The sequence below is a fragment of the Pseudopipra pipra genome, chromosome 2, assembly GCF_036250125.1.
Source record: "Pseudopipra pipra isolate bDixPip1 chromosome 2, bDixPip1.hap1, whole genome shotgun sequence".
Lineage (NCBI taxonomy): Eukaryota > Metazoa > Chordata > Aves > Passeriformes > Pipridae > Pseudopipra > Pseudopipra pipra.
This window is the reverse complement of record NC_087550.1, coordinates 63,687,150-63,829,841: the sequence shown is the minus strand read 5'-3', so window position 1 is coordinate 63,829,841 and position 142,692 is coordinate 63,687,150. Positions and strand designations below refer to the sequence as shown.

At 41.9% G+C, this 142,692-nt stretch overlaps 3 protein-coding genes, 1 long non-coding RNA gene and 1 pseudogene across 13 annotated transcripts; 3 read left to right on the top strand and 2 right to left on the bottom strand.

The window, feature by feature from the left end:
• Nucleotides 1–4,193: 4,193 nt before the first annotated feature.
• ATP7B (ATPase copper transporting beta) lies at nt 4,194–36,258 on the top strand. Of its 2 annotated transcripts, XM_064645733.1 has the most exons (21): nt 4,203–5,192; nt 11,787–13,014; nt 14,368–14,604; nt 15,726–15,889; nt 16,762–16,923; nt 18,668–18,744; nt 19,056–19,230; nt 19,808–20,041; nt 20,231–20,322; nt 20,442–20,569; nt 21,652–21,806; nt 21,984–22,118; nt 22,876–23,070; nt 24,466–24,648; nt 27,019–27,217; nt 28,383–28,529; nt 29,580–29,722; nt 30,860–31,063; nt 31,174–31,291; nt 32,052–32,154; nt 34,071–36,258. In XM_064645733.1, exons 1-21 carry the CDS (start codon nt 4,944–4,946, stop codon nt 34,333–34,335), a joined length of 4,593 nt encoding a protein of 1,530 aa, XP_064501803.1. In that variant the 5' UTR covers nt 4,203–4,943; the 3' UTR covers nt 34,336–36,258. The 2 variants fall into 2 exon arrangements, with proteins under 2 accessions (XP_064501804.1, XP_064501803.1); XM_064645734.1 differs by lacking the exons at nt 30,860–31,063; nt 31,174–31,291; nt 32,052–32,154 and having other exon boundaries at nt 4,194–5,192; nt 34,071–34,246.
• Nucleotides 36,259–61,386: 25,128 nt separating this feature from the next.
• Nucleotides 61,387–100,649, bottom strand: LOC135409797 (uncharacterized). 3 transcript variants are annotated; one of them, XR_010428362.1, is made up of 6 exons: nt 100,449–100,649; nt 73,671–73,781; nt 72,347–73,546; nt 64,978–65,048; nt 63,383–63,521; nt 61,387–62,366 (listed from the first exon to the last, which is right to left on the bottom strand). It is a non-coding gene; the product is annotated as an uncharacterized LOC135409797 (long non-coding RNA). The 3 variants fall into 3 exon arrangements; XR_010428361.1 differs by having other exon boundaries at nt 72,372–72,519; nt 100,449–100,631; XR_010428363.1 differs by lacking the exon at nt 64,978–65,048 and having other exon boundaries at nt 72,372–72,519; nt 100,449–100,626.
• Nucleotides 71,921–98,309, top strand: TMEM272 (transmembrane protein 272). 2 transcript variants are annotated; one of them, XM_064645802.1, is made up of 5 exons: nt 71,921–72,211; nt 75,845–75,924; nt 83,323–83,382; nt 89,489–89,571; nt 93,360–98,309. In XM_064645802.1, the coding sequence occupies exons 2-5, from the start codon at nt 75,867–75,869 to the stop codon at nt 93,720–93,722; spliced, it is 564 nt and encodes a 187-aa protein (XP_064501872.1). In that variant the 5' UTR covers nt 71,921–72,211; nt 75,845–75,866; the 3' UTR covers nt 93,723–98,309. The 2 variants fall into 2 exon arrangements, with proteins under 2 accessions (XP_064501872.1, XP_064501873.1); XM_064645803.1 differs by lacking the exons at nt 71,921–72,211; nt 89,489–89,571 and having other exon boundaries at nt 75,906–75,924.
• Nucleotides 100,650–105,168: 4,519 nt separating the features above from the next.
• Nucleotides 105,169–136,592, top strand: DHRS12 (dehydrogenase/reductase 12). 6 transcript variants are annotated; one of them, XM_064645787.1, is made up of 10 exons: nt 105,169–105,263; nt 105,925–106,058; nt 109,279–109,361; nt 116,601–116,693; nt 118,014–118,095; nt 128,036–128,097; nt 128,823–128,927; nt 129,470–129,560; nt 130,889–131,026; nt 133,574–136,592. In XM_064645787.1, the coding sequence occupies exons 1-10, from the start codon at nt 105,208–105,210 to the stop codon at nt 133,699–133,701; spliced, it is 972 nt and encodes a 323-aa protein (XP_064501857.1). In that variant the 5' UTR covers nt 105,169–105,207; the 3' UTR covers nt 133,702–136,592. The 6 variants fall into 6 exon arrangements, with proteins under 6 accessions (XP_064501857.1, XP_064501859.1, XP_064501860.1 ...); XM_064645788.1 differs by lacking the exon at nt 105,169–105,263 and adding an exon at nt 105,503–105,660; XM_064645789.1 differs by lacking the exon at nt 116,601–116,693.
• On the bottom strand, nt 114,223–114,337 carry LOC135410539 (5S ribosomal RNA; annotated as a pseudogene).
• Nucleotides 136,593–142,692: the final 6,100 nt, after the last annotated feature.

Here is a 142,692-nt window from a genome sequence, read left to right as displayed (position 1 = left end):
TTTAAATATTTAGAGAAGATTGAGTCTGCTTCCTGAAAAACTGAAGCCAAAGTCTGAGCTGATTTGATCTGAAATGAGGTCATCAACTCTTAAGCAATTTTATTCATAGCGAGTAGGAATTTGATCACTTGTATTTCAGATTTCTGTATGTTTTCCCTTTTTCTTACAGTGTAAGAAATAATAATACTTATGGACACACTTCTTCATCTCTTTCAAGAAATATGTATCCCATTCATACTATAGAAGCACTTGTGTATCTAGTTGCTGCCTGTTTTCTTAGAACTGCGGCCAAAGAGTTCTTTCTGATTTCACGGCTCAAAACTAAGAACAAATGTATTTAAAGAGAGAGTTTTGTTGCCTCTCCATACAGAAAGGTATGGCATTTCTTTTATGTTCAGTAATAAGTATGTCAGTTAGTTTGGAGAAGTCAGGGACACAGTTATGTACCATGAATATGACCAAGCTTCCACTGAACTTTCAGCTGCAACTGTTTGATTCATGTGGGAAATGTGAGGTTTGTGTTGCCTGTTGTAGGACTGCAAAATGACTACTGAGCAAGTGCAGTGATTTATTTTAAGAAAAAGTGGATGCCTTTAGTAACTACTTCTCTTTTGGCTTAAAGAGGGCACTGACAGAGGAGAAATAATTGTTTCACACAAGGGCTGGATGTTTCACAGGTTCGCTCTCAAACAATGTTGTTAACAACTTCTTGATAACTGTGAGTTACCAACACTGTTGTCTGTGATATTACTACAAGCTTTGCAATACTTTGCTACCCCTCCCCACTTTTTTTTTTACCTTAATGCTCCATTTCCTGCAGTTGCATATGTAAAAACCAAAACCAAATCTAACTCTGTTAAGATGGAGGGAAAAAATTCAAACATTTTAGCTGATTGCATTCTGAAGACAAAATTAAGAATAACTCAAAATATGTCAAATAGGAAATTACTTGTGGTTAACCCTTATATCGTTGTTTGTATGCCTCAGGATGGATTGTATTTTGGTAGTTTAGAATGATGTCTGAGGAGGAGAGTAGAAAAATGATCAACATTCAAAGGCAGACTGGATTTCGAGAGTGATGTATTAATACTAATACATCCCTCTTTGCATTGACACAAAGTGCACGTATCTGAACCAATTCCTCTTGTCTGTCAAATTGTCAAATTAAGAGTAAGGCTAACCTTTCTGTTGTGTTAAGAGAAGGAGATTTGGCAGAAACTAACCCCCTTGTGTTCCAGGTGGATCTTGGATGTCAGGGGCTTGGAGCAGCTGGGCTTAGATTCTGAGTGACAGCCAACTCAGCTCTAAGCAACAGAAATGCAGAGCCAGTGCAGCACTGTGAGTCCGGCTGAGTTCAGTAAGAACTGCCACGGTTACGGTTGCACAAATAGTGCCATACACTGTAAGTCTGGTTGCGCCCAACCAGCTCTCATGGCTAGATTGGAAGTCTGGTCCTGTTCAGCAACTCTCATGGCCAAGTGCAAGATGGTGTTGTTTCTTGAGCAACAGAAATGCAGATTGTTATTGGATTGCTGGTGATAAATACATCATCTGCAGGAGCACGCGTGAACACATAAGTAATGTATAAATAAATAAATAAAACACATAATAATAACCTGTGGCAAATACGTTTAATTGCCAGATGACTATATAGTGCTAAAAGTCTTATCACAAGCAGAACCTTGCTTTCTAAATTTTCCAAAGAAGCCCTAGATATAGCTGCGTGTTTGAGTCTTACCACATAGGCATCCCTGTGGGGAATGAGATAGGTACATCCCATCAAACATCCCAGGATACAAAAGTGGAGTCTCCTCTAGCCTCCTTCCCCACTTAAGCTACATTTATATTGTTTTCTCTGAGAGATGGGAAAAAGAAAAGTTAAAGTTGATATCATTTCATGTTTATGTGTAGTCTGAATGACTTTAGTCATACATATAAAGCATGTACAGGTTTTAATTTTTTAGCACACACAGAGGCATGAAAAGTAGTATGTTTTTTTGAGTTAATGAAACAAAGGTCAGCTTTTGGTCACCATTTGGGTCATTCCTGTGGCTTAGTTCCTGTTAGCTGCATCGTTTTAAACAGAGCATGACCACAACACCTCTGTGCAGCTGCACCCTTTGTTTCATGCATCTCTTAAGAATGGTACACCAAGCTCCTTCAGTGTTTCTAGTCCTAAGGTGTGCAGACAGTTTGTTCCTGGTGAACTGTAGCCAACACATGCTCTCCTTCTTGCTGAACTTTGTTTTTCAGGTTTTTTTCCCCACACAGATTAAAGCAATATGACCCTCTTATCTCCAGCTCCCCAGTTTTTTTCCTTGAACCAAGCATCTCATCTTTCAAGACATTGTTAGCACTATTTTAAGATGCTTTCTTTGGGCAAGAAACCAGAGGGATTAGACACAGGCCAGAACATACTATAAAGCCAAGGATGAATGCTTGATGAACCCAGGAAACTTAATTTAACTGAAAACACATAGTTCTTGTGTGTTTGTCATATAGTCTGATTGTAGCAGGTAATATGAAGAGGAAAACTGGAGTTTTACCAGCTCTTGAGGCCTTAAGTCAAAGGGATTTAATTTTATTGGAATGTTCTGCATTTTCTGACATGAAAATGCAAACATCTTTGCCCAACACTAGCAGAGAGCTGTGAAGGCAGAAGGCATGTTTTCTGTTTGCCATCTGAATCTCATGCTGCCAAGCCTGAGTGATTCTTCCTGGTGATACTCCTAGGCTGTGCAAAATCTAGCTTTAAACTGAGGAATGGTACTGCCATCAGATGAGATGACTAACATTGCCTTTCCTACTTCAGCCTTAACTAAAACACTTACCCTCAATTTGCAGCTGGCACAATTAGCCTAAACTCCAAAGGGGCAGTTAATTGAGAGTATATACTTTAGGGATGGCCAGAAACTGAAATTTCTGTTGACTAAGAAAATCTAGAATTTGAAATTGCTGTTATTTGGAATTAGAACACAGAGCTCAATTTCTAAATATTTTTTTTGGGAAGAGAATTGTTTTGTTTTAGAAAGACAAAGATTAGTTTTTAACTTTATATACGTGTATTTAGTATGTAGATGTAGCTTTAGTATTTAAAGACATTGTACTGAATTTTTTCACGTAAGTCAAATTGTATGATTTTCAATTGCTTGTTTCAAAATGAGTTAAAATCAGTAATTCCTGAAAGTATTTCACCTTTAACACAATTTGCATTTTCAGCACAGTGTTCAAGCTGAAGTCAGATGTAGCTCTAATTCGTTTCACTGATAAACACAGAACAAACAGAGATACTTTAGCCTTTGTAGTGACTCTCTAGAGGAGCCATTTCTCAAAATGTTTTCAAAATAACCCTTTTCAAAAATTTAATATTATCACCGATCTTGTATATTAAGACAATGATACAAAATAGTGCTACAGCAGTATTTTGAGTTTCGCTTCATTGTCAGAAGACCTTCTTTTTCCAAAGTCCTTAACTCTGAAGTGGAGTCAAGAACTAGATGGAGTGAGCAGAGCTGAGGATCCATCTTTGTGGAGAAGTTAGAACAGAAAGACAAGTTAGCGTGCTAATGTCCTGCATGGTGACTTTCTGGACTACTGTCAATGTGGCAGGAGTGTGAAGGATGTACCTCTGCTTTTGGAAGTAAAAAGAATCTGAATTTGTCCTGCCGGACAGGTGGAGTGTCTGTCATCTATCCCATAAGTTTTCATGAGGTGACAGAGACATGCTGACATTTTCACCCTCTGTGCTAACCTCTGCGTAGGAGTAAATCTGTGCCTTTTTGCAGCAAGTCCAAGAAATTCTGATTAAATTTAAACCAATTATTTTAAGGCTTGCATGTGCACTGATGTCACTGCACAGCCAAGGAGTGTGTAACTTGCTAACACCTCAGTTATATTTTATAAATTCCCTGTATGGCCATTCTTTAAGTGTCCCTGTTCAGGGGTGCCTTCAGAAGTGGATTGCACTACTGTGGGCTTAGGGAACTGGAGATCCCACTTGATGTGTTAGCACAGTGCTGTGCATTTGCTGTGGGCAATCCCAGAGAAATATATTCAAGCTTGGCTCAAGGCACTTCTAGTAGGCACTACCTATGTACCATAGGTACATAAGATGGTACCTATCATATGTATGGCTGTTCCTGTTGTTGCCCAGAGGATCTAAGGGGAACTGAATTTGCCAGAGAGCATATATTTTTTTTTCCCTTTACTTTCTGGCACTAATTGCTCGTTTAATTTTGTTTGGTTCGTTGTTTCTTAGTAAAGCTTGCTGATGGTAAAGAGGCGTGTTTTAGAAAGTACAAATATTGTACTCACTCTTTTGTTTTCCCTCTTGAAACAAAAAATGAACATTCTCATGCCCTGAATGAGTGAAAGAGTTTTAGACTAGGAGCCTTATCTAATTATGTACGTTATCTAATTTGGCACATTTTCAGTGTTAGAAGGGACCGCATTTTATCCAAGAAATCCCTGGCAATTTCATAGAAGGAAATGGAGTAGCGTTGCCCTCTGTAGGAGCTGTGATTGTGCTCACGGCCACAAGGCGCTAATGCCTGTCTGGCCGGGCTGATTATGCACTTGCTTGCTGCACACAGGTCATGTTTGACTAGCTTGTGAAAGCAGCCCTGGCTGAGCCTGCTGCGACGCCGTGTGCAGAGATTAGCAGTGCTGAACGCAATTCAGAAAGCACAAGGGATGCCAATTGGTGGGAAACATTTAAACTGGCAGGGAAAGCAGGTAGCTGAGTGCAGCGAGCAGTGTACACAAGGATCACAGGTTACATCTGGGATTTTGTGATGAATGCCTAATGAGCATGTTGATTAGACGGGCAGAACTCTCCAGGCTGTTGTAAACGTAGCTGAAGGAAGCGTGGCTGATAAGACACTGAATAACCGCTCTCGTAAAGCTTTTGTTTGGCGCTGCAATATTTAAAATCCAGAAAGATAATGGAGAGAAAACAGGACAGTAAAATGAAAAGGGAACTGTCCTACTTAGCTACTTTAAACGACAGAAACATAACCCTGATGTCTATTCGTAAGCGGCAGGCAGCTCATGATGTGCCTGAACTACTGATTATTGGTGAAAAGTCCAAGACTGGATCTCCAGTAAAAGCAAGCAGTAACTTGCAGAAAGAAGAGAAACTTTTGCAGAGTTACTCCATGGGAATGCCAGAAGTCAATACAGTTGAAAGACAGGTCAGTGAGCTGGTGTGTGCGCATGTTGGGAGGGAAGTAGTGTTTCTGATCTGGAGAATTTAAAACAAAGCATGTTGGACATGGGTTGTATATTAAAGGACGTTAAACTTTCTTTATCTAAATTGTCTCAATCCCCAGCACGGATGCCAGCCCCATAGCAAGCAGTACACAAATGCAAAGTCCGCTGGAGATCCTCTGAAAGTAATCTTTGAAAGCAGATGTTAATGATGAGTTATGCGGTAGAAACTAATGAGCATTGTTTCAGCTCCACCTCTAATAATACAGAGTGGTGATTCTTAGGAAGGAAACATAGTATTTCTCCTTTTGAACTGCAATTGCTTGAGTAGTTTGACAGAAGCTCATACCAGTTTATTCTCTGGAATAACAGAAATTGAAGAAACATTAAAAAGTCCTTGTAGGTAAGTAGTTTATTTATATCTACTAAGTGGGTGCTAGTGAAAGTTTGTGATAAATGTATCTGTGGCAACTTTTTTTAAAATTCAGTGTTATATATAACTATGGTATTTTTGTAGATTAACTGCTATGAAAAAGAGGCTTAGAAAGATCAGCGCTGATAAAAACATGATAAGGTTTATTATTTTTAAAAGAGTTTTTGCTGTTTAAACGGTATATAAACTGCAGTAATGTAGTTTGGGTCAGTGAATATTGGGAATATTCAAGGAAAAGAAACTCTCAGAAAAAATATGTTCTTTGAAACTGTGTATGCTCAGAATGGCTTAAATAATTAGTGTCAGACTGGAATGAAATAACAGCCAGGACCGACCAAATATACCTCAAGGCTTTTTCTGCCTTGAGTTATTTCTTGTATTATAAATGTTTGCTAGAAAACAATCATGACAAAAATGACTTTGTTCTGCCAAAGGATCTCTTCTCTGTATTCAGTTCACTGGAATATTTGTGTTGCTTGTACTGGAGCTGTGAAGAACATCAAAGAGAGTTTTGCATTGTTTTAATTCTAAATTAGAAACATTGCATATACAGCAAGGCTTTCCCCTTTCCCATAAAGCAAATGTGGTTTATACAGCTCCCTTTAATTTAAAAGTAGCTGTTAAGGTCTCTAAGGTTTGTTAACTACAGTAGGTGTGATTTCAGTAAGACTAGTTCTAACTGCCTAAATCTTTCCCCATCACCTGTACTGACAGAGAAACCTGATCATAAATAGGGAACAGCAGTCACTTTGAAGAAGCATTAAGGTAATTAATTTAGTATTTTGGAAACAAAAGTCCCATAAAGGCTGCTTTGTAATAATATTCTCACTGAATCTTGATATCCAGGTTTAGCGGATGTTATTTCCATCTTTTAAGACTCAGGAACTGTTTGAAAAATAACAAACTGTGTTACAAGTAGTTATTGAAAATAGTAGCTACTGACATTTGTTAATCTTCATTTGGGGGAAGAGAGAAGGAAGAACAACCAGTTAAAATCTAATATATTTAAAGAATATTCACTAATGAGCTGGATGGACAAGTTGCACTGAAAATTATTAAGGAGGATGAGGATTGAATGTCTGCCCTCTCAGAAGCGCTGTTGTTGTAGGCATGAAATTGAAGACTTGTGACCTTTGATATTCTTGTGTCTGCTCTGCCCTCATTTTTTTGTTCATTGCCTGCCTATAATAAACTGGGAAACATCTGAAGCATTTAATTAATAGAATGTGGCTTTTCAGTTGTGTGTTGCTGCCTGCCTGAATCCAAAGCCATGAATCAGAGGGTTATGAAAGAAGGAAGCAGGAAAGGTAAAGCACAGATAAGATAATTCCTTGGTGGTTGTGTGCTCAAAGGTAAGAGAGCGATAACTGGTTTCAGCCCACAGAGATACAGGGAGAAGAGCAGCCCAAAACCTCTGGAGATAGTGTGTGAGAAGTTCAGTGAGCTGTGGTATTTATAAATGAGTGGGTGGGGAGAGGCAGAGGAGGAGGTGCTCGATGGGCTGGGCCCCATCTTCTCACTGGCTGATTGCCTGGAATCGTGGTGAGGAGTCTGGTGTTTGAATTTCAGGATGTGAAAGTTGGCATCCCTGCAGGCCAAACGCAGGAGGGCAGGAAAGCAGTGCCAGCCACGGGGGGAGAACCTTGCTGGGTGAGCAGAGAGGAGCAGCATTGTACCAGATCTTGGTGTGGGTGATGCTCAGAGGGTTGTGGGGTGCGCCTACCACGACCTCAGCCTTGTGCTGCAGAAGACAGGAGTGTTACATTGGCATTTTGGAGGTGGCTGCACCTCTTGGGAAGGGGAAATGGGTAGAGGGATGGCTTTCTTGATGACAAGCCACTCCACACGGTGACCCATGGAACACAGTGGTGGAGGCAGCATGGAGACCCAGCCAAGGGTGGCTGGTGGCTGGGCCGTGAAGCCAATGAGGGCACAAACTGTGTTTAGTTCACAGCCATGGAGTTGCATCCATTCTCAGCATATTGGTCACCATATGTGCATATGTGAAAGTCTCACCTGGTGCTGTGGTTTCCTTGTCTTGGGGTTTTCCTCTGAGTTCAGTTGTTTTTCTCACATTTATTATGTATCCCTTCACTGCTCCGTTAAACTCCTAGACTTTGCACATCTGAATGGGAATATCCAAAAGAATAGCCCATTTTGGGGGACAGCAAAGCAGCCTGCTGCTAGGCCTCTGAGGGCAGCCCTCGATGGGGGGGTTTGCCCCAGGAGCCACACAGACCATATGCAGTGACTGCCTTTCCCATCGGACCTGTCACAAGCTCTGGATGCTCTGATATGAGGATGTGAGACTTGGTGCTTCCCATCCAGCATCATCTCCCTGTCCCACCTCCATGCTTTCACAAGAAGTTAGTCCAGCCCCAGAGCATATTCCCTTTGGATGTTCTCCTTCTTGCTGGCTGGAGGCAGTCAGAATGGGGAGCATGAGCCTCTGCCTCTACCAGCAGTCTATAAGCCCTGCTTTGCTCCTGGACAGGCATGAGTACTACAGCTCCTGTCAAGGACATCAAGGGTTGTTCTTCATGCCTTGAAATCCTCATGCTGGAAGTTAGGCTTCAGATGCCATATTCCTGGACATCAACAGTTTCAATTGCTACTCATCTCAGCTCTAGTTCAGAGCTGTCTCCTGTAGATGCAACTGTTTCCCAACCAGCTCTGGCACTTCCTTTAAAGCTCTCTCCATCTACTGCTGCTTCTGTGTCAATGAGTTTCTTGATTTTTTTCTGGTTTTTTTCCATATTATTCATATGAGCTTCTTTATGTTGAGATTCTTAGCTTTCAGACTAGAGCCTCACTCTGCTGTGCATTGTCTGTTGCAACTTTTATGTGCAGAACAACGGAGGGAAAGAATTGTCATCATTTTATGTTTCATTATTTACATACTCTTTACATAGCTACTGTAAAATTATGCATGAGACTGGTAGAGCACCAACATACTTGGTGTACACCTGTCCTTAAAAGTAAGCAGGCCTCCTTTGGTGTGAGAGACAAAGTAGTAACAGTGGCGAGTTCTTTCACACATTCCCCTCTGGATGCAGAGTCAGAAGCATTTCTACTATTATGTTGGTATTTCTCTCTAGACAGAAACAAGCAGAAGGGGCAGCGCCTGGGAATCCCAGGCACCTTTTTTGGCATTTTTGGTGGTGATTGCTTCTCTGATCCTCTTGCAGATGGTGTCTGAATTACTATGCAGCCTCATAGATGCCATTTTATATGTATGGCATCAGGAAACCCTATTCTGAGACCCAGCTGTGCCTAAGGAAATCTATGGGCACGTTTCCATATCACTCGACTTAGTGTCCTTACATGAATCTGCTGTTTTCCTCTGGTCTAGGAACACCCATCTTGCAAATACACACATAGATGTATTTATGCCCCTTCAGTTTGTGGGGTTTTTTGAAGCTGTTAGACAATACTAAAGGCTTTGTAAATACTTTATTTGTTCCTGTGCACATTTCTTGGATTTGGGGGAAAATTCTTCAATGATTTTGCATTTGTGTGTTTGGGGGGGGGGTGGTTTAAGGGAAATAAGCTTTGTATTTTTCTTATATCCACGTCCCCTCTCTATTTTTTCCTTGTCATTTAAAAATCTGCGTGCAAGAATTTTTCTTCTACAGACTATAAACACCTGGTTTTGCAAAGTAGCAAACAAAATATTTTTGACAATTCATTGAATGTTGATAATAGCCTTTTATGCAAAATATAAAGCAGCAGCCAAGTTTTGATGTTTCTGTGGCTTACAATGCATTGAAATAGTAGAACCAGTCCTTGCTTTTATGCTTTTCACATGGCTGGAGGACAAGAAATACCCTTTAATCTTTTTTTTCTATTTAATTTGAAATGCTTTTATATCACTGGGTACTTGGGAAAGGTGAGACAGTTGGTGAGAATGGGGGTGGAGGGAACAGTGGAGTACATAAGTCTACTGATAGTTCTGGGTTTCATCTGCAAGTGGCTGCCAGAAACACAGTGAAGGGAAGCAGGAGAGCAGAGCATGTTTGTCTCGCCCATTTCTCACGCTCTGTTTCGCCAAAGGATGCAGAAGGCAAATGCCTTTGTCATATGAGCCAAAATAAATGCACTGGGTGAGCTTCTGTAACTCTCATGCGGATTTGTGCTTCAGTGGGTGTTTGTGATAAGAAGAGGGGGCCACAGCAAGCAAAGTGTCCTTGAGGGACTGAGGATAAGGGAGAGGAGATGAGGTACAATATTCAAAAAACATTTCTTGAGGCAGATTTTACAATAAACGAAAGTTTGAGCTGTCTAAGCATTTGAAATGTGGTGGATGAGAGACTGTTTTTAGATGGGTTTATTTTCCTTATAAAAGGCCAGGTTATTATTTCAAATTGTGGGAAGTCACAGATAGGAGGAAATAAGAATATGAGCATCTTGGTCGTCTTCGTGCTTAAACAGGAAACCATCTTTGCAGGGAAGTCTGATTTACTGTTAATGTTTTGTTTTGAAAGGAGGGTGTGGTTGCACATTTTCACATATTTTGGGGATTTCAGTAACTTCTGGGAAGGGAAGTGCAAGGAGAGGGGTATGGGTCCTGGGTGCTGCCAGGCCTGTGGGAGGAGGAAGCAAAAGGGGATGTCAGGACTAAAATATTCCTGTGAGTCTTCTTCCCCAGCTTGCTGTTGGGATAGTGAGGGGCTGCACCATAATTGCTGAAGAGTTGAAGTTGCTCATTCCTCCTCCTGTTATAACAAATACAGTACAGGAAAAGCTGAAAGAAAATGTCTTGTGTTAAATTTTTGCTGTTTTGGTTGTGACCTCAGACCTCATTATTCCCAAGCTGTCTAAGCATGAAACAAAATCAAGTTAATGAATTTTGAATTCTGCATCAAATGAACTGGGTGCATTCTAGTGTTAATAAGCAGCCTAAATGCTTCTCATCCATGCTGTGGTATTGAGGAGGGAGTTTTCTTATGGGTCATAGGAACAAGACTTGCAGTACTGAGCCTGATCTGTTGGCCCCTTCTCCAGGCCCTCTCTGCAGTAATGCCCAGCATCAGGTGTTTTATTGAATGCTGGAGATCCCACAGCTTTCCTGGCAAGAGAATAGATTTATCATAGTTGCTTTCATCTAGATCTTTAGTATTTAAAGCTGGTTTAAGTCATGGACATGAATTTTTATGTTCTTTCCGTGAAATCTGACAATCTGGAACTTGTCCCTCCCCTTCTCAATCTTCCTCATCACATGGTGCCACTAACTGGAGACAGAGTCTGTGCTCTGAATACCTGTTCTGTGAGAAGCATTGCTGTTATTTTTATTTTTTTAATACTTCATTTTCAATTTAATTGAGTGCATTCAACTGTAGAGTTTCAGTACCGCAGAGCCCATGATCTGACTGATCTGTTTCAGTACTTGCCATCCTGAAAATCAGTGTTGGATCAAACCAGTGAGTAGCTCAACTTATAGTCTTTCTTAGGTGCCTCACAAGTCGGTAAATGAAACTAAACTATAGTGGAAATATCTGCATATTGTTCTGTGTCTTTTAAGATCTTTATCAGATATAGATTTTAACTTAAAAGATCTATATATTATATGCAGAGACCCCAGGCCTTTCTGTGCATGCGTATGCTCTTCAAATATCATGCAGCTGGTCCTCCCTGCACCAGCTTGTTTCAAGCTTCTGGGAGATTCATGATTCTATTTTCTAGGGCTTTTTGGTTTGATGTGGTTTGGTTTGGTTGGAACTCCCGATGAGCAGGAGCAGATTGGCCAAACTCAGGCAGTTTAGGACATTGTTGGAGGGGCAGTCAGCATACACTCTACTGTGACCCACTGTGCCAGTGACAGTGTGCTCTGAAGAGCAGGGCTCAGGCTTTGTAATGGAAGTGCCCTGTTGCTGCAGAGAGCTCAAGTTTTAAATTATTTGGTTGGGGTTGGAATACTGAATCAATTCTGGTTTTACATCCCTAGTGAATCGTTTTTAAATTGCTACCCAAGAAATGTGTCAGAGGCCTGATTCATCATCATGGGTTAATGTTGTGAAGTGTTTCAGCACCATAGACTGACTTGAGAACACTTCTAGCATGTGCTTCAGAGCATATGCAGACCATTGCAGCGTATACAGGGCTGAAGATACAGGCATTTATTTTTACTCCTCCTCTTTCTCCTTAGGCTTTGTCAAACATTGATTCTCCTCCTGGCTGTGAGCTGGAGCCTACAATGAAACATAATTTTGCTTTTGACAACATGGGCTACGAGGAGAGCTTTGAAACCACTCCCTCTTCATCTTCCCAAGAACGTACTGTGACAATCAACATTGTGGGAATGACTTGCCAATCATGTGTGCAGGCAATAGAAGGCCGGATTTCCAAGGTGAAGGGCATTGTGAGTATTAAAGTCTCCCGTGAACAGAACAATGCTGTTATCAAGTATCTGCAGTTGGAAATAAGTCCGGATCAGATTTGCCTGGAAATTCAGGATATGGGCTTTGATGCCAACATAGCAGAAGAGAAGTTGACAACAGCAACCATAAATCTGTCAAGCTTGAAAGAAGCAGTAGTTAAGTTTCGCATAGAAGGCATGACATGCCAGTCCTGTGTCACCAACATTGAAGGAAAGATTAGGAAACTGCATGGTGTGGCAAAAATCAAGGTGTCACTTGGTAACCAGGAAGCAATTATTGCTTACTATCCTTACATCATTCAGCCTGATGACCTCAAGAGACACATCAATAACCTGGGGTATGACTGCACCATTAAAAGTAAATCAGCCCCTTTGAAGCTGGGTGTCCTTGATCTCCAGCGCTTGCAGAATGCAAGCCCCAAGAAGACACCAGCAAGTTTTGAGGGTGATGGGTTGGATCCACTGGTTGCTGAGATGAGTAGCACAGCTACGGTGACTGTAGAGATAGAAGGCATGCACTGCAAGTCCTGTGTCAGAAACATTGAAGGAAATATATCAGCTATTCCTGGAATTAAAAGTATTAAAGTGTCTTTGGAGCAAAAATGTGCTGTGGTAGAGTATAGCCCAAATTTAATTACCCTGTCAGATCTGCAGCAAGCTATTGAATCCCTTCCACCTGGAAACTTTAAAGTATGCCTCCTTAATGGTTCAGAAGCAAATAAAGGAGCATCTCCATCACCTGCTTTCACAGGTGATCTCATCAAACAGCCGCTGCAAGACCCGACGTGCATAGTTGTTATTAAGATTGATGGCATGACCTGCAATTCTTGTGCACAGTCCATAGAAGGGACCATATCAGAGAGACAAGGAGTGCAACAGGTAGCAGTTTCTCTGGCTGGCAGTACTGGAACCATACATTATGATCCAGCTGTCACTAACGGCGAAGAGTTAAGAGCTGCCATAGAAGACATGGGATTTGATGCTTCAGTGCTGACAGGTAACAGTGTTTTTTTTCTGTGGGTAGCATGCCAGGCTGGGCTGTGTGACACCTGCTTTGAAATTCTCTTCTAGAGAGAAACTCTTAAAGCATCACATTGGCATTGTCTTTTCTGAATGACTGGCCTGATCTGACATCACTTAGCAAGGGGGAGCGGTTTCAGCTGTAAAGCAGCTTGTTTCAGGCATTCATAACTGCACTAATGGCTGTAAGAGTTGAGTTGTGTTATGAAACCAAAATATTTGAGAGTTGGTACAAGGTCTTTCAAACAGCTCATGCCCTTACCCACTGAAGTAAGTTTTCTACTATGGCCACAGGCTGCTGTAAGTAGGTCTATCAAACCAAATGTTTTCATTTATGTTCCAGAATACTAAAACCTACAAACTTAATGAAATCTCTTTCATTTAAAACCACTTTTCACCTAGCTAAAACCTCTTAAGAAGTTGCTTTGATGCACAATCTCCTCTCTAGTGAATTTCAAATGTAGCAGTTTTTACCGGCTTCAAACTAAACAGATTTGCTTTGAAATAGTGATGTAGTTTACCTGAAATTAATTAGTTTGATCACAACAGACCACATCCTATTCACTTCTTTCATGCATCCAAACCTTCTGAATCTGTGGTACTACTGCAAATGAGGCAGGGCCAGTATGTGGCGTTTAATTATTATTTGTTTGGTTTGTAATTTGTTAGTACGAGACCTCCCAATCCATCTGTGGGAAAAGAGGGAATCTCCTGTGTTTAACACATTCAAAAGCAACTCCTGCTCCTTTACACAAAGGAGGCAGTTTGTGAACATAGCTGGAGCTGTTGTGTGTCTGTTCAATGTCTGGTAAAGAACAAAAATGATTACAACAGGCCTGTTTGTGTTGAGGTCTCCTGGGTGCTTCCACTACTCGTTTTGCACTACTTGCAGTGTAAATACTGCACCATAAAGAGAAACCTGTTAAGAAACTTGTCCTTTTCCTTGTTTGAGATGAAATGCTATGAGTACTGCATAGATGACAACAACAGAATGGACTGGACTGAATTCTGTGACCCTCTAGGTATCTTTATCAAGTGGAGGCAGATGTCAGGTCCAGGCATTGAAATTAAGGGGAATCATTTGTCATCTGAAAGTGGAGAACTAGTTCTGTAGAGTTAAATGATCATGCAAGTGGTACTGGTGAGTGTATAGTTTTATAAGCCTAGGAGTAATATACACTATTTCCATGTAGAGACCAAGGTTACTGGGTCACCTTTCAAACTACTGTGAGGATTTGTGTGATTGATATGTGTGACTTGTTTGAACTTTTGCATCATCCATTCACACTGTAAATAGTGTTTGTTCGGCGTATTTGTTCATTTATTCAAGATACCTCCACTGCAGAACACAGGCACCAGCCTAATGCCAGCAAAGCTGCAGTGCAGCCTCGACCTCCAGAGCCTCCTCACCAAGGCTGTGTCTTGGATGCTCTTCCAGACAGTCCTCACCTTGATGGGTCAAACCAGCTCAGTGGAGCAACAGCTGAAAAGTGTTTTTTGCAAATCACAGGCATGACCTGTGCATCATGTGTGTCTACCATCGAAAGAAATCTGCAGAAAGAAGACGGTATTAAATTTAAAATTCCTATAATGGGTCTATAAGGGACTGTGGGGTGAAAAAGGTATTCTGTGTGATTCTATGGAATAGGTTGTGGTACAGCATCTGAAGGTAAATAGACTTAATGCTCTTTTTAGTGCTAATACAACTATGTCACTCTTTTACTATCCTACTGCACTGGTGGACAAACCTCATGGACATACTTGTAACAGTAAGTTGTTGCAATGAGATAAAAATTTCAAGTAATTTCAAGTAAGACAAGAACAGAGAAAGGGTTCTCATTTAGTTTTCAGGGCCTTGTTGCTTTACAGAGCAATCCATCTGCTCCAGAGCTGTTGAGAGCTCTGGCATGTTTTTGATGTGAAACTTACCCTTCAGGGCGCATTTGCACAAGCAGGTATGAACAAATGCATTGCTCCAGTGCCAGGGTAAGCTTAGGCAGAGCAGTGTTTGCTAGTCTAGAAGTCTGCAGGCTGGAGCTGCCTTTCCTCTGACCATATGGAAGATGAACAGATGAGCCTTGGCAGCCTCTGATTTCATTTGTGTCAGCATGCCTTTGGAGGGTTTTGCTTACTGATTACTGCATCCCCAGTCTCACAGTGATGGTCTCACTGTCTTGATTTAAAAATCCAAGAAACCATTAGCACTTCAAAACTATTTTTTTTACCTATGAATTTTATGTTTTGCTTTTCAATTCTAAATGTAGATTTCTGTGGGGTTTTTATTTATTAAAAAAAAGGAGGAGATGGGAAACAAGAAAATAAAAAAGTCTACCATAGTATCGTGGGGTTTGTTTGGCTCTTTCCAAACTAAGAGAGTCCAGCATAGAGCTCATAGCAGTAAGTGCAAAGATTGTTTCTGAACGTCCCTTTGTCTCATTAGATCATAAAAAACTCACCTCCTTCCATGTTCCTCTCATTGCTAAAGGGAACCACAATGTGGCTGGATCTCAGTAAAAACTTTGCTGTTGTGGCCAGGGAACAACACTAGAAGGAGGCAGAGGAAAATCATTAGGCTTATAATGTCTCAGAGTTGTTACAGTCCTCATTGACAGTCACTTGTAATATTTTATTTTTCTTTCCCTCAAAGGGGCTATATTATCTAACATTTTTTTTATTATGCCACTGCAGGAATTGTTTCAGTGTTGGTAGCACTGATGGCAGGTAAAGCAGAGATAAAATACAAGCCAGAATTCATACAGCCTTTTGAAATAGCACAACTGATCCAGAATTTGGGTTTTGAAGCTACCATCATAGAAGATCATGCAGAAACAGAAGGGCATGTGGATCTTCTTGTAAGTCATGTGTATTTGGTTTAGGAATAGTCGGGTCTGGAAGACTCGTTTTCTTGAAAATACCTTTATTTAAGCACTTGTACCTTCAGCAGCTCAGTTCTAGATGGTGATGTTATTGTTTCTTAATTACTGAAAAGACAAGATCGTTTGTCTTAGAAGAACCTATCCAAATGCACTGAAATAAAAGGTGATAATTCTATGTACAGACTAGACTTTTCTTAGCAAGCAGGAATAAAACAGAAGTTTTCTGTCAATAGTACAGATTCTGAGTGATAGAGAATGTGTCACCAAATATGTACTGCCAATGCTGGGGGCTTTTTATAGAGGTCTAAGAACTTTGGATAAAATTAGTTAATTGTTTTATGAAGGACAGATTCTTCAAATGTCAGTTTTTATTCTCTGACAGATACCTACTTCAAAACAGATAACAGTCTGCAGTTGTGTTAATAAAACAGAAGTAATCAGAATAATGCCTTGTTGAAGCCACAGGGAAATTTAAGTAAGCAACGTGAAGTTACATGTGCAGAATTTGGCTTTGCTGGTGTTAATATAGCGGTTGATAGAACTATATTAGTTATACTATTACAGTTAATACAACATCTGAGTTCTGCTATACAAATACATAGCTGTGACTATAACAGCTGGTTGCAGAATTTTATACTAAAAGTGGATAGTTGTATTCTCAGCTTTGTATCATTTAAGACAGCTCTATAAAATCTTTATGCTGAGACCTTGGGTCAATACCAGAAGAGCTTGAGTAGTCATATAGAATTAGTACCTCTGTGAGATCAGGAGGCCTTGTTTCAAGTTCATCTACAAATATTGGGTGAATATATGGGATTGATAACTACCTAAATTTGTCTTTTCTTTAGATTACAGGGATGACTTGTGCTTCTTGTGTTCACAATATTGAATCCAAACTCATGAGAACAAATGGCATATTTTATGCCTCAGTTGCACTTGCAACTTGCAAAGCTCACATCCAGTTTGATCCTGAAATTATTGGACCTCGAGATATTATAAAAATAATCAAGGTAGGATTTAAGAATTTTTTATGTATGGACAATTATAAGGTGAAATTTAAAAGGATATAGAGCAGCTGATAATTGAGAGGTTTCACTGACTTTTGCAGATGACACAGTTATTGCCATATGTTTTTATGCTCTTGTGCTGAAGCTGCTGTGCTGCACAGTCATGTGTAGTCTCACAGGTTGTTACTCTAAAAACACATACTAAAAACTACAAAAAGAAACCTTTTTTTATCTATATGTGATAAAAATCCAATATATTTATTCTTTGCAATTCTGTGTGTACAATCATGTGTCTCTCATTTCCAGTCATTTTAGTGGTCTTAATATTTCATAAAAAAAATTCTACTTTTTTTTGACAGTGAAAGGCTGTAAAAGAAGTTTTGCCACAGCTCATACCACAAGTATTACACATCTCTGTATACACTTGCATTTATTCTCACATCAATAGAGTGGAATTTTTTAAACTGGAAAAGCTTGTGATACAGCCACTAAATGAAAAAAAAATCCTGGCTTACCAATAATCACATAGATCATAAAATCCACCATTACCATGGCCCAGATGTGGACAAAACTTCCTTTTTTGCCCACCAGAAGGGAAGAAAATGTGCTGTATGAGGTGCATGCAGTGAGTAGTCAAGAGGACAATAGAGACTTTTTGCCCTCTGTGCTCTGGAGGATTTATTCAGAAAAAAATTCCTAGACTACAGGATTGATGGAGCAGCAGTTATTAACATATTAACTAGTAGACTGTTCAGGATGGCAGAGGAGTTCTGTAAAGCATATATTGCCAGAGAAGCATTTCATGATGCAGGTAGGAAGTTTAGATGTATTGTTCTTGCAAGCGTGCTTTGGGTTTTTGGGTGTTTGAGGGAGGGGCATAGTTCTAGCCCTAACAATACGATTGCAGTCACAGCCTAATGTCCTGAGTCAAAACATGGAGAGGTTTAGGTTGGACATCAGGAAGAATTTCTTCACAGAAGGGGTGATTAGGTATTGGAATGGGCTACCCAGGGAGGTGGTGGAGTCACCGTCCCTGGAGGTGTTTAAGAAAAGACTGGATGTTACATTCAGTGCCGTGGTCTAGTTGACAAGGTGGTGTTTGGTCATAGGTTGGACTGGATGATGTCAGAGGTCTTTTCTAACCTAATTTATTCTGTGATTATGCTGCAGTAACTCACTGAAGTGTCAGTCAAAGCTGGCTTTTTGCTTATATTTGTTTCTGGAATGCTTTGCCCTGTAGTCTACATGTTTAAACGGATTTTAGACACTTTCATTTTTAACTTCAGGTTTATATGCTAAACTGTAATGTTTAGGATTTGCTTACAAGGTTGTCTAGCCCAGTGGCTTCTGCATTTTTACTTCCTTTGTGATATGTCTCACCTCTCATAATTATTCCAGTGGAGGTGAAAGGGCAGGCATACCTTGTCCTTGAGGGGATGAGCAACAGAATTCCAGCTGTCAGTGGGAGCTTACTGTGCCTAAGACAACTGGGATGCATACTGCATCTATACACCATGTTCATGTATAGGTACCAGAAATCCTTATCAGTCCAGATTTTGAGTACTGACTGAAATATCCTCTCATTTTGGAAGGATCTAAAAATAAATAAGGAGTCGGCATTTATTAAATATGGAACAGTGTCCTTTTCTGACATTTCTTCTAAAAGTAGTGTCATTTAAGTATGTTATAAGTAATAGGGTTAGTTTAATCAAAACTAACTGATCTTTCCTCCTCTGTCAATAAAAAGGAAATTGGCTTTCATGCTTCTGTGGCTAGAAGAGATCCAAATGCACATAACCTGGATCACAAAAAGGAAATACAGCAGTAAGCATTTCTTTTTCTCTCTCACTAATTAACATGTCTAGATCATATCTTGTAACTCATCTCTCCCCAGGACTCTTCCCAGTTAATTAGCTTATTCTTGTGTAAAGCATATTTAATTTTACTATTCACCATTTGGTTCAAGTACTTTTATTACTTTCATTAGTTTTATACAGTTAAACATGTAGGAGACACTGAAACTGTCCCTAAATGTTGGATCTTTGCAAATATCCCAAAGCTCTGCACTGTGAGCACACTGGCCTGAGTACTGCAGAGTGTACAACAACCAAGGATTTACAGTTTCTCCTTTTCAGGTGGAAGAAATCTTTCTTGTGCAGCCTACTGTTTGGTATCCCTGTCTTAATCATAATGATTTATATGCAAATACCCAGTGGTGAGCACCATGGGTCTATGGTGCTGGAACGGAACCTCATTCCTGGATTATCTATTTTGAATCTTCTCTTCTTTATCCTGTGCACTTTTGTTCAGGTATGTCCACAGTACGTCCTAGGGGTTTCGTTTCTATTCATTTCCTATTTCATTTATGTAATCTGATGTGGTAAAGACAGGAGACTGGAAAGCTTTAGTGGATTAGGCCTTCTCCCTTGTCTGTACCACCTACAGAAAAAAGTGGCACTTTTCTGCAAATTATCCATTCTGTATTCACTCACAGTACTTACTGCTGCCAAAGTTGCATCAGATAGTTTTCCGAGTGGGGAAGGTACTGTCACAATGAAAAAAAGGCGTGATCATCTGCAAACTAATTGGGTAGCTATAGGTAAATCCTTTCATCTTCTGTACCTTGTTTACTTTGCATAGCTGAGGAAAAGGATGATATTTAGCTGGTTTTAAAAATAAGGAAGGGCAAATGAGAGATGTCAATGGAGTCAGTCTTCCAGGAGACCTGAAATTATATCAGTACAAAATTTGCATAGGACAGCAATGCTTTCTCTTATCTACTATGTTTTTTAAATTCTGCTATGGGTAGTATTATGTACACTCTCCATTCACTGCTGTGGTTACTGCTGTGATCTTAATACAAGTCTGTCCATGCTTACACCAACAGTTTCTTGGCGGATGGTATTTTTATGTACAAGCTTACAAGTCGCTGAGGCACAGGATGGCCAATATGGATGTGCTCATCGTACTGGCCACGACGATTGCTTACGTGTATTCCTGTGTGATCCTGATAGTGGCGATAATTGAAAAGGCAGAGGAAAGCCCTGTTACTTTCTTTGACACTCCTCCAATGTTGTTTGTGTTCATTGCACTTGGCAGATGGCTGGAACACATAGCAAAGGTAACTCATCTTCATGCTAGTTATTGTTTAATTATGATAGGAGTAGAATAAAACTATTCAGAGGAATTTTGAGTCAGATGTTTCTGATGCAGCCTATACTGTACAAGGTCATTTAGAGTTCATTGTGTTGAGTAGACATCAGCATTTATATATCTCAATATATCTTAAACATTAATCTCTCTTTCTTAGAGTAAGACCTCAGAAGCTCTTGCTAAACTTATGTCTCTTCAAGCCACAGAAGCCACTGTGGTGACTCTTGGACCTGACCACTCTATTGTCAGGTACATATTTATGAACCAAAATCGCTTCAGCCTGCCTGGGTCACAGACTATGCTTGATCCAGTTAACATGAAAGCTGAGAGCATAAATAATCTGTCTGTTTTACTTGTGTCTTTTGTAGGGAGGAACAGGTAGCTGTTGAACTGGTTCAAAGGGGTGATATCATAAAAGTTGTTCCCGGTGGAAAGTTCCCAGTGGATGGAAAGGTCATTGAAGGCAGTTCTATGGCAGATGAGTCTCTCATTACTGGTAACTCCCCTTACCTTGTGCAAAAAAATGAAAGCTTCTAGAACTCTTTATTACAAGAAAAGAGAGCAGACCTAATGCAAACACGGCTGTCTGAATAACCTCCCACCTTAATGGATACTGTGGCTTGCCTTTGTGAGCTTGAATTCAAATCCTGTGTCTGCAACACCCTAAAAAGCTGAAGAATTTCCACTCAGTTTTGTCACTTACTAATGTACTGATGGGATGGGTAGAGTCTAAACACTATTGTCATTATTCCAGTGATCTGTTTGGAGTTTCCTCTAGAATGTAATTGTAGAGATGGTACCTTTTCAGAAATAACTTCTAAGGGTTAATGGGGAAATATTGATGAGATGCTGGGGTATGTATGACAGGGCTCTTCCAGTGAGCAAGTAGAGGGAAAGGAAGCTTCATAACTTGACACCTATTCAGGGTCATGGGACTTTTTCACACCTTCTGAAATTTTCATTTCATCTGATAAATAAAGTAAGGATTTAATGAATTTTGCAATTCTTATAAATAAGGTAAAGGATAGAAGAAGTTTACATTGACATTGGCTTACTTGTTTTAGTTACGTATTTACTTTACTTGGGAACCCCGACACCCTTAACTTAAGAGAACCAGTTGTTATCACTAACCCTGAAAATACAGATTTTGTAGAGCTACTGTTCTTGGAGTGGAAGCATGAGAACAGGAGCTTTTCCACAGAGAAAACTTTTCTAGTCTTTGAAAGCTGAGGATTGTAGAAATAAAGGCAGATTGCTCTAACTCCCATGACAAGGCAAAGTGTTAATGGAGAAATTCCTAGAAGTTCCTTTTCCAACTAATTTGCTCCTGGCCCTGTTGAGGGATGTGATACTGAAAAGTTAAGACCAAGGAAACAGCATTTCCTTTGAAATTAAACCTACTAAAAGGTTTATGGAAGTATGACGCTACTTTTACATGTCTTCAGCAGACAGAGATACACAGTATGTGATTTCTGGTCATTATTGCTTGGTATACTGAGTTTGCTAACAATGAGCTGAACACTAATGGACTGTGTTATTAGGGGTATTGGCTCATTTATTCCTACCTTTTCTTTCTAGGGGAACCTATGCCAGTCACTAAAAAGCCTGGGAGCACAGTGATTGCTGGTTCTATAAATGCACATGGCTCAGTTCTTGTTAATGCTACTCATGTTGGTAGTGATACCACTCTGGCACAGATTGTGAAATTGGTGGAAGAAGCTCAAATGTCAAAGGTAAAAATAATAGACAAGAAAACCTTAAATAATCAAAAGATTCTATATTTTCAGCAAACTGTGTTTTTCCAGACTCCAAAAAAGAAATAGATAAAGACTATTGCATATTTTCATGAACTCTGCATATTTATTTGTTTTGACCATAAACATGCAAATAACTGGTTTTCTTTTTTATAGGCACCCATTCAGCAACTGGCAGATAAGTTTAGTGGATACTTTGTTCCATTTATCATCATCATTTCAACAGTGACATTGATAGTATGGATCACAATTGGTTTTATAAATGTTGATGTTATTAAAAAATATTTTCCTGTAAGTAATTTTATTAAGAGATGGATTTTTTTTCTTAGAATGCCTTACAGTGTACTTAACATACTTTCTGTGCATAGGTTTTATGTCACAACCTGGCAAATATTTTTGTGCAATGTAGTGTTTCCTAGACAGAGCAGATAATTACACTTGTTAAAATCTCTCTGCAGGTATAAATATACCTTTGCATTTCCCCCTTAGTTATGCATGGGGTTCTTACAAATGGAAATTATTGGCAGTCTTTCTGGACTAAACATGATCTATAGCTGCATTGCAAGGAGCCATTCCTGTCATGTCTGAAATATTTGTGGACATTCCGGTTCCTGATGGCAGATAGTGGTTTTGGCTTTAGAAAGAAGATGAGCTTCTGCAATCTTTAGGATGTGTATTTGCTATGCTCAGGAGCTGTGGGGATCTGTGTACCTGGAAATAGGGTTCTCCTTTGCTAAGCTATAAAGGAAATTCCAACAAGTTATATTGTCGCCTGAGAGCAGAGTTAAACATATGTGTGCTTGAGCAGCAAAAAATACAGAAAATACTGTCATAAACTATTCATAACATTGATCTTTATTTAGCATTATGGTAGAATAATAGATTGCTTTCCTACACTGGAGGCTTCCAGACAAATGTGTTTTTTTATATTACTGTGATTGATTGTACATCTGTATCGTACATCTTATTGCACATCTGATTGTACATCTTCTGTCAGCGCTCTTACATATCTTTAATTTTTTCCCCTTTCTCTTCCTTCTTCTTGCAGAATCAGAGCAAACACATTTCAAAAGCTGAACTAATACTGAGGTTTGCATTTCAAACCTCAATCACTGTGCTGAGCATTGCATGCCCTTGCTCTTTAGGCCTGGCTACCCCCACAGCTGTAATGGTGGGCACAGGAGTGGCTGCACAGAATGGTATTCTCATCAAAGGTGGAAAACCCCTGGAAATGGCACACAAGGTTAATAGTTTATTCTGTACTTTTGTATCTTACACAGCTATTGCTACATGAAATATAATTTCCCAGGAAATCCTGCAGGTCCAGAGAAAGACTGCAGAAAGTTGTTCTTTTTTTTTTTTTTTAATTCACTGCTGCTCATTAAAGTAAAGAAGACAAATCTGACCTTCTTTCTTCAAAGCAGTCACAGCAAAGTGTTGAGAGCCAACAGATCCTGCAATCTCATGACTATGAGGCTGCTAATCTTCTGCATGGCCTCAGGGGTTTCTGACTTTTGCACTTTCTTTACCTCTTCTGCAAAAGAGCCCAGTAATCCAGTAGGGTTTTTCTTTCCTCAGAGAGCTATTGTGAAATGCATATTGTTCATGATCAGCAGTTTAAAATGTGGGATGTAAGAGAAAAACCAAATTATTTGAAACTGTTTTGTTGTATAGAAAAAAAGATAGAAGGGAGGAAGAAAAAACCCTTCAAAGACACAAAAATGATGAAAAGAGGAGGAAGAAGTTGAAGGAGGAAGAGGCTTGACATGTCCACAAAGAATATGAATTGAAACCATGCTATGATAGACTGTATTAGACATACACAGAACAATTTAAGGGAAAAGGATGGTTAAGAGCAAGTTAGTCAGAGTGATAATTCTCGTTCCTATTGGACCAGAAGTTCCAAGTCTTTGAAACAAAAAAAAAAAAGACTGCTAAATAATGCTGGAACTTTTTACCTTTTGGATCTAAGCAAAACTAGGGTCAGGGCTTTGAAAACTGGGATTCTGCATGCTGATGTGTTGAAATAACTGAGAATGGAAAAAATGCCTACTTTGGTAAGTTTTTTTGTTCTTGTGTTTCTCTCTGCTGTGTCTATTTTCAGCATTAGAATTAACTTTATCTTTGGATTTCATTATATGTTTGGCTGTATTTTTTGGTTCATTCCTGATTCCTCAAGACCTATCACCAAACCACTTCCTGAGCCCTCTTTCCTCAGTGCTATTGTCAACTGTTTAGAACAGCATCCATAAAAGCCCTCTTTGCATCACATAGGTTGTGGTAAAAGTGATTAAGGTGCCATTGCATGAGTCTTGCATGAAAATACATGTACTGTCCTTTGTGTGTGCATCTAGTCCTACAATGACAGCTGTTGTCTGAGATCCTGATGTAGGTACAGGATGATGGTGTAGCTTGAGTGAAATCACTGTATGGGGAATGAATAAGAAAGTATAAGGAGATGTACTGTACAAATAGTTTAAGGTACATACAGAAATCCGTAATTTTGTAGGGTTATTCTGTCTTCTTGTGGATATAGTCAACTATTTCTTAAGGTCTTGACTGCATTTATGTTCCAAAAACATATGAGCATCCCTTTACTCACAGGGCTTAGGGAGTAACTGTGGTTTATTTCTTGCAGATCAAGACTGTAATGTTTGATAAAACTGGGACCATCACCTATGGAGTTCCGAAAGTCATGAGGGTGCTTTTGTTGGGAGACACAGCTGTGATCTCCCTGAAGAAGGTACTGGCGGTTATTGGCACTGCAGAAGCCAGCAGTGAGCATCCTTTAGGAGTGGCAGTCACTAAATATTGCAAAGAGGTACTTAGTCTTCCTATTTCATCTAAGGCCTGAAGGCGTCTGTGCAAATGCAGAAATGTTATATAAAAGGATCAAGTTCCAGAGGGACAGGCCTGCCTGAAAAGTAACAGGCTGAAAAGCTGGGAGGCTGAAGGCAGGGAGGTACTGCAGAGAGATCTTAACAAGTTAGAAGACTGGGCAATCACCAACCACATTGAAGTTCAGCAAGGGAAAGTGCCAGATTCTGTACCTGGGGTGGGGCAACCCTGGATGTACGGACAGACAGGAATGAGATGCTGGAAAGCAGTGCCATGGAAAGGAACCTGGGGGTCCTGGTCGATGGCAAGTTGAATCTGACTCAGCAGTGCCCTGGCAGCCAGGAGGGCCAACCGTGTCCTGGGGGGTATCAGGCACAGAATTGCCAGCCAGTCGAGGGAGGGGATTGTCCCGCTCTGCTCTGCACTGGTGCAGCCTCACCTTGAATATTGTGTGCAGTTTTGGGCACCACAATATAGGAAAGATATTGAGCTGTTAGAGAGTGTCCAAAGGAGGGCAATGAAGATTGAGAGGAAGCCATATGAGGAGTGGCTAAGGGCACTTGGTCTGTTCAGCCTGGAGAGGAGGAGACTGAGGGGAGACCTCATTGCAGTTACAACTTCCTTGTGAGGGGAAGCAGAGGGGCAGGCACTGATCTCTTCTCTATGGCGACCAGTAACAGGACCTGAGGGAATGGCTGGAAGTTGTGTCAGAGGAGGTTTAGGTTGGATATTAGAAAGAGGTTCTTCACCCAGAGGATGGTTGGGCACTGGAACAGGCTCCCCGGGGCAGTGTTCACAGCACCAAACCTGACAGAGTTCAAGAAGTGTTTGGACAATACTCTCAGGCATATGATGTGACTCTTGGGAATGGTCCTGTGCAAGGCTAAGGGTTGGACTTGATGATCCTTGTGGGTCCCTTCCAACTCAGCATATTCTGTTATTCTGTGATTTTATGGTTGTGCATCTTAGTCTGGACATTACCAGAAGGTATATTTTAAGCTGTGCTTTTCTGGTAACACTGTGGAGTTCTCAAGCAAGACCTTACAAAGTTTTTCTTGAATTAATAGAAAAATAAGGATTGTGGAATATGTGCAGGAGCAATAATTATACTTAAAATAGCATTGTGAAGCAAATGTAGTGACATTTCTTGTGTTACCTGACTGTAGTCACTTCTCTTAGTCACTTGCTCATTTCAATAAATTAGGAAAAGAGATTTAAAACTTGAATATTAAACTGTAATATTTTGTGAGTTTCACAAATTAATTAATGGATTACTCAAATCTTTGCAAATTTAACAAATCCTCAGAGGTCCTGTATATATTGTGTTCCTTAAATGTTTCAGAAAGATTGAAAGCACAAATCATAATGAAAATAAACTGTTTCTTTCTGCTAAGAAAAGTCCTTAATTGATTTAGGGAAAAAATAATTGGAAAGAATATATCAAACTTATTAGTGATAGATCTTTCACTGATAAAATTTAGAACTGAACACTGAATTTAGAAGTATGAGTAATTAACTGGTTGCCTTTCTTGTAGTTTACATTTTCTATTTACAAGTTCTCTTAGTACCCTGATACTTCTGTAGTTATCCCATGCACCAGTTACTACTGGATCATAGCTTATATGAATTGTAATGCTATACTGTTTGATAATATTCTTACCATCCATCTTATCATCCCTGTGTTTTAAGAAGGTCACTAAAAGATACATATAGTTCCAACTTCCAGAAACAACCCAGAATAACTTGTTTATCGATAAATATTTTCTCCATTCTTTTTGAAACTGATAAGATCCTGGTAATTCTTTTCTTATCTTGAAGGTACTCACTGGCTTCTCACTCTAACTCAACAGGAAAACCCAGTTCCTTATCATCCAGCTAGATCACTCTAGGAATTAGAAACAGGTTTTCACTATACTTTTACATATATGTATACATATATATATATGTGTATATAAAAGGTCTGATCTACCAGAGCCAGTTGTCTGTGAGGTTAATTAGAAGTTGCATCTTTTCAGAAGGTGTGTGGCTTCAATTCCTAATCTTGGCTGAAGTCGTGAACCACCAATCTAACTTTTTCATGCTTAAGCTACCAGGAAAAGCTGTTCTTTATAGTTTGCTGGTGCCAGGACTGAGACCTGAATGTGATCTGTATGGCTGTCCCTTTCTAGAAGTCTAAGCCACAGCACATCCAAAACATGCTTATTTTTAGTTCTGTGCTACTAATACTCTGTGCTAGTTTTTGGTTGGTCAGTCATTGTCAAGAGGAGTGAGGCCTCTTTTTTGCAGGAGTTAACTAATGTTTGTACCCCATTTGGCAGCACAGACTGGTGATGACCTCTGGTTATGTCTACAGGAGCTTGGCACTCAGAGTCTGGGATACTGCACCGACTTCCAGGCAGTCCCAGGCTGTGGTATCAGCTGCAAAGTCGGAGGAGTTGAGGCCATCCTCAGCACAGCCAATCAGGGTCTCGATAATCTGGATGCTAACAGGAGCGGGGACAGCAGGGCTCCTCTGGGAGATAACGCGGTGATCACGCTCTTGGAATCACGTGGTAAGTCTGCCCCTGAGGTGACCACCTGTGGCAATGTGAGAGATGATGAATCAACAGTGCCAACCATTGTAAACCAATCCTACTGGACTAGGAACAACAGAAAAGTGGATTTGTGGCAGAAGGAGGCAAAGAACAAAGAGGACCAAAATGTGGCTTAGCAAAAATTGAAGCTCTTTTCTGCAACTCTTGATCTCGCTGCAATTCAGAAATCTAAATGAGAATTTAGATGCTACAGTGATGGATACTTGAAAATTACATACAATACTTATGCAATATTCCTTTTGGATAGGAGAATGGTCCTGCCGACTGCAAAGTTTGCCAGTTAGTGATATCTTCCCATTTAGAACAATTACCTTTAACATATATTTCTTAGTGCAACTTTTTATATCCTACCCTTCAGTTCCTTATTAACTTTGGCCTTTTATTTTGTGTTCATATACTTCTCAGAGCATTTAAGTAAAAAAAAAAAATTCATCAGATGCACAATAAAGCACTTTATATCTGAAAACAGAGTTTCAGTGTGCGACATTTTTGATTAGGCCAATACACTTGGGTTTTTTTCAGACTCTCTGGAAGCCACTTTGGTCTTTTGTACTGTAGGAGAGAAAGTAAAGGTATTTAAAACCTTCCTTAAGAAGCTCATCAGTTCTCTTCAAAAGGCTGTGGTGCTCCTGACCTTTTTGAGAAAGCTATTAGAAGAATTAAATAGAATAAGAACTTTAATCATCAGAACTGTGCCATTTGTAAATGGTGTTAATGTAATATTTTCTCACCTTCTCATACGGCTCTTGTGAAGTTGGATTGAATTCATAATGAGGTTTATTGTTTATTAGAACAAAACTACTTTTTTCTTGTCAGAAATAGCCTTTATATTTGAAAGAAGTCATTAGCTGTGAGAACAAAGGAGGATGGCATTTACTAAACATGCATACTGCACTTATTCAGAAAAACTGTGCCAACTGACAAAGGCAAATACGGGCAAATACCTCTACTAAATTCATGACACATTTCTGTATGTAAACAGGCACAGATTGCATCTTGAAGGAGAAAAGTTTCATGAGGCTGTCTTCAGGCACTGCCTATGCCCAACTTGTCATCCTCGAACATCTCTGCTTGCGTACACTATTTCCGAGTTGCTAATTTTTCTTTTTGTCTGTGCACAAAGGTCCATCACCATCTCATACATACTCAGTGTTGATCGGAAATCGTGAGTGGATGCGACGCAATGGCTTGAATATTGCAAATGATGTGAATGATGCAATGACGGACCATGAAACGAAAGGACAGACTGCCGTACTAGTGGCTATAGATGGTAACTGTTGTTCCTTGGAGTGACAATAAATATCAGTTGATCCTACTGAGGAAGGGATAAAAGCAAACTCTGGAGCAGCTGATCACTGGCTTAGTGGCAAGAAGCTACTAAGCTTTTGGTGCAGAACTGCTTGTGAAGGTGTTCTTAAAAGAACCTTTCACCATAGAGCAGTGTTTATAAGATTTTGTTGTGTAGTTTTTAATGTAAGTAATAATTCTGAAACCCCTGTTGTCTAAGACTGTTGTTCAAAAAAGCAGTACCAGTGCAGTACCATGTCCAATCCTGACTTTACATCACCTAGGGGTCACAAGCCAACGTATTGCATCACTGGTTTCAAAACATGTAATAAATAAACATGATGATTCCTTAGATCCGTCAAGTATAAATTAGACTCAATGAGTTTTGCTAGTGAGGTTCTGCTCTGTGCTATACAGAAAGAGATCTCAGATAATACCTTGATATAACAAATGGTTGTAATGGTCATAGATTGCCAGTGCATCTGTGATCTTGAAATGAGGCCTGTGATTCATTTACTGTACAAATATTCTTGGTGCTCCTAGAGGGCAATTCTGAGAGGCATTTGCACATGGATACACCTTTAAATCAATGGGTTGGAAGGCAGATGCAACACCTCTTTGTGAAAGTAATTAATTCTAATAGAGATCCAACCCTGAAAGAGTAGGGGACATAAAACCAGACACTCTATGTGCTTCCTCTTGGAGGATTGGCTTCAACATTTCTCCTGGGCACAAATTCCAAAACTTTCTCTGGCCCACTATCATGTTTATTTATACCATAAAATATAGGAGTCAGGCATGTTTAAAAGCTACCCTCCTCCCCTTACTCCTGGTCCTTAAATATCAAAGATGTTTACTGTTTGATCTGAAACAGATAAATGAGGAAAGAAAGAGACCTTAAATGAGAAAGCTGCAGACAGTTATGCAGGCAATAATGCCCAGAATGTGTTGGAGTGATAGAGGGGAAGCCCTTTCTCTTGCTGCCACTTTGCCTCCTACAGCTCTCTCTAACAGAGGACGTTTCTTTGTGCAGGTATGTTGTGTGGAATGATTGCAATAGCAGACACTGTCAAGCAGGAGGCAGCCCTTGCTGTGCATACACTGAAAAGCATGGGAATAGATGTGGTGCTGATAACGGGGGACAACAGAAAAACTGCAAAAGCCATTGCTACTCAGGTATCTGCTTCTTTGTGTTTCAAAAGAATATACGATGAGGTTTTAAAACTCTGGTTTGCCCCAGTGAATTTGAAGCAGGACTTCAGTTTCCCTGGAATCCCAGTTTCCCTGGATATGTTAAATGAAGGCTAACATTTCTTGAACTGGACTGCAAATCATAGGTCAGGTCCTATGGCATAGTAAAGGCCAGCAGCTGCTGAAGACATGCAGTCTTCTCCAGAGGTATAGAGTTCCTTGCAGTAATCAGTTGCTGAACTGAAGCCTTCTGCTTCCCTTCACTGAAGGGCAGTCCTGTTTGGTTAGTGATGAAGGAAGATTCCTTGAAGGTCCAGTCCTGTTCACAACAAGGGAAGTGGAGATTTGTCTGTATCTTCAAGGATAACATAGTAGTAACAATATGAATTATTGTTAAGAAGCACAGCAGTTTAAAGGATGTTGGGTTTATAGGAGATTCCCCTGATCTCAAACTCTAAATGCAAAATGAGGAACGGCTGAGGAACTGGAGTCGTTTAGTCTGGAGAAACGGAGGCTCAGTGGGGACCTTATCACTCTCTACAACTACCTGAAAGAAGGTTGTAAACCAGGTGGGGTTGGTCTCTTCTGCCAAGTAACAAACAACAGGACAAGAGAAAATACCTGCGTGGGGCAGTGGTGGAGTCACCATCCATGGAGGTATTTAAAAGAGATGTGGATGTGGTGCTTATGGACTTGGCAGTGCTGGGTTAACAGTTGGACTCCATGATATTAGAGGTCTTTTCCAACCTAATCTATGATTCTGTGATTTTACTGAAACTTTTATTGGTGCATCATGTAGCATGGTTAGCTGAAAACTGCCTCTTTTAACCATTGAACCCTTATTGCTAGGGTAGTGGAGCTTCAGAAGCCCTGCAGGGCATGATGCTTAGGGCAGAGCATCATTTGCCAGCATCTCTGCAGTAAAGATGGCGGGGGCTCTCATCAGGCCTTTTCTTATGCCAAAGGCATGGTGCTCTTCAGCTTTTTGTGTAGCTTGCAAGTGTTGCCTTCACTGGAATCAGTTGGGTTGATATTTCTGTGTTTCCCCTTCACCAGAACAGCAAATGGCTCTCCTTTCAGCATGAAGCATATCACCATCTGAGTGTCTTTCTTTGTACATAGGTTGGGATCAAAAAAGTGTTTGCCGAGGTTCTTCCTTCTCACAAGGTTGCCAAGGTCCAGGAACTCCAAAATGGGAGGAGGAAGGTTGCAATGGTTGGTGATGGAGTCAATGATTCCCCTGCACTAGCCAGGGCTGATGTTGGAATTGCAATTGGAACAGGCACCGATGTTGCCATTGAAGCAGCAGATGTTGTTCTTATCCGAGTGAGCACTACAGTTTTAACCTGTCCTCTTTTATCCCTGATGCTCCTCTTTTTGGTTTGGTATTCTGAAGTCTGCATGTGGAAAACACTCAATGCTCTTCTGTCTTGCAGAATGACTTGCTGGATGTAGTTGCCAGTATTCATTTATCGAAGAGAACGGTTCGAAGAATACGAATAAATCTAATTCTTGCCTTAATTTATAATCTGCTTGGAATACCCATAGCAGCAGGTATGTGGCTGCTTGTTGAAGGCAGCAGTATAGTTGAACTCTGTAGTGCATCTTGTAGGATTCCCTGCTCAAGGAACCAAAGAGAGGTTCCTAGATTATTTAAAACTTGGTAGAAGGATGACAAAATAAATACTTTTTATGTTATATATATATATATATATGAACAAAAATATTTGTTTGCCAAATTTTAAACTCTTAGGAATATGTAGTTCTATGAAATTAAAACCATGCTCTTACTTCCCATAGCAGTACTTGGGGATTAGTTTCTATGTAATCAAACTCAGCTCTAATCAGATACACCACCCCATTTCTGGGTACTTCCTCTTTTACTCACCCTGAATCACACATTTTCTCTCCTACTACTTGCATCCTCTATACCACATGCTCCAGATTCCTACTTAAAATTTACTTCAAGCATTCGTCATTTCGTTTATGAGTAACTTCTTCCTTTGCCTGTACGATTGTCTAGTCTTTCTGTTGCCTTTGCTGTGTTTCATCTGTGCAGAATAGCTGCAAGGGACAAATATTACTACCTTGTGGCCACAGTCTTGTAGCTGTATTTGTGCAAAGGTCATCCCTTGCAACGGAAGGGTCACGTTTAGAAATAAGTGAGTAAATATATATACTGATCTAGTTGTGTTTATGGGAGGTCTCAGCAAGTCATGCTGTAGAACTGTTGATCTGTTCCATAGTATGAAGGAATGGAAATGCTTGTGTTGGGACAGGTGGCTCTGGCTCATGTCCATATTTTTTTTTCTAGGTGTGTTCATGCCTGTTGGCCTTGTGCTTGAGCCTTGGATGGGATCAGCTGCAATGGCAGCTTCTTCTATGTCTGTCCTGCTGTCTTCCCTGCAGCTGAAATGGCAAGTTGTCTTACACTTATCAGTTGGGGAACCATGACAACACTGATGATGGGATGCAAGTGAGACACACTTTGGGCTTTCTATACCTAGATGGACTTGGTCATGTTGATGTTGTAGCAGGTGGTGTGGCAGCTGCTGTCAGCACTTCAGCCTGACGGTCCTTTAGCTTGGGGTTGTTCTGTCTTATCCTTGGCTCCAAAAGAGACAGATGTTGCTATTATGAACTCACTTGGACTAAGACAGTGCTGAGCATTCTTTAACTAGCAGCTGATACCACCTGAGCCCATGTGTTGCAAATCTAGTTCAATACCAAGTAAGGTAATGATCAGCAGGTTTTGCTGTGGATATCAGGTGAATAAGTCATTCAAAAGATAATTCTCCATGATGTAGCAGTCGATTTTTTAAAAAATATTTGTACCTGTTTTGTTTTTATTTTTGTCTATTTAAATTAGCCAGAGAGAAACAGAGAAGCAGTGTATTTATTCTTTTGCACCTTGCTACAGATATCTTTCTCTGTTTTTTCTGAACTATAACAAGATTTTTCAAATTCTATTAATTTTATTAATGCTGCATTTTTGGGTGCCCTTTCTGGTAGTTACATTGGACCTGTTCTTAACAGCATAGAGAGCAAACATCTTTCAAAAATAAGACTTTTTATGGTGTTTGAAATTAATCCAAACCTTCACATATTTTTACTGTGGCTGGGGTCTTTTGTATATTACAATATAGTACAGTACAGTATAGTATAAAATAACGTAGGAAATCAGTTACTGAACTATGTTTCTGATTCTGCAAATGCTTGATGAGACCACAATCTAGAATAAAACCTAAATACATACTTGCGTCTGTTTGCAGAACCAGCCCTACCACTATAGGATTTTCATTCTAGAATCGTTCTGTGCATAGTTATCCAAAGGATGAGAAATTTCCATAAAGGGATTCCTTTATTCTCAGTTTCTTTTGATCTTGTGCAGATTGCATTAAGTATCACATACCATTGTGGGTAGATATTGAGAACCCCCTCAAAAAAGATATTTGGCTTCAGACTTATGGAAGGTGTATTACAGTATATTCTCTAGGACAACAATCTTTCTTGAAGCTTCAGATCAGCTGACAGAACTTCAGATTCCAAAGAACACAATAGTACATATATACGTGAAGAAAACCATGCATATGTGCAATTGCTTTGACTTAGCATACCTTGAATCAGAAAGTGATTTTTGGGTCAGTCAAGTCCATTCATCTGTAATTGTCTACTATGAACCTTCTCATAGTTCAGCAAACTCATAATTTTTCTTGAGGAACCTCACTTTGAGTGGCCTTCTCTTTTACTACTGAAATATTTTATGCTGTGTGACAAGTACTCTTAGCCATTAACATTGTGTCTGAAGTGCATAGAACCATAGAATCATTTGGGTTTGGAAAGACCTTTAAGATCATTGAGTCCAACCATTAACCTGACAGCACCAAGGCCACCACTACCCATGTCCCTAAATGCAGCAAAAGAGTGCTCAACCAATGGCATGTGGCCTTGAATGATTGAAAACTTGAGATCAAAGGCATCTCAAGAGGTGTTCTGCCATTTCTCCATCATCCCCCCTATCCTTCTGTGCCTGTCTTGGCTTGAGAGAATTGGCAGGCTCAATAATTAAGTATTAAAATAAATTATTATTCTGTAGCTGATTTTTGAGACTGTTACATTCTTGACACCACACATCTTAAATTAATTATTTGTGAGCTATTAGATAGGAAGCTGTTAATTTAAACATATGTAATTAATCTATAAATTTATTTTTTCTATAGAGATACTTTCAATACAGTTAGGTTATCAGAAGTTTCAGATTTGTTCCAATGCAGAAGATGCTTCTACATGTTGACCTCTTGGTATTAAACATCTTTTCTCTTTCTCTTCTTAGTTACAAGAAACCAGACACAGAAAGTTATGAAGCTCGAGCTCAAGGCCACATGAAGCCACTCACTCCTTCTCAAATCAGTGTTCATATTGGAATGGATGATAGAAGAAGGGATTCTTCCAGACCAGCTCCTTGGGATCAGATTAGCCAAGTGTCTTTCTCTTCCTTGGCTTCAGACAAGCTGCCGAGACGTAATGGTTTTGTTGAGGAGGAAGGGGGAAAGTGGTCATTGCTCATGAATGGAGGAGATGAGGAACAGTACATCTGAAGCAATGCATTCTTAGTACAGAGAAATGTTTCTCTTCACCAGTGTTGGGAGGGATTGACTTGTTTCATCAAGAGCTTCAAGGTTGTAAATGAAGTTACTCCTTCAGCTCATAAGACACTTGCAACCCAGCTCAATGTTGGGTTGTACAGATGGTGGATTTTTTTCAGGTCACCAGTTATTTCTAGTTATGGAAATAATCTGTGGCTCTATGAACTGGCTTCTTTGCATACAGCAGTTAGTAAAATAATGTAAAATTGTAATTTTCAGAGTCTAAAAGAGTTTCTTTCTCTGTGACTCTTTGCTAGGCACCAAATTCATACTTTTCACTCTTTCTAACTTTATTCTTTCAAGAGCACGTGAAGCAAAAGTATTTTCAGAGCTGCCAAATATTAATGTGTTTCTAAGTGAAATTAGCAATGACATAAGAATCTCTGTGGTCTGAAGTTGAATTTTTACACAGAATCCTAACTAGTCATGTCACTGTGAGAACACTTTGTATTTAGGATTCATGTATGTCTCCTTGGACCAAAAATGCTTTGTTATTTCACTGGCTATAACTCTCTGAAGGGTCTATTTCAAAGATTTTAACTTGTTTTCGGGTTTTGCATCCTTTTGATGCACATTTCCATTGCTAAACTTGTTCTGTGATTCGCACTGCTCTCCTAGATTTTCTCTTTTGCTCAATATGAGCCCTTTTTTCTCCTTTCCTTGCACAAGATATCTTCTATAATTACTGTTATGTATACAGATATTCCTGTCTGGGACAAATTCCTTTAAGTCACCAAGAACTTTTCCATTCCTATTGAAGTCCACAAAGGCAGAAAAATTCCTAGTCCAAGTTATCCAAGATACTTGCAGGACCCTAGGAAGCTCCTGACAGTTGGGCAGTTATCTGTCTCTTTCCTCTGACAGATTGAAGAATTTATGCCACTGTGAGCAAAATTGGTATTTACCATGTTATGACTGAGAGCAGAACTATCACTGGTGGGACTCCAGCATAGCAGAACAGAGCGAGTTTATTGCATAAGTTAACCCCAGCTTGCTGGTTGCTTAAAATGGAGTCCAAAGTTTAAATGACAAATGTGGAAAAATGGCCTTAAAATGTGGGGCTTCTGTTTGCTGTCACATCTAAATAAATGACAGGAGGACTTGAACTAAGAAGATTTGTAATAGCAAATGTAAATTTGTATTCATGTTTTGAATTGGTTTTAGTTTCCTTCTTTGCTCTATTTTATTGAGAAATCGAGGTGCTGAACAACACTTTTTTTTTGCCTTAACATCTTTTCCAAAGCTTGCAGTAACTTTATCCCCATAAATGTCAAATTTATCCCTTAACACTTTTTAGAGTCAAGACAGTAGGAATCAATGGCTTTGGTGCACTGGATCCAGTCCTGGAGTGCTGTGTTGTCCAACTGTGGGACTCCAATGTAAGCAGACCACAGTTTTATAATCTAAAATAAAAACTGAAAGAAGAGGAAATGCTATGCCAAACTATTGCTAAAATAACCACTTACTTTCATTGACTTAAATATAAAGCTGTTTCCAACGCAGGTTCAAATCCTGCTTCTTCTAGTGTAAAAATGAAAAACAAGTAAGAGAGGAAAAGAATTGTGCTTGAAACATTGGCCAGGTCTTCCTCTTCTCTCTTCCTCTCAGTATTGTATTTGAGCTGTCCTTAGCAAACATTGACAGAACTGTCTTATATATATATATAAATCAGTTTTAAAACTCTCTATAAATAGAGATTACTTTCACAGCACACACAGTTTTCAAATATGCCGTAGGTGCCTATACATTTCCCTGTGGGAAAGAGGATCCGCTGTTTCACTGTTCTGTGCTTTCTTACCAGTCCTTATGGTAAAAATATGGTGGTTTTTTTTAACAAACAAACAAATAAATAACTTTGTGTCTTTGCTTTTCTTTTTTCTTTGTTGTCTTTTTTCCTTTTTCTTTTCCTTTTTCTTTTTTTTCAGGGGTACAGAATAAAAAAAGAGCATAAGCAGTGATCGTTGGATTGCAGAATACATATGCACAAGGTTTTGCAACTGTTTTGTGATCTGTTTCGGGCAGGACATATAGGAGGGAAAAAAGCATATTGAAGGGTAGAAATAGGATTCAAAATCATCTTGGGAAAGTGGACAGAACTGGCAAACTTTGCAAACAAGAAAGAAAGGAATTAAAGGTTAGCCCAGCAGAAAAAGGTCAGGTGGTTGTCTGGCATGCACTTTGTGATCTATTCTAACAACATAGTGATTCTGCAAAATTAACAGAAGTATTGAGATGTTTATAAAGACTGTATCATCCATATGACATGAAGTACCTCATTCTGTTGTGTTTTCGAGAGGCATCAGCTGAAATATCAGGTCTAGTTTTATATGTCAGGCTTGTTAGGAAAAATGGATACAGGTCAGAGAAAAGCAGTGATATTTAAGAAAAATCTAGAAACCGTGAGAACATAAGTATATGAGAATGAGAATTATAAGAAGACTGAAAGAGTTTGAGTAGGGTTGCCTACAGAATACTCAAAGGAAATACAAGTCTCAAAAATGAAGAGAATGATTTATTTCTTTCACCTTTTTGGTGTCTTTTATGTTGGTGGTGGCTAGAACAAGAAATAATAGGCTTATTGAATCAAAAAAGATTTAGGGAGGAATTGTGTAACAGGAAAGATTGTGGAGGACAGGAAGAGGTTGCAGAGGGGGATTCTTTGGATGTGCATGGCAGTCAGACACATATCTGATGACATTGCGTTAGCCACAGGTGAATCCTGCCTTGGGTCAGGCAGCTGCCCTGGACAAGCTCCTAACCTTGTCCCCAGCTGGGCTTTCTCTTATTTCTGTGAATGTTTTATGAACTGGAAAATTATTAGAGTAGAGGATTGATCACACTATCCTGCTCTCAAGAAGTGCCAAAGAACTGGAAAAAAGGTTACCTTTGACTTATTTAATAACTTTAAATGAATTGGAAAATATGTTAAGGTTTCCTAATTATATTTGTATAATGTCTTAGATTGTAAACTGCTGTGAAACTTGCATAAATCTTAGAATCAGAGTGGTTTGGATTGAAAGGATCCTTATAGTTAATCTAGTGCAACCCTCCTGCCATGTACAGGGAGACCTTCCACTAGAGTGGGTTGCTCAGAACCCCACCAACCTGGCCTTGAACACTTCCGGGGATGGGGCATCTATAGCTTCTCTGGGCGACCTCTGCCAGTGTCTCACCACCTTCACAAATAATTTTTTCATAATATCTAACCCAAATCTACCCTCTTTCAGTTTAAAGCCATTGCTCCTTGTCCTATCTCTACATACCCTTGTCCAAATTCCCTCTCCAGCTCCCTTTAGGTACTGGAAGGTGCTATAAGATCTCCCTGGAGCCTTCTCTTTTCCAGGCTCTCAGCCTGTCTACATAAGAGAGGTGTTTCAGCCCTCTGATCATTTTTGTGGTCCTCCTCTGCACTTGTTCCAACAGGTCTACCTACATCCTTCCTGTATTGGGAGCCCCAGATGTGGATGCAGTACTCCAGGTAAGGTCTCATAAGGATGGAGTAGAGGGGCAGAATCACTTCCCTCGATCTGTTGGCCACGCTGTTTTTGATGCAGCCCAGGATATGGTTGGTTTTCTGGGCTGCAAGTGCACATTGTTGGGTCATGTTGAACTTCTTGTCAACCAACACTGCCAAGGCATAAATATCTATGAGGAAGTTAGAATAGTTATACATAGTCAAAAAAAAAATATAGGTGGTGGTCCTGACACTTGTGATCATGTGCATTTGTTAAATTTGAGCTGACTCACTGGAGGGGTGTATGAGATGGAGCTCAGCACCTGCATTTTTGTATAACATAATTATGAGCTTTCCTTGTCTCCACGGGGATTGTCTGCCTGCAGCCCTCTGGCAGAGCAAGGCGCTGGTCTGTGACTGCTGTTCCTCTGCCCTGTGAGCCAGATCCAGTAAAAGAGCTGGAGGAAGGTGCCTGAGAAGGCAGGCTCTTGAGGCAATTCATAAGCTCGGTGCGCCAGCTGCTTTCCAGTGTGCCACACTTCTCCTCTTTCCCAGGACTGAGTATTTACATGGATTAGACAGGGCGGAGGAACTTTTCAAATCCCAGTTTTGATCTTAGGTGTCTACATTCTGCATGTTCTCCCAGCATGACTCAGTTGCTGCCTATCTGACCTCTAAATGTTGATATATCTAATGATTTACGTGGGACATCTAGTTGTTTTGCTCTCGGAAAAGTTTGTGGGTCTTTTTCTGTAGCTTTTTTTTTTTCCAATGAACACAGAAGACATCTAATGAATCAGATCTTCGACCTTCATGTTATTTTTAGTGCAATAGCTCAGGAGCACTGTTGCCTGCAAAGTTTTTCAACTATTTTTCTTCTCATGTTATAGTGTTCTGATGCAATTTTTTGGTGCCCTAAGTTCACAGGAAAGAAAGGATTCCATTTAATTTCCGCCTCCTTTCCTTGTTTTTCAAGCAAATAAACTGTCTGATTTCTATCTCAGCTGATTACAACCTTTCTCTGACTAAGTATTAGTTCAAGGATTGTATTTTCTCTAAATGCATTTGTGCGTGAAGAAAAAAATGAGTAGGTGGTGAAATTATACAATGGTGTACAGGGATTTGAAATCAAATAACACTGAAATGTCAGATTTAATTTCCTCTACTAAGACACCAACAACAAGCGTGTTGGTTTTCAGTGGGAAATCGTTTGAGCGTCACAACAAAAGAAGTGGTGAAGCGCAAAACATCCTGCTCACATGTGGGTCTCAAACACACATAAGCACAGGACAAGACATTAATTCCTCTCCTTGTCTCGAGTTAAAAGCACTCAGGCTTTGCAGGCAAGGACAGCCCATCCACAGGCTCTCCATGCAATGATCTGATTTTCATGATTGGTTTATCTTCAAGCTTAAAAGGATGGTTTCTGAAGTTTCCCCTGTTGCTGCAGGGGAAGGGATATGTGGTAGGAGGAGGTGTGTGTTTCCCCACTTGGGCAATCAGCCTCCTGAGATGGAGGTATGTCCCCTAGGAGGTTTGTGCTGGTCAGCGCTGAGCAGTGCTGCAGTTCAGGGACATCCTGGCATCAGGGTTAGTTTTGGGTCAGGGTGATGTGCTGACCCAAAACTGCAGGTCCAGCCCAAGCCAGAGAAACCCCTTAATCTGTAAAGCATCTGAAGATCAAATATATTCACTGCTGCTTAGCAGCAACGGGAAAAAATGTAAAGGGGGCAGTTTAAGTCATGTTTAAAATTTTGGGCTGACTTAACTTTATAGAGCCCAGGAAACAGATTTTAGGCTAGCATGTGTTTGCCTTGAACTCTGAATTGGTACTTTGTATTATTTGATGCTTAAGTAAATCAGAGCTGCACAGATGGTATCTGCTGAAATTACTTTCTTTTTCCTTTGACAAGCTGAGATTCAAGAAGAAAAGCTGCACTGAAGAAAGCTGCATGTATCTCATGATAGATATCAGAAAATAAATTAGGCATAAATCTGAATATTTGAGGCTTCTAAATAATTAGGGAGCTACCCCAAATCCATATAACTATATTTAAAATGAATAAATAGACTGGATTTGAAAGAAGTTTGCCAAACTGTTTTTCTTCTGCTGCCACCTCTTATTAAGATTGACACAATGCACTGTTTTTGTAAAAAGCATCACTGCTTGAGCCTGTGGATTTCATCAGGCCTCTTGGAGGTCCCAGCAGGGTGTGAACAGGAGCTGGTGCCAAGCCTGCTGCTGGGAAAGGCTGGGGGGCAGATTCATTGCACATTCACTGAGCACCACTGGCTGTGGTCATTTTGGGTGCACCCATTTTCAGTTTTCAGAATTGTCAAATTCCCTGTGTGTCAGTGGGCCGGTTTATGGGGATGAAGCAAGGGACACAGGTAAGGGTCTCATCCAGGTTTGCAGTGAAGGTGTTTTAGTGTACAGGTTCATGTGAGCTTTCCTGCCAGGCATGTGCACGCAGTGAGAGACATGATTAACTGTCTTTCTGCCTGGAGTGAAAATGTAAAAGGCTTCTCTGCAGACAAGTGCTGGATTTTAGATGGCCCACATGCAGCATATCCCCAGAGCAACCTGTGTTACCTCCCTATTGACTGGGATGCATGGGATTGGCCAAGCAGCCTGAGGCAGCTGCATGCTCTTGTGTAAAGAGAGCACTGGCACCACCTCACATGTCCTGCTGTGCCTCCAGCAGTGCCTCTGCATGGACACAGCCGACGGACTACATCTGATTGCTGTGAAAAGACAAGAAAATCCCTTGGCTTTCCTACAGGACACAGCATCAGACTGTGAAACATAAACCATTTTGGGCTCAGCTGCTTGTAACCTGCATGCAGGTTATATGCATTCTGACAATGCTCACATCCAGCTCACACAGGCAGAACCGGCAAAATTTTATTCAAGGCAAATCAGATCTGCACAGGGGGCTTACTCCAAAGCCTGCTTATGTGTTCCAGTGGTGCAGGAAAGGTTGTGTAGTGTCAGGCCCTGCTCCAAGAGACTTGCCTGCATTCCTGCAGAAAGGGACCTCACTTCCAAGGCTTAATGTTATTTTAAGATAACTCTGCATTGCAGTTGCAAATCTGAGTGGCTGGGAGCAACCTGCTGAACAGGAAAGAGCTCATTAAATATATACTGTCACTGATTTATAAGGGAGTGCAGAGACAATATAATTACTATAATTATGTTAGAATCTTGCTGCAGAGTTGCCATTTGTGTTGGGAATTTTATCTTCTCACAGTGGCAGGAGGATTTAAAAACTGCATACACCTGCCAATATATTTGTGCCACAACTAACTTAATCAGAGAAGCTTTTGTTTGATTGCTCTCTTTACAGACCATGGAGCTTGTTAAGTACATCATCATCTTAGGGATGAACAAGAGGTAAGGCTTTTGGGTAGCATGCTGCTTGCTTCATGTCCATGGGGGAGGCAAATTTTGACTGTAAAGGTGACCCGGCCAACGCTATTCTGGCCAAGGCCATGTTGCAGTGATAAGGTTTATACCAGTAGCTCACAAGCTTCTGGAAGGGTGGTTTTGGTGGAAGATGCCTGCAGTTGCCTGCCTCTGCTAGTGCAGGTACCCACAGCTGGAACAAGTGGGCTGAGAAAGTCAGCGGTGAGTGTGAGGTTTAAGTTCTTCTCTGGACACACTCCAGTGCCTCAATGTCTTTCTTTTAGTGAGGGCCCAGAACTGAACACAGGATTTGAGGTGTGGCCTCGCCAGTGCTGAGTACAGAGGGGCTATCACTTCCCTGGTCCTGCTGGCCACACTATTGCTGATACAGGCCAGGATGTCATTGACCTTCTTGGCCACCTGGACACACTGCTGGCTCATGTTCATCCAACTATTGACCAGCATCCCCAGGTCCTTTCACGCTTGGGCCACTTTCCAGCCACTCTTCCCTCAGCCTGTAGCGTTGCATGGGGCTGTTGTGACCCAAGTGCAGGGTGGAGAGAAACTAGAACATGAGGGTTGGTTTTGTAAGAAGGGAACACCAGGATTTTGAGGCCACTAGGGCACTTTGCTGGAGGATACCAGAGGGTAAAAACCCTCAGCCATTCAGAGCAGTGTCAAGGTCTGACCAGCACCCACCACAGCCTACAGCTGGAGCCAGGAGCACCCCAAAACCTGCAAGTCCAAGGTAGGTTTCACACAGCACCTCTGCATTGAAAGAGGTGTCATATCAAGACTCCTTTCCCCAAGAAAGCCATTAACCAGTCATTAATGGTTACAGCAATAACTCCTCATGCTTAAATAAAATGGAGGAAATTGGAATTTGACAGAGTTCTTCTTCCTTCTGAACACACTAAGCTATAGGAAAAAGTCTTCTTGCTTAAATAATAAGCATGTTGGACAAATTCAAGTTAGCAGAAAAATAGGCTTGCTCTCAAGATGTTTTTAAAGTAATAAGAAAAGCAGCTTTGCTCAGAGATTTTGGTCCTAGGATCTTGGGCCAGAGAGGACAGGGGACGAGGGGGAAACAAGGCTGAGCCCAAAGCAGCCTTGCTATTTTCCTCTTTCAAAAAGTGTTGAATTCTATGGAAAAGCACACCTCTGTCATTGCTGTTAATAATGTTGTTAAATAACTCCCTGTGTGTTTATTAAATGTAAGCCCTGAGATAAAGTTTTACAGTAATAAAATGTCAAGCCACTGCCATAGGGAAAGTGTTGATTGCATCGTACACAAAGCTGAGCTAAGGCACAGGTGAAGTGACTTGAGCAGTGTCTGAACTCAGCAGGGACAAGGATGTTCTGCATTTCAGCTCTCTTCATCACCATCTTGCTTTGTTCTCCCAGTCACTTGGCTTGTTTTTAAAAATCCCACAAAAAACCAAAAAAAAAAAAAAAAATTGAATTTAAAAGAACTAACTTCTAGCTTTGCAATAACAAATAAGCAAAAACATAACTTGCCAGCAGACAGGTTATTGGTCTCTGATTCAGACACATATGACTGTTTTCCCAACATCTTTTTCACCCTCCCTATTCTCATCAGTTCTTTCATCATTTTCAACATCCTGTATGAGTAAGTCAGAAAATAAATATGTTGGAAACTCCTGTAATAAGAGATCTGAAGAGTAATGAAATGAGCAGATTTAAAGTTCTGCCAAGGGCGTGTGTATTTGTGCATCACATTTACCCATCTATGCTGATGACAGCACTTCCTCTGCATGCTCTCCTTCCACTTACTTCTTCATCAATTAAAATACATGCTTAGAAATGGCAGTGGGTGTAATGAGGATGACTGCACCTATACCAGTATTAACACACTTCCATTTATTTTACTGTGCTGTACATATACACATTTGGTGCTGTGAGTGGCCACAGCACTTTTGCAACACATGCACTGGCTTCAGCAAAAAAGTGCTTTTAACACACAAGAACCAAACAAGCCAGAGAAAGAAATGGCAAACCACAGCAGATGATACATTTTCATTGATCTGCTGAGTTATTCAGAGAGATGCCGGGGCACAGAGCAAGCCACCATACTCTAAACAATTCCAGCTCATGACACCATCACTTGTACCCAGGGCAGTATCAGAGTACCTAGGAGGTGCTAGCACATTTCCCCAGAGGGCCGCCTCACCTGCACCATCTGCTATTTTATCCTCCGATATTCTAGGAAAACATTAGTCCTTCTTTTTCTTTTCCGATTAACATGCCAGGTTAAATCACGACAATCATTCGGGCTAATAGCAGCCCACTGTCAAGTGGCATGAAGGCAAGTAGTTATTTCTCAATAACTTTGTACAGATTGTAAGCATGATTTTTTTTTTTCCCCTTTTCTGGTCTTAAAACTTTAGATCTGTTTGATTCCAGCAAGCTTGTCTGTCTTACCCTCTCCTGGACTCTTAACACCCTGCAATTCCACACAACTGATTTAAAAATAAAAGATGTTTCTAATAGAGACTGGATGATTCGGAAAAGAGGAGAATGGCTGAGCTTTCTTGAAATATAAAGGAGACACCGGCAAGTCCTCTGTGTTGTTTGTCAGTGTACGAATGGAAAGATTTAAGGGACAGTGTTATTAATGCCTAACAGAAGGTGCATATAGTCATTTGGATTATAAAGATGAGGCGAGTGTATTTCTATACATCAAAAGCTCAAGAACCTGGCCTGCCAGATAGTAGATACTCATGTGCTAGATGAGCCACGCATTTTGGTTGTTAATCCAAAATAGGATTAAAAATCTTGGGGGAAAAAAGAGCCAACAGTCCACATGGTCTCATGTTAAATATACAGACTGCCAATCATCCTGGTCACTAGCAGTGTGGCAGCATGGGGATTCTGTCTACTACTCACCCTGCCTTCCATTACCCAGTAGCTCCATGTGATCAAGCAGTTCTCACAGCCTTGGCTCATTGCTGCTCTTGCAGGTGGGTGTAGTGTCAAACCCATTAGACTCTCTCATTTGTTTATCCTAAGATCAGTCATGACAGCACAACCTACAGCCCTGCATGCCCCTGTGTACCTGCATCTTCTTTTCTACCTGGGCTTAGAAAATATTAGTCAGTCCCTCTTCCAGGGCTTTCTTTATGTTACCTTTCTCCCCATCCTATTTTCCACACTAAGCAAGTTATTTCAGACTAAAAAACTATTTGTCATTCACTTTATTAATATTCTCAAGTTCTGGTTCAGGCTTTCCCTCTGTATGGCACTCTTGCATCTTATATTAGTTTTGCTTTTAAAATACTAATGTAGGATTTAAGTGATACTGTTCACAGAAAGAATGGAAAACAAGTATGAAAAGTGACTGCAAAGGGCTACAGAAAGACATATCTGTCTGGTTTTGTGAGGAAAATGATTCAGCTTTTAAACTGCTGGTAAAGCGTTTTTATTGCTTCAGGGATGGTCCAGCTCCTGTTTCCCTCTGACTTCATTAGTGTTTGGCTGAATCCCAGCTCCTTTTGAAAATAATTAATTGCAGAAAACCTATCCTTTCTAGTGTTATTCAGCCCCACTGTATTTACCACAAAAGCAATTACCAGGGAGCTGAGAGATGGCTTTCCTACTCAAAAAGACGGGTTTGACTACAAGAACATTCAGGAATTAGCATTTCCCATGGCCTCAGAAAGCTAGGGAATGCATTTCAGCCACAAAAGCCCATGTGGACATCCTGTTTTCCTCTCCATAGCAGATGTGCTGTTCCCACCATTGCTGATGCTGTGCCAAGGATCACGTGGCACTGTGTTGGGAACACGAATTTCCCAGAGCCACTTGTGTCACCATACAGGAATGTGCTGCTTGTCCTTGCCTCCAGAAGCTGAGGATTGAAAAGAGGTCACCTTTTCTCCATCTCCATTTTTAAGAATGTTTTGATGTGAAAGAGTAATGTGTTAAGAGCACACACTGGTGGGAGCAGTTAGGTTCACAGAATCACAGAATGGCTGAAGTTAAGAGGGATCTCCAGATGTCATCTGGGCCAACCTCCCATGCTCAGGCAGGGCTACCTAGACCAAATTGCTCAGGACCATGTCCACACAGTTTTTGAATACTGTCAACCTATGCCAGTGCTTGGTGACCCCCACAGTGGCAGTTTCCTGATGTTCAGAGGCAACCTCCTGTCTTTCAGCTTGTGCCTGTTGCCTCTGGTCTTGTCACTGGGCACCAATGGAAGGAACCTGGCTCCGTCCTCTTTGCACTCCACCTTCAGGCATTTATACACTTCAATGAGATCCACCCTAAGCCTTCTCTACTTCAGGCTGAACAGTCCCAGCTTCCCAAGCATTTCCTTGTAGGAGAGATGCTCCAGTACCTTCATCTTTTTCAAGGTCCTTTGTTCAGGCCTCTCCAGTGTGTCCCTGTCTCTCTTGTACTGGTGCTCACCACAATATGGAGGAGCAAGAAGTGACACTGCCATGATGAGTGCTGCAGGTTTCCTCTAACACTCACCAGCAAACCCAAGGAATGGCTTTCACAGGTGACCACATACTTCACTGTAGAAAGGGATTGCACTGCTATTCTCTTTCTGAATGATCTGCTCCCCTGTTTTTTCCCTCTGGCACAATTCTGGGATGGCATGGCCAGACCTGGAGGATGCCTGCTGGAGGCCTTCAGGGCAGATGGTGCCTGCATTGAAAACACTAGGTATTCTTGAAATCCTTTTTAAGAACACAAATAATAATGGGGGGAAAATAGTGATTTAAGACCATCTATAAACTCTTCTAGAATCTTTCTTTACCTGTGACCATAGTTACTATTCTCAGGTATTTGAGAAAACCTATAAAACACAATCAGATCCCAATTCCACTATATTTTTAATTGTGTTATGGGACAGCTGTGTTGCAAGTGGACTAGTGGTGTGGCTTTTTTGCTGATCTATTATTTTGCCATCTGGACCTTCCCTCACAATAAGTACTTGTAAGTATTTGGCTTCTTTTCCAACTTCAGGCAAAACATCTATGAGCTCTTTAACAACCGCAGAAGCTACCAGTATTAGTTAGGGTACATAAACAGCTTCCAGCCTGGCTCCTTGTGATTGTTTTGGGGTAGGGAAGGGATCCCACCTCTGCAGCTCTTCCTTAACATAGAAAGACTTGTGGGTACAACTGGCTGGACATGCTTCTTATGTCCTGAAGAGTTTAACTGATAGGAACAGTCAGGATCCACATATTTTGTCAAACTGGCTTAAAAAAAAAAAAAAAAGAGAGAGAAAAGAAAGGATGGTGCTTGTCTAATGTAGTAAAACATGTATGAAGTCCAACATATTTCTTTAGACATGGCATCAGCAATTATTTACTGTCTAATAAGAGAGGTTCTTTCCTCCAGCTCTTTGGAGGATGTGACTGATGTTTAAAAGCAACAAGAGGGTTATTTTGTCTGTCACTGCTGTTTTCTTCTGACTGTCTCTGGAGAATGAGAGGAAAACCAGACCATGGATGATCTCTACCACTGATTGCAATTGCAGTGCTGGACATTTAGATGCCATGATGACAACCACAGCAGAGATGCTCATTGAGATAAACTGGCCAGGTACATTTTCATTATGGGCATTAATTGATGAATGAGGAGCATCTAACTGATAGCATCTAACACAAGAAATACTGACATCAAAGAAGTTGTTCAGGACATATAATAACCCAAATAATGAGAATTTACTGGTGTCATGGTCTGTTTCTTCCACATGAACTCATAAAACTTTGCTGAAAGTGGGAATGCTTTTGCTGAGGCAATAATAAAAATAATAAATGGGTTTACCTAAGCTCCTACAAGGCTCTAATAAAAACCTGTCTAGCAGTGTAGCTGTGAGAAACTGGGCTTGCTGTATACCCAAGCTGCCAGGAAGGGCCTGGGGCAGACACCATCAGGCTACTGCCAAGAGTTTCTTCTATTTTTGTGTTCATTGTCTTTGTGGAGCAATGCTTCATGCCAGCCCTGGGAGTAATGTGACAAGGCTAGAAAAAGTTCCTGAGAGCAGGACATGGCAGTGCACTGCAGCAGCATCATGTTGCGTGGATGGTCCGTTCTTCACCTGCTTTGCACTGGCTTTTGTTTTTGTGGACATACAGTGGAGCTGGTTGTGTGTTGATGTCCCTTGCCATTACAGAAATTATCCTTTGGCAAGAGAGAATTTTCACAGTACAGTGACTAAAAAATCATTCAGGACCTCTCTGATGGATTTGCAGGTGCTAAAATACTTCTAGTCCCTTGGAAATGGCTGGTTGACTGGCACTCAACACAAAACCCTGCAGCAGACCTTGGTTAAAGTTGCCTCTGGTACATGATACTTAAGGTCACATACTTCAAACCTCTGAAGACTTGGAAAGGAAATTTCTGGAAACCAGGAAATGCTGAATGCTTAAAACAGGGAATATTGTTCATGCAAACACAGCTAGCTTCTTTCAATGTCTCTTGAATTTTGTAATAGTGGAGACTAGTAGCTTCATCTGTGCCTCTCAGGACTTTACAGACCTTTTTCATTTCTGTCTCCACTCCCCTCTTTTTCAGGCTGAGCTGTACAGGACCTGTCCCACATTTTCTGCTTCCTGGCTGATTGGTCTGAGCACTCCTGCTCTGTCCACCCATGACTCCCCAGTTCCCTGGCTGAGGCTTTCCCACCCCTTCCTGGCCCCACCTTGCACCCCAGCCCCTCTCCCTGTTCCAGCTGCCCCTGGAATTCACTGCCCACTGCCTTTACTCTTATCTTCCAGTGATATACTCCAAAAAAAGGGATAGACATCTGAAAATGTGAGGAACACCTTGACATTAAGCTCACACATATTCATTGTTTCTGAAGCACAATTACATGACTCTGCCTTTTACATTCCCATTCCTTGTTGCTAAATCACAGAAAACTGATTATAAATGCATCTGAATTATCATTACAACCCTCAAATGGAAAACCAGAAATGTATCCTGGAACCTATCCAACAGGGACAATGTGCTATTTTCAAGAGAACATTTTAAGCTCTTTCCAAACCCCACAGGGCACATTTCCCTCATGTCAGTAATGTCTCCTTGGCAGAAGTGAGCAGAACCGTACTGCTGGCAGCCATCTCTCCCAGGACAGCCAAGGATGAGATGAACCAACAGGCTGGGGAGTGAAGGTTTAAGTTTAATGATCTCACCGCGCCTTTTGGACCCATCTAGTTATAATGCAGTGTGCAGTGCTTGTAATCCGGTGCACATCCATGTTTCCAACTTGGTGGTACCAGCTGCTCTGTACAGACCATCTTAGAGAGCTGAAATCTTCCTGTACTGTCTTCCAACACCACTTCCCTAAAGTCCAGGTCTCCCTATGCACTAGCCAACAGTAAATGTGGACAATTTGTCGAGGACAGTTGAGTCCTGCAATTTGCATGCACACCCAGGCATGCATGACTGTTTTAAGAATCGGTTGACTTTATTAGAAAAATGTTTGGTTTTGCTCCTCTCTTTATCTCTCTCCCTGTCAAAGAAGTCCAAATTTAGACCACGAGAAGCATCCAAACACTGCAGGAAGAGGTGTTAGAAATTTCATCCATGTTAGAGACCTTAGTAAATCTTTTAGGAAAAAGCACTTTTTAAAGTGTATGTGGCCTCAGGCAGGTCTGAATCTGATTGTGGTTGTGATTATACACTCAGAGACACCTGTTGGCACATATACATTTGTACACGTCAGTGCACAGACATACATATATTTATAGATATTAAAAGTCATCAATATGTAACAATTAGATTGATGCAGTTACTGATTTTTGGTGGAAGGTGCTGAAAGGCTTCTCTGCATTGACAAACACTTCATGTATAATGGAGTCACCCCTTGCTCTCGCTGCCTTGCTCTCCCAACAAACCTTAATTTGATCAGATCTCAACCGTAATCGGAATATCATTTTAGAGTCATATCTCCAGCCCCAAGGAAGCTGTTGGATGTGAACATCCTTGCAATGGGTGAGTTGCAAGGACCCAACTGCTGCCCTCCAGCTCTCCTGCAGCTCTTTGGACCCAGGTCCTTCCAGAGCTCAGATCAGCCTTGCCAGAGTCTTGTGGAAAAACTGTTATTTCTTAAAGGACTCAGCGCTGATCTCATAGGAATTGTGAGCCTGCTATCCCTCTAAAATACAATTTTCACAGGTTTTCTTTCACAATGAAATTAACGCAAATTGGTGCATTGGCATGGTCCCAAGGACAGCATGTCTTTAGGGAGTGCAAGGGAGAAAACGAGCCCCTGCCTGCGAGAGAAATTGTCCTGCAACCCCTGAGCAGCATGTCCCTGCTTGAGAGCATGGTGAAATGGGAAGAGTCATGAAAAATATTTCTGGCTAGCACCACAAAGTCCTTCACCTAGGAAACAGAAGGAATGTCTGTGCAGCCTCAGAATTGCTCTTGTTGCCCCAAAATTTGCCCTGAAGTGAAAACACTCAGTCATTTTTTTCGCATTGGTCATTATATCCCAGCTCAGGAAACCATCTTCATTCCTGCTGAAAAAACATGTGAAAAAAAAATCATCAAGGCACTTTGAAACGATTGTAAACGCCTACAGGAGTCTAAAAATATGCAGCACTGACAATGTGTGCAACACCAGTTATTGTCTCTGTGCTTGAGGCTGCAAACTGATAATTTCATATGCCAGCATTAAATTGAGGAGTCCAGCATCTCTGCTCCAAATACAAATAATTTTAGCAATGAAACATTACATGTATTTGTCACAGTTATTTGCTGTTCAGTGGGAAATTGGCACATCATGAGGAGGGTTGTCCTGGCCATAACTGCCACTCACTTGGATTTTCTGGCCATGCCCTCTCTTTCCAGCCAGCACTTCTGCATGCTTTATTTTGGTTTATTTTCTCTTTCCTCAAAGCATCTAGCTATGGGTTATATCATAATCTGCCGCCTGCCTCCAGGTAGGCTGTCATGCATCAGGAAATCCTGTGTGGAGGAGGAAGGGCTAGGGTTGAGCAGGGCTCGCTGCTCCAGCAAGGGATAGAGATGGTGCAGAAACAAGAGACAAAGTGAAGCAGGGGGTGTGGGAGGGTGAGGCTGGTGGCTCCCCCTGCCAAGGTGGGTCTCAGAGGGGTGAGGGCGGCATAACCTACCGCTGTGAGCACTGTTCTCTGGTGCCTGAGCTATTCATTAGGAAATCTAACCCACAGGTTTTCTGTAATATCTGTGGTGTGCTATCTGTAGTTGGGTTAAAAATAGAATTCCTCTTATTACAGTTGTCATGGGAGACATTTGTCCCATGGATGACTGTAAGACTTCGAGTATGTAACTTGTGAACAAGCTGCAGAGGTGTTAAGTGTACAATTAAATGCTTTGGAAGTGTCTGAAGTCAGGGGTTATCTTATTGCTTGTTCAAACATGAGCCTGGAAATCAGTGTGCTGCACTTATGAGTTTTATACAGCACCGTCCTTGCTGCTGTTTCTGTGACATCTACCGTGGCTGCAGCCAAGGAGCAGAGAAGGCAGCTGTGATCTGTGAAATGCCTCAAAAAGCCCCAGGATCAGCCCTCTGAGAGCTATCTTTCTGCTGTCAGACAGGCTACCTGAGCCCAGGCCCCTGGACTTTCATGCACAGTGACATTAATCATATTTGGTTTCTGAATATCAACATTTAAAGCTCTGAATCTTATTCCAGCCCTAAGGTTTATAGTGTGATTGCAGTTCTACCTCTGACATCCAGACTCATCTGTATCTCTCATGTCTGCTTCTGTTTCCTTCCCACGTAAATCAGGGCACTGGGCAAGGGCACAGACTCCCAGTATGGCATTGGGATGCACCCAGGCCATGCACACTGGTAGCACAGACCCTGTGCCTGCATTTCCAGTCAGTTACACTGACATAGTATGTGTCCTGACCACACAGAAGAGTTGTGGGGTAAAACTGGAAGATGTCAGATGTTCACTAGTAGAAAGTTCTTGTGATGGGAACTGAATCACATGTTTTTTAGAGAGGCAATACAAAGAGAGCAGCCTGTGGTAATATACATGCAGAGGTGTTGCAGGTACACCTTTGTTTGCAGTCCTACAGCCAAATCTGTTTGCCCTTCTACAAGGTAGCTTCTCTTTGGAGTAGTCTATAAGTGCTGTTCCATGTGATTCTTGAGTTAGATGATAAAAATAGCAGGTGAATCCATTTCTGGCATTAAAATCTGGGGTTAGTCCATCCCATCTGTTCATACAGAGTCATGGCCATGCCCTGACTTCTGGATAAGGCTGACTCAGCTTGTGTCTGCCCATGCAAGACCTGTGCCATTTGCAGCATGATGCTGCCCATGGATGGGGTCCTCCACCATCCCTGTTAAGTGCACCAGGGCTGTGGACCTGTGCTTGCTGGAGGTGCTGACTTCCTCTGCATGATGACATGTATTGCACCCAATGCTGGACTTCACACAGGGGTGATAAGGCTTAGTTAATCATGGGATTGGAAGGCAATGGTTGCATAGAAACTTGTGATCCTGAGTGGACAGTACTCAGTATGGGCAAAGGCAGGACATTTCCAGCCAGCACGTAGTTGGGGGCATATTCAGTGTAGGGGCTGAGATCTTGAAAAGACAATTTAGATCATACTGAAGACAACTCAAAAGGAGGGTGCTAAATTCCTTGCATGTTATGTAGGGCTAGTTAGGTGTGGGGACCTGAGACAGAGCACCACAAGCTGCTCCTTGCCAGCCCCAAGGATGCACATGAACCTTATGGTCCTCTCCAGAGCTGAGGCTGCGGGAGAAAAGTGTCTTTACTCACTGAGAGTCAAGAAAGCCATGCTCAGAAAATCAGGGATCTTGAGAGGACTCCTCAGGGAAAGCCATGGACCATAACTCCAGTGCATACTGCCATCAGCTCTCATCCTTGGACTGGCAAAAGAAAACTCCAGATGTTGAAAAATTGATTCAGTCTCATGAAAAGGCTATATTTTTAATCAGTGGTAGAAACTGGCCTGTTTAAATGCAAAATAAGGATATACCAAAACTAATGGTCTAAACAGGAGACTAAGGAGGTGGAACATGCTCACCTGCAATACACTGTAAGTTCACAATTGATAAATGTCTGGTAATAGGATGGGTTAAAAGCAAAAAGCATCACATTTTTGTCTATCACAGAGATATGTATGGCAGGAGCCTTATAAGTGCAAAGTACCATGTTTCATGCTGCTGCTGCTTTTCAGCAGGCTGATGCAGGGCTGATGGTTCCCTGTGGAGGGATCATTGCAGGCTTTGTTATTTATGCCTTCATTAAAAAGAATATCAGTTGACACAAATTCCCTCTTCCCGTCCTTGGAAAGGATGGATGCTTCAGGTGGTATCTGCCCTGTTAATCAGTTCCACCTCTTATCAGCCCTCAAATGCATCTCTGCTCTGCAGCTCATCAGTGCAAAAGATCAGGTCACAGGATTTTTTCATCTCCTGATTTCACAGTATTAATGACTTTCCATCAGGCTGCTGCTTGGGCTGGCTTTTTAAATTAAACATAGCTGTTAATTCCATAGATGCAAATCTGAGTGCCTTTGAAAAGAAGAAAATATTGTGTATCTTGATATGATGTAAAGCCAGGGTATGTTACTTTATAGGTACATTAAGTGTCCATATGACAGCTATGAAGCAATTGTGGGATGTGTAGCTTTCTCAAGTGGAACCCGATGTGTTTGGGCTGCAGCTTGAAATCACAATGGAGTATGCAGGGAGAGCTGCTTTTTTTTTTTTTTGATACATCAGCAGAGAGAGACGGAGCATGTTCACAATGTGCTTCCAGTGAGACTTTGGTTCATGCTTCTTTCCTCCCTCCTGCAGTACAGCAGTCAAGCCACAAATCTTGAAGAAGAGGAAAGAAAATCCATACATGAATTGGAAATCTACTGGCAGTGTGAGCAGCCAAATAACAGCTTTTCAATGCAATTTCCATTTAGGTGTTCTCAGGCTAGCTTAGCAGAGCTCTGGAAATGTAGCATTCATGTGAAGGAGAAGAATAACAGTAATTCTGCTTGAAAAGCTCCCATGCCAAAACACTCAGAAAGCTGTGCTGTGGGATAACAAAATCATGATGCTATAAATCACATTAAAAATGTGGAGGATGAACAGTCGTGCTTCCATTTGGACTGAAGAAATACCATCCTTAATTATTTTTTTTTTTACTGTTCTTGAGCAGTTCTTGCTCATGAAGGTGATGATGGCATGAAAGGTGTGTCATCATGGTCCTGCACTGAGGTCACCTGTTTCCACAGCCTTAACGCTGACATTTGTTGAGTCTGCAGCTGCACAGCTCCTGCTTTTAGTCATTCACACAACACTTCTGATAACAGAGGCAGTGTAGGGAGGTGACAGGGCAGGAGCACAGTGTTTTGTCTGTACTGCACACACTGACTGGTTCCTGGCCACTTTTTCCTCCTTAGTATGTGTCTGTATGTACACACACACATACCAGCACACACACGAAAATCACAAATAAGAAGGGGACAACTTGCAGCCCAGAGAAACTGGTTGTTTGTTCGGTGGTTCTGTTTCATGTATTGCAAACCTGAAGATCCAAGCTACAATCTGTGCTTATCTTTACAACTCCAGGGTTGCCACAGTGGTTTTTGAAGATCCTGGGTACAAATCTGTATTGTCTTTTATTTTGATAAAAGCCCACATCATCAAGGATGTGTGCTTGTGCTCAAATTCATCACCCCACCTGTGAACCAGCAATAGCAGAATCCCAGGCTTAATTGTGAATATGGATTTATACGGGACTTCGGAACATTTCAGATGGTCTGAGAGACCACACAGATTGAGTGAATTGCTGGATCAAGACCAAAACCTTCCCAAAAATCCCCAAATGTCAAGAATCTGGAATTCCCTCTCTCTCTGTAGGTCATGCTCTTAGTTCACTCAATAAATAAAATATTTTAAAAAGAAGAAAAGAGGGGAGAAACAGAGAGACAAAGGGAGAAACAGAGAGATTTTCAGCATTATACAGTTGTTTTAAAAATACAGTTTCTTTGTGTTTCATCTCTTTAACCCACATTAGAAGTTAATTTCTGAAGGATGCAAGTGTAGTTATTTTTTCCCATCTGGTATTTTCAGTCACAGTACTTTATCTCTTCCTTCAATTTCTGTGGAAACCCTCTGCACTGACTTTTCAACAATTCAGCCAGACTTCTTGGCAGAACAGCAGTAGAATTTATATATGTGCCTGGATGGTATACATACCTCCAATTTCCCATTATTCACAGTCTTGCCTCCCAGTTTTTCTACATTTTTCCTATGCAGTAACTGTCACACAGAGTTGAAAATTAGAGCTGTCACTCTTACAGTTCTGGTTTATGATGCATCTGGACGTGTCAGTAGAGTTAAATGACACTTTACCATTTTTCATGTTCTGCTTCTCCCACAATTTAGCTCCACAGATGTGTCAGAAATGTTTTCTGATGACACTGCTTCTTTTCAAAACTGTGCAGGTGAGCTCAGGAGCTATTTCCTTCTCTCATTCAAATATTTAAGCTGATTTAGCACTACTGACTCAATCTCTTTATTGCTTTGTGTGGGAGTTGTCATCCCTCTGTAAGACTTTGGGTTCTGTGGTTTTAGAGGCACAAAGCTGCAGTCCATAACTTCCACCTTTTTTGTGGCCTTGAACAGAAAATAATCTGCTGTGAATTGCTTGAGCATAAACTTTAAAAGAAAAGGCTCCTGAATATCACCTCGAAATATGTATATCAGATTAATCAGCATCTTCACCGGCTTGTGACTGAGGCAGGGCTGCCTTTCAGTGTGGATAAAGTGGGACCTTCCTGCCACGACATATATTTTCTGTAATATTTTCTATACTATTTCCATATTTTTTTCCAGTGAAGGAAAGCAAGAACTGCATCACATGCACCAGAAAGCAGGTGATCTCTGGGCATGCAACCCCGTTAGTCCATCAAATTTCTGTATCTCATTGTCAGATCAGTCTGTGCAGACTTGCTAAGACTTCAAACCTTTCCTGAGTGCACACAGCTCATTGACCTTAAATTAATTACATTGGCAACATATATTAGTTGTTTGGATTCACCATGTTTCCCTGTATTACCCTAATTGTTCCACTTTTGTCTTTAATAGCCCTTTATTTCAAGGACAACAGGAAGATTGGTTATGGCCTGAAGTTTCATCAGTGGCTGTTCTGCCTGACTCTGTGCTGCTGAGTAAGTCCCAGGTTTGCTTTCACAGGGGCTGAGACATGCTGGGGTGCAGGACAAGGCTCGATGCAGTGGCATCGCTCTGCAGAAGGACCCACCAGCAGCAGTGCGGCTCGGCACTGATGTTTGGTATCTGAAGGGCTCAGCTGTATCACTCCTGGCTGAATCCCTTCTGCAAAACATGCATTGTGACCTGGACTTTTGACATCTTCAGGTTTTGTGTCTGGATGCTGCAAATTACCTTGTTTTTTCAGTCTTTTGGAGAGGGGAGGTGGTGAAGAAGGGAGGACAGAAGCCTTGCAGTTACCCAAAGCACCTGGTCAGTGAAGGAGGACAGCAGATGGGGTGGGTTAATCTAGGGAGACTTGGATAGAGAAGACAATACTGGGCTTCAGACAGTGGATAGGACTACAGATAAGAAGTCAAAACTGCAATTAGGGAGATTCACCTCAGACATCATGAAAAAAATCAATGTAAGTAAAGTCCTAGAGAGAAAGTGATGGTTGTGCAACACTAGTGCTGGGAATTAAATAAGAAAAACAGCTTAGAGAAGTGGTTGCACAGAGCACTACAGGTATGGCTGCTTTTGAGGCACAGGTAGGCTTGGAAGCTTCTGTAGGTCCTTCCACTCTAGGTGAGTTCATGCTTCAAATATTTTCAGGTCTTTAGACATGTAAAATTCTTTCCTGGTCCCTATAGCCAACCTGTGCCAGATCAGCAGACTTGAACTTCTAAGGGAGGTGTATTTTTTCACTCTGAGTGTCCCATTTTGACAGCCTCCACATGCATATTGCAGAGGTGATAAATGTAACTGTGCTTTTCGTTATAAAAATTATTTTATTTGTCCCCTTCACTACTTTACAACTCCAGAGAGTTAGCAGAGATTTCCTTCATGACTGAAATTCATCCTCAGTCCAGAGCTGCAGGACACAGAGCAGGTGGCGTCTAACTTCCCACTTTGAATACCCAGCTCCAGAAAGCATATAGTCTCTCTCCATCATTGCCACCTAATCAAAGGCCACTCTGAAGCTACCAGGCAGGATGGAGTATTTTTGGGGGAGCTACCAGCAATCTAAAACCATATTGGTATATGGTTTTCTATGGCTAAGCTTCTGGTTCCTCTGTTCTGCACTGTGTAATGCCTTAAACTTCTCAACAGTTGTATTGTCACTGACAGCACTCTCACCAGAGAAACACTGCTCTGCTCTACCATGAAAGAAGAAGTGACTAGGAGCTCTACTAATAGCATTTCATGTGTTTCAAGTTCTTTGCAAGAAAGAGCATACCTAATTTTAGTTTAAATGGATGTTAATTTGATGTGTGGATTTGAATAACTGAGATAATTCTTGGCTTTTTGACATTAAAATTTATTAAGTGACAAGCGCTTTTTGAATGCTGTTATTTTCTGAAAGGTTCTTTCTCTCTATAGCATCTAATGATAAAGCTCTAATGTGTAAGAGCCCTGAATTTGCAGGAAGTTGCATTGAATGGTCTAATAGGTCATTTTCATCTCTGTTATTATTAATCTATTGTTGCCATGTAAGGGAAAGGTTGCAAAACATTCCTACCCTATCTGAAACAGCTGGCTGTTTTTTGTATGGGCTGGTTATTCATTGAACCATAAATATTCATGGCTTTGTCAGGAAAGATACAGAGCATAATTTAACCTGAACAAAATTAAACAGGACAGGCAGCCTTATCCTTCAGCTCATCACAAAGGACTGAACTTGAGTGACAGGCTTGAGCGACAGCCTAAGAATGCCTGACAGTTGCAGAAGTCATCAGATTCTTCAACAACAATTGTAAAGGCTTCTTACATTTTGTCCTTGAGTCTATTCAGTGTTAAAATCCTATATAGATGGAGAATGAGTTACTAATGCTGCCATTCCAGAGAAAAATTCAATGCCTCATACTTTTCACTGTTGCTCTTGTCCCCTATGTTCTCAGAGGTACGGATGGTCAAATGTAGATTTGTCTCTAGAACAGCCTTTACAGCTCAGCCTTTGAAAATATAAAGCATTTGAGCTGGGTTTCTCAAGAGGAAAACTGCAGTTCCTGTGCCAAGCTGTGGCAGAAGACACTGGTTCTGTACTTACAGCACATAAAATCAGGGTGGTCAGGCACTGGAACAGATTGCCCAGAGAGGTGGTAGGTGCCCCATCCCTGGAAGTGGTTAAGGTCAGGTTGGACGGGGCTCTGAGAAACCTGATCTGCATGAAGATGTCCCTGCTCATTGCAGGGGGATTGGACTAGGTGACCTTTATAGGTCCCTTCTAGCCCAAACTATTCTATGACTGTATGAAATATTGCTAAATATTGACCACACATTGCACTGCAGTTGTTGAGAATTTTCTGTTAGAGGATCCTGTACCCGCACTGGCAGTAGGAGCTCAGCAGGTGAATAATAATTCCAGTCCCTGTGTGCACCCTCTCCTGCTCTTACACACACAGATGCATATGCACACCAATAAATTTATTTCCCTCTTGCTGAGGGACTTGCTGCCAACTTTCTCTTCGGCTTGCATCTTTTCCCATGCTGACTTTTGTAATCCTTCCCACTTCTTCTCTGCCCTCTATCCATGTCAGCAAGGCTGATGCCAAAGCTGCTGTCAGACAGCAGGTGTAGGAGGGCTCACCCAAGCAGGTCAGTGTTCCCATTATGGTCCCAAGAGCAGCAGGAAGTTTAATGTTTCACCTAACCTGGTGGAACAGCACAAGTTGTCTTATTAGGACCCAAGTGTTAACTGTGACTCTTAAATATGGGGGATCTGATGGCTACCATTTATCTATTATCCATTATGTCTTATTTAGCTGATATATACTGCACTGAGTTAGGTGAGCTGCTCTGAGCTCCAGAAGATGATCTCAGGCATTAAGATCTAACCTTCTTGTGGCTTTACCCTCCAAAATGTGTCCTGGTGAAATGCTAGGAAACCAGAGGTGTACCCCATTCTTCAGGCTAGAGAACCTCAAAAGAATAAATAATGGCCTGAAAACATAAGTGCAATGGCTTTAAAGCAAATCACATTAAAAATCCTCCTCTAATTTATCCAAGGACAACAGATATCATTTCAGAGAACTGGTTGAAATGTAGCACTACTTAAATAAAGTATCCACTTCAGTATGTGTGTCTTTCCACGTTTCTGAGCCTAGGAGAAAAGTTTATTCTTTTCCTCTGTGGACAGTAGAATCCCTGGAGATATCTTCTCTCAGGACCAAAGGCCTCCACACAGATCAATATTTTATCCTCCTAAAGGCTTTTTAATTTTCCTGAAGGGCCTGCTTCTCTTCTCCAGGAAAGCTGTTTCATCTGCCCACAGAGATTCTTCTTCCCATAGAAAACGTTGCTCTCATCCAGAAAGACCCTGTCTTTCTCCCAGAGGAGCTGATCTTTCTTATCCCTCTTCCAGAAAGCATTATGGTCCTTCCAGAAGTCATGATACATCCTCCAGAAGGCTTCTGTGTCCTCCTGAATAGCCTTTTCTTCCTCCTACAAGGCAGCCTCCCCCTCCCAGATGGACTTTTCTTCTACCTAGAAAGCTTGGATTGCTACCTTGAAGACTCTAATTTTCCCCCAAAACCTTGAATCTGCTCCCAAAAGGTCTTCATTGTGTCCTGAAAAACTGAATCTCCTGAGAGGTTGTCTCAACCTGCAGCTTCTTGATGAGATCATGCTGGTGGGAGGTTGTAGTGGGTTTCTGTGACTGGGTTTTGGCAGCCAGGGGGCTACAGGGGTGGCTTCTGTTAGAAGCTGCTAGAAGTTTCCCCTGTCTGTTGGAGCCAATGCCAGCTGGCTCCAGGACAGGCTTCCTGCCCCTGGCCAAGGACGAGCCAATCAGGAGTGATAGTAACACCTCTGGGATAACATATTTAAGAACAGAAGATTGTTGCACAGGAAGAATTCCAGCCAGGGAAGAGCAGAGTGAGAACATGGGAACAACAATGCAGACACCACGGTCAGTGCAGAAGGAGGGGCAGGAGGTGCTCCAGGCGGTGGAGCTGAGGCCCTGCAGCCCGTGGTGCAGACCATGGTGGAGCAGCCGTGCCCCTGCAGCCCATGGAGGATCACTGGGGTGCAGAGACCCACCTGCAGCCCATGGAGGAGCCCACACTGGAGCAGGTGGATATCTGAAGGAGGCTGTGACCCCGTGGGAGGCCCAGGCTGGAGCAGGGCCTTGCCAGGGGCCTGCAGCCCACAGAGAAAGGAGCCCACACTGGAGCAGGCTTTTCCTGGGAAGGACTTGTGGCCCCTGTGGGGGACCCACACTGGTACAGCTCATTTGTGAAGGACTGCACCACATGGAGGAGTGACCCACGGGACAGCAGTTTGTGAAGAACTGTTGCCTGAGGGATGGACTCACACTGGAGAGGTCCATCAAGGACTGTCTCCCATGGGAGGGACCCCATGGGAGCAGGGGAAGGACTCCTCTCCCTGAGCAGCGGCAGAAACAACAACTGACCGTAACCCCCACTTCCCGTCCCCCTGCACCACTGGGGGGGAGGAGGGAGAACATGAAAAGAAAGAGGGTAGGGGGAAGGTGTTTTCAAGATTATTTTACTTCTCACTCTTTTGTTCTGATCCTGTTAGTAATAAATTTAAGTAATATCCCCACTGTGAGTCTGTTTTGCCTGTGAAGGAGATCAGTAACTCATCTCTCCCAGCTCTTATCTCTACTCATGGACCCTTAGCTGTTTTTTTTTCTCTCCTCTGTCCAGTTGCAGAGGGGAGAGAGAGAGTGGCTTTAGTGGGTACCTGTCATCTGGCCAGGGTCAACCCGCTACAGAGGTGCAGTCAGGAGTGCAGGACACCAGCTGGCAACTGCAGCTTTGGTTCACTGCTCATTACTGACAGATTGGCAGAGACCCAGCCCAGCTCCTCTACTCATATCCTGGGGCTTGACAGAGAGGAGAGTGATGGGTGTCAGTGATGATATCCCAATGCATACCAGGACACAGGGCACCCAGGTGTATGTGTGAGTCCCACCTCAAAGTCTGTCTCTAATTTACGTGGCTTAAGTTCACTTTGGCTCAGACAAAAGCAGGAAATTATTTTGCTTTTATGAGACTTCCACCTCCTGAACATGCATCAAGTGATACAAATAAAAGTTTGAGAGCCTTTTCTCATATAGTACAGTAAAAATATTGCCACTTGCTCTTTTACTGTGCTCCTGAGGCGGGCTTATAAAGATGTAGGGTAATTAGAGTACATTTTTCAATTAGAACATCATTATTATCTCACAGAAAATGACTAAATTATATCATTTTGTTCCACAAGCCTGCAAACACTCTCGGTTGTCATCAAAATAGTTTTCTGCAGACATCTCTAAGAGTGCAGAACTAATGGCTAACAAGTCAGAAGCTGGTGTAGATCCGTTTCAAATGAATTTGAAAAAAAAATATTTCTTTACTAGTTAAGACTCTTGTTATTCTTCTCTGTTACCATCTATTACCATAAAAAAAATAAAGCTCCAAAGATATCCAGCAATTGTGGTCATGCTACTAGAAAACTTGGCATTTTTAAAACTCTATAGCAGAGATACAACACTTAGAGAAGTGCAGTCCTTATGACAGCTGAGTCTCTGATGCCCAGTGGTGACTGTGATCCATTGTTCACCTACAGTGACAGAATTTCACAAAGTTTGGAACCATTAGCTGAAAGTCCGGTGATGCTGGGTGGAACTGGAAGGAGTCACTGGGCTGCTGGCAGAGTATGAGCCATAACTGGTACTTTCCTTCATTTTCATGCTGGTTGCTTCTCAAGCATAATAAAACCCATCCAAAGGTTTTACTACCCACGCTAGCTCCCCTCCTGGCTTAGGGAAACCATCTGGAAGACATGTATAGTACTTACACTAAATGTTAGACACATTCTCAGATTATGTCATTACAGTTCTATGACTAAATTTGTCAGCCAGTGTAAGTGCTACTGTACCTTGTGTTATTTGAAACAAAACAATTGATGGAGCACAGATACAGCCAAGACTAGATGGTTTTCAAAACAAAATCTGTGATCGTAAATCTACCTGAAAGCTTGCTTTAGAAGAGTATCCTGACTTTTTTAAATGGTTTGGTCTCACCAAAGGTGTTCGGAAGAAGTGATGGATAAGTGGGTTAGAAAATCAGGTCTGTCTTTAGAGTAGGTATTTTAAACTGGATTTGCATTCCTAGTCTTTGAAATTTTGGTCATTTGAACACCTTCTCTGTGTAAGTACCAAATATTTTAATTATACGCCTTGTAAATACATTTAGTGCAACTCAGTCTCTCATCCTACAGGATGTGAGAGGCACTTTACTGAGAGAAGTTGTGTCTATTTTTCTATTGAAATTGTATTAAAATTTAGAGATGGCTGTTTTGGTTTGGTTTGGTTGTAAAATCTTTCACTGAGTTACAGCAACATCTCTGTGAGACCTCGAGCCAAACTCATCTCAGTGATCCAGCTTCTTTGATGACAAAATCAATCATCATTGAGGACAGGAATGAAGAATGAGATGTTTCAAGAGGACTGTAGTAGAAATCAGGATTAAAAAGCATCATGATTTCTGGGAGATAACCCTTGGAAATCTGTTCCAGCTTCTTCTGTTTCAAGGCTTTTTCAGACCTTCAAATGTCCCAGTACTTGAGCTAGAAGCAGCTTTCACCAAAATACTTTTTCCTGTGGGATGTCTCTGATGTTTTCCTCATCTGAAGTTCAGAAAATACTTTTTTTTACATGGGAATAGTTCAGAGAGGTATAATCCTGTTCATTAAGAAAGTCTTGCTTCCTGGGCCAGCCTCTTGTTATTCTTCTTCCCAAGTGAGGTATTTACCTCTTTGCAAATGGATTGCCTTTCGTTGTGGTAAGGTTTTTCCTTCTTCTCTCAATTTGCTTCTTCCCTTCCTCCAGGAGCTGTTTCTTCTTTCCAGAATGATTTCATGTTCCCATTATAACTCCCTGTTTGACACTATAGCTGGAAAACACCAATGATGGGAAGAATACTGTTACTCAAATACTTTTTGAATTTTTAGCAAAACATTGTTTTCCTATACAAGAGGTTTTGGTGATGTAAGCGCAGCAAACAGCACAATAAACACTGTGTGTGGCAGTGACATGGTAAAACCTTTGGGTATAAATTTTTTATATTTGAGCTCCTGCCATTAATTTGTAAAGTTGCAGTAGCAGGATATATTATTTCTTTCCCTTCTGGTTTTCTTCAATAATTTCTTTCTTCCTCACAAAATAAAATCTGTTACCAAACAGGATGGAAAGGGCCTTTCAGCTTTTAACTCCTCATTCTTTCCCATTTCAACACAAATTTTGTGGTAATGTGCGATGAATTTCACTCAAAAGTGCTTTCAACATCACTGCTAACAGTAACAAACTTCCTGGGAAGGACTAGATGGATAAAACTTTGCTCTCTGGCACATCAGTAAAAAACCTCTATCATAAGGAAAGCTCTCAACAGCCTTTGTTGGGAGGAAAGTATAACAGGAACTTGGATATTTGGATGGATTCTATGTATGGATGAGCATTTCTAGGACCATTTTCACCTCTTGAATCCCACCACAGACCCACTGGCTGTATAGAGCAGATCTCCACTGGCCTCAAGGACAGCTAAGAGGACATCTCAACAGCAACATTTCCATGTCTGCAATTTGGACCTGATTCCCAGACAGAAGTCCAGTAGAAGTGGACTTGAGTGCATGCCATATCTAGATCATTAGATGCCACCCATTTGATGGCAACAGTTACCTTTGTATGTGCACACGTGTGTATGTCTTCATTTGCTGCTCTCCCAGAAAGGAGTCTGTGCAGGGAGGAAAGGCTTTGCTTTTTGGTGACTCTGCCACTTCCACTACATACCAATGGGCGGGAACTTCAGAGTGGGTGGGTTACAGCTCTACCTCAGTGATCCTTCATCTATCACTAAAACAGTAGCAATCACTTTCTGACCAATGTATGTACCTGTTCGAAAGATTTCCTCACCTGTCTAAAGGCTTTAATTTCTGCCCATGAGGAGCTAAATCATTCAAGGAGGCATCTGTGTTCCTGGTAAAGTTTCTGTGCACAGGAGGGACCATCTGTTGTTGCTGCAAGTGCTCTTGCAGCAAAGGTATCCTTGGACCTGAGAAGGAGGTATTTTTAGAGAGAAAACGAGATGGCAGGAGATACAAAATCCCAAAATATGTTCACTGACTTTAGGCAAAGCCCTGCATATGCCATATATACCATATGTTTTGTGAAAAGAACTTCAGGTACTTTCCAGTAGTGAAACAAGCCAACTTTTAGTTACAACTCCATTTAGTAAGACTCAGCTTTAGCAAAAGAAGACCTCTTGAGTTCTCAGGTTCAGTGACCTTCCCTCACAGATGCTTCATCACATCATCACCTTACAAAAGCAGTAATATGATGGAGAGAGGCCTTTCCATGGCAGCCTTCTGACCACTGCACGTAACCCTCCTCACACTGTACAGCCACACATCTCCAGAAATAATGAGAAATTGTCTAAACAAACCTATCCCAAACACATCAATACCAGAAAAAGACCCAAAAAACCCCCAAAAAACCCAACCAAACATCAAGCCCCAAAATAAGACCTTCAGTTGTTTAATTTAATGAATTTAAACTCAGAGCAACTGTAGATGATCTGAAGTTTCAGACCAGTTTGTTTCAGACCAGATGAAGAGCCTATGCAACTTGTAGTCCTCTCAGCCTAATAAAAGATATTTTCTATTGGCAGTGAGAAGCTGTTTCTGACCCTTGCTGCTCTGATGGTTAGAAATCAGCTCCTATTTAATGGCCCATTTATACTCACTTGTTCTAAATATTTTTTATTATTATTTTGTATAAGCAATCCTTTATCCTATATTTACAAAGATTAAGTCTATGCCCTTAGCCTTTGTCTTAGTAGGCTAAGCTAGCTGAACCCTGTAGATTCATCTGAAAAAACAGATTCTCCACACCTCTGTCTTTTTTAATGGCTTTTCTCTTTTTTTGAAATTTATTTATTTCCTTTTAAAATTTTTTGTTTGTTTTTTAATTTCTTCTTCTCTACTGTTGTTTTAATTTTTAACAAAAATATGTTACAATTTTTAGCAAATATGAATATTGGCATTTTCCTAAATGATTAAATTAAAGTTGACAGTGTCAATTAAAATGACTCATCATATGTTTTTATTATTATTATTCATTCATTAATCCACAGTGGTCCCACCAGTCTTGGCACTCAGGCTGCATGTTACTTGTACAAAATGGGACAGTGAAGACCCTGGAGAATATAGCCAAAACAGACTAAACAAACATTCAGTAGAGGGGGAAAAAGTGCATTATCACCTCTATTTCATGGCTCAAAACCAAATATCAGTTAAGTACCTTAACAGCTATTAAATGACCACACAAGACTGACAGCAAAACCTTTGGTGCATTAAGGAAAAAAATTAACAGATATTACATCTCCTGTGGATCTGATGTTCTTGAATAGTAGATTTACCAGGAAAAGCATGGGCAAACTTCCCTGGAAATAAAGGCTGCAAGTAACCTAAAGTTATCAGGGAACTAAGGGAAGAGATCACTAAAATTACCTCAGGTTGCAGATAGTACCTCACCAGAAGGGACTGTCCTGTCTTCCAATGCAGTTGTTTGACTCAAACACCTCAAAGGGGAACACACAGAATGGTAAGATTTAAAACAAAAAAACCTACCCTTTTCCTGTGTTTTAGGCTGAGGTACCTACCTATAGGTACTTGTTACACAGAGGCACGGTTTGAGCCAAAGAGATTCCAAAAAGAACACAGAGCACTCCATGAGACACAGTCTTGTGGAGAGCTCTGTGGCAGGCTCTGCTCTGACAGCACTCTCATGCTGCCTCTGTGAGTCTTATTGCTCATTTCGGTCAGAGGACTTAGTGAAATGCTGCCTCAAGGAGAACACAAGACACCTTGTGAATGGTGTTGCCATCTGGTGTGCTCAACAGGACATGGTGCCTCCCCCAAGGGCTGTGCTGGAGGCACTTGGAGCACACTCAATGTGCAAGGGAGCATGATAGTTTCAACATCATCCCCGCTTTTGAGAGGAGTCTCATCTGGGACATGCTAATGTTGTGCAACTCACCAGCCAGATTCTGGGAACTTGCTAGTGTATCTACATGCCATATACCTCCACGCCTCCTGCTTGGACACCTTGTCCACCCTGTTTCTGTCCAGAGTCAGTCCTTGAGCACAGTGCCATCTGGTGAAACACTCGAGCAGCCCAAAGAAATAACCTCACCTCTCACTCACAAACTGCTTTGGACAGTGAAATCTAAAACTGAGCTTAAATCCCAGTACACCTCTGAAACATAATTTCATCATGAGAAGCAAAGATAGGCCTGTAATTTCACAAAAAATGGCTCATTTGCATGAGTGAGTTTGTTCGTTCAGATATCAGCCAGAGGCTTGATTTACTCAAGCTAGGCTCCTAACCTAGCCTTCATCCACTGCAACTAGGTCTAAAATTGAGTCCTTTGGAACCTGAAGCCCAGGATACGGAGAGTCCTTGAACAGACCCAAAGGAACCCCACAACATTAGATTTGTTATGCTGTGACAATGCTGTATTAGCTGCCTGAAGAGCTTCTTCCACAAAGCTCCCCTTTGTGGAGGAAAGTCTTGGGGTCCCCAGGGAATTTCCTTTGGCTCTTGCTTAAATAGAAACTGGCCTGGAAGGAAACGTCACTGTTAAAGAAAGTAATTTCTTTACAAAGCTCTTAGGGCCTGCTCTAGGTGCTACCTCCTGCAGTCATGAGAAGATGCTCTGTGCCTGGAAACACATGGCTGTGAGAAGTCATGGCTGTGAGCTGGCAGCCACTGAAAGACCTTTCTCACAAGCATCCCATGAGCACAAACACCCACCTTGGACCTCTCAGCTGCAGCCTGAGACCAAGCCTTGTGGGCAGACAATGATGATCAGGAGTCAGGGGGGTGATTCCTAGTCTATGGGACTTGGAAGGGTCCCATTTTATCGCCCAGTAATCTCAGAGATTTTAATGCATTACCCAAATATACACATGTCCAGATGCAGAGTGGGGAGGGTTGTGCAGGGAGCTCCAGTATACCACCCCCTCTCCTGCTCCCAACACAACCCTACAGAAGAAGAAAACAAACTTAACCAACTCCTGTCTTTCCCATCTGCACAGACCACAGGAGTGACTTTGGGATAACTAAACGAGGCTGTCAGAGATACAGGCATCTACACATGACACTGGTGTCCAGCCCCACATGACAGTGCAGATGAAGCCATAGATAAATATAGGCTTCTAGAACTGTTTGAGGTGCCCTCAATTATCCATCTATCCAGGGCTGGCAGATATGAGACACTGTGGGCCAGGCGGGATATGTAGAGCAGTCCAAGTGGGATGCTTTTGGTCAACTACACCAAGCCATCACTCTCCACAGACCCTAATGGAAGTTCTCAGTTAGACACCTCTATTTGACTGTCAGTTGATCCATTAGTGAGAGTGAACAAAGTCCTGTTTTTCAGTTCAGCTGCATAGCAGTCTTCTTTCTTTCTCTTTTTTTTTCTTTTTTTTTCCTTTTTTTTTTTTTCCCCACAAATCACAGAATCAGGCAACTCCAATGAAGACTCTTCACTCCACACATGTCGATATTGCATCGAACTCCATCCTAACTCATTTGTGTGTTCTGTGGTATTCTTGCTTTTTCTCATTATCATTGACCATAATTACTCTACAGTAAACATATGGTTCTGTTTTCTATGAGTAGAAGGCTCCAAGTAGGAATTGTGGTCCCCCCTTTTTGAAGGTTAAAATTTTCAATTCTGTTGACCAGATACTGTGTCAAGTATCGTTTACTATCCTCCCGCTGAGGAGGACAAATACACTGACAGGTGGCAAAAGGCATATTTTAGGAGTGAGAAAATGAAATAAAAAAATAAAACCACACAATGTTATCTTCTGTGGTCAATGAAACAGCACTTTTTATTATGGCTGTATGCAATGGGAATATTAAGTCTGATATGCAGAAATGCAAATTAAAATGTTGATTTAGATTATTATATTTCATGCATAGTAACTCTACAGGCTTTTTTTTTTCTATTGTATGTAAAACCTTTATTAGTTATTAGCCTTTTTTTGTCAACTGTATTTTATAAGTGAGAGGTTTATTCCTGCTGTTATATTAAAGGAGGCATTTTGCTGCCAGGAGAGTTTAGCATTTTATTCAGCTGAGGTAACTCTCTATACTCTAGTATGAAGCACAATTAAGACAGAAATGTTCAGTAGCTTTATTATGCCCTTGTGTGAGGAGCTAATCTTTTTTTCTCCCCACTTCATTTTTCAGGGATTCCCAAAGGATTTTGCAAACCCTACACATTTGTCTAGCACACTCTGTAGTAGCATAAACAGAGAATACACGGACCTCAACGGGGGCTTTGGCTTTTATACTTTTAGTAATTCCACTTTCTCTTATTGTAAGTTTCAAGAGCACTGGAATTTCTCAGTTAATATTCTGGGCTTGTGGGTAAATTATGCTCACAATAATTTGGACACTTTGTAACTTTGGTGGGTAAGCAGGGGAAAAGAGGACTGGATTTTTTTAAAGAAATGTATTTATTATTTCAAGGAAAATTTTCTTTACACAGAACAACACACAGGTTGACCTCCTGAATTAGCAGTGGAAGACAATCTCTGAAGAATACCATTCAACAAAAATTAAATAAAGCTTGTTTTCCCCCTATAGGAAATCAGCAAACATTCCTAAAGAAGTAATTTCATTTTCAAACACTAGTGTTTTGCTTTAACCTGGCTTCCTATGGAAACATATCACGTGTATTCATTGCTTTTGGTTCTGCTGTCTGGTTGTTGCCTCTAATAACTTGTGTATCTATTTGTTCATTTTGACTGAATTTGACAGAGTAATTGGAGGCTCAGAGGTACAAGTAAACGAGGTGAGGACATCTGGCCCATTACTCTGCCTTGGATGGACAATGGCTATGGACCCAGGGAACAACTCCTATTACTTTCCCAGGATTATCCTCCAGCATCTGGGGCTGGAGGCTCACAGGTGTCCCAAGCCACAGCTGATGCCTTTGTATCTTGTAATCTTTCCTACAGAAGCAAGGAAAATCTCATCCTATTCTGCTTGTGTGATGAATATTTGAAGTACAAAATGAGACCTTCTAAATAACCTGACTAAATGAAAGCTGCACCATGAGCACTTATCCTGTACTAGACTTTAATAAAGTTATTCTCCCCATAGGTTATCCAGTACAGTTTGCCTTTTGTCTCTCTATTCCTTAGGCCTTGATTACATTATGATAAATTATCCTGAGTAAGGAGAAGCATGAAGCAGACAGTCTAATATTTTCTCATTTTCTATCTTAGCTCTTGGGCATTGCCAAGTAAACTGCCATGGAGTCTGGCACATAAACATCCCTTCCCCAAGACAGTCTTGTGGGAAGAAGCCATGGAACTGAAACATCCACAACAGCAGGCTTCACCTGGCTCTGTAATTTATTGTGATAGCCACACAAAGCATTGTCTCAGTGATGCATGTGAGAGGAAAGGACCTGGTCTCAACTTGTGTGTGTTGGTAGGCTAAAGTGTTTCACAGCATCTGCCCTGCACTGAGCTCTGCAGCTTCGAGACCATTCCAGGGGATGGAGATGGTCGTCTCCTTGCTCTCAGAGCCCAGGGGACTTTGGACTGGGCACACAGTGACTTGCTGCACTGATAGCACTTCTAGTCCCATTATCTTCCTAAGGATGCCTAAAATTTTCCTTCAGAAACACCAGAATCAAGAAGTTTAATGGTAGTTTAAAGTGTCACTGTCAACACCGTCTGCACTTGCCACAGAAACTCTTTGTCCCTGTTATTTTTTGCCATGATCTTCTTGTAATGATTGAATGTTATAATTTCTGGGATCCCTACAGGCAGTCATTAAAATGCTGGTAAGTTGGTATTTATGATTGGTTTCTGCTGCACAAGCAGAGTATTTCTCAGCAGATAAGTACATATTTTTTGCCTTGAACAGTGGAAGAAATGAAATATACACTGAATTCCTTTCCCATGGGCTGTTTATATTTCAATATACAAGGATAATTTATACAAGAAAATATAACATTCCTGATTACAGCATTTAAGAAAACAGTCAGGCTCTTCCAATTTGAAAAGAACAAAATAACGTAGAAATGATTTTGACTTCTGAGTCATCAAGTTAGGAGAAGGCCCTGTGGCGAAAGTGCTCATCCTATATGGAGGGGGAAAAATAAGCTGAAAATAAACACAAACTGGAAAGGAAAGACAGCATCTCTGCATAGCCCTTTCCCTCTCCACACTAACGATTAAGTAACCAGGAAAATCCATGGCGAGGTGCAACAGCTTCCAAAAAGGCACGTGGTGAAAGAATCCCAAATACATGTTATGTGGGCATGTAAAAGTCCCTTTTGGTCTGAGAGGGGGCTGTGTTTGAGGAGAGCATGTTCTGGCTTGTGCTTTTGGTGGCAGTGCTGCAGAGTCCCTTTGCTCAGCTCAGCCCAGGACTTCAGCAATCACAAGGATATCAGCACACTAACTGGAAGGCCACAGCTTAGAATGTGTAACCCTGTGGCATCACTTCATCAGGCACAGGCAACCCAACACTTGCCTTAGAATTTTGTTGAGGGTGAGAAAAAGCACATCAAAAGAGGGTAGTGATACTGGAGATAACTGAAATCCTTGTTGATGTCTCATGCCAGGCACTGGCCTGGGAACACCCATGGGAAGAGCAGCTTTCTCTGCTGGAAGAAGGAGCTTTATTACACCGTAGGAAAGAAGAACTAGAAGTACAGAAAGCCAAGCTGTCCAGTTTGGCCATTCAGTCAGCGTGTCTCAGTCTGTTCCTGCTGTGTCTCCTCCAGCACCAGTGGAGAGCACCACAGTCTTCAGAAGTGTCTCCTTGCTATCTTCATTGACTATACAGAGGAGCTGGGGTCCCTCTCTAAGTGCTCAAATAAAGCCTTCCTTCAGTGCAATGGAAAAAATCATACTCTCACCTTTTGCTGCACTGCCAAACTTCGTCAACCAAAATTTTCCAGGTTTTCAGTCTTGGAACTGAAGACACACCAGCAAAATTCATCTTTTTCTCTCTGAAATTATCTTGCTTTATAGCTGCAGATTCAGTTTTAGTTGGGATTGTACCTCGTTCTGCTTTTGCTGCTACCTCACATTCTGCATCTAACACTTCCTAGGAGTTGCTGCTACCTCTTCACATGGAGCTGACAGTTCATGAAAGTGCCAAGCTGTAGGTTTGGGAGGCTGGACCTCTTTTTTGATCCATTGCTTTCAGTGTTGATACTTCTCACCATTTTATCAAAAAGATCTAACAATATTTGGTGGTCTTTCCACAGTGCTATGACCTGCAGTGGGTCTCCTTGAGCCACACAGCTCTCTCCGAGGCTTCACAATGTATGTGAAAGATGTGACCTAAACAGCCAAACTGGAAAAACAAAGGTTTTGCTTGCACTACATTTTATATGTTAAAACCTTAATTCGGGCTGAGCAGGCATGGGGCAAGCAGTGCTGGAGGCACAGTAGAAGCTTCTCTGCCTCCTAGTCTTACCTGTGCTCAGAATAGGAGCATCCAGGAGATGAAGCAATGGAGAAGAGCTCAGTGTTTCATCTCTGTCACTCTGTGAGGCTGTGGGAATCAGGCAGTCACATCACTATGTGATCAATGCTTTTCCCAGCACATGTGACCATGCAGCAGGGACAAGCATGGAGAGTATAAGAACCAGTGTGTGCTTGTGTTTGTGCACATTCTGACCCAGCAGCAAGCACAGATAGCCTTCAAATACCATAATTTTCCTTCCCTTGGCTGACCCCAGTGTGGATGCCCTTTTCTTAATGCAAAACACTTAGCGCTGGGAGTTATACTGGTGATGAACTGTGCAAACCTGACAGCTGAAGGCAGAGCCAGAGCAGGCACTTTGCTACTCCTTGCCAATGACTAATGCAGCAGGTAACCTTTTCTTTCTTGTGGAGCCTTTCCAAAAGGATTCAAAATACACATCAATCTTTATTAATGTTGTCACTCCTCCCACAGAGGTGCTCTCCCTCAAACCCAGTTTTTCTCATACAGAAACAAGGGCTTTCTGGAAAATTATCAATACCTATAATTAGACCTGAGATATCAAATTGTCACTTGCTCATGGGAAGGCAACCTAGCAAGTAACCACCTAAGGAATGGACCTCTGCTAGTGTGACACAAGACATATAAACGAGCCAACAGTAAGGTGATATATGTTTGCCAAGAGCTCTATCATTTGCATCAATAGGGAAGTGGGCGAATTGCACAAAGAACGAACTAAGTACTTACTGCTCAATGCTGATTCGTGAATAAATGTAAAAATTTTTTCCTCTAAAATAGAAGACTTAGTGAAAGACATTTCGTTTATTTTTTTTTTCTTCCCCCAGTACAGTCACAATTGTGTGGGGCCCTTTGCTTCCCCCTGCTGTCACCCTGAAAAGGCACAGGGTGGGCTGTGGCTCCAGCCAGCTGTGGGAGTGGGAAAACTAATGAGGATGGGCTCTGCCAGCAATCACTTCTGCATCCCACAGCTCCCACGGTGCTGCTGTGGAGAGCTGTGAGAGCGACAGCCAGGAGGAATAAAAGCCATTAAGTCCCCCCGTGCCTCCACAGGCAGGGTCCCAAGGAGCTGAGCACAGCTCTGGGGTCCCACTGGAGAGGACTCCCCCAGCAGGCTTTCACTGAAGGATTTTGCTGTTCCTCTGCCTGGTCTCCTCATGCACAGGTGAACAGATTTGGCACCCACGGCACTCTCAGGTAAGAGGGGTTTGCTGGGAAGTGGATATTGTGCTGGCATAAAAGCCAGTGTGGGGCTTTGTGGTTCATTAGGAAACTGGCTCTGGAGAAGGACTTTGCACTGAATATTTTAGACAAACAAAAAGAAACCATTACCTCTAGCAGTACTTAGAGAAGATACCTTGTTCTGGAGGGGTTTGCTGGCCCGTGTGCACCTCCTGTGTCCCAGCAGGGATCCTGTGGCAGTCAGGAGCCATCAAGTAGGAAACGGGGTCTTAGGAAGTCCCAGAAATTCTGATTGATGTGTCCATCAGCACAGAGTGAGGTAGCTGCAGATGGGAGAGGGCAGAGCTCAGATTTAGAAGTCTGAATACCATAGGACAAGTGTGGAGGTGGTTCTTGTTTGGGCTGACATATGGTGGGACCAGCATGAAGTTGCCTTTTGAGTTTGCTGTGGGTCGGGGATGCACCAGTCAGTAAGTGCTCATCTTCTTTTGACTTGTATTACCTAAACACTTAGGATGACAATAATGATCAGAAAAATAGTTAAAGCTAAAACTAATTGAACGAACAAAGGAAACAGGATGGAGGGTCTGTGCTACAGAGATTTATCACAACTGCTTCTCAGGGACAAGGAAGTGAGTTACAAGAGGCACCAGTGTTGGACACAGCCTGTGTGCCATGTGGACAAACCTGGCCACTGACTACCAGTGGGGAAGGCACTCAGTGAGGAGGTACTGGAAAGCCTGGAGGCGGCACTGGGATGCTGTGGCTCTGCTGTGGCTCTGCTGTGGCTCAGTTGCAATCTGTTACCCAGGAAAGCAGCTGTAAGGAGAGGTTCTAGCATCCTGCAAGGGGCTCAGAAGCTTGTCCCCATCACTTGCTGGTCTTTCTAAAACAAGAGCAGGTCCCTTTAGCTTAGGGAAATGAATCTAGGGAAGTCCAGGGAAGGACTGATGGGAGGAGATCCAGAAGTTGGCTTTGGTCTTTGAATTCTTCCTAGTTGTAGCTGAGGTTTCTGTTTTGTGACCTTCTCAAGTCACTAGTAAACTGGGAGTACTCACAGTGGGGCAAGATACCCCCCTGCCTTTGCATGCCACCAGTCTTCATACTGTACCACCTGCAGTCTCCTGTGAGTTTCTGTGATGGTTTCCCTGTTTCAGCTGGGAAACAAAACTATTCTGCAGCTGCCTGGATGTTGAATTGCACTTTAGCACCCCCATGCACTGGCATGCAGAAAAATAGTTGTCTATAACACCCAGAGCAGCTTCTGCAGAATCACCAAAGCTCTGGTGTAGAGGGCAACACCTATTCATCCAGCACCATATAATGACTTCTCTGAGGGGTTTGTCAGTCCTGTAGGAGACAAAGCCAATGTCTGAGCAAGGACTGAAATCATCACCTGGTAGTTATGTGTGTTGTGTCCTTGTGTGAACACATTTTGTGTGCAGCCATTATGAACTTGCTTTCTTTATCTCACCTGTTAAAACTGCACACACAGAGCTCTGATTCACAGTCACTTCTGGGCTCCATCGCTAGATGGTGATATGCTTCCAGATACCAAATCCTCCTTCAGTTTGTCTTTTTCATTCTGGTGTAAAATAGCAGTAAATAAAGACAAAACATGCGTTTTAGCCTTTGCCTATGGAAATACAGCATTCCCAGCCACACACAGTTCTGGTCAAGATAATTTCATATTTAACTGATTTTTAATACACTGTTGGTTTGGTTAACATGATTTCTGTAAGAATTACTGCAATAAAAGTAATTCTAATCATGAACATTTATAAAAAGACTAATATTCCTGATCTCTGCATAATTTAGAACATCTTTGTCGGCAGCCATTGGCATACTCAAAATAAATGCCCATTTTATGCACTTTCTAGGAACAAAATCTGCCCCAAAGATTTTGAAGTTTAAAATTAATGTGTCATTTTATTGTGGAAACTACCAGTTTCCCTTCCTCCTTCCTGCTTTCCCTGAGCATGCAACAGTGCTTATTTCCTTCCTTGAAATACTCATCAATAGTTGCAGTCCAAAGGCACAGTATTTGCTCTACTGAAGAAGGTTTGGTGGCCAGTATGAGAATTATGTTGCCCCAACAGGTCAGGCACTCATATGTAATTTCCATTCCAGTCCACCATTCAGTACTGATTGAGATGTCCTCTGGGATTTGCAAGGCTTATTACAGCAGTAACACCTATCAAATGAGGCTTGTGGCATAGTACGAAGATGAGGGCTGGAGAAGGAGAGCTAAAATTCATGAGACACCTGATGAGATAATGCACACTAGAAACATGGATATATCTATTTTGGTGGCTGGTTGCAATGTGTAAGTGTTATTGACCCAGTGGGACGTCTGTGAAAGCCTCAGCCTCTACTACTTGCTTGGTTGCCAACAGGTAAAGACAGACCTTCCTCTGTTACTGCCAGGAAATACAAACTGCAATGCCATTGTGCAAGGAGCAAACCCCATCCCATTCCCCATGGCAGCAGAGAGTCCTGTGCTGCTATCTGGGCTTGCAGGAGAAAGCAGGCTCCCAGGAGACAGCCAGTTTTGCTGAGTCATGACTAGGAGGGCTTGGACAGACTTTGGAGAGGGGTATGGCCACATATTAGCTGGTAAGACAAGCCTGTCTTTATCTTCAACACATGCCTGGGGCCCTGTGGTCTCTAGTAGACTCTGGGCCAGACTGTGCCCAGCATTACATGAGAAATCCCCAGGGTGGGTTTCATGTCTGCTCAGAATAGAACGGTGCTAAGCTTCAAATATTGGTCCTTAACCATTAGAAAATCTGAAGAGGCTTTTTTGAGGTATGTGCAGAAATGCAGCTTCCCCCTCCCAGCCTCCTCCACACACACCTTCTTCTATCACACAGCTGCTGTTGGTGGCAGACTTGTGGTGATCCTGGCCAGAGGCTGAGGCTTGGAGAGTGTGTGTGTGTGTGCGTGCGCGTGTGTGCATATGTGCGTGTGAGCCTTCCTCAGTCCCATTGACATTGGATGCTATTTAACTGTCTGGTGCTCTCTGACGACCAGCCTCAGATGCCTAGCTGCTTGCTCATCACTCACCTCACCTTGTAAAAATTCCTCTCTTCAAGGAGCTACTTTCTAGTTCAGCTACTTTTCTATCAAAGGCATCTTGTTCTCGGCTCCATGTGGTTTGAAGTTTTTATTCTGTATTCCTCTTCAGAATCTTCCTTGATCTTAAAACTATTTTCATCCTCTCTCCTCCTTGTTTCTTCAATTCATTTTTTGCTCACTAATTAATTTTTGTTGAGGTTTATGTAGTGAACCGTACCCATTTCACTGGGTTTTCTCATAGCAGTTAAATAGACTTTCTTCTGCCCCAACTCCAATCAAAGTTGAGACAGAACCATTCACACTTTTCAGGAAGATGTCATCAATAGTTACTTCTCCTCCAGCCTCCCTGTGACCCCAGAGCTCTGCCATCACGAGCAGGCAAGCCCAGAGCTGCTGGAAGGCATACCTACCTCTGGATATGCTACACTGATGGCTGCTGTCTGCATTTGTGAATGCTTTGAGTTTTTGAGAGTAGTGAAAGCCTGCCAAAGTGTGTGAGTACTCTGAGTCAAGATACTTAGTAAGGTAAAGACACTTCTCATAACCATATTAATTTCTCTGTCTCCACAGACACCACGAAAGGTTCATCACGATGACTGCTGGCCTGGAGAAAGCCTGCCACCGGTGCATATCCAAAATTGCCAGCAATGGTAAGGCAGTTCTGGTAGTAAGCACCTTCTGTATTTAATCAGCCCTGTTGCTAAGCCATGTATATAAAGGAGCTAATATGGTACCAAGTTTCACCTGAATCTTCCAATCTCCTTTCTGAGATATTTCCTTTCCTAGACAATTTTGAGTGCTGGTGGAGTGAGCAATAGTAACTCTATCCCAACAGCAGCTGCCTGCTACAGTATTTGAAGTATAGCAGACCAGCATAAAATTTCAAACAAACATAAACACCACCATGTACTTTAATATGGGCTGCAGCAGAAAACTTAAGCAATATAATGTGTTCGCCTTCTGTTTCAAGTGTTACCTTACACATAGTCCAGCAGAAGTATCTGCAGGGAAAATCATCTGGTAAAGAGCAGCACAGCCAGCGTGGGGACAAACTCTCCCAGGAGCAATTCCTCAAAGCAAAACTGCTGCCAGCGTCTGTGCTGACACAGGGACACAAGGCTGGGGACAGAGTATGGTCAGGAATAGCCAGCCCCCCTTTCACCCAGTGAGATTTGGGAAAGGGTTGTCTTCCCTCTGCTTGTCTGGTCCCTGGCACAATGGCCATTGTAGGGATGGGTAACCCCCATAAGCAGCCACATACTGTGGGCTGTAAGCACGTTGTGGGTTGTAAGCATCAGTTATCCGTATAGGGGTCTTTCACATGACAGGCTGGGCTCACTCAGGTTTTAAAGCAACTGGTTCTTCCTACTCAGGGTGGAGGATGCAGAGGGCTGTAATGACACAACAGCTCCCAGGCCGGGGTGAACAGGCTGGTTCTTGCTCTCTGAGAAGAAACACAGCAGAAAGTTAACTTGGGCTGGTGCTGGGTAAGCTACAGAGTCACAGGAGAAATGCACTCCTGGGGTGGGTTTTTGTAGGACCAGGGAAGAAGTGTTGTTGGCAGGAGGTTAAAATTCAAGGGTTTTAAAGTAGCTTACTCCTGCTGACTGCATCTCTTTTTCACTCTGAGTTGCAAGTGCCTTTTGCTTTCACTTCAAGGCAGTAGCAATTTCTAATTCCACTCAAATATGAGAAACAAACCCCTTGACCACTCATGATAATTGATACTTTGCCCACACTAAGTGCTGCATTTGCCAGTCTAGGTATTACCTTGGAGTTTTCTACATTCCTGCTTTTTGCTTTGCTTGAAAGGCTCTCAAAGTTCAGAATGAAGTTTTATTAATGATTAAGGCCCTTAACTCCTTGCTGCCTTACAACCCTTCAGAGAAAATCAGGCCAGGTGGAGAGACAGCTCAAACCAGGCTCCCCTGCAGAAACCTGGCACGGGTAGGGGAGGACATTTTCTGGCCCACTTGTTCATGCTGATCATTGCCCCACGGGAAAGGGGGACTGGGGAGTGATGAACAAGGGGTGTGGAGCACGTGGTGCTCTCATTACACCCTGACAAGCCCCTGGGAGCAGAACTGGGACCCAGCTGGTGTGGGATCCCTTGCATCCAGCAGAAAGGACAAGCAGGGGGGATCTGGACCCATTGGTGAATATCATAGTTAAAAAAGAGAAAAGTGGTATTTTCTCTGATTTTTGTTCCTAGAGATTACAAGCAAAATGCCACTGTTCCCTGTGAGTATTAAATTACCACTGGGACTTTAATGATGATAGAGAAAATAATTAATCCTTCTGATGATTTTTTTGAAAGAGGGATTAGTGCTGATCTCACCTATGCTCTTCTACGCCAGAGGAACCCTCTTAGGTACCCAAAAAGCTACCCATGAGTATGGCAACTCATAAATACCATTCCAGAAAATTATCTTCAGGTTTTCATCACATTTAAGTTCGAAATCAGCTCATCTATAGCTATGGATCAGCTAGTGTATCCACAATTGATTTTCTGTTCATTAAAATACAAAACCTGCACAAAAGTGCAGTGACATTTAATTTCATTTTTTCTCATCATCGTGCATATATTTTTCAAAGAGTGTTTCACCACAACCCCGCATTTGTACCTGATATTTAAATAACTCCGAAGAGTAAACCCACCTATAGAGCATCTTTTCATTCTTGGTGTAGCAATTTCAGTTTAGAACATTAGGGTGGTCTTTAATTAACTGGCCAAAAAGAAGAAGGCTAATCCACTACCCTAGGTCTACTGTAAAGCAAACTGGTGGCTCTATATGTAAAGCCAAAATCTTATTTTATCTTCTACATCTGGAAATTAATCAGAAGGGAACAAAATAATCAGAAGGGGACAAATCTAGAACCTAGACCATGGCATAACTGTAGTTTAGTAGCTAGAGGAATAATATAAAATTCAGACAAGACACTCTGCAATATTGCCCAACCCCCAAAGCACCACACCTACATCTAGATGTATATCTACACCTACATCTACATTTACCTCTGCATTTACATCTATATCCTCCCCCTCTTGAAGGTTCCCATATTTTGGGCATCTTGTTATTCAACACCATTTCTGATGGGAGCAGCATTGCTGTTGTCAGTGCTGGAATCTAGAACATAAATTTTAGGTGATGTTATGGTGGCACAGATTATCTGGTAACAAAGTTTATCGTTTCATAGTAAGACAACCTTGTCTACGCAAACAGTGATGGGACACAGCAAACAGCAGAGGGCCCTGAGCTTGGTTTTGGTCTGCAAGTCAGGTTTTTCACACTTCCCCTGCCTCATATGGTGGCTTTGCACTGGGGCTAGAGACCTTCATGGGAATGAATGGCTGCTCCTTACACTGAATCCTCCAGCTGCCGAGTATCTAGTTTGGTCAAGTGATTAAATCACCCCAGGGATGGGATTCCCACCATTCGTCCCAAGAGACTATTCCATCAATATATCTCCTTGCTACGGCATCTAGACTCATAAACAAAGCAATCTTTGTTTCTGCTCAAGTTCATCTCATGTCTCTATACTTTGGATCACTTACAGGTCTGGTTTTGAGTGCTCAGACTCTGATGCTATTTTCTCCCTTTTGGCTGTTGGTTGGCCAAGCTGAAAAGATTTAATTATTTTCCTTCACATTATTTTGCTCAAGTCTTTTCTGCATATCCCATCTGAGATAGTGACATTTTCCTGTCACTCAAAAGCACAGAAAGACAGCCAGTATCCACAGCTACCAAAACCAGAGGCAGACATATTTCTGTTTTGTAAAACATATGACCTTGTTGGAGCTGGTTCCCCAGAAAGATCCATCGAGACTTTCTTTGCCACCCCAACATGCTGCATTCTTTCCTTCCTCCAAGTCCCTATCAATACTGCAGGCGATGCCTGTAGATACTGTGAAGGAGTAAAACATGGATGAAAATACTTGCCACCCATCTGCATTCCAGCCATCCATCCATCCTTGCATCCAGCCATGCATTCCATCCACCATCCATGCTGCAGTACAGCACCCTGTGACACTGCTTGCTAAGCTAGTGCACTACCATCTGCATCTACCTCAGGGCATCATCAGGCCAGGGGCCCTGGCAACTGACCTGAATTTGCTAACATCCAGACTACTGAGAGTCAGCCCCCTTCAGAGCATTGTTTCCACAGCATGTCTGAAGTGTGTACTGTGAGTTTACAGCCAGAGTTTTGCTCATGCAGATAAATCCCAGGGTAACCACAGAATTTGTTTGGAAGCTGGTAACATATCATTAAAAAAAGAAATCCTTTTTTATCAGGAACCTGACAGGCTACAGAACAAATGTCATTTGGAAGTGATGGTAGTGTAACTTCATTTATTGCTGTATTTATTATCAGAGAGCTTGCCACACACTCTACTGAGCAGCTTGCACTACAGCTGTATTAGCATACTACCTAAGAAGAGTAGGTAGATAGAGATTTACACTCATAATTTACTTCTGAAAATCATGTGAAGACTATACTTACCCAAAAAGAAAAGAAACTTTTCTCTTTCTTCAAAGTAAATAGGGACAGCTTGAGCTGATCTGAAACTTCCACGTTCTTGGAAAACTCATGGCAGCAAAATAAAGCCTGAGGAGCCCACAGGTGAATTGGTGTCACATGCAATAGTGCCTCCAGATCCAAACCACATGACAGAAGACAACAGGCTGTGTGCCCTGAGGCCAGGCACATAGTAACTGGGGACAGAAAACAAGGGAGTAGCAGAGGGCGGGGAGGAGAGCTGCAGTGCAGGGGCATGGCTATGGAAGATGCAAAGGCTCAGGCATCAGACAGAAGAGAAACCATGAAGTACAGCCATAATTTTAACAGTACTTTCAAGTGCCTTTACTTCTGTGGGAAGACCCTGGCAGGAGCAGCTCAGCTACACAGCAGATTTATATAAGCTGACAATCCTGCTGGGCAGGAACCAAAATCTGCACCCACTAATCTGATTTTTGTGACCACAGGTATCAAGGAATGTGCAAGATACATAGTCACTTGTTCTTCTTTTCCTCTGTTGTGATCCCAGACATGAGCTCTTCCCCTCACCCATTTCCCAGTGTGTTAGGACTTCCTCACTAATGGCTTCCACAGCAGGACTTCACCAGAGCCCCAGCTGCCTGGTAGTACAGAGCAGTGGGTCCTCCTGCCATGACAGCAGCTTCACAGAGCAGATACCCTTCTGAGACATGCCCGGAAACACTTCCCTCACACCCTGTTGTGTTTTAAGAGACTACCGGCACTTTCTTGCTACTTTTTCCAGAAATGGGTCCAGGGGCTTCTCTGACCAGCCCGTGAGGCGATGTCACCGACATAAAAATATCATAAGCCCCACATGTGGGACTGCCTAGACAGCAGCATCCTCTCTGCTGAGCTATGCTACCCTGCAGCAAGTACCATTTTCTTGAGCAATTTGTCTTCGAACCAGAACGGGGCAGCACAGCCCAGACAAATCCAGGCAGAGAGTGTGTGTCCCAACTGAGCGACATTTCTGTGAAAACCCCACACGTTTAGAGGAAAACAGTCTTTAGTGCTGCTAGCGGCACTGAGAGCGGCTGCGGAGCCCTGCCAGTTGTGTAGGCAATAGTTGAAGAGTCTCACTTTGTTAAACATGGATCTGGAAGCCTTCCCAGGCTATGCATCTGCCCCTCCAATTCGAGACCTAAAAGACTGTAGCTGAATGAGGAGATAATGAGTAAATACATTCCCAGCGACTCCTTTGGGACGGGAATTAATGAACCATTATCTTTTTCTCTTGAGCTCCGAGTGGTCCCTACCCCCATTTCTCCCCTCCAAAACCAAGCTATCGGGTAGATGCTAGACACAAACAAACACCGACACCTGTGTGCCAGATGCGCAGCCTCACATATACATGGCCCCCCTGAGCCTTTTACACAGCTTACAGCAGCGTCCCTCCCCGGGGGTCAGTCAGACCACGTGCTGCACAATTGAGAAATTACATGATGCCTCCTGCTCCCAGGCTCCTGCCCGTGCAGCAAGGGCAGAAACAGGAGGCAGCTAAGAAACTGCGGGCAGAGGAGTGACGTCGCTCCGAGAGCTGCGCTGCAGTGACGGGACTTCTGACAACGCCAGACAGTCGATGCAATGCCTGCAGAGCTGAAGTGCACTCCTTTGGGTGCCAGACAGATGAGCTGCCCAGGCTGTGGGCACAATTTGCAGGTGTTGTTGGAAGCCCAACTCAGCTACAGTATCATCGCTTCTGAATATGAAAGAATAGTCTAGATAATGCAACAGCAAAAGGAGCTAACACAAAATGTGACATGTGGTGAAAAGGGAGGCTCTAGGCTGAGTTGTTCTAATGAGAGGCTGTCAGTAGTTGAAAGAGCTTAGTCAAGTGTGGGACACTATTCAAGCAGAGGAAGAATTTCTGTACTGTGCAGTATTCAAGAGATAGGAAAGTCTGGGCAAAAATTGTGTGTGTGTGTGAGAGAGAGAGGCAGACTGGCTGACAGGGAAAGGAGGAGGGGGTTGCACAAAGGAACAGCAGTGCTTTCTTCAGCTCAAAGTACCTTCAGTCTCTACCAATTCATAGAGATAACAAGCTTCTGAGAAAGATATCTCTCAAGCACTGAAGTGTAAGATCCTCATTCTCTGCAGAGAAAACATGAGCAGTGTGTGGGGGATGGTTTGTTCCCATGAAAAGTGTCTGCGAGTCAGAAAGCCTGGTGGATCTGCCCTGAATTTTGATACTGCTCTTATGTCCTCTGTCTCAGTTTCTCCTTCTGTAAAATGGAGGCTATGATGCTTCCCTTTTTCTCTAAGGCAGCCTGAGGGTGATGTTTTGCCAGTGCTGCAGTTTCCAAGAGTGGCACTGTCTGCAGGGTGCTGGCAGTGTCCCCGCTCCTGCACAGTGAGGAAGATGCCATTCGCCTTGCAGAGGCTGCATTCTCTGGCATGGGGAAGCACATAACAGTTTGCCCGGGGAAGGGCTAGTCCCAAACCAACCCTGAATGCTTGCTTCAAGACTTTTTTCCACAAGCCTCTGAGGAGACATCCTACTCCTTTTCTTGTACATGCTCTTCTCAACCCCTCTGCAAATCCATGCCCAGCTGCCCTTCTGCGTCCTTAGGCATCCACTTGCAGACTGAGCCATTTGTAAAAGCGCTCTGCAGGGACACTTGCCACAGAATGTCCTCATTATGTTTTACTCTCATTTTGCAGGGCAGCATTTCACTTTAATATTGCCAAGTGTTCATGATTAGGCACAGAGGTGACAACTCTTGTAAGATAGGCTGTGTGCAAGTGCTCATACCGTTCCTGATGCTATTGTCTCTCACTTTCTGCAAAGGTGAGCATTGTTCCTCTGCAGCATCAGGCTGTGCTGGGAAAATATCAGGGCTCAGATACACCAGCAGCTCTCCGGGGAGTAACTAAGCACCTCTGATCATTCATCTGCAGGAATAGTCTATGTGCACCCCTAGGAGCATCTTTCCACACAGCTTAAGCTGATCTATCCCAATGAGAAGTCCCACTCCTTGCAGCGGGGCTCCTGCCTTTGTGTTCATGAGCCAAGCTGGGTCAGGGAGTTAGACCAGCCAGAAACTATTCACATCTGCAATAAAGACAGTTTATTTAGCTATTAGTGAAAACTGAGTGGAATGGTATTAAAGCTGATATTTACTTAGCAAACAGATATAGCTCATCAATTGCCATGGATTAGCTGATGCAAAGTTACTTACTACTGCACAATCACCTGTCAGTGCATCTGAAGCAGATGCAAGCGAAGGCATCAGTGCCCAAGTCCTTGCCCTTGCAATAAGACAGCTACAAGTAATAGCTGCAAAAGCAGTTTGTATCTCTCACTGCACTCTGAGAGTGACAAACCATGTCCTGGTCCCATCATCTCAAATGCTGCACCACAGAGACAATATTCTCACCCCATCAAGTGCACTGCATTTCTTGCTACACAACTGTATGGATAAAGAGTATTTATAAAGAACTGGATGGAAATGCTGGCCTCTAAACTTGAACCAGCTCAAATAACACTGTCTTTCTTTTCTCATTCACAGCATTCTTTATATTTGGGCTCCTTGCTTTCCTTGCCTTACCTCTGTCCATGACTTTTGTAGGTAAGTTGACTACTAAATTTGAAAGTAGGAACTACACAATTTGAAAACAGAAACTTCCTGGCACTGTATGGCAGGTTAACACATCTGGTGGAAGAAAGGAGTTGGAAAACCTAGAGTTTCCAACTGTTAAACCTGTGTGTTGGTACTTTAGCTTCAGACAGAATCCCAGCCTACACTGCATGTCGGGGAGGAAGCAGTACTTGAATTCTGAGCCTGTTTATCTTAAATAGCCCTCCAGTGTGTCTTACCTCAAAGCAGGGTTCTGTCTGTGGGAGAAAGTTCAGAATCTGACACATGAGAAGATTTCATTAATCAGGATCCCTCTGTATTAACTGCCTTGTAAAAATCTTAGAAGCGTAATGCTGAAAGGGAAAAAGAGGTGCTCTAGGCTCCTATTTCTGAACCTTTTTGAAAGTCAGACCTGGTTTTTGGCTGATCTGTCTCTGTATAACCCCTCAAAGGCTGGATTTGTGAGTAGCATTTCAAGATCAAATATTTAAGAAAGGAAAATCCTTTAAGCTGCAGAATTTTATATATTTTTAAACTGCATAAGGCCCTTCCTTTCTTAAGCATCACCTTTTCCTTACCATTAACATAGATATTTATGTTTTGTTGATAGAGTATTTTCTTACACTTCATTACTCTTTTTGGGCCTTTCACATCCTCTACAATGGATTGCAAGCCCCACTGGAGAAATATCAGTAGAGACACCAGTCCACTTTCAGACAGGCTCACATGCTCACGGCATCCCTGACAGATGTTTGACTTGCCCTTGCTCAAGGAAATTCCACAGCTTCCCAAGGAGCCTATTTCAACATTTTATTGCTCTCACAGACAAAATATTTTCCCCCCTATCCAACCTAAATCTTCCCTATGGCAAATTAAACAGATTACAGCCTGCCCTACCCACTGCAGTCACAAAGACAGATTGGTTACTGTCCTACTCAAGAGACCCTTTGAACTGTTTGAAGGCTGCTATTATAACCTTTCTCCATCTTCTCTTTTTTTCCCTCAGAGATCTCAAAACCCTATTTCTTTCATCCTGACCTCACGGGTCACTGTTTCTACAGGTTTTTTATTTGGCTTTTTTTGTGTTTTTTTTTATTTATTTATTTATTTATTTTTGCCTCCTTCCTTTGGCCTCTGGCCAATGTAACTATTTTTTTCCATTAAAAAAAAAAAAAAAGAAAGATGGAACACAGGACTCCAGCTGAGACCTGAGAAATGAGCAGTGCAGAATAATTAGCTCCTCTGTTTAGCATGCAGGATTTCTGTAAACACACCTCAAAATGAAAGATGCTCTCCCTGCACCAACTCATTGGTGCCAATTTAGTTTATGGTGCGTTGTAAGCCCAGACGGTTTTTGGCAGTGCTGTTCTCTATCAGACATTTCTCATTTTTTATTTGCATTGAAGTTTTCTGTCCTGTAAGCAGTGTTCAGCTTTGTTCATTGTGTAGATTTTGATTGTCTTTTTCCAGTGTATCCAGATCACTTCGAATTCTGAGTTCCGTCCTCAAGAGCACTTACAATCCTTCCAGATGGGTGTCCTTGAGAAGTTGTTCACCTTCTGCCTCATTATTCATGAAAGATGGTGCAAGTAAACTCTACATGCAGATGCTGTGGGCAAGATGCATCCCACCTAGATTTGGACTGTATGCATCTGTAACCAAGCTGAGTGCCATGTGCTGTTCTTGCAGGCCACTAAAAGAAATGGGTGCTCCTGACAGTGAGAGTCCCACACCCTTTTAGATGTCTGCATAGAGACAAGGTGACTTCTAAGGCAGTCAGGAGACCTAAGCTGTTGGTATCTATAGTTGGCCAAACCCACAAAAAATGTTCAGCTTAAGGTTAGTGTTGTTCCCTTTATCTGGGGCCTTCCAGGTATCAGTGATAACTATGATGGGATTCTGATTAGGATGTCCTAATTAGGAATTAGGGAGTTCTAATGAGGGATTAAGGAGCAATTAGGAAGTAGGGAAATGGACAGAACTGTTACATCTCAACACTTTGGCTCTTATACTTATCCATGACTTAAGATTGCTATTTATCCCTTAAGAGGATTTTAGCTTTAGCTTTTCCCCAGGCTGAATATGTCTGAGCTGTGAAATAGGGGTGGGAAGGTATAATTCAAAATGTGGCACAACTTCCATGCATATTGACATCCAGACTTCTGGAAATGAATTCAGGGCTGGAATCTGACCACTTATAATTTCTCAGAAATATTTCATAATATCTTTAAGATCAGTGAGATGTAGAAAGTGTATGGTAAGATATTAGCCTGGAGCTCTGGGTATCTCCTGAATCAGATAGAGAGCCTTTTTCTTTTTCACAACTTACTGAAATTAAGAGATAATGTCACTGTAATAGTGTTGTCAGAGGATATTGGTTTCCTGCAGCTACATATCTGCAAAGTATTTTTAGGAAAATGAAATATCAAGGAAAATGCAGATATTTATTATTTAGGCAAAATTAATCTGATTTTCTGATAATATTCTGTTACCATGATCTCAGAGAATAACTTGCTGATGTGCATCCACTCATTTTGGCTCCTGCTTTCTGCAGAGGAAAACTGAGATATAATATTTGCTAAAACTCAGAGAGTAATGACTGGCAGCTCTGGTAATAATTACACACTAACATTATACACTCTTAAAATTTGATAATACTGTAAATCACAGTAAAATTCAAGTACATATAAAGGAACTCAGCAAATTTTCCAGACTTGTGACATCATTTAAGCCACGTATTGTTTAGCAGCTTTCTAACTCTCTTACTGTCAGAGATGATTCCTTTTTTTTCACTAAACACTCCAAAAATACAGAGAGTTTGGGATTTTTTTTTGTTTGGTTGGTTTTTTTAGTTTCTGGGACAGTAAAGTATTGCTCCCAATAATACATTCTTGTATGTTGTCTGGAATACCCTTATACACAGTATTCCCCAATGGAAGCTAAATCACATTTGAAAGCTGATGACATCATTTTCTCAATAAGCAGTCTAAATTTCCCCCTATACAATTTTAACCTACTAATACTCCTCACACTCATATCTACACCAAATAATTCCTCAACTCGCAAATGCTCCCAGTAGTTGTCTGAAGCCTATTCTCATACTCTGTACCTTCATGTGGGAACCAGTCTTGTGCTTTAGCAGTTGTTAACACAATCTCTCCTTCCATTTCAGTCCTTCAGCCACTCACCATTTCTGTTTCTTCTGATTTGCTGATATGCTTTCTGATAAAACAGTACCCAAAAGCAATTCCTTAGATAAAACCCATGCAGCACCAGCATCCCAGTGTAAAGCTCACAGTCAGGGCTTGACTGAGGCCTGTGCTAAATGATGACAGCTGCAGTCACCCACCAGAAACAACTGAAAATGGCCTGGCATGTTGTGTCCTCTGCCTCCTATTGGAAGAAAAGGTGGGGAGCAGGCACCAAACACCAGATTAGCCTTGCTATACAGAAGCCCTCCTTTACCGTGGGGTGCACTTCAGCCATTTTCAGCTGAGAAGAGCAAAGCAGGTAAAATGGGGCCAGTACTGCATTGACTTACATTCATCCTGACCCCTCATCTCATGGATAATCGTGAGTCACAGGTACACTTGGTTAGTAGTGATCCATTGAGGGCCACACCGCAACACTGCCCAAAATAGTGTCCTTAAAGAGCTCATATCCTGTTTGCTCACAAGTGCTCTTTCCACTTGCTGAACTTTGTGTCCTGGATCCCGCTGAAGTGTTGTTCTGTGATGCTCCTGGGAAAGAAGCTGCTTTCCTACTAGTTTCAGTGTTTCCAGATAAATCAAACACATGGTGGGTGAGAACTGAATGGCACATTCACTGATTTCACTGCAACAAATACCAGTGCCCATTTGTCAACTGTAGGTCCATATTTCCTCTTCACACTTTGGGGTGTATTTTTAAAGTTACTACTGTATTACTCGCTTTGACCTACTCTTTTGCTGTCATATCTGTCTGCAGTATTCTCCCAAAACCTACAGTGTACCACTGCCTGTCATTCAAATCCTTCCCAAGACTGCCATCATGTTACATATATGAAAGGACTCCATAATAGATTTGTCTGGGAAAGAAAATCATAGAACTATGAGGACAAAAAAAAAAAAAAAAGGCTTTTTTTCTTAATTTTTTTTTTTTTGCCTCCAATCAAAATCTCAGTAACACACTAGAAACAGAAATTGCCTAGGTTCTTAAACTGAAATATATTCCCAGTTATCCCTGGCCAGCTGCTTTTGTGGCAGGCTGTTACAGGTCCAAGGACTCTGAAAACCCTGACAGCAGCTTTCTGAAAATGATATATTTGTGACAATTTCCCTGCTGCCCACCTCTGTAAAGCTGGGAGTCTGAGCAGGTCTTAGCAGTACATAGTGGCAAAATGGACAAAAAATTACAGCCTTGCAGTAGGGACAAAAAGGGAAAGAGTCCAAATCCATCTAAGTCCAGCCATTTTCAATTATGAGAAGGCTGCTAACAAATACTTAGTACAGAAGAGTTCACTGGACTCCACAGCCCTCACACACAGCAGATCACAAAACACTGTGTCCTATGACTAATATAGATTTACAGCAAGCAACCACAATCCAGAACCCTTGTATTATGCTATGCAAAGAACACAGGAGAGATTCAGGACATCAGCAATGTTCTGGACCAGCAATACCAGTGGATTTGGTAGGCAAATTGACAAGCTGAAGAGCATTACAGCTGTAGAAAGGGGCAAAAACCTCCCACAAACAGGATTACAGCTGTAGAAAGGGGCAAAAACCTCCCACAAACGAACGAACAAACAAAACCAAAACACCCTGGTACTTCTTTCCTGATTTCTCCTATTCAGTGTGGTTTTGAAAATGCAGACAAGACCTCCTGCATGAGAGATGTTTTGCACTAAGACCAGCACATTGCTTTCAGTATCCTGCATTGAGATAACCCCAATTATTCAGAGAAAAGTCAAAATATCTCCTTGAAAATTACTTATACAGCAAGAAGAAAACAGAAAATCCTTCCTGCTCTCTGCACCTGAGCAGTCAAAGCCCCGAAACATGGGAACAATAACAGTAAAATTACAGTGTAATGAACAGTTTAAAATTTCTAAGGATGCCACCAGGTAAGAGACTTGGGCAGGGGGACTCATCCCAGCTAACTTTAGGTACCTACATCTGGCTGTCTAGATTCCTTGTATAGCCATGGAGCAACACAGACTCTTTCAGGGCCCAGCTCACCTGACCCATTTCAAATGCCTATCTCAGGATAAATGAATTGAATTTTACAAGTATCTATTTCTCCCTATTGACTACAGAGTCTAGGAAACTAGTTCACACATGGATGCCCGCATTGCAGACATCTATATTTGGATAGATGAGTTTCACTGCCACAGACCTGTATCACAAGCTTCAGTCTCTACTGCCAGCAACATCCTTACGCAGCCATACACTCCCTCCTCTAAAACTTATCCAGCTTTCTCTTTCTAGCAGCAGATCTGAGGGTTGCCAGGATCCCCACCTCCATAACAACCAATGCTTTTATCCTCCAGCAACCCAAACAGCCTGAAAACTTGAGCTTCTGCTGTTGCCTATCAGCTGCCTGGGAAGCTAAAATGGTTCCAGGTGCTCCCACAGGCACTGGCTCCCAAGCTCCGAGGCATCTCACTCAGGAACATGCCATACCCCCGTGAGCTAATGAGCAAGAAAATCCTGGGAGAAGCTTATCAGAATTCCTTATATTCATAGTTTTCATTTTCAGTGAATTTTCTACTGCTGATGAAAATTTCCTGTCCAGCTCAGTCAATGGTTCATTTAACAAAGAGCAGAGGCTAAATGACCTCGATACGTGGCTCCAATCACTAATGCCAGAACAACAGTAATGCTGTTGTTACCTTTGCTCTCTTTCCTCCTTCTACTGCCTTTTGCTTGTTCATGGCCCTCACTCCTGTAGTGGGAGATGCAAACCCCCTTTAATTCAGATCCCATTTCAACAGATGCTGGATACAAGTCTTGGGTGTAAGCTCTATGCTTCACTAATAGCATCTATAGTTTGTACTGTACAGCTTGTTGCACTATTTGATCATTTGAGATAACAAACATTCATTTTTGCTGTTCAGGAATGAAGTTTTTGGAAGATTGCCCAGTTCAGCCACTAATTCCATTATATCTGTTGGTGGGTGGCGTGATTGGCAGCTTAAAGGTAATGTGCCTTCTTTGTGCGAAAAATATTTTGTGTGACTAGACTTTGACTTGTTAGTTAAGACATAATGATGGCTCCAGACAGCCACATGCATGCAGTACTGAAGAGATTGAATTGTGCTTTTTCCAGCACCCAAAGCACCCCTCAATCAAGTGAGATGCTAATGAGTTCAGCATTGTCCCACACATTGTGGTGTGACTTTCTCCTACATCACAGTATCTGTGCTATCATCCCTACTGAGGGAAATGACTACTTAACCATGGATGCCTGTGGTAAATGGAGTCCTTTTTCCACAAGCAGTCCTCCAAGCATGCCAAACCTTTCGGCTTCATTTTCACACACAGACTGGACAACTGGTTTTTGCTATCCCATTGATGTTCATACAAAAGGAAGGAAGAGGGGCAGAGCTGAAAGCGAAGCTTTGAAACCGCAATGCTGGGGCATGAAGGGCTAAGAGCAGCAAGCGGCGCTGCTGGAGGACCATCTGTACTGGTAGCATTGGCTGTTCTGCAGAGCTGACCAGGGCAGCAGCAACCTGGCACCCAGCCAACATTCCCAGGAGCCTGTCACCAGCAGAGCAGACAGGGTAGACCTCATGAGTTGTGACCTAATGTTTCAGTACACACAGCCTGTCCCTTGTAAGGGAACGTACTAGTCTTTGACTTGACAGCACTGCATCTTGCAGCCAGCAAACAATGCAGACAAGAGCTATCTACGTTCCCCTTTGATAACATTTCTAGCCTCTTTTCTATGTCAGGATTGAAAGAATGGGGAAAGAATATTCCTCTGCAGGTCTCTGCATTCCGTGCACTCTTTCACAGTGGTAACCAAACCACAGTACCTCACTGGGATATGAATCATCCCCACAAGGACCTTTGGTCAGTAAATAAGTAAATGGACAAACAAAGAACTTTATTAACAGTGCGCTGGGTGCACCGAACTTGTGGCCTCATTCCAGCACACTTGACTGAGAGGGGACAAGCCTTTTTAAGGTCTCTTGATTTACATAACCACTCCCTCACACCTCCCACTCCAGGCCTCACTCTTTTCTTCCTTAAAAGGCAGTCTTTGCTTTCTGGTGCATTGGTTGTCCTCATCCACCTATCAAGTTGTTTCCCTGCCCCCAGCCGCATGGTCCCTTAGCAGCAAGCTATTGGTCTTACTGCCTTACCTGCTTTCCGATTCGCCTAAGAGTGATCAAAACAACAAGAACAGCAAGCAAAGCAGTGGCCAGAACAATATGAACAGTAAGGGAAGCAGCAAGCAGCAGTAAGTAACAGTGATCAGTACAACCAGAACAATAAGAACAGCAAACAAAGCAGTCAGTAACAGTGACCAGAACAACACACAACCCACCAGGCTCCTGACCACAAAATGGTTCTTCAATCTCTCCAAACAAAATGACCTCCAGGTATCTCAACATGAGGTAACCATGGAAATCCCTACTTGTAATAAAACCGTCTTATTAATTTCTCACAATTATGACTTCAAATAATGGCTTGAATTTTGCTTCAGTTGACAACAGGACTTCTTATTTTGCATTCTGGCAATAAATTTGGTCAGAACATGATTGGCCTAACTCAAGTGTCTTCTCATAGTGCTTGGTCTGTAGCCGAATTCCCGTCTCAACCCTGCCCTCTGTTATGTCCATTGGACTGCACTGAGTTCACTGAGCAATACATTTGCTTGACCTCTGAAGGTTAAAAGGTCAGAGAATGGGTGTAGGATGAAGTCTGAATGAATGCTGTCCTGTGTTGGACATCATTTAATGGTAAGTCATTCTGGCCCAGATCTGTGCAGTTTTATAGGCTCCTCATCTATTTCTTTACCACCTCCAATCTTTCAAAAGGCAATGGCAACCTACAACTGCTCACCGAGGCAACTGAACCGTTCTACGGCATCCAGAGAGGCCTGTTGAATTCAGGTCATGCTGCTCCATAAGTGTATATTCAGCAGTTAGTAACAATGTGAGCAACTGACAGAAATTGCTTCAATCACAGCTTAGCAAGGCAATATCCATAAGAATTAAATGTGCTTTCCGTGAACTGGTTATGTGCAGTTGAGATCCGTAAATCTACATGGCATGTTTCTCTGACTTCCTCAAAGTGAATACTCATCTGCCATTTAATCCCATTCCCATTGCTGAGCTTGGTGAAACTTGAGTACAGGCAGCTATCTATGTGCTGAGCTCATCTCAAAGCTAATGAGCTGCATGGGGCTTCAGGTTGACCTACAGGTCCCCCCATGCAGAAACTGCAGACCTACTGGCCAAGTAGGTTTATCCCTCCTGTGTGTCATGAGCTAAATGTTCACCTGAGAGGAAGATGCTCTGCTGGTTTGAACAAGTCTGTCAGTTTGAGGGCTCAGCTGGAAGTGAAACAACCAGTGGAAACACCTTTTTTTTTGCCTGTCTTGGTGCGGGGACTTTAATCTGTGTTTCTCACATGGTAGCAACATCCAGGCTAGAAAAACAGTCGGGTTTGTGACAAATATTTAATCATTTATAAATAATCAAACAGTTTTACAGGGAAGAGTAAGAGAAAACTCTTCCCAGGATGTCCTGGATTCTCTTGCTAAGCCTTGCCTCTTGAAAATGGGGCACATGGACTAAAATTTGAACCAGACAGAACATATACCCAAACAGGTTTCTCTTGGCCAGTGTTCTGGAGAAGGGAGAGTGTAAAATGAGGGATGCTTTTCTCTTTCATTTCAATCAGAAAAATGAGCACAGATCATAATTCTGTAAAAGAGAGCATGGCTGAGAACCCCTGTTTGGACTGTACATTTCTCCCATAACCACATCTTTTATCTTTACCTCTAAATTTCGTTCTTGGTTGGCCAAGGCAGCTTCCTGCTCAGCTAGTTTCTTGGAGTCCCTTTCCCAAAGACACAGCTCACTGCAAGGAGACTTGCACAGGAACCTGAGTACCTAAAAAGGGGAGTTGCAATTACAAGAGCTAGTACCTTGAGGACTGGGCCAAGCATGTCAGGTATAGGAAATAACACAAGTTTCACAACATTTGGCCCAAATCCTTGTTGGGCTCTGTATATACGTCTCCTATAAATCTACGGAAATTAAGAAGGTCATTGAAGGGACAGAAATATGAAAGCTTCTCTACACTGCAATCTACCTATGTTCTTCGTATTGCCAAGACTAAACTAGAAATTAAAGCATCACTGATGAGTCCTACTGCATTTCTCTGTATACCAGACCTTCCTAACCACATGGCATTGTGGTATTCCACCTATTTCTCTGTTAGTTCTGACTGAAAGCAGAAATAGAGCAATCTGAGAAAATGACACTTAATTGAAGAAAACTTGACAACAGTATCTGAAGCAATTTATTTGAGGTTTAGGTCACAGTCTAGATGCTTCGTAAATTACCTATATAGACATGGAAAACAGAGTTGGGAGAGACAAATCCACCCACTACAAGGCAGGAACTACACTACTTAAGTCATTTAGCAGTTACTCTAATCTGTTCTCAAAAGTCTCCAGCGTGGGAGCTGATGCCATCTCCCTACACAATCTGTTCTCATATGCTTTTCCATCCTTACCATGGGCAAGTTTTTTCCAATGTCTCACCTAAATCTCACTGGTGAATAAACTGTAAGGAAAAAATGCATTATTGTTCAGCAGGATCTGCCTCATTTGTTGCTCCTTAGCTTTCTCTTACGTGATTTTCCCCCACCGAATTTTATTTGGCCCAAAGACTGGCAGTGGCCAGAAGGCATTCAGACTTTCTACAGCCAATTTACCTATTCCCTTTTCTCCCCCAATGCTTCCAGGTGACTCTCCTGCTGTATGACTCAACCAGGATGAGGCAGCTGCTTTCCAAGTCTGTTGTGATTGATGATGATGATGATGACGAATATCCCTGGAGGCAGAATGCTCACAAGTACTACATCCATCTAACCCTCAGCCTTTTCCTCTTTCTCTGGTTCATTCTTGGGAACTTCTGGGTTTTTTCTGTGTACCTGCCAAATTTCATCCCGCCTTTTCATCAGCCTCAGGATTACTGTGACAAAACCCTGTACATTTTTGCTGTCGGTGTTCTCATTATTAGCCATACTGTTCTGTTTCTCCTTATCTTTTGTAGCTGCTGCATATATTGTTTTTCCAGGCAAAGATTCTCTTCTGAGGAAGACTAAATGTCACATAAATAAAGCTCTAGATGTTCGGGCAAGAGTGTACAACAAAGAATAGGCAATAATACACCCTTATGTACATCTTTGTTGTACTATATGTATGTATGATAGCAGTCAACTGCAAGAGGAAAATGTAAAATATAGTGCCATCTGGAAATAGCTATGCTGGAATACAGTATAGTCTATGTAAAATTGTTGCTACAGATGCCAGGGTGCACTCTTGCTAACTTTTACATCCCTTTTTTAACTCTTGGATGTTCTATCTGGAGCAAGCTCCTGCAGATGGCGAACTCCTCTAAAACCAGGTCTCCTTATGTTGTATATAGGGCACAGTACAGCATAGTACATTTTTGCCTGTAAAAGTAGCCATATTGTCCTCTTCATTGAAATCTGAGCATCTCCATAACCTTGCTGAGATTTGTTCTGTCCCTGCATTACATACAGATGAGGGAGTGAGACAAGGAGACAAAGGGCTGTATTCAGGCCACTTTTCATGGTTCATGGACTTTGACAGTAAGTTAGCTGCTTGCTAGAGAGCAATTCAGGCCACAGTCAGATCAGCCAGGAAGTAGCCATGATAGCAGTACAAACATGTATAAAAGGCAGCCTGAATATGGCCCTCAGGTCTCTTCTAAACTTGGCCTAGAAAGCATCTATATCTAACTTGTGGCTAAAACAGGCAGTATGAATATATCCATATACATCCAATACATCCAAACTGAGCCAAGGCTGCTTTGCAAGTCTTTGGTAGAATATGCTACTGAGCTACTGAATGTCTGCTTCTACTGATTGGTGCTTCAACCAGGGCTCAGCATTTCCCAATCTGGGGAGACTCTTCCTCCTACTTTTTCTATGGCAGTAATTTGTCAGTACTACACTACCACAAAGATGACTGTCACACCATTATGATCAAGTCCATAGAAAACCTCATGATGTTATATTGGTATTTTAAATATATAAAAAAAGTAAGACATTGGCAGGGATGTGAGAATTTCAGGTGGATGTGTTCACTACAGCATTTCTCTGGTTGTGGCAGGAGCATACATTTGATTTGTTCACCTTGGTGCTGTACATGTGGAAATCTATACTTCAGTGGACAGATGTAACGCAAGCAGCTTTTGAGTCAACAGCAGCGTCGGCTTTAAAAGCACCAGCACGCACAGACACAACTGCTTTGTGTCTGTGGACGCAATGGAACAAGCCCAGAACTGGTTCTGGTAGACTGTTTTTTTCATGTGTTGATGAATGCAGTGTAAAAGTGCTCTTTCTGCTTTCGCTTTTATGCATTTCTGTTAATATGGTCAAAATGGAATGGCTCCCCTCTAGTTGAGCACAAGGGTGGCCCCAGGGACAGGAAGTGGATGTGTGTTTTGTGTATTTTTTCTGTTAAAACATAGCTGAAGCCTATGTTTTAGAGAAACCTAAAAGGGTTATACAATGCCTGTGGAAGGGTGAGATCTGTAAAAGAGCTCAACAATATGCCACAGATGAATAGGGTCTGCTCAACCATCCTTCCTGGGACTGAGGCTGAACACAGTGGGAACCACCTGTCTTCAACCATGAACATTTATCTCACGGGCTGTTGTATAGGTAACTAGGGCTGCATTTGGTCCCTAAGGATTTTAATACAGGCCCTGGCTTTAAGAAATGTTTATTTCCAGAAAACTAATCTTAGAAATAAGGTAGAATAAAGGGTGAAACAATCTGACACAAGGGTAGCATCAGTGTAGCATTCCCCTGCTCTGCTTCCCCCTCAGGAGAAGTCACAGTCAGGCTGCCCCTGTTCTGAAACCAATGGAACAGGAATTACTAACACTGCTGGCTGACTTAGGCCATGCACAGTTGTATGTAGGGAGATATGAGCAATGGAAAACTTTTCTTTTATTTGTGAGCCTCAAATTGGATCTGGGAGAAATCACTGGCTCTGTTTCCCAAAGAGCTGCTCTACTACATGCTCTCCACTGCCTCTCTAGTGGTGCCTTACTTTTCTAAAACATAACTGCTGCCAATGGTGAAATGCTAGAACTCTTTTCCACCCCAAAAACTTCACTGGCTCAGCACTGAGCTCCTGGATTTCAGTCTTCAGTTCTGAACTGATCTAAGGGATTTTACCTTTAGCAGAGAGCATCTGTCATTCATTAAGATACCAAAGTGATTAAGAGATTGCCTATCAGCAGGCATAACTCCATCCATCACTCAAACACAGCAAAGCAGCTGTTCATCATTACACATAAATTTTATCCAGAAGCTTGGAACAGGCATAAAACTAGAAAATTATACTCAGTTGATAATGCAAAAGAAATTTAAAAAGAAAGTAACTCCACCCACAGGACTCCAGTACATACTTCCTTGTTCTTGCAAAATGCTGCTAGAATTATTCTTAATCACAAGGATTTAAAAGCTAATACTTTTGATTTAAGTCTGAATTGATTCCCGTGTCACTGTTTATCCAGTGATCCCACAGAAAATGATGATGTGCTCCTAGCTGAGCAAATATGAGATCATTTTAGTTCAGCTCGGAGAAGAAGAGACATAAGCTAAGTCACATTCCCTTGTGTTTGCTGTGTGCCTGTGTGAGCATAGTTACAGCAGCTCAGCACATGTGTAATGATTTACCAAACTTCAGCCACACAATCGTAAGGCTGAGGCCTATGCTTAATTCATGGGAGGCTAAGACTGACTGATTCTCTGCAGTCTGACATGGAGGATTAATTCTATAGATTAGAGAACCCAGTGCATCCATTGACATCTAGGAAAAGTGCTGCCAAATCCCAGTGCTAGTGTTCAGTACCTGGTCAGTACAAATGCAAAATTATAGAGGAGGCAAAAGGTATTTGTGAAATACTTTGAAGTTATACAATCATGCAGATGTGGAGCAGGGACACCAGGTTTGGGGCATGTGATTACATACAACTGAGTTACAGTGACTTACTAAGTTAGCACTTCTGACATACCATTGGCAGCATAGTTTCTCTGGAGTCGCCACAATGGCAACCTAAACCTATTAGTTTAGCTGGAGGCACTTGATCTCACTTAGGGGTTAAGCCAGGAACATGTGCATGGGCCACAGCACCTTAACTTGCAAGCACCAGCTTTTTAAATTGCTACAAACTGATGGTGTTACAGACATATGCTCAGTCCCTGGAGAAGTAGGCAGGTGTGGAGGAATTAAGTCATTACAGCACAAAGGTCAAGTGGCTGAAAATACAGTCTACACCTTAAAATATTTAGTATTTTGCCACTAGACTAAAACGACAAACTGAAAACATTCTTTTTTTATTCACAGTAATATAAATTTCTTAGGAAAATTGCACAAAATATATCCTTAAGCTACTTATTATGAACTCAAACCACCTGTAACTATTTCAGTTAAATCATCTCCCCTTCTTGAGAAAGAAAGGTCTATTTCCAGCATTTAAAGGAAAAAATGTACATTATTTCAATGAATTAGATAGCCTGCTCACTGCTAGTTGTACTACAGAAATGTAATAATATAAAGATACAAAGACAATTCTGTATGCACACACTGACTCTATACATATCATAAATGCAATCATAGTACTCATGAAATAAGTTGCACTTATTACAGTTTATTGCCCACAGTATATTTGTTCTCCCACTACTCCACCTTCTTTAGCAATGAGCATAATATTCCAAAGCTCTAAGAGAGCAGCTTCCCACAGCTATTTTAGAAGCTGCAGACACATAGGCAATGTTTTGTTCCTTCATTCCAAATGTTGAACACAGACGGCTTCTACCTGCTGACCCAAAGAAGAGAGAAAAGAAGAGCATCAGACATATCAAGACCTCATCTCTTCAGGAGTGGAAATAGGAATGTTGTGCTGTCAGAGAAGGTGATATCTCTCACACAGCACTTGCTTCATGAGCTTCATGAGATCCCAAGACATCAGACTTTAAAACTACAAGGTGACTGCGCAGAAAAAAAATAAAGAAGCAGAAGCTACTCTGAGTTGTGCCAAGAGCTGTTTTGAATGTCTCAGATCCTGAAATGTGCATAGTTGGTGTAAAAGACCCTAAATGCTTTGACTTTAGAGGCAAAGGGCTACAAAGGTTAAAACGGTGATAACTAGTATATATTGTACAACATTCTAAACCAGATCAGTTTCTATAAGTTATCTTGAATCTTATCTCTGAGTATTCATCTTCTCCATATTTTAGTTGGTAGGGACCTTGCATCACAATGGGGAGCCATGTATGTTCTATATATAATATAGAAAGGATTTTTATATCAGGACTGCAATTTTAAACTGTTGCTTCTTGGTGTAAGTTTCTTCGGGTTCCTGTTTACTGCTGAAGTAGATGAAAGTCCCACAGGTGTTACCCATGGGAGGAAATAGAAGACATTTTTAGAAAGTACAATATTGAGGGAAAATAAAAAAGGCTGACAAGTGCCATCTAATATTGCATAGTACAAGAAAACAAAGTAGAAGGAAACTGCTAAAAAGAACAGTGTCATATTGCAAGGTTTCTGAACAAATGGTATGAAACTCAGAAATCATGTATATGCGTTTGTAATACTGAATTTCTACCAAATGTCTTATTTGAATAAAAATAAGTGTAAGTGCATGAGCCTATGTGACTGCAGTCTAAAAATTAAGGTACTTTACATTTACCAGTCATGCTAATTATAAGCAACCCTGCTGCAATTTCTCTGAGATGAATAGCTATATCAAAGACTGATTTCACCCACAGATTTGAATCTAAGCCATAGTGACTCTTCTGTACAATTATTAGCACTCAAGCAAAGGAAGAACCTGTGATACCTTTCCACATCCTGCAGTACAGCAGCTCAAATGTGAGAGGGCCTCTGAGATGCAAACTGTGGGCCTGTAGGCCAACATACATGAAAGTTTTCTTTTAACAAGGTCCTCTTGATGTCCAGATGAGTTAGGTAACTGCATATTGAAGGGAGTACAAGAAAGATGAAGAGGGACTTTTTACAAGAGCATGTAGTGACAGGACAAGGGGGAATGGACTTACACTGAAAGAGAGTAGGTTTAGATTAGCTATTAGGAAGAAATTCTTTACTGTTAGGGTGGTGAGGCACAGAACAGGTTGCCCAGACAAGTTGTGGATACCCCCATCCCTGGAAGTGTTTAAGGACAAGTTGGATGGAGCTCTGAGCAACCTGGTCTAATGAAAGGTGACCCTGTCCACAACAAGGGGGTTGGAACTATATTATCTCTAAGGTCCTTTCCAACCCAGGCATTCTACGATTCTATGATATCCTGTGGATTTGATTCTCAGTCCTTTGGAAAAAAACCCCAAACAAACCTTTCAGTACCAATATAAAATGAATACACAGGGTGCAAACAGTGGAGAAAAAAACCCCACTATGCACACTTATTCACAAGTTGTTGTAGAAAACACCTTTTTATTATCATTGCTTACTTTTGCTTTTTGTATCACTATTCTACTTCTGCATGGATTTTACAATACTAGTTCATCAATATAATTTATCAGAATATATCTGAAAATGAGTTGCTTCAGTATTTTTACTGGACTTAAAAAAAAAATTGTCCTGTACAACAGGTGAAATAAGACTTTTACTAAACAAGTGTGGTGCTTTTTTACATGTGAGGGTTTAGCTCCACAGCTTTGCATGGGTAAGTTTCACACATCATTGCGGGTTCTGTTATAACAGTATGTGGACTGCTTGGAGACACAAAACTTCAGTCTATTCCTTTTGTATTTGAACACAACATACAACAGCCGTGTCAGCCGAGGTGTGATTGTTACCCTGCTTTTCAGTACCTCTCGGAGGATACATACTATCAGATAACATCTGCAATTTGGTAACAGTTGCTATAGAATAATCAATGCTAATAAGAAGCAAGATTTGCAGAAGAATAAGAAATAAAAGAATGGAGTGTAGCAGAAGTCACCTGAGTCAATAAGCCCATGAACACTCCTGTCCAACAGCTGGCAGTAAGAGCAGTAAGTTCTAGTAGAAGAGTAGTAAGGAAAAAAAACAGGTAGCTGAAGAAAATCACTTTCACAGCCTAGCAACAAACACATGCATTCAAGTATGTTGCCTACTGTAACGACAAAGAATTTTTCAGTCATGGGAATAATAAAATTATATTTTACTGACTAAAAAAATTATTTTCTAGGATGCATATCAACTATAGAGCTCGTATTATTTTTAGAAAAATTACATACTTAAGCACGCATAAACAATTTGATACACTGGAGATTAATTAGGTTGGCAGCAGGTTTAGCTGTTTTTCCCAGCCAACTCTTTTTCACTTTAGGAGGACACTCAGCAGCCCTTCTCCTTGCCAGGACATATCTGACCCTGGGAAGCCCTACAGGCTCTCAGAGGCCAGGGCATTAAGCAAATCTAGACTTCTGATAAGACACAGTATGAGATTGCTTTTACTGGCCCCTGAGCTAAAAGGAGTGATTAAGCTGATGACATACTGCCACATTTGTTTCTCTGTAACAAAAGGCTATTTGGTCTGGGGAAAGCCCAGCTCTTTACTGGAAACAACACTTGATGACAGCAGCTGGCAATCTTGGTGATGACTGGGATACATAACAAAGCAAGCACCCTACTGTACACAAAAACACCACACAGGCCAGAACTTAACCCCTCCCTGCATTCGGGACGAGCAGCTTTTGCTTCTCTCACCCTGCTACTACCATAAGCACGTCAGACATGCCCCTGGGACCTCAGGGCATGAATGTTCCTCTTCAAGCACTCACCAAACTCTACTTCACGCAAGTAAAGGGATAAGTGTTGACTGCCTCTCCACAAATTGCCAACTGCTCTTAATTGCTGGTACACTGACTGGGGCAGCGCTAGTTTCTAAAGCAGGAGTTCTCAAGTGTTCTGCCTCCAGAGCTGAGGCCAGCATGGCAAAAGCACGGTTGGGAGTGGCTCCCACAGCAACAGTGGCTTGCACACAGTTGCCACTTCTTTGGAAACCTGGCCCCAATTCTAGATGCTGAACTTTTCTGCAAATCTGGGCCTTAAAGCCTGTGCCTGTTCCCACTGCAGTCAGTGGCGACCAAATCAGTTCTGATTGATTTAATGGGGGCAGGCACAGAGACTTAATTAGAAAATTAATAGCTGCAAAGAAAGGAGAGAATGCACAACAGCCTGCCAGATCTCTGGCATGAAGCAAGCAAAGGAGCCAGTTGTTCTTCAGACTGAGATTTCAGCCTCTCAACAAAAACCCTCAAAAAAAAAAAAAAAAAAAAAAGAGGGAGGATAATAAAAGAGATTGGCTAAATGGCCTTGAAGCTGCTTTAAACATCTTGTATAATATATAATTGTTTTTCAGCTCTTGAGTACTCTGTCTACCTTTTAGATCTGTCCCCTGGGAAGAAAATATGAAACATTCTGAAACACACAGCCCTTGAAAGCAATAGGCATTTTCAACTTTTCTTTTGTGTTGGAGATAATTAACACTTTGCTTAAAACTCCTTGCTCTTTTTGACAGGTACGAAGATGAATCAAGTCCAAAGTGTATTTTTCATATTAGTCCAGTTGAATGCCTGAGAGCTATTTTTCACCAGCTCTTGTTTTAAGAAAATACTGAGATTCTCAATTCATTACTGCATGAAAAGTCCTCACATCTGGAAGCTCACAGCCACAATACTCCAGAATTTTTGCTTTGAGGATTACCTGAATTCATGCAGGGCCTGCATAACAGGCTTGGGGGCTGTTTCTGCACTGGTAAATGCATCTAACAGAATGCAGGATCACCAGTGCCAAGCTGTGCAGTGTGAATCCTGGTGCAGCCTCATCCATAGATCTTGGGAACAAATTATCCCTTGAGCAAACTACTATCCGGATGATATCTGAGCTTGTTTTAGACAGAAGTATTTGCTTAATAGCTATTGGGAGCCTCGGCATCAACAATAATTTGCCTAGTATGGGCAATAAGAGGATCAGGACCTGGGAAGTATTTGATAGTGCAGATATACCTGAAGTGTTGCAGTCCTTAAGGGAAGGAGTTAACTTAGTATGTTTTATCAAGGCTAAGCACTGCATTGTGTTTATTATCCAGGGTGAAGCCATTTTGTTCTTTGCTCAAATGAGGGAAATGTCAGGACCTCCAGAGACTCATGGCTCTCTTGATCCCCCCATTTCTAGTGGGAGAGCCAGATTACACATATATATCAGTAGCTGGCTGTGACAGCTATCTGAAATGTTGTCTGCCAATCCATGAGAAAAATTCTTTGTTTAAAAAAATCCTTCATGTTCAGAGCAGCGTCCTATCAGAAGTTATTGCTAAGCTAGTAGCACTCAAGAAACCAGAAGATGTAACTTCCTCACTTTTCAAAGCTCCAAGATGTATTCTAATTCAGCTAACTAGATGCATCAACCTAGAATTAAGTGCCAAAAGCAACATATGCAGCCAAACTTTTGATGTGGGCAGAAATTTCCCTGTGAGAATACTGTGATGCAGGCCCTTCATTAGCACCATTAGCACCATCCAACTCTTGGCAAAGGTACATCTTGCCTTTCTCCTGCACATGACCCCATATTGCCTCATCATCATGATAGCTGGGTTAGGAGAGAGCACTAACACAATCTGTACAGTCTCCTGCCTCTGGAACAACAGTACAAAAGCACACCACCACAGGGGGTGAAGTGAGGTAGCAGACACATCTAGGTGTTAGGACAGCGTGCAACAGGTCCCTTCTGATGTGAAAGCTGGAAAATCTTGGAGGTCTTTTCCAGCCTTAATGATGGATTCTATGAAGCTGTTCAGATAGATAGAGTGTTGTGACACTTCCTTTCTGGGTGCAAGCTTAGGCCCTCAGTAAAGAAAAAGCAAGTGTTTCTAAGCAGAAATCTCTAAGTTGAATGTGCTCAGGGATTGTTGCATGCTGGCAAGGGCATAGTTTCTGAGCATTTACAAAATCTCCTTAAAATGGCATTTGTTAGAAGGGTATGGGTAGCATTACAGTATTTATAGAATATTCTCTGAGAAAATTCTGTGTGTACCAGGATGACTCCGGTATTCAACTCTACATTAAAACATCTTCTCTAATGTTAATACAAGAAATATGCTGTAATTGCCCATTACTACTTAACCCCAAAATATTATGAGCTGCTCCCATTGTCTGGCTGCCATAATCTATTTTTTGACTCATGGACAGCTTCTGTCATGCATACTCACATTAGTTAGTACCTCAGGGCTGCATCATCCAGCATCTTGCTGATCACAGTCCAAATGGTTTAGCGTGCAAGGAATTGACTGTATCTGCATACACTTCATTTACTTTCAGAGATCAGCAGACTGCAGGGATGCACTCCTTAATTTATGAGAATATAGGCTGAGACTACAAACAAAACACATAGGAGTCATCATCCCATTCTGCTTGTACTAGCCACAGTCTCAGTACTTAAGAAATAAATACAGAAACACAGAAATGACAAGGGAATAAAACACAACCTGGTTTATTGCATTTATTCACAGGAGCTTCCATTGTTTTGTTTGGGCTTTGCTAATGTTTTTCAAAATGAAACCATATTTCCTGTAAAGAAGGCAACTAATTCTGTGGCATGAGCAGCTGTGGAACATTATTATTCTCCTAACAGCACACTGAGATGCAGAGAGGGTTATGAAGCCCAAGGTAAGACAGTCTCTAACTAGTATGAAAATGTGGAGCAGCACTGCAGTTTTCTGCCCGGATATTCATAACAGCAGGCATGCCCACATAATTCTCTGGATTTCCCCTGCTGAGCCAGGGTTTGAGGAAAGTAACCATGCAGACTTCTCTGGGCTGTGAGGGAAAGGGAGAAGCTGAAGGGCTTCCTGGGCATGGGACAGAAAGAAGGAAGGGGGAACATTACCTCAGCCTGCATGCAGGACTTGCACAAGCCTAACATCTGCTCTGTTCAGAGCAAGTGTGATTATCAGACATCATCATAGCAGTTTAGGCTGTACAGTTTTGGTTGCCAATTGCATGTTGTCGGTGATGATCACAAAACTATTTCCATATACTCACAGACATCACAGCACATGTCCATAGTTTAGGCTGCCACTCAATTTCCACTATATGAAATAACGTTCTGCCACTCACACTACTGCCAAGCTGTTCCTTTCTGCGCCCAAAGTCTCCATTTCAAGCAACAGAATCAGGATGAATTGTTTAGGAATACTTTAGTCACAAACTCACAGGCATTTCCAAGAACAAGATCAGTTAAAACTGACTCAGGCTATTGGTTTTTTAATAGAGTCTTTCAGCTGTTTTAATAAGAACAAGCATTTTTAGATTTCATGTAAAAGCACAACATGTAGCTGGATGGTCTCTGCATGGAAGAAAACATCACTGTGAAAATATATCTCTTTGCCCTCTGAAAACTCTTACTTCACACACAATACACAATACAGTACAAGCGGACAGTGCGCAGTTCACCGAGTTCAAAACTGTAACTTGATAGTGGGAAGTGCCTTTTGTATGAGCCTAATACTCACACAATGTGCTGAGAAAGTGGAAGACTTAAGTATGAGGCCTTTGCCAGCGCGAAGAGATTTAGAAAAAAAAGTATCAGACTATCATACAGGATCAAAAAAGAATATTCCCATTTCTCCCCTATCTCTGCTATTGAAACCAGGCAACTTAAGCTCTTGAAAACTTAAACAGGGTTCTCTGCATATGACCTCCCCACATCACGTAAAATACATGAATTTATCTAACTTGCACACTGAACTTTCTAAGTGCATAGTCCTTTCATGTACTTAAAAGCATAATTATACCTATAATGACAATTTCCTTATGGCTAACATGGGCTGTCCAGATGTACAACTCCAAGTGATTCTCTTGGGCTTCATAGCTCCAAAGCACATACCAGAGGAACTGAAAACACATTTTGACTTTCACTTCCCCTACTGCAACAGCCATACGTGTACCCTTTCCTTACTGGTATACTTTGCTCCGTTAGTAGGAGCTGGATATTTAATGGATTTGTTATGCAAAACGCTCCTTGGTGAAGCACAACACGGTTATATTTCTGTGAGAGCATCCCTTTGACAGCTTTCCAGGGCAGAGGGCGCAGGCATAGATCCTGGAACTCTGCTCCCCGTTCCCAAAACACAACACCCCGTTTGCAGTCCTGGATTAGCTGGCAGCAGCATCTGTCCCGACCAGGTGCCCTGGGAAACTCTCCATCCTTCCTCTGCCACCACCATCACCAGGCACAGCCATCTCCGGCGCGGCAGGGGCTCGCTGCGGCTGTCCTTGATGGCTAAAGAAGAGGAAAAAACAGAAAAGATAAGCAGAAACAACCCATAAACTGCTGCTGAGGGGGGAACGTGGCACGGCTCCCCCCTATTGACAAACTCGTTGCCCGCCCGCCCTCGCACCCTCCACCAGTGCTGCCGGTCCGTGTCGGCGGGGACGGCCGGGCGGTGCCGCCCCTCGACCCTTACCTAACGCGGGCAGGGCTGACCTTATGTAAGGGCAGAGGCGGGGCCGGCACCGCTGTGGAGGAGGCAGCAGCGCCATGTCCTGGTACCGCAACACCGTGTGGTTCGTGAAGGGGCTGCGGGAATACACGAGGTACGGGCGGCGGCCCCCGCGGGCGGGGAGCGCGGCGTGAGGCGGGCGCAGCGCCCGGACCGGGCCGGGGCGTTCCTGCCTGCCCGCGGGAGTTCAACCAGCTCGAGTTTATTTCGTATTTTCAATCGACCGCTCCCCACCCCGCCAAGCCAAGCAGATTCCCGCCCCTCTCTGTGAGAGCTGCAGGGCCCGCCCCGCCCCGGGGCTGCGGCCGGACCCCTTCCCCGCTGTCCAAGACCGGGCTGGGTGGTTGTGGCGGGCGAACGCCACGAGGAGCTGCTGTCGTGGACGGGGTTGTAGAGCACTGGCATAGGCTGTCCAGGGAAGTGCTGGAGGCACCGCCCCTGGAAGTGTTCAAAGATCATGTGGCTACGGCACTTGAGGACATGGGTTGGAGGTGAACGTGGTGGTAGTGCTGGGGTTGATGGTTGGACTTGATGATCTTAATGGTCTTTTCCAACCTTGATGATTCTGTGGTACATCACTGGTTGCAGTGTCACTGGCACTGTTTGCGGCCTGTCCCACGAGTACAGAGAGTAACAGGGCAAGGGAGGGCATTCAGCTGAGCTGTGAGGGAAAAGTGCTTTTCAGCTCTCCCCTATGGTTTTTTTTCGGAAGGGCTCTCTTCTAGTTTCTTACGGTTGTGTCTTGCTTTATTCAGGGGCGGCTACGAATCTGCTTCCAAGCACTTCAATCCAGCTGATACGGAGGTGGATGTGGCTGGGAGATCCTTCCTGGTCACTGGTGCAAACAGTGGCATTGGCAAGGCCACAGCCAAGGAGATAGCGAGGAGAGGTGAGCTGGAATGCCATGGAGCTCTGAGGAGTTGATACAGATAACATGGAAGGAAGCAGGTTTGGCCTTCCAGCATAAGCACACACAAATGCATGGGATGAGGGGTCATTTTACTGGGGTCTTAGCGTGGGTTACAGCTTTAAGCGCAATTGGTGCTGTGAAAACTGGCATAATGAAAACAAATAAGTGGAGAGGATCTGCACAGTGTTTTTTAAGTGCATGTTAACCAAAACTGTTTGTGTTATTGTGGCATCTAAGGATTGTTGGTGATGGATCATGATCTTTTTAAAGCTGATTCAGTACAAGTAGCAGCCTGGCTGAATTTGAACTATTTTGAAGAACTTGTGAATTTATCATATGATGAAAGAAAACAATTGGCTTTGCAAAGCTGAGATGGGAGAGTATAGAAGAAGCAATGTAGTCGTGCTTGATCTTAATGATAATACCTTGGAGTTTGGGCCTTTTGGCTGATTACATGCAATTATTTTTTTTATCTGGCTCTCTGTACGCAAGGAGATGGTATGAACTGGACCTAACTGCTGTTAAAGAATAAACTTAATCCCTTACAGAGTTGACAAAATAATTCCTGTTGTGCAAGAGTGATAGGAGTTTTGGCATGTAGAATAAAAAGGAGGAGCTTGTGCGTCTTTGCTCTCTCCTTGCGTCCTTAGGTTTCATAACTATCTTGTGAAGGAAAGTGCGACTCAGTTAAATTAAACTAATTCAGAACTATTAGCATCAAAGAGTCTTTGGGTTAAAGATCTTCATCAGTACCAGCATGTGATTGATATCAAGTTCCCACTACTGCTATTATACATAATAGCTTTATGTAAGTATTGCTTTGTCTGGTGACTGTTTTGCTCACAAATGGGTATGCCTGCCAGGTTTTGCAAGCTGGAAGGCTGGCTGGATCTGCATGGGATTTGGTCACCATGTTTAGCAGAACAACCTTGGGCTCAGACTGTGTGTCTGATGCGTTGTATGGGCATTGCCGTTTCGTATGAAATTAAAATGCCTTCCTGATCCTGTTCTCAAACATGTCACTTTGAAACTCAGTGTTGCGGCCCTGGCTTCTAGTTGAATCTCTTAAAGTACACCACGACAAGATAATAAGGATTTCAGACTCAGCAAAGGAATAATCAAGCTATGTTGGCTTTACTTTCAAGCACTCAGACCTTTCTAACTAATAATGATCTCGATGACAATTTCTGTAGTCCGAGTTCAGCTTTTCTCTGAATTGGTGTCTTATGGGTATGCAGATTTGGGCTTTCCTCTGTGTCTTGTGAACTGCACTTCCGGCTTGATACAGTCTTCTCCCAATTACTCTGACAATTCACATGTGTTAAGTTCAAATAATTTCATCTTTACTGTGGAAAATGTATTCAAATTCCTTTCCTAACCCATAGGTCACAAAACTTCCCCTGTGTCCTCAAAGGCAACAAAAAAGTTTATATTCAAAGTCCTTAAAAATGCATCTCTTTTTGTGGAATGTTTTTCTACTGTAGACTCTGAGAATGTTCCTGATCAGCTTGAAGGCCAGCTGCTTCTTCCATGTGTTTAATTTGTACCTGCACACATTAGTCGTGCTGTCCTTTGTGTTTTGGGAAGAGCTTCTTAAACATCTGCAAATGCACATTCTTAACTGCCTTAAGGTCCTTAATTGGAGCCCTCCTTTGCAGTGAACTCTGCAGTCACTGTGAGAATGGCCAAAGAAATGAGCCTTGGACACTGCCCCTTCTGATTGGCTTTTCTCTCGCTCATGAGATCTGTTTTCCCTGCGGCAAAGACTGTCTTTCATTCTGATCTGTTCATATTCAGTGCCTGTCTGTGCACGGTCCCTTCCATGGGATGGTGTTTGTGTTACGCAAAATGAAGATTAACTGTGTTAAACATCAGTTAGTGTAATTTGTATTGTTTTCCCAGATTCAGGAGTTTCCTATGTCTGCCTGTGATTGTGCACTTGGTAAAAGTAACCCAGACAGCTCTGGAAGTGCTGTGGAGGAATCAGATGCTGTTAGGAAACTTCAGAAGAACCTTGAGGCTTGTTGGCCCCATCAGCTGCATGCCAAGGATACTTGCTATTGTGGTGCTCAGGGGAAAAACCTCTCTCGTAAACAGAAAATTTCATTATCAGCCCCCAGACTGGGCTGTGTAGTGTGTGACTGCACTATCCCTAGGGTAGTCTTGGTGTTTTGCATTCGGGTTCTGGGCACTAGAAGAGTGACTTGGCACTGTTGTTACTATTATACATCCTTTGGGATTACATTCCTTGAGCTTTCTAGTGGTGAACTGTTAGCAGTCCCTAAGACACCTTTAAAAATAGGTAAAAGTAAAGAGTACAGATATTCCTGTGACTGAGAGTAAAGCATGACTTGTAATGATCAGAGAATACAAGGCATAAAAATAAAAAAAAATGCCTACTTTAGTCCTCTTTTTGAAGGCTTTCTTTAATGTGGCTAAGTGATGAGATCATGGCAAGTATCCAGGTCTCTGAGAAAAACCTTGCCCTGGGTGTTCCTTTCAATGAAAAGTTGGTTGGAAGAGACCTGTAGAGGTCACCTTGTTCAGCATCTCACTTGAAGTAACTGTTGGCAACGCTACATCAAACCAGTCATTGCTTTGTCTCGCTGCCTGAAACCTGCAAGGATGCAAGTTATGCATCCTCTTGGGACAGCCTGATCTCCTTAGAAGAAAACTAATGAAAATTATTTTCCTTAATAGATGACCTGAGCCTCCTAAACTGCAATTCGAGGCCATGGTCCTTGTCATATCTCCACTGCTGAGAAGAATTCTTATACCTAGCATTTTTATTTCCTTTTCACAGAGCAATTCTAGTCACTTGTGTTGTTCAGGCCCTTTACTGAACTTTCTAAGGCGTGTATCAAAAGAAGCATTTATAGTACAGATGCCTTAGCTTCAATCTCCAGTATGGCTCCGGTATTTCATCCACTAAATATGATGTACAGACCTGACAGAAAAAGGTTTGAGCAGACAGCACTTGGAGTGCAGTGGTCTTTTCCATACATGCAGCCTTGTGTGAGGACCCTATTACAGCATGATACTTTCTTCACCTTGCCTGCCTTCATAGGGACCAGAACCAAGCAGAAATCTTCCACCTCTCTTCTTATATCCAAAGTCTCCCCCAATTAAAGTGCTGATGTCTCCCCCAAATGCAGTTAGTAATTAATTATCAAATGTGTTTCTTGTCTCAATCCACCAGGTGGCACAGTTCATCTGGTTTGCCGAAATAAGGAACGGGCTGAGGTTGCCCAAGAAGAAATAGTGACAGAAACAGGCAATCAGGTGAGTTACCTTTCAGTCTCTTGTTTACTCTTAGAAAAATTGTTAATATTAGAGACCTTGGAGGCCTTGAGATACTGTTTTGACGTTTTATTCTTGTGTTTTTAATAGTGTTTTCATACAGATGTGGAAACATCTTGTAGTTTATCATTCATATGGTTTGATTTCATTTCATTAGATTATGTTTTCTGTGATAAGTAACATCATTAGCAGCATGCTGTTTTATTTAATGTTTGTTGTTGATCTGTTTTGTGGTGTCCTACTTACTATTCCTAACTATGTGGCTGAGGCTTTTAAAAGTTAATGTATTGCAACACTTGCAACAACATTTATGAGTCTGCTGCATTGGAGCTAAAGGTTTTATGTGTCTGAATAACATGCCCTTGGTTTGCTACGGTTGGCTGCTCTGTTAAGTCCTGTGTGTGGTCCTAGTTCCATGCTCTACATGCCTTTCCATCTCATTTTCTTATAATACCTCTTCCTTACCTCCTTCCTTTTGTTACATATTCTTTTTCTCTGTATGTATCATTCTACAGTACACCCCTGTAGCTGTCACTGTTGTTTTTGCTAATTATTCAGGAGAGTGTGATTATGGAGAAGCGCATAGGTCATTAGCTTTTGGGTTTGCCTGGGATAAAGTTAATATTCTTTATAGCAGCTCCTATGGTGCTGTGTTTTGGATTTGTGACCAAACCAGTGTTGACAACCCATGTTTTAGTTATTGCTGAGAGCTCACACAGCATCAAAGCCTTTTCTGGTTCTCACACTGCTCCACCATGAGCAGGCTGAGGGTGCATGAGAAGATGGGAGGGGGATCACTAGGACAGCTGACTCCAACCGACCAAAGGGATCATCAGTAAAAGCTGGGGGGAAGAAGGAGTAAAGGGGGACATTCACAGTTATGGTGTTTCCCAAATCACTGATGCATGGGAAGAAGTCCTGCTTTCCTGAGGATTGCCAAATGCCTGCCTGACAGTGGGGAGTAGTGAATGAATTCTTTATTTTGCATTGTTTACACACAAAGTTCTGCTTCACTTATTAATCTGTCTTTATCTCAGCCCACAAGTTTTATCTATTTTGCCTTTATGATTGTCTACCCCTTTCCACTGGGAGAGGAGTGAGCGAGTAAGTGGTGGTATGAGGCTGACCTACCTACCAGGGTTAATCCACAGCACTTGGATGGAGACCTATCTTCATTTTAAATAATGACTTGGCTCTTGTACACAGTATTTTGATTCCATTAATAGTTTTTAATGTGGATCAAAAATTCTGAAGACATTTTATGGTTAGAGATGTCTTATTGACTAAATTTCTGCTTTTAGGTTTCAGCTCCCTAGTGTGACACAACCAGCATTACACTTCAGTTCCTTAATGGAGGTAAATTAGATCAGTTGTTATGTAGAAATAAATACTTCCCAGCTGTCTCTAGCTGTGTAATCCCATGGCTATAGTAAGACTGGTGATTATCTGTACTACCTCCCTTGCTAACTGCAGTCAGACAGTCTGGGAAAAGAGGTGAGTTTGACCTCTGAAGGTTCCTTCATGTTCTGTTTTCTGTCATCTGGTGAAACAAAACTTGAGGCAAATAATGTTCTTCCTTTAAAGACAGACGAATTACTGCTTTCCCACTCTTTGATAGGCTGCAAACCTGTAGTTTCTATAGTTATGAAAGAGTACAAGGGCACTGCAGGACTTGTTTGTGACCCTGGGGATGGGGCACTTGTATAGAGAGCAGCTTTCAGTGAAGTGTTAGATGAGCTGTACAAGAGGCCCTGTGGGACACGTTGCAGTGGGAAGAACATTTTAATAAGGAGTCTCCAAGAACATCCTTCTTTATAAGTACTCATTCAGAAGCAATCCATTGAGATAATATAATGCTTTATCTCCAACTTGACAAGCTGTATCCAGACTGAACTTGCTCTTCCTGATAGTTTGGATGGAGATCCTGTTATAGTATATAACAAAGCTTCATTTATAATGAAGTGTATAACCAAAGATTTTTTCCGTTTTCTACAACACATGCCTGAGTTCAGTGCTGAAATGGAGTTACTTGGCAGGCACCTGCACCTAGACCTGGGAACTGGAAAATTCTCCTAATCTGTTAAAGCAGATCCAGTCACGAAGATTAGGTTTCACTTTGAAAATGGCTTTTCTACCACTGAGGACTTTTATAGGGAACAGGCGTGTGTGTCCTTTTCCTGAGTCAGTGTGACAGTCTTCAGCAGATAAGTGTTGAATTAGATCTTTTTCAATCTCTGAAATCCCTTGTAATATTGAGCATCTGCCTAAAAAACCTTAGCTGTTCTCTACCAGTAGATAACAGTAGTAGCTTTAAAAGTAGAAAGCTTTTAGAGAGGTATCCAGCCCGAAACAGTAGAGCAGTGTCAAGTTTGTGGTCCAGAATGATTCGCAGAATGAGTAAGGTTGGAAGGGACCACAGTGGGTCATCTGGTCCAAACTCCCTCATCAAGCAAGGTCATCCTAGAGTACCTTATTACAAGGAGAAAATTCTGACCCTAATTCAACTAAAGAGCTGAAATCCAATGGCTAGAGAGAGTCATGTGCTTTTTATCTTCAGGAAAGCAGAATTATAGGCAGGGAATAATGCTGTATAATTTTTTCAGCTTCTTCACTTATCTCATTTGCTTGTATAATGAGTATTTAAAGAAACAACTTGGAAAGAGAGGAGGCCCTTTTAATGATTATTTGTTGTTTTGCATGAGAACACATCCTCTGCATAATTATTTTATAACAGCCTTTTCCTGGGATACGTCATAAGACTATCTGTGGTGTGTCTTTGAGCCTAAGTGCTATGTAGGAGAAGAGTAGGAGTTGACATGCCTTTGTATGCAGATAAATGCCACTGTGCTTGTACTATGTAGAACACAACTCTGTAAAAAGGAAAATGAATTGCCTGTAACAAACAGCAAAAGGTTTTTGGTGTTTTTGAGGCAGGCATTATTTCTAGCTTTAGCGGTTTAGAAAATTATAACTTTGCTCTATGTCAATATGTCAAGCATCCCCATTCCTGGCCTTAGTATTGCAAAACTGCAAGAGTGTTGTGACATGGGATGACTAACAAGAACTTAGCATTTAATGCAGCAGTTAGCATGGAAGGGGATGCAGAAGGCACCTGATACTGAGACAGCTGGAGTGGGTGCAGTGGTGCACCTGAAAGCATGCTCTCCCACTCTGGTTGGAGCAGATGTGCCTGGCATATGGGACACTGGCCCAGACAGAGCTCCAGAGGAATAATCTGGCAGATGCTGGGCTGCAGGGAGTGACTGGTGCTTTTCCCTGAGCCTGGGGCAGTGCATGATGGTGGCTTCATTTATTGGGCTCTTCTGTCATCAGGGTGCTGGGCTACCAGGTGAAGCGACAGCAGGAGGTGAGCAGGCTGCATGGCCATAGGGAATAGAAAGAGGAGATTGACAGGGTCTTTACAGAGAGCCAAAGAGCACATGGTAGGGAAGGAAGGATAAGCTAGAAGCTGTGCTTGAGTAGGCAGAGGATAGAGACTCCTAAGATGAGGAGGAATGGAAGCTTGTGAGTGCTGGCAACAGAAGGCAGGCTCATTCTCTGCCTGCAGATGTGCATTTATAAGATAGGTATAGTGCCATGGTAACAGATGAGGAAGAACAGGCTCTGTCAGGGGAGGTGTTAGAGACACATGATCCTGAACAGTTGTTGACAGTGGGAGGAAGTGGTGGGTGATAATGGCTGAAGGCTCCTTCCTATGGGGGATGCAGGCACCCATCTGCAGTCTTGGCTTGATGTCTTGAGAGGTTTGTCACTTGCTGGGGATTCAGATCTAAGGTATTGTGGAGAGTCTGCTGAAGCTGGTCTGGACCTAGGACCAATACCTCCTGTTGTCCAGGACGTGGGCACCCGTGACATTGTGAGGGGTGACCTGGAGTTCAAGAGTGCTTACAGGGAGTCAAGGGCATGGGGGTCCAAGGAGTGGTCCTCCAAATCCTTACAGTGGAGGGGAAGAGCTTGAGTAGGAGCATACACACCCCGCAGGTCAACACCTGAATGTGCTTCTGGTGTCACTTTGGCCTTTGTCACTTTGTCTATGGCCTTTTTGACCTCTTTGACCTCTGAAAAGTGAGTATTACTGAGCAGCAATGACAAATTGGAGCAAGAGTGTCATTGCCAGCAGGTTTGCTAAGCTAGTGAGGAGGACTTTAAACTGGATTCATTAGGTAGTAATCACAGGGACAGTGAATAAATGTCTAGGGGACTGCAAAATGGAGGAAGCTCTCACAGTTTTCATGTGAAAGCAGCATGACTGGGAGCCCATTTCAGATACCTATACATGAATACACATGATGTAGGAAACAAGGGAATCCATGCATGATTGCAGAGCTGTGATCTCACTGGGATTAGAGAGAAATGGTTGGCATTACTAGAGTGGTGGAGCAGATGTATTCCCTTGCCCTTTGTGCTGCTTTTGGCTGGAATAGAGTTAATTTTCTTCACAATGGCTAGTATGGGGCTGTGTTTTGGATTTGTGCTGAAGACAGGGTTGCTAATACAGAGATATTTTTGTTATTGCTGAGCAGTGCTTACACAGAGCCAAGGCCTTTTCTGCTTTTCATACTGCCATGCTGGCAAGGCAGTTAGGTGTGCATAGGAGGCTGGGAGGAGATGCAGTTGGGACAGGTTGACAAACTGACCAAAGGGATATTCCAGACCATGTGACATCATGCTCAGTTTATGAAGTGGAGGGAAGAAGGAGGAAGGGGGGGATGTTTGGAGTGATGGCATTTTGTCTTCCCAAGTAACAGTTACGTGTGATGTGGCCCTGCACTCCTGGACACCTGCCTGCCCTTGGGAAGCAGGGGATTAGTTCCTTGTAAAAAGCCTACAGCACCTAGTATTCCCAGGCAGTCTCCCATCCAAGTACTAGGCCCAACCCTGCTTACCTTGTGAGATCAGATGAGATTGGGCATTCTCAGGGTGGAATGGCCACAGGCTTGTTTTGCTTTGCTTGCGTGTGTTTCTTTTGCTTTCCCTATTAAACTGTCTTTACCTCAACCCATGAGTTTTCTAGCCTTTACCCTTCCGATTCTCTCCCAGTCCTGCTGGTGTGGGAGTGGCTGTGTGGTACTTGGCTGCTGGCTGAGGTTAAACCACAACACTGTTTTAGAAACACAACCTGGAAAGTCAAGGAAGAGGAGTGCTCTCTGCAAGGTAGTGGCTCGAATTCGTGAAGCTTTGCTTTGAAATGGGTAATGACCCATTGAGAACTTTTGGGTAAGGTGCAGAGGTCATACCAGTGTGGGTGACATCATGGTGGATGTCTGCTGTAGACTGCCTGATGAAGTAGAAGAAGTAGATGAAGTCTTCTTAGAGGTCTGAGGAAGCCCCATGGTCACAGGTCCTGTGGAGCACTTGAACCACCCTGACACCTGCTGGCAGCATGTCAGGGCATAAACAACCCAGGAAATTTCTGGAGAACATCAAAGATGATTTTTTTTATATGAGTGTTGGCCAAGCCAGCTAGAGGTGATCTCTGCTGGACTTGCTATCAGTAGCAGTCTTGAACAGCTGCCTTGGTGGAAGAGGTCATGAGATTGTGGAATTTAAGATCAAGACAGACAAGAAGGATGAGTAGTAGAATGACAATATTTGGGTTTAGGAAAGAAGATTTTTGTTTTGTTTTTTATGGAGCTGTTTGGTAGCAAAAGGCTGTGGAAAAGCTGGTTGATCTTCAAAGAAAAGCTCTTCAAAGTGGGAAGTTCTTCCTGTTAACTGGAAAAAGACAAATCACTCATCTTCAAAAAAGGCAAGCAGAATTTGGGGAACTACAAGTTGATCAGCCTCACCTTGCTCCCCAGAAAACTACAGAGCAAATCCTCATGAGACCCATGAAAGACAGGAAGGTGACTGAGAAAACACAGTGTGAATTTTTCAAGGGCCAACCTGGACTGACTGTCCTGATTGCTGCGTTTGATGAGATAGCTCTGCCTATGGACAAGAAGGAAGCAGTGTGCTCCTGAGGTTTGACAAGGCTTTTTACATGCTATCCTTGTAGCCATTTTGGAGAGATGCTGTTTGAACTGGTGGATGACAAGGTGGGTGGAAAACTGTCTGAACATGTGGCTCAGAAAGTAACAATCAACAGAACAAAGCTGATCTGTTACTGATTTTTAGTGGCAACCCCCATGAGTCAATACAGGGGCAAAAATTGATGATATCTCTTTAACAGCTCAGGTGATGGCGTGGAGTGCAGTCTTTGCCTAGCTGGCTGGAAAGCAGCTTTGCAGAAAGGGACTTGGGGGTGACAAGTTGTTTCTGAGTGAGCAGTGTGCCCTGCGGCAAGGAAGGACAACACCCCCCAGGCTGTGTGAACATGAGTCTAGCCACCAGGCAGAGGGAGGTGTATCTTCCTCTCTGTTAAGTCTTTGTGAGATCACAGCAGGACTCCTGTGCCCAGTTTTGGACTCCCCAGGTTGAGGAAGTCATCAGTGTCTTGCAAGTCCAGTGGAGGGCTGCCCAGGTGACAAGGGAAATGGTACATGTGATGTACAGTGTGAGTCTAGGAGGCTGATTTTGCTCAATGTTGAGAAGGCCAAGGTGGGTCTTACTGTAGTCTACAGCCATGTGATAGGAGTGTGGAGGGAAGACAGTACTAGGCTTCTCCTGGAGGTCTGCAGTGAAAGGACCAGAGGCAGCCAACACAGATTAGAAGAGGGTAAAAAAATGCTGAGTAGATAGTAGGAAAAACTTTCATCATGGGGGTAATCAAGCACTTGAGCAGGGGGCTCAGACAGGCTGTTGAATCTCCATGTTTGCCAAGCAGCCTCCAGAGGTCCCTTCCAAGCTAAATTATTCTCTAATGCTGTGACCTTGAACATTTCATTGGAACATTCCTTACAGCCAAAGAGGAAGCTGCTGTATGAATTGTTTAAACTGAAGTTTTGCAAGCTTTGCAGTATTTTTCTAGTTCTCTGCTATGCATGACTGTCTGTCATGTATTTATCTAAGTAGGACTCTCTCTTAATAACTTTGGCATTAAAAAGCTGTGTCTCAGAAGCAGCTGAATCAAGTGACTAAGCATGTTTTAAGGACTAGAATTATATTTCCCATTTGTGCATGTTAACCTGTTTTAGTTGTGTTCTGGAGACAATATTTTTTTCATACTGCTTAAGTACTTTTTCACCTAGACAAGCCTAAGCAGTGAGAAGGGTCTCTTCACTGTCCCTGTTATTTATAAGTTAGTTTCTTTTCTTTTAGAATATCTTCTTGCATATCGTGGATGTATCTAATCCCAAGGATGTATGGAAGTTTGCTGAAAAATTCAGAAATGAACATAGATTAAATGTGTTGGTAAGTTTACATACTTAAACCTTGTGTCTGTCTTTGGAGTGCATAGCCTCTTAATTTGTCCAACAGGTCATGTAGATGTCACAATTTGCCTTCCAATTCTCTGCTTAATTTTTTCTAAATGTTTTTTCAGGCTCCCCATGGTCTGTTTGCTCTTGTCCATTCTCAGTTCACAAAGATATGCTACAAGAAGAGAGAAGAGCAGTACTTTTTCAGCTGCATCTTTTGAGACTCTTATCACACACTTTTTGTTTGACTTCCATTACTAGTTACTTTGTCCCTCTTAAAACTAGACCTTCCTAAAGATTAAACTTTTATGAAAAGTCTAAAGACAAGTCTAAAATAGAGCCAGGGAGAGAGCAAACAGTTAAATATCATGGTTGGTAAGGGGCTTAGTACACTTTCCCCTTTATTTAGCAGTGAAAATTTGCTCAGGGGGCTGTTCTAAAGCTGAGGCACCTGGAGCAGTTCTTTTCTTGCTTAGTAGATGAGGAACTTCTGATAAAAATGGGAAAACAGCTTTTGAGGAGTGGCAGTGAACGAGCAGGAAGGTGTGTAGGGACAGATATTGTTTTGAGGTGAGAAAGAAAAGCTCGAGCTCCCTCTGGAAGGTAAAATAGGGAAAGAAGTGTGTCTGAGCTTATGCTGGTTGCACACAGCTTGTAGGCTTCTGGCTGTTGATGAGGATGTGCCTTACAGTACATACCAGCTGTGTGGTGCAGCACTGTTCTTGGCAATGTGTGAGTCAAGTGAGGCATCTGGGCAGAATTGCCAGGTCGACAGAAAAGCTGGGATCCTGCAACCAGGACACCAAGTCACTATGAAGCACCTCTGCTAGTTAGCTCTGCTCTTCTCAGGGCTAACTATGATGCAGCAAGCTGCTAACCTGGATAACCTGCCAAATTTGGAGCTTATTTGTTTTTTTTTGCTGAGGGTGGGAGTTCCTGTGGGTCATCCTACTGCATGTTGTACAGTTTAATTATGCATATTTAAGTTCCAATATTTTTTCTACAAAATATTACTTTCTGTGTGCATATTACTTTCTGTGAAAAAAGAGTTTAAAGACTTGGGGTAAGGCACTGAGGACTGTTGGTTCTTAGTGTAATACATCTGTGGTGAGCCATTTCTCTGGGGATTCTTTCTTTTGTGAGAAACCTCTATGATCAGCCATAGAGTGACTTGGAATAGCATGGTTTATTGAAACAGGTTGTAGCTTTGTGTTGCAGTGTCAAAACCCAGCAAACTAACATTGACTGCTTGTACGTGTGGATTTCCTTGTAGACATTTGTGTAGATTATTTTGTTTAAAGGTGTTGTTTTACAGATCAACAATGCAGGATGTATGGTGAATAACAGAGAGTTAACTGAAGATGGACTTGAAAAAAACTTTGCAACAAACACTTTGGGTGAGTATGGATTGTTTAGTTCTGGAACATACTTATTTTGGTTACAGAAGCGTGTTTGTATAGCTGGATTCATGAGGAATGTATTCCTCCTTAAAGAGGGATTGTACCAGTGCTAAGCCAGGGAAGGAGCAGGGAAGGAAAAGAAGAAATATTACAGCTTGTTTGGAGTGTCATTGTTTTTTAATTTCTCAATTTTTCAATTGTTCTGCTGTCAGCACCTTTATTTATCATAGCAGCAGTGGACAACTGCAGATAAGATTTAACTAAATAATTCAAAATTTGCTAGGAAATTTTGTTCCAAGCAGTGCTGCTAATGATGCTCTTTGTAATAAGTGTGCTTCTGTGGCTTGGATAGAGCTTGGAGCATGTTCAGGTATTTAAAGAGACATTCAAACGTGTCAGTAGGCTTGCACAGCCCTGTTTGGTGAGACAGGCACTGAGCAGGAAGACTGTGCTGTATACAGTGCCCTGCACTCTCTCAAAGAGATGTAATCTCTAGTCAGGTGATAGAGCAGTAGCGGGCAAGTCTTGGGCACTCCACATATAAGGGGCCTAACCTATGAACTGTGTCGTGGTGGTATAAGAGGCACAAGTGAAGGGAAGCAAGTCAAGAGGAAAGGGGAGATGCGGATGAGCAGGGAAGATGGCAAGCAAAGTGGAAAGTTCCCCCATAAAAGCCCTGGAAAAGATGTGAGCAAACAACGAGCCAGCAGAGAGAAGAGCTGCTGATACCTGTAGGGCTGAAAGCTGCACCTCTTGCAAAGAGAGATGTGGTGCTTGCATCAACCAAGAGTCCTGATGCTCTGTCTCTGTGCAATGTAGGTGGTTCTCTCAAGAAATTGCCTTTAATATATTCAAAAGCCATGCATTAAGGAGGAACTGTGGTGCTTCATGTTTTTCTCCTGTTCATCAGCGTCTGGAATGAGGAAGGGGAAAGCTTAGGCTATAAAGATAAGGCATTTATAGAACTAGCATAACCTGGAAACCACTGTTGGTTTTTATTCTTAGCCTTTTTCCTGTGTTGCTTTGTAAACTAACATTTTAGGTATAAATGTCCTGTGCTTTGCTGATATAATGTATACAACTTATTTTTTCTGCTAGTCTGACTAAATTAAACTGACAAATCAAGAATAAAGGCACAGATTCATTTCCTTCAAACTAATCTTCTGCTAACATTCTTTTGTTTCCCATAGTAAAAAAATTCATAATTATTTTATTTTGCCATCAAATTTCCCCTGGCTGCAGAAGTACAAGAACTTCTGCACTGAGAAATGTATTCACCTTAAATTAGTTTAACCCTCTTGTGGTTTTTCCAACAAAAATCCAGCAGTGTGCAAAGGTACAGTTCTTTCAGAGAGAAGCAGAGTGAAACAAATACTACAGTCTGAATGCAAAAGCTTATTTTGGTTTAGTTTTAAACATTGAGGAAGTTAATTGCTGATGAACTGTACTAGTGCATCACTTGAATTATATTTTATCACAAAAGTAGAAGCAGCAAGTTCTGCTTTCCCAGCTGTAAATCAGCCTCACTAGTGATATACAGCTGCACAGAGGAAGCTGAATTATGGTTGTAGCAAACTAGGAAAATGCCTGTATTATCTTTTGTGAATATTACTTATAGATCTCCTTTATTTATTTGTGTATCACTTGCTGCATGGTTGTATAAGAAGTTTAAGGAGGTGAGGCATCCTCTGTTGTCCAGGTTCTTCAGAGTTCAAACAAGGACTGGGTTCTTTGCTTAGACCGGTTCTCTCTAGACAACAATAAGGATTAAATTTTGAATCTCTTAGAACAGAGTGGGACTTGGTTGAGCTGGAAGAGGCTGGCTGTACAAGAGGAAGCTTCTGTGCTTGCAGGTCAGACACACATGAAGGACCAATGCTACAAAGTGCATGCTTTTTTGTTCAAAACTGCAGATAGGGTAATAAATCGTAACTTCTGGAGCCATAGTAGAAGAAAGCTGTTTGGAGAAACACCTCTCAGAGTAGATGCTGTGTTATTTTCCCGAGCATGAGATGCCTTTGGGTGTGCTTCACTTTGGAGAAGTTATTTCTCTGTCAGTAACTACCTGTGGTTATAGGTTCCCAGAGAAAAACTTGGCTAAATTAGGTATGGCTGGTATATAGGTTGGCTGTAAACTAGCATGTGGTCTGAGAGGACAAATTAAATTCCCCTCTCTGTCCCAGCAGCACTAAAGCCTGAAGGGTGGTGTGGGCTCAAGACCCCTGTTTAGAAAATCTGCAGTTGTTCCCCTCGGTAGCAGCACGGAAATGCTTGAATGATCTCTGCAGAAACAAGATAGAATAATATCAGTATCTTTTGCAGATCTTCACATTAAGGGTGTTCCTTCTATGTTTCTTTCGTTGTTTAATTCTACCCTGGATCTTAGCTCTGGTCTAGTAAAGGAGCATGTAGGTTGTAACTGTCTAATAATGCAAGACTCTGAAATATCAAAAGCTTTAAATGCACAACAGTCTTTGAATTCTGTATCTGATATCTGATTAACGCTTCTATAAGCGGTAAATTTACTCTTTTAGGTGTCTGAAATGCTGTGGAGCTTTTAAATTCACTCTAGGAATATTTCCCTCGTAACTGATTTGTTAGTCCATTTCTGAGCATAATGGATGCCAAGAGTTCAGTTCTAATTGATCATGTGCCTTGTGAAACACATTTTTTACCTTGATCTTTTCTTGGGCGTATATGGGACAAAAAGGACTGCATATATACAAATTTAATACTGGTTGGAATAGGAAGTAACATTCCTTTAATGTAAAACACTGCTGACTGGCTAATTGAGGACAGCAACTGAAATAGGACATGTACAATCCTCTCTGATGTTGTCAGAATATGCAGATGGGTGAAGGTCAGGAATATGCAAAATGCAGGTTGAAAGTTCAGGCTTTGTATGGTTTGTCTGATATTCAAGTTCAAATTGTAAGCTGCTTTGAGCAGGCAGTGGCAGCTGCGTCTGTGCTGGTGCCTGTAGCATCCTTAGAATGGGGATCAGGCTCAAACACTGTGTGGCTTGTCATAATTCTGTTGTTGCTGTCAAATGAAATACTGTTCCTTTTTTCCCTGCTAGAGCCTCAAGAATTGTTGACTGATTGTTGGAGCTCAGTGAAGGTGTAGAGAGCAGAACAGCTGTGGAGCACTCAGACTCAAATGTGGGAGCACTAACCAGACATGAGTCTGAAATAGCACTTTGCTGATTGAAACACACCCTCAGTACGAAATGGAGTGACTGGCTTGGGGTGATGTGGGCAGGTTTCCTGGGGAGCTGCCAATCCTGATGGGCAGATTTTTATTTTTGTGTTCTTTAGTTTGTGATGTTGCCCTTACATTTCTTCCTGTGGGCTGACCATGTACTCAGGGTTGTATCTGGGAGTTGGGCAACAAGAAGCAATCATTTCATCTGATGAGACTTGCAAACTTCTGAGTCAACATTTTTTTTTATTTAATTTTATTTTACTTGTTTTAGTATAACTCCCAGCAAAGACTATTAAAGATGGCCCTATTTAGTAATTTTAGAAAAAAATGTCAGCATTGATAAGCACGTGTCAGCAAAAGCAGCATGTCCTCATTAAAGCACCAGACATTTAGCTGAAACAATCTTTGTTCCTCTATTTTATAGCCTGCCTCACTTTACTTTTACTCAACACATCTTCCTTCTTGACATGGAAAAATGACATATATGTTACATTTTTATTGCTACTTACCAGCCAAGAGGATGCTAAAACACACTCAGAGATAAATAAATGATGCTCCCAGTATGCACCTTTTCTTCAATCTAATGTGCTCTCATGTTTTAATAATATATAGACATATACATTTACTCTCTGTGCAAGAAGCAGTAGAGCTAGAGGAAATAAGATGTTTATCTATCACAGTAGCAGTACAGCCCATCTATGGCAAACTCCCCAACCTGTATGGGTATTTGTCAGTCTCTTCCCTACACATTTACTGTATCTAACTGGTGTTTCACACAAACCGGTGGAGCCTGATCAACTGTGTTCTGAATTACTTGGAAGTCAAACAACTTGGATATCAGCTGCCAGTCTGCCATAAGTTCAGTGCCTGATCTTTGGCAAGACAATCTCACCTGTGAAAAGGAGAGTGTGATACCACTTTTCTTTCTAAAGAGCTTTGAGACTTACAGATGAGAGATGCCACCTGAAAGGATAAGGTTTAATATAATTGCACATCCAGTAGCTGTACTAAAGCCTAGGTTCCCAGGACACAGAGGAACCCTTATTGAGCTGAGCTTTGTAATTTGAGGGAAATGTAAACCTTTGTTTTGTCTTTCATGTTTATTGACTCTTTCTACATACTCTGTTATTGCTAGTGCATTGGAATTGACCCTCAGAGACAGCACACTAAAATCTTCATTCCTGAGCTTGTACTCAGGAAAGAGACTCAGGAATCTCTGAGACTAAGAACTGCATAAATTGTAGGCTTGAAAAGATAACCAGGTCAAGGAAGAATGTCAGTTTGTTTGTTGGGGGTTTTTTGTGTATTTTTACTTGGACTCAAGAAAAGCAAGCCAGTTTATCTGATTTTTACCAGACGAATGAGCCACTGAAATCTGTACAATAGAAGTTTTTTGGTGGTTAGTTTTTTTTTTTTGTTCCCACTTTTTTTTCACAGTCGAAATAACGCTGTTCTTACTAATACTGCAAAGCTCAGGCAGATGAAAAACTTCACTGAGTATGGTGCTGGCTGCCTGCCCTTCTCTGAATGTTAGCAGGCTAGAAACCTCACCAGCGATTGCCAGATAGAACATCAAGTGAAAAACATTCTAGAATCCACCAAGACACTTGCGTCTAGAATAATTGCATCATCAGTTAATTTGGTGTTATAAACAGGTAGTGGCTTTACAATATTACTTCTGCTGAAACCATAATTTTCTTTAAAATTGATTTCTAAAGTACAGGCTTTAGGGTCACATTAAATCTGTAAAGCAGATCGGACTGTGTTGATGTACTATTATTAAATGTGATATCCTGTTGATTTTTAAGTCTGAAATATGTGAATCCTAAGGAGGCTTCCAGGTTTTAGCAGACTAAAGCTCATTTACAACACCAGCAGTTTGGAAATCTATATTCACAGTGTTTGTATTTTCTGTTAGGGCTGTTCTTTATTTTGCTTGGTTTCATGTTCTAGATTTGTAGCCTTCTGGGAGAAAGACTAGTGTCTAATACACTGTAGACTGCTGTCCCTTGCACTAGGATAGCTTTCGGTTTGTTCATGTTGTGAGATCCACAGTGAAATAACTGTTGCAAGACCACGCACCTTTCCTCGAGACCTAAAAGTAGTGTTTATTCCATAGAGTCCCTTCAGCTTCTACATCAGGTCATGGGAAAGGTAGCATAATTCTGTTTAGGAGTTTATGAAGCAGACAGGCTGGTTTTTATAGTTTTTTGGGCTTTTTTTAAAACAACTGATGATATGAATTGAATGTTTATCTCCATAACAGTGCCTCGTTTTCTACACTTACATCATTAATGTTTCACTCTGTGATTGTGAAACCACTGAATTAGTACTTATCCAGCTTGACAGAATAGCTCACTCTGTGAAGTCAAAAATGGGAGTTATTAATTAGAGCACAATATTGGATTACTCAACTAAATTGAGAAGATCTCAGAGCAAGTGGAGCAATTACAAAACAGGCCACAAGGGAATGTATGGTGATTCAATATTTTTGGTGTTTTGTTTTTTTTTTTATTTAGCAAGTAAATATGAAACTTAAATAAACATGAATGTGATCAGCACTTGTGAGGGAGTGTGTATGAACAAAATGTGTTCTCATAAAATGCCATGCTCAATACTTTTATGTGGAATGACTATGTGTAATGCGTAGACTGGCAACCCACGCTGTCTACTTTACCATATGATACAGTTGGTTTAATGATGCGTAATGGTGGAGTCGCTCTATAGGAAAGTTTTAATTACACTGTATTATATGTGATTTCCTATTATGTGAGTTCAGCTTCAGGATATAGAGTTTACAGTAATTTTTCCAAAGCAAAGCTGATGTTGCAGAGGCTGTTTGTCTTTAAAAGAAGTTGTACATCAATCCCAGGAGCCTTTTTAACTGGAGAGAACAGGGCAAGCAGGTACTGTGTCAAACTTCATTATACAGAACCTTGTCCAGTAGATTTTGCTAGTGAGCTCTTCACCTTGGCAGAGTTCATTGAGGGCAAGACAAAATCCTGTATGTGAGTGTGATAGACTGGACTCACCTTCTGCATTCCTGTTGCTTCTGAGCAAACTCCTAAATTCATCTTGCTGGGCTCCTTTGTGTCACAGAAAATACTTCTTCTCAAAGGGAAATGCTATATACCATTTCACTGACTTCCCCCCCGCCCCTGCCCCTTCCCCTGTTACACTAGTGAGTGGGAGACAATCTTTTGGGCCATGTAGACATTATACCTTCCAATGACAGGAAATGATGATGTCACACAGTCCTAGATGCAGGTACTGCAGCCATATGTCCAGCACTGCCTGTGGGTGCACTCATAGCTCCCTGCCTGCTGCTGGGCTGGAGATGTGTGTGAGCAAGAGGCTGCTGCTCAATTTTCTGCTGTAATTCAAAGTAGCCTGCTCTTTTCCACAGGCACTCAGACCTGTGCAAGAAATGGGCCGTAGTCCAGGAGAACTGTTCAGACAGAAACATTCTGCTCTCAGTTGCTATGTATCCTAGAGGGCTCTCAATTCCTCCTCTGTCATGGATACAACTGCTGCGGGACAGGCACTGGGAAATGTGGTGGCCTCAAGGCTGAGCATCTCCATTCACGGAGTATGTGCTCAAGATGGGGATGTGCTTTCTCCAGAATCCCCCAGGAATACTGGCAGTCCTTTTTTTTCTGGGGAAAAAAAGGTATTCCTTTGTTTCTGACAGAACCATGAAGGTCCTCTTAGGGAAGGAACAGGATCACTAAGATACCCAATGCTTAATGCTTTTAGTGCAAGGCACATCTCCGTCGATCGTCACCTTTCCTTTCACGTACTTTTGTGTTAAACTATTAAATAAAAAAGAAACCTCAAAAAATCTGTACAGTTTGAACACAGTGATAATTAAACATTAGTCACATTTGATATCCTTTACCTTTTTTAACTAAGCTTCATGGGAGGAGGTTTCTCCTTTAACAGACAAAAATTATTTTTATATCAAGGAAAGGTACTAGAATGCTCAAGTGTTCATTTTGGAAAGGCTGATATCCAGTACATTGGTATTAATAATCAAGTATTGGCAAAAGGATATGCTATTTGGATATTACCTTGATTTCCTTAAGTAGGGGCAGAGGTGAATATTAGTTACTTCTACCAAATCAGTCTTGGTTTTGCTTGCAAGGTTGTTTGTTTGGTTCTTTTAATCAGAAAAATTTCCTTTTTTTTTCCTATAGTGTTAATACAATCCATGTTTTTATAAGGACTGTGGCAGGCAATGCATTCATTTGCAGCTTCCCCTTGTACTTAAACATTAATTTCTGTGTTGCTGCATGCTGCGATATAGCTGTGCTTGACAAAATACCTGCCGGGAGATACATGGCTGTGCCAGGCCTCTGCACTGGCTCTACTGAGTGTCCTTCCTATCTGCCTGAATAAAAAATGTGGAAGTTTCAAGTGATCATGATGTATTCCAATCCACAATAAACCTTATTATAAGGTATATCTATTCTGCTATTACTGTTCTAATTTCTTGTGCAGCCTGTTTTGCCTAACAGACCAGCCCAGGCAAATAAGAACGTATAACATCCAAGTATAGTTAAAGCAGTAAGGAGTTTGTGTTCAAACCCTTAAAACGGGGACAGTAGTTGGTGAAATATTTAGTAGTGGGTGAGATTATATGCTTCAGCCTTAATGCCTGATGCATCGCATCTGTGGGTGTTTTGAGATGCTGTTGCTTAGCATAGGAAGCTGGGATCAAAACTATTCTGTTTGTGCTCTGTCTCAAAGCAAATGAGCAAGTGGTTTTATGGGGCAAAAAGATAGAATGCTCTGGCTTTGTGGGATTTACCAAATTCTTAATAAACTTGAGGAAGAGAGGAGACACTGGCATTGCAGTTAGTTTGTGGTTTTAAATAAGCACATAAACTTCTGACAAGCTGTAGTTGCTCTAAGCAGCATTTCTGGCATGAAACATTTCTCTCCTCCAGCTGGAAAACAAAACAAAACTCAGTTGTTAATGAGGCAACGTTAATGCATTCATCTTTGCAGCTTTTTGGAATTAACAAATCAACATGAAGCCCCCTAAAAGTGTAAAGTAATCTGCAGGACAGTAAAATCGAGCATCGTCATAGCTGGTGCATTGCAGCTCTGCCTTTAGGAGATGCAGCTTATTTAACCAAGACATAATGCTGCTTTGCATTTTGAAGAATCCATAGCAAAACAACATGTAATTCAGGCTCTCAGCTTGTACTGAAGTGATTTTTTTCTTTTTTTTTTTTTTTTTTTCCGTCGCGGCAGCACGGCAGTCTCCCATGACAGTCCCTGGCAGTTCTTGTCCTAATGATGTCATCGCTCAGTCTCCCCGCCACCACCAGGGGAGACGTTCGGGCTCTCGTTATTCACTGGCAACTGCCTTTGCTTGCATTTTCTGCTGAAGACAGGCTGCATTTACTCATCTGCTGTGTATTTGCTTTGTTTGATTTGCCAGGGTTTTAAATATATTATGTGCCTATGAACGTGCCTCTGATTATATAGAGAAAATGAAGACTGCTGTAACTGACAGGGAAACTGAACAGTTTGTTCACCAAGCGTGTAACATGCTTGATTTTGGTAGTTTTTCTTTTTTTCTTTTTTTATTTTTTTCTGTATTTTAATTGGGTGACCTCATTGTCTGTGAGGAAGAGAAGTTATAAAGACATGCTCAAGTCTTCATGCCTAGTGAAAAACATGGCCTCAGTTGCTCATGGGAAAAAAATGCATTTATCTCTGACATAGAATTATTGAACTAGAGCCATTTGTAAAGGCATGAGAGGGAAATAGATGCAGAAACACTAGACTAAATGGGGCTAGATTACCTTTTAATTAAACAGAACTTTTTAAAATATATTTTAAATGGAAAAAAAATCTCTGAAGAGGTAAAACCAAGCAAAATCTTTGTGTTGCACTCGAGTGGGTGAAACATCACTAGGTGTGTCTATGTGTCTGAATCAAATACACTAACAGTTGTACACTGATGGGAATAACAAACTTTGCCGGTCATGGTAACAGCTGTAATGGAATATATTTGTGTGGTGTGCACAACTCTATGCTAAACAAACATGATTAAAGCAGGGAAGGACACAGTTAAGTTTCCCCAAGTAATCTTAGCTTAGCCTTGGGCAAGCAGCATTAATATTTTACCCCCCAAGGATTCCTTATCTTCTATAATGGTCATGCTGGGGATTTAAGAGGTGGTTTTTGTGTGGAACACAAATCAAAAGTGTCAGTGTACTCTGAGTGATTTCACAGTGAGAGGGCAAAAATGGACGAGTCTTAAGTGCATATGCAGAGTCCTAAGAAATGCAAGTGTGAAGCACAATTTTCTTCTCTCATTTGTGACCTGGCCTAGATCTGTGTATATCTGCCACACTTGGTGGGGGGGAAATGCATTCCCTGTTTCTTCACTGGCATCACCTCCTCCCATCCAAGGAATTCCATGTCTGAACCATTTTGCCTTCAGATTCATGACTGAATGTAGTGATCAGTTTGGTCTATAGGTACAATAAACATAAAAGTCTACAAAATAATGGGTATGCTTTTTGCTAAGTAAACGGCAACACGAACCACTACAAGTTGAGTTGGCACATTGCAGGTAAAGCAGTAAAAAAAAAAATCATTGTCAAATTCAGATCAGGTTTCAGAGACTTTGGGTTTTGGGTTGTTATAGAAGGTGGGTGGAGAAGAAAGCATTTTTAAGAAGAAAAGTTAATGTTGGTGCCTGTCTGTCTTTTAGGTACATACATCCTGACAACTGCCCTGCTGCCCCTCCTGGGAAAAGAAGCTGATGCCAGAGTGGTGAGTCTGTAATACTGTTTAAATGGGGTGTTTTACAGTGCTTACCTTCTGGTTTGTGACAGCAGTTCTTTGTACTAGGAACGCAGAATTAGTTATAATGCTGTAAGCATCTCAGAATCCACTTGGATTTTGCTAACAACCACCTCCTTCTCCAAGGCGAAGCTCCTGCTTGCTGCTCTCAACCCTTCATTTGGAAACTTACCCTTTTACTTTCCTTAAGGCAAGTTACCTCTTGCAGCAGGGTGCAAAATACCTACAACAGGAGTATAGGCTTAAAAGAACTTTACAGATCTTGGTGTAAAATAAGACAGCAAGTGCATTTTTTAAAATTATATTTCCCAAGTTTTGTATGACCTCTTGTTTTCTAGTTAGCTTCTGTAAATGCTAAAGAAACAAAATGCAAATAGTGCTGTTCTGCTTCTTTCTTTCTCCCCATTACTTTTCAAAAGGAAGAAGCACAGAATCCCCCAAATGAATCAACACCACTTTGAATGAAAATCACTTCCTAAAAAAAATTGTATTTCTTCCACCTCATCTTCAGGTATGCTCCACACACGAGCACAAGCATAGTGCAAAGAGTATGCAGAGGAATCCTGCTCCCTACGGACTTTCAAATATGGCTTGAAGACCTCATTTCATGCATGAATGCAATTGTGGGGAGTTCCTGGTTTTGCTTTTCATTCATTTGCTTGTCATTCATTTGCTTTTCATTTATTTCATTACAGATAACTGTCTCTTCTGGGGGCATGCTAGTTCAAAAATTAAACATATCTGACTTGCAGTCGGAAAATGGGACATTTGATGGAACTATGGTGTATGCACAGAACAAGGTACAGTCTATGGTATTGAAAGCAAAGTCCAGCACGTGTTTGCTAAGCAGCTCAGACCATCAGCTTTGCAAAAAGCCTGTTGCTTTCCCATTGCATCCAACCCATACAGAGGCACATGGGCAATAATCTTCAGGAGTGTGCTGGCATACCCTTGTGAGTGCATACATCTTGCATGAAGAGCATGGCTGAATTTTCATTTGGTGTGATAGAAGTCTCAGGGGGGAAAACTGTCTTTAGCTGATGAACCCTGTCTGCCTGCTTAGTTCTTGCCTGCAGTCTGCAGCAAGTAGATGTGGTCAATAAAAAGCAGTGCTACTGCTTTATAAATAAGCTTGTGGCCAGGATATGGATGGCAATGACTGTGGTGGTCTCTGATGAAATTAACCAGTAAATCTAGTCAGGATGAGCAAGGATGTATTTCTGCTATACGTAAATGCTCTGGTATTTACAGCACATTTGATGTAGTTTATTTCCCTGGGAACCACTTAGGTGAACAGGCTGTTGAACTCAATGCTAGTCTGGCTCTTGTTGCTCTATCCTAGAGACAGCAAGTTGTCTTGACGGAACGGTGGGCAAAAGCTCACAGAAACATCCATTTCTCCGTAATGCACCCCGGCTGGGCAGACACTCCAGGTAACATCTGCTTCCCATTCTGAACTATATTTTTTTTCTTTTCAGGATTAGTCTAAAAGCAAGAGACGTGAAACTTCCTGGTAGATTTTTCCAACAGGTGCAGTAATTCTTCTCTCCAAACTGGTGCTAGAGGTAGTTTTGTATCCCCTTGGAAGCTCTATTCTGCACAGTGTCTGCTGTCTGTGTACATCCAGAGAATAATAATGGGCAATGACTGTTTCCAGCCCTGCACAAATGCACAGCAGAGCCATAGATCTTTAAGGTAACCTTAAAGTTACATTTGTAGTGGAACTGTTAAATGCACAGATGTTAAAGGCGCTCTCTAAGTACTGACATGCAGACATTGGGAATTCATGAGGGCATGCAGGAAAATGGAGAATGCACCCCTGTGCAAGCCCTGTTCCTCTACTCTTCCTCTAAACATTTACTGCTGTCAAGAAGCAGTTTGTCCAGACAGCTCTTTGTCTGAGCTGCAGCTGTTCTTCAGTGACTGTACCTCAGCAGGTAGGCCAGCATCAATTATCCAGTATGAATGTTGCATTCCCCAATATGTTACCACCCTCAGCGCCCAAGCTTGGGCTGCAGAATAGCAGTCCCATCTCTAGGTCTTTTATAGGGATGTAGTTTCCCAAATTTGCTTTTGATGATGAAAGCATTTACCCTGTCTACTTTATGCTTGAAAATCACCTGTTCCAACTAAATATCCTGGTATTTTTCTTTAAAATACATTTATTTTTGCACTGCCTTTGGGAATTTCAAACCTAATGAACCATAAAGTTATCCCACCTTAAAGTTAAAAAACTCTCCAACCCCCCAAAATAAACACCTGCAGGATTGTTGGACACAATGAAATGAAACCAGAGTTTAGACAGGAATTATGCAGTTGGTCTAGGTAGTGTTCACCATACAGGTTTTTAATGCAATGCTGCAACTGGTTTCCTAAAACTGATGAGAAAATAAGAGCTAAAAATCCCATTAGAATACTCATTTTTTGGAACTTCTGTTTTGCCAATGTTTGTAGTCTTTACAGTTTAGAATGGAATTGGCACAGGAACCTCTCACTGATCCTGTTCTCAGCTCCTACTAGTTTTGTCCCTGTCATTTGGCCCAAACGAACAACTGATGGATCATGTGGCAGCTTAGCGCTGTTCTCCCGCAAGCCATCATACTCCCTGCTATGGGGAAATACTAATTTTCTTCCAAAAACTGCAAGGTGCCTTCTCTTCTTCCTACACTCAGAATGGCAATTTTAAGCTGTTCTTTTTTTTTTTTTTTAAATCAAAGAAGCCTTGCATGGCAGACCACCACTCCACTGTTATTCTTTCTAGCCGTGAGGTCGTCAATGCCGGACTTCTACGAGAGGATGAGGAACTCCCTGCGCACAGAGGCCCAGGGAGCTGACACTGTGGTATGGTTGGCAGTATCAGCTGAGGCAACCAAGTTACCGAGCGGCTTGTTCTTCCAAGGTAAGGAGGCAGTGTCTTACATTGAATAGCAGTGGAGATCCCTCAGCTGCCTGAACTGTAGGATCCCTGTCTGGCCTGGAAGGGGATGAAGGCTGGACCAGGCAACTTGATCAAAGGATAAAGCATTTCTCAAAATCGTTACAAGACTAAAGGTTCAAGTGAACGTTGTGTTAAGTTATGATTCTGCTTTTGTCCTCCAAAGTAGCTGATAGAGACTTCAAAGCATTTCTTTAGGGAGGGTTGGGGATTTTTTAAATCAATAGGACTGTGCCAAGGGAATGTGAATCACAGCAGTCAAAGAACATCTTTTATGATGCTAGGAAATGAGCATCCTTCTCACATCTCTGTGAGATGGCTTTGCTTTGACTTGTTCTTCCTACCATTCCATGCTAGCTAAAACTGCCAGTTCCCCCTTTCTCTAATGCTGGGCAGAGACTTGAGCACGGTGGCATTTTTGGCACTGTGAGCATAGGGAGTGGAAAAGTGTGGTAGAGCCTTTCTTTTCTCCCAGGCAAATGACAGGCATCTTTGTAGGAGCAGCTGGAAGTATGGATGCCTCAATGGTGAAGCAGGTCAGTCCAGAAAGAAAAAGGTCAGGGTAATTGCTTACAGAAGCTCAGTACTTTTGTTGGATGTGGCACTCAAATCCTGATTCACCAAATTTCTATATGAAGCATGCAGGAAGCTCAGACTTCCAGAGTTGGGTTGACATTGTCCCTTCTGTCCCACAGACACTCACAGGGTTGGCTGACAGAAATTTAACCAGACCTTTTTCATGTCAGCATGTGGTGCATGTGCAAACCACACATCCCATCTGGTCAGCCTTCTTTGTAGAACTAGGCTTTGCCTTTTTCTTACTCTGATCACCTTCTTCTGGTCCTGATGCTTCTGCTCAGTTGTTGTTTCTCTAGATCATAATTCCATCAGGCTCTTGCCTTTGGCCTTTTTCTACTCCCAGCTTTAGGGAACACACCTTGGCTCTTTAGCTATAACTATTGACTTTTGAGAGCTGTTGTCCTGGCATGACTGCTCTTAAGGCTGCAAGAGAGGTCCTGTGTCTGTGTCCCATGCCTATCAAATAGTGAAGTAATTTATTTCTCTCTGCTGCTGCCCTTTGGAAGCCACAGCTTCGTATGGGCACTTTTCAGGCATTTTCAGTAAAGGGTTTGGTGTGCAGGAGCACTTTACCACAGACGCCGTGCTTCTGGTCCTAGGCAGCCATTTTCCAACTTAGTCACAGCTTCCCTCCATTTTCTCCATTCTCTTTTATTCTGTTCCCTCTGAGACCAAACTAAAGCCAGCATTTTTTTTTCCTGAGGAAAAAAATAAAAGGAAGTGAGAACATGACTAGTACTACCAGAATTATCTGCATGTGCCAAAATAAATAAAAAATGTTTGACAGAGACTTGCTTTCCAAAGACTAGAAGCATCCTCTCTGTGATGCTGAACTTGGCTTTCGCACATAGTTCCCAAACTTTAGCGCAGTCTACTTGAAGTGCTGTGGTTAGGTAGGAAGTAGTTCATATTCAGAGGAGAAGGGAATGTTCCTCTGCGTGTTTCTCTTCTCTCAGTTTTCCATGAGAAGTTATGTGGTGTGTGCAGCCAGTTACAACATTTGCTCTTAAGAGAGCAAACGTCTCTGCTCTCCTGGGAAGCCTGATGGCAGCCTGATAAGTTTGCAGAGAAATCTGCAGCCCAGGGTTGCAACAGCTTGTTCAATTCATCTCAGCTGGCTGCTTTGGAAGTTGGACTTGCTAAATAGGCTAACGGTGCTTCACTAGTGCTCTCTGACTGTTGTTCCATAGAGACCTGATGGCATTGTCATAAGGTACCTGGGCTCTAGATACCGTGTTTTTGGATGGAAAAGTCCCTTAGAATGGGTGGTGATACAGCTATATTTACACAGAGGGAGTGAGGAGTATGAGACTTGTAAAACAAAGTAAAACATCGAACTGAGCAAATTTGGTCAGACATCTTGGATACGTGTTACTTATGGCAACTGATCAATCAGCTCAAGTTTCTGGGCATTTAGAATTTAACTATTAATTCTAAGGATTAAAGTAAACATTTTAAAATTGAAAATAATCCTAACTACTAAGTTCCAACTGGAGATTTGAGTAGCACTAGAAACATTAACCAGGAGGCAAGGAAGCCCTGTCTCATGCTGCAAAAGTACCCTCTGCCTGCAGCAACAGTCTCCAGCTATTGCTCTTTGCCTACAGGTGTTGCACTAGTGATAGGGAACAGGTGCAAACCTACTATAAAACCGCCTTTTTCTTGCACTGTCCCTAGCTGCAAATGGGATCTTGCTCCACTGTCTGTCACATTGTGTTGAAGAAAAATAGTTCCAGAATACAAATTGAATTAGTTTAATTTCTGGTTTAGGAGGTATGCTTAACATTATTTACAGGTTCCTAGAAGGTATGTTTCCTGGCTTCAAAACCGTGAGGTATGTTTGAGAATTACAGAGTCTAGCAGAAAAATATCCTTTCTGCTAGAAGAGAAAGTTAAATGTACCCATCTGGATTTTTTTTTTTTTCCTTACAGACAGGCAGCCAGTCGCTACACACTTACCCCTGGCAAGCACCCACAGTCCACTGGAGGATGAGGAGAAGCTAATGGCAGTGCTGGAAGAGTTCTCCCAGAATTTTAGATCCAGTTTGCCAGGAACTTAGTGTCACTGCTGACACAGTGTAACGATAAAGCTTCTAATTACACAGTAACACACCTGCTGTAGTACCCCTGCTGTTGAGTGGAAGTAGGATGCCATAGGCCTGTTAAAAATGAATTGGGTTCAGGTGTTTTCATAATGGGGGAGAGTGGTGCCTGTGTCATTTTTTTCTGCTGCCGAGTCTCTCCTATTGTGAATATGCACCTGCTGTCTCAAGACACACTCAGGTTGTGTTCTTTGAATTGGAAGAAAAATTGGGAGGCATTAAAATAAAACCCAAGACTTTGTAAAGTTACTCAGAATAATTTAAAACATTCTGCACAGAGAAATGCAGAGGAGTGTTCTTTCAGTAGCCTTTGTGAAAGACTTCAGGAAAGAAGTGGGAAATGCTTTAAACAACATTTAACTGCTGTATTTGACGGGTTGGTGGCGTCATTCACTGCATGAGGATTGACTGGGCTCAAACCTATAACTGGGAATGCAGAAACTCTCTTGCAGTGTCTGCTTAGTTTAAATAGAGGAATTCCTCACGGCCTTCAGTTTCTATAAATCAGTGCTGGTATGCAGAAATGATCTGCTTACTCATGTTTAAGCAGCAAGAATTTAGGAACACTGCCAAACGCCTTCCACATTACTTTATGGAGCCAGGGCTGAATATTATCCCATTTATGTCAAGATACCATGAAGTAGGAGGTCTCAACACATAACACACCCAGACAGGGCTGGATCCAGCAGGGAAATGGCTGTATGACTGTCAGCATGAAAAGAAATAACACACTAAGCTGTATATGCCTGCCATTTCTGCAAAAGATTAAAGGGAATTGCTGTATCATTATGGATGGATGGATGAAGAGAGGGAAAGGAACACTGTGGGGCACAAGTTTTAGAGGTGAAGTCCACCTCCTGATGAGAGGGTTGTATTTTGTCTGCATCTGTTTACTTTCAGACCTAGAGGATGGGATTCATCTTACCTGATCTGTGGACATTTGAATTACTCACTGGGATTCTCACTGTAAAGGGCGTAGAGACAAAACAGGCTTTTTCAGAGGGATTTATTGAATCTAGTTTAAGAAACATCACCTACAGTCCTACATCTTTCTACTAATGGTAAAGACATCTCAGACTAAGACACTCAGGTGGAATTCATTTTGTCTTACTTATTTCAGATTTACTGCAAAGCAGTGGTAACACATTTTGTCATGACTGTGTTTATAAGCCAACTGCCTATAGAACTCAGCCAGCTGGTCACACTGTTTCACACATGGGTCAGACCAGTGTGGTAGGACAAACAAGTTAGACACAAATATAACACAGGTGTTCTTGAGGTCTCTGCAGTGACTGGTAGCTAAGGTCCTGCAGATGGGTGCGGGAGAGCTCCTCATATCTGCTTTACATAATTTTATTTCCCCAAAGATACCCTCCTGGCTGATGGCATTTACTAATTATTCAAAGACCTCCCATAAAGTATCAGTTTAGGAAAAAACTTTTCAGCCTGTTATCAGTCTCCTTGGAAATAAAGACTTTACTGTCAGAGAGGCCCTGAAATAAGCTTTCCCATGATAAGCAGTGCTGAAACAAGTGAGGCTGTCACAGCGCTTCCTGAAGAGGCTGGGTCAGCGTTCAAACTATTGCTTCACTTATAACTTCGTTTGTAAACTTACAGTGAAAGAAAACAACAGCAAGGCTTGTACAGAGGTTTATTTACTACAAGTCTGGTATTAACATTTGCTATAGTTCCAGCTGTTAAATACAGTTACCCAAAACAAGAGTATAGCTGGAAGCATATATAATAACTACATTTCTTAATCCAGTAGCTGCAAGGCTAATAAAAACATTTGCATTATCAAGTAGTTAAGTTGCTTCTCAGCTCTGCAGTACAGAAGTTTAATGACTGGTATTTAAATAGTTCATAAAAATAAAAAAAGTGTGCTATATATCTATCTATATATATAACACATTTTAGTCCACATTCTGCACTGATGTATTGAATGGCCTGTGTTTTTCATTTTAATCACAGCTTAAAAATGAAGTCAGAGTTCAGAAAACTGCTTTAATCAAAGTTTGGTCACAGTGTAAAAGAGCAACATGCTATAGTTTAAGAGCGCTTGTGATTTAAAAAGAACTAGAACATAGGAACAGCAATTAGAAACAAAATCCAGAGTCTCACACACTTTGGTATAATGGTCCTGATGATGCTTTATTTCAGCCTGATTCCACAAGAGCAAACGCAGCATGTGGCTTGTAAGCCAGCAAGAGGCTCTGTGTTAATGCAATTCAGATGACTTGTACCTTCATGAAAGTAAATACATTTAGTGCCACTTATAAAGCTTTATGGGCCAAAGAAAAATGGCATCCAGTGACAGACGAACAGAAAGAGAAGGTGGCACAAATCCTTGCTAAGCAGTGCATGCTGGGGACTTCTGCACACACCTGGTTTATAGGAGCAGAACAAGCACAGCAGCTGCTCTTGCTGCCCTTCCCTGTCCACACTCAACCTAACACTTCTTGTGGCAGCTTTGAGGCTTATATGATTCTGACCTCGGTTGTTAATTATTCCCCTTCTGAAGGCTTTCACATTTTTCATCATTTGCTGAAGTCATGTATTTGGGAAGTTTTTGCAGAGGAATGTATCACCACAGACCACATGTGGAGCCAGTCATTTCCCCATGTGTTGATGGAAAGGTACTGCCCATGGACAGCGGGACTGACTGCAGTGATGTGGGGCAACTGCAACTTCTGGTTTTTGTCTTGGATGAAAATTTTAGGAGGTCAGTTTATCGGGCAATTTTGTCAACTGCATTTCCTTTTAAGTTACATTTCTGGGGTGATGTTCATTCATTGTTTAAAAAAAACCCAAATAAAACCAACCTGTGATTGATTAAAGGTATAAACAAATGTTTGTTGTTTGCCTTTGAATAGCAGGGCATTTCCACATATACCTCACTATTTTGGAGTAAATTGCAAATACCAGCTGTTTGCATTTGCACCAACACATGCACCAGCTTCTGTGTTCCATTCACTGGGAACAAGATGTGAGCAGGGACACCGCTTGCCAGTAAACATGACTCAGGTGGGATGTTGAACATGCACTGCCTGGGCTCAAAGAAGGCAGTTCTGCTATAGACTTCAGTGTAGCTTGACTGAAGTCAGTGCTGCAAACTTCAACGTAAATTTATTTGGTGGAGGACAGTCCCAGCCATTTCAATTGTCAGTCCAGTCACTGATTGTATTTTTATAATGACAGAGCCTTTCTAAAAGACATGACAGTTGCAGCAGTAGTAGTTTTCATTAACCAGTGTTTAACTTGGTGAGTGGATAGTGAACATGGAGTTATTCTAACAACCTCATGGTAATTGACTCCAGTGGAGGAGGGCAGCTATAAAGCAATTTAATCCATAAGTTCCTCTATGTGTTGCTCTCTCACCCTCCCTGTAAAAATAAAGCACCCCATCTCATGACACGAGATCCTACTTAGTAGAATTAATGCTGGTCAGCATCTACCCACTGTCTTTTTAAACTGGCTGTTACCACTCTGACTGGCAGAGCGAAGCTTCAGATCTTTCCTGGCTCAGCTCACAGTATTTTCCCTGTTTGTCTCAAGCTTACATCTCTTGCTTTGTTGGGAGAGGTTCTGGGCACACTGGGGCAGATGCATTGACTGATTACAGGAGATAATTTTGAAATGCAAATAAGACAACTTGAAAACTCCATATTCCTGCAGTCATCCAAAAAAGCACTGATCTAGACAATCAGAGAAAGAAAGCTTTGAAAAGGCACTGAGTCTGATGAGGAGCAAGTGCAACAAAAACACTTCTGGGACTAAATGTGACCAAATCCAAGAACTGCAATTTGTGAAGTAGGTCAGTATTTATGTTCTAGAGGGAGCCATCAGATAAACTTGAGGAAAAATGATGTATTTCTGTGAAGGAAGTTTGTTTTCTCTCAAAACAAAAGCTAATGCTCAGTTTTACAAAGATAAACAGCGTCAGCCTGGCCAAAGGTCTTCAGCAGGACAGGTTTCTACCCTGCTGCCATGGGAAACAACTCAAAGTTTTGCTGTACCAGCAGTGCCAGTGCTATTTCACAGGTAAAAATATTGTCCAAACAGAGGAAGAGCAGTAAAACCTGCACTGATTCAAACTTCAGGGAGAAGGCCCCAGGAAGTGCCATTTTCCTTGATGGTTACAAATCTTCTTCCCTTTACTTTCCATTTCAGAATCCACAGGGAGCCTTGAAGTGATGCATAAACTGTGCAATTCCTCCACTGCCCAAACACCCTGCTTCCCTTGGGCTGCTCACCCCCTGCCAGGCGCTTGGGGGGAGAATTCATCATGGGAAAGGACACATCAGTAGAACAGTTGTCAGTTTTATGACTATTCACGGAAGAGGCAGGTGAATGAGTCCAATCAAAACTCAACAAACCAAATTCCCTATTACACACATAGAGAAGGAAAAGTAATAGCCGGAAGCTGATAGAAATTAATTTAGTGGGGTTAAGATATCACAATTTATTCAGCTGCGTAGGAGACATTTACACAATGGAACAGAACTGGAAAGTGTTACAATAAAATCAGGGGAAAAGATGGTCAAATTACTGAGCATCACTCCTACAAAACAGTGACCTGAACAAAAGCCAGTAAGACTTTTTTTTCATATAAAATCTCTCTGAAAGACAACAAAGCCCACAAGATATTGGTCAGTATGGTGAACTTAAGTTTCCAAGAAGAGTCAAAAGCAACACTTGGCCCTTGGAAAACTAAACCATACCTAAAACTAGTGCTAATGACAAGGATGTAGCAAGTAAGTTTGTGCACTTATTTATTTGTGAAAATTTCTTAATTACTTGGCCGTGGCAACCCCACAGAATTTTCTTGAGATGGGACAAAATAGGGGTGACAGCAATGGGTCTTTCACATCTGAAAGAAGCCCTGATCTAAAATGTAAGTACCAAGGTGATAAACTCTTTGATAAATGCAGGTTATTTAATGTTTAGGAACTGGAGAGAGGCAAAACTATAATTGTAAGGCCCAACACCTCTTCTGCACCATCTCAGTAGTGATGTGTCTCTTCCTCACCATTTTACTGTTGAAGTGCTTTGGCATTTAATGCAGTTCTCACAACACTGCTTAAGGGAGATACTATTTGGCTATTAAACCAAAGAACAAGAAATTGAAGTCAGATCTTCATTGACTCAATCTACTAGAAGAACTCTATGTTCTTTGTGGCTTCTGGATCCTGACCAGGGCTGCTAGTCAGCTTACAGTGTTGGGATGGAGGATGGTTTGGCTTTGTACAGTTCTGATGAATATTCATTTCTATACTACTGGCTTTTTTTTTTCTTTCTTTGTATGCTGATAACATTTCTCTCCTGGTATCTGTTCTTTGCAAAGACTTTGCCAGGAGACTGCACTCTTTTGTTTTCATTTGGGTTTGAGTTTAATGTCCCCACTTGGCAGCAATTTCTATTGAACTCAATCTCCTTCTGTTCTGAGCAGTACAATGTGTCCTTGCAGCAAACAAAATTTCAGAGATGGCCAAAGACAGGTCAAAAGGGAAAAATCCCCAAACTGGGAAAATGCAATGAAAAGTCACATGTGACCACACAAAGTTAATCCAAAGAAGGGCAATGAAGATGGTGAAGGGTCTGGAGGGGAAGCTGTATGAGGAGCAGCTGAGGTCACTTGGTCTGTTCAGCCTGGAGGAGACTGAGGGGAGACCTCATTGCAGTCTACAACTTCCTCATGAGGGGAAGAGGAGGGGCAGACACTGATCACTTCTCTATGTGAAGGTGACAGGACCCACAGAAATGACCTGAAATTGTGTCAGGGGAGGTTTAGGTTGGCTGTTAGAAAAAGGTTCTTCACCCAGAGGGGGGTTGGGCACTGGAACAGGCTCCCCAAGGAAGTGGTCACAGCACCAAGCCTGACAGAGTTCAAGAAGCGTTTGGATGATACTCTCAGGCACACGGTGTGACTCTTGGGGATGGTCCTGTGCAGGGCTAAGGGTTGGACTCGATGATCCTTGTGGGTCCCTTCCAACTCAGCATATTCTGTGATTCTGTGATCTCAACTTCCAGAACTTCAGGTTATTGTCAAACTAAGGACCACTTTTTTAATTCCAAAGAGCAAAGAGTTCCTGCCAAAATTCACAGAATGCAGTTTTGAAGAGAAAAATCTGTCTTCCTCAATATTACACAAGAGGTCTTCACTGAAGGGACAATGCATCCTGAAAAAAGGATCAAGTCTGTTGTTACTGTTACATACAATTGTCACACATAGAAACAAAGTCTTCTAAGTCCTAACCGAAAACATGCCAGGTGCTCCATGTGTCCTTCTGGAAAGGACATGGCCTGTAAAACCACACATAGGCCGAATAGGCCTATTTCCTCTGTGCTACAGAACAGAATTTTGGTCGTTGTTACCCAAATCCTGTTAGGACCAGTGAGGACAGACATAGGTAATATTTGCTAATTTGTTAGTAGTTTAGATTTAAAAAAAGATACTTAATACTTTTTTTTCCCTAAGCCATAGAGTAGACAGAAATGTTAAATGGACTTTGAATCACAGAATGACTGAGATGGGAAAGAACCTGCAGAAGTCATCTGGTCCTTCTCAAGCAGGGTCACCTAGAGCTAGTTGCTCAGGATCATGCCCAGTTGGCTTTTGAATATCTCCAAGGATGGGGAACCCACAGACAACCTCCCTGGCCAGCCTTTGTCAGTGCTTGGTCCTCCTCACAGTAAAGCATTTTCTGATGTTCAGAGGGAACCTCCTGTGTTTCAGTTTGTACACATTGCCTCTGTCCTGTCACTGGGCACCAGTGAAAGAGCCTGGCTCCATCCTCTTTGCACCCTGCCTTCAGGTATTTATACACATTGATGAGATCCCTCTGAGCCTTCTCTTCTCCAGGCTGAACAGTTCTATCTCTCCCAGAGATGCTCCAGTACCTTCATCATCGTAGTGGCCCTTTATGAGACTCTGTCCAGTAGTTTCATCTCTCTCTTTTACTGGGGAGCACAGAACTGGACACAGATGGAAAAAAAAAGTTGCATATTCCTTTCCAATAATGATTTCCTCAGCAGGCATAAAGCAAACTTTTTTCCCCCTACACTTGTTTTGCATCATCTTTTTTGCACAACCAGCCATCTCCCTTCTTTTCAGCAACCAACCGCACTCAGAGGGAACATATCCATTCTATTCCCAGTACTGGAGATACTCATGCCACGCTCTCACGGAAAGTGCAGTTATCATTACTGATGTGCTAAGAGTCAACATGCTGACATTCAGGTGATGGCCTCAAGTTCAGGAGGACAAAGTATGGAGGTCACCTGGGCTTCTTGTCTATAGCTGTAAAAAGCAGCTATAGACAAGGGTGCACGTGAATGTCACCACTCAGGATTATTCTCTGTTAGACTGGCTGACTTTTGGTCTTTTGCACCACCCTGTTTCAACCACATCTAATCATGATGTTAGTCTTCTTGTAGATGAGAGGACCATCAATGCTATCATTGCAAGCAGTTGCAAGCATTCTTTTCCCTTCATACAAATATTTTCAGCTTAAAAAGACTGAAATTTGGGGCTCAGGTTGTCCCACCTGGATCAAACCACCTGCTCAAGCACTCTGTATGTGACCAGTGCCTGCCCCATCACCTGCCTAAGCACTACGGACACAGTTCATTGTAAAGCCAAGAATAGCAGGGAGATGCTCTAAAGAACACTGCTTCCTCCCCCAAGGAAACACCAGCTAAGTGAGAAATGAAAATCACTTTTTCTGATGTGAAGAGCAAAGGGAGGCCAGCATTGTCATAGCAGGAGGTATCACTAAAAGCTGCTGCCCTTCAGGAACCCTGGAGAAAGGGCACTTGGCTTCATTTGAGTGTGTGTGGATGTGTGTATGCATGTGGTGCTGCACAGTTTACACCTGTATCAAAAGACACCCTCTTTCCAATCCTCCGATAATGCGATTCGTAAAAATAGCTCAGGTGTGATATTCAGCAACTAAAATGGAAAGAAAATGACCAGGCAACAGGGATCCCTTTTTGGGTGGATCTAGTAGACAGAAGAAAGTAACAGAAGAGGAAGGCAGGTGTTTTAACTCTCCCAATGTCATATCCTCCTTACTTCATTTGGAAGGAAAAATAATTACTGAATTAGAGACATCTATTTTCGCTTCCTATCTCTACATTATAGCTTTTAAGGGCATAGCAAAGGGACAAACTTCCCTTCCCCCCTCAGCTTCACTTTCAGCTTATATAATTTTCTAAACCCAGATGAGTTTGTCCTGCAACTGCAAGATAAGGAGATATTCAGCTTAAATTCAGATAACCCTGCAGGTAATTCAGTCAGAAAGAAGAGCCAGGAAAATTTTGCAAAATGGATTTATATACCCAACATCTACTCAACAAGCAACACTGAAACCATGACTCCTTGGAAGACAATGGGGGAGTGGCCAAGAATTTACTGCAGAACAGTCCAAACACATGTAGCTCCCATATTTACTCTCCTTCAGAGTCAGTTCCTCACCTTTGTTTGAACATTATGTATTCAGGACTAGGTGCTGACCCAGGAGCAGATCCTCAGCTTGCTGACTCCACCACTCCATCAGCGGAAGCACAATTCATGCTGGAGTGCCAGATTTGTTGCAAATGCTGTCTCCTCAGAAACAGAGCACTAAACTGTCATTTAAATCCACTTTGGTGTGCCCATGTTTCCGTCACCATGAGATACACTCCCTGCACAGCAAAGCAAGTCAGGTCTTTGGCCAGAAGGCCCTGAGTTCGAGGTAACACAAAACATCAAAGTGCAGCAAAGTTTTGTACATCTTCTCAAGCTGGAATGAAATATTGGCAGGCAACTTGCTCATCTTGCATAGCTTCAACAGAACACTTCAGTCATCAGAAAACATGCACAAGTTGTAATGAAAAGCCTTCCAAGAGGAAACAAGCTTCTAGTTTCCAGGAGAGAAAGTGGGAGGACTTAGAAAACAATTAACACTC

Bases quoted from the DNA above. Each gene is read 5' to 3' on its own strand.
- TMEM272 (XM_064645802.1), top strand. From the start codon at position 75,867: ATGACTGCTGGCCTGGAGAAAGCCTGCCACCGGTGCATATCCAAAATT. The intron at 75,925-83,322 runs GTAAGGCAGTTC...TCTCATTCACAG, and splicing joins ATCCAAAATTGCCAGCAATG to CATTCTTTATATTTGGGCTC. The intron at 83,383-89,488 runs GTAAGTTGACTA...TTTGCTGTTCAG, and splicing joins TCTGTCCATGACTTTTGTAG to GAATGAAGTTTTTGGAAGAT.
- ATP7B (XM_064645733.1), top strand. From the start codon at position 4,944: ATGGAGAGAAAACAGGACAGTAAAATGAAAAGGGAACTGTCCTACTTA. The intron at 21,807-21,983 runs GTAAAAATAATA...TCTTTTTTATAG, and splicing joins AAGAAGCTCAAATGTCAAAG to GCACCCATTCAGCAACTGGC. The intron at 28,530-29,579 runs GTAACTGTTGTT...TTCTTTGTGCAG, and splicing joins CGTACTAGTGGCTATAGATG to GTATGTTGTGTGGAATGATT.
- DHRS12 (XM_064645787.1), top strand. From the start codon at position 105,208: ATGTCCTGGTACCGCAACACCGTGTGGTTCGTGAAGGGGCTGCGGGAA. The intron at 128,098-128,822 runs GTGAGTCTGTAA...ATTTCATTACAG, and splicing joins AAGAAGCTGATGCCAGAGTG to ATAACTGTCTCTTCTGGGGG. The intron at 129,561-130,888 runs GTAACATCTGCT...TATTCTTTCTAG, and splicing joins CGGCTGGGCAGACACTCCAG to CCGTGAGGTCGTCAATGCCG.